Source organism: Sphaeramia orbicularis, chromosome 8 (genome assembly GCF_902148855.1).
Source record: "Sphaeramia orbicularis chromosome 8, fSphaOr1.1, whole genome shotgun sequence".
NCBI lineage: Eukaryota > Metazoa > Chordata > Actinopteri > Kurtiformes > Apogonidae > Sphaeramia > Sphaeramia orbicularis.
In genome coordinates, this window is record NC_043964.1 from 8,379,959 (window position 1) to 8,501,854 (window position 121,896).

A 121,896-nucleotide genomic window follows, 5' to 3' on the forward strand; every position below is an offset into this window, starting at 1 on the left:
TTGAACATAACATGAACAAATATGAATGACCTAAAAATTCTTAAGAAAAATAAGTGCAATTTTAACAATATTACGCCTTAGTTTATCATTTATATATATGCATCACAACTTACAGATCACAATGGATCTACAAATAAACAAAACGTTTAGTAACAGGTAGAATTTTAAAATTCCATATACTTCTCTTAAGACATTTCAGATTATTCATATTTATTCAGGTTTTTCCACATTTTTTGTAAAAGGCTAGTCTGTAAATGTCAACATTTTTGTGTATTTTAACTTTTTTTTTTTTTTTTTTTTTACACTAAAACCAAGAAAAAGGTTTGCGGTTTTCATTATTTATAGTTTATTATGACAATATTTTACTGGTCTGACTCACATTAGATGAAATCGACCTAAAATGATTTGAACATCCTTGATTGTTAATATCTTCAGTGTGATTTTTGTATTTCACTAATTCATCCCTTGGGCCAGATTGGACCCTTTGGCGGGCCGGTTTTGGCCCCTGGGCCACAAGTTTGACACCTGTGATGTAGACGTTCAGTCAAGCTCAGATTAAAGTTGAGGGTTTTATATCAGAAAGAGAGAAAACTGAAGAAAAAAAGGACTTTTTCCATCAAATTTATCACTAACTGAACATAATAAGTGTGTCCATCCACTGTCATTGATCCAACTCCATGGGTTTTAGTGGTGAATTAATGTTATAGAAGATGACGGTGTTTTCACAGTAACTACGGAGCCACTGAACGTCCAAATGGGTCATACAGGGGTTGGACAAAATAATGGAAACACCTTCTATGATGCCACAATGTTAGGTGTTTCCATTATTTTGTCCAACCCCTGTATCTGATAACTGTGAAAAGATGAAAAACTGCATTTTACACCAATTATTTACATGTATTGATAGAATTAGTAGATCAAAAGTTATTAACCCTTTATCGAGCAAGTGACTATTTTTGGTAATTTCTTCAAACATTAAATATGGGGCCAATCCCATGCCTCAGTGAAGTCCTGAGGCATGTTGTTTTTTATAACATCATACAGTGATTCAAAGAGATTTTATAGACATTTTGAACCTGGTTTCTACACTTAACCCATAAAGATCCGAACATCCACTGGTGACCAAAACCATCTACTGATTTAAACTGTTTAACTCTTCATAGGACACTCATTGAAATACTCAGAAATTCAAAATTTCAACCTTAGTGTGTTATTGGACATCATCATCTACCTCCTCTTGCTGTAAAACATCCCAGCAGCACTTGCTAAAAAGTAAACATATGCAATAGAACAACTGTTATAAGGTCATAAACTGACAAATATCACTCACATTCACTATTTACAGCTTCAAAATGTCTGTAAAATCTCTTTGAATCAATGTATAATGTTATAAAAAACCAACATGCTTCTTGACCTCACTGAGGCATGGGATTGGCCCCATATTTAATGTTTAAGGAAATTACCAAAAATAGTCACTTGCTGGATAAAGAGTTAATAACTTTTGATCCATTAATTCTATCAATATATGTAAATAATTGGTGTAAAATACAGTTCTTCATGTTTTCATGGTCATCACATGTGACCCATCTGGACATTCAGAGGCGCCATAGTTACCGTGGAAACACCGTCATCCTCTACAACATTAATTCACCAGTAAAACCCATGGAGTTGGATCAATGACAGTGGATGGACACACTTATTATGTTCAGTTAGTGATAAATTTGATGAAAAAGTCCTTTTTTCTTCAGTTTTCTCTCTTTGTGATATAAAACCCTCAACTTTAATCTGAGCTTTAATGTTTGAGGAAATTACCAAAAATAGTCACTTGCCCGATAAAGGGTTAATAACCCACTTCTTGTTTCTTCGTCTTTTTATACAAATTATTTTGTTCATTTTGTTGATTTTTTTTTCAGTGTTCTTCATTTTATTGATTACTTTGCTCACTTTCATTAGTTTTGTTGATTTTTTTGGGTCATTTCTTCTTTTTAATTAATTTTATTGACTATTTTGTTTTCCATCATTACCTTTATTGATTAGTTTATTCACTGTCATTTATCCAATTGATTTTTTTGTTCACCATCATTAATTTGATTGAGTATTGATTTCTGTCCATGTTCTTTTTTTTTTTTTTTAAATGTTAATTTTCTGTTCTATTTGATTGTTTACTATCTTTCACAACATTGAATCAAAATGGAAAAAAACAGTCCAACCTTCATTCCTTTTTTGGCAGAAGGAGAGAAATGATTGAGTGTTGATGCTGATTTGAGGAGACAGATGAACCTCTGGGTTTTAATCCAAACATCTGAAGACATCACTTTTATCAACATCGACATTTCATGGAGAGAAGACGTATTTTATTCCGTGCAAAAACCAGACAGATTAATCAACATCGAAAGGAATGGTTCCATTTTACTGCCGATCTAAACAGTCTGAAGGCCTGTTTCATCTTTAATTCAACACAAACTGCCTCGATGACAGATTGTTTTTGTCTTATTTATGTCCAGATAATTACTGAATGGACACACTTTTCTGCATGTGACGTTTTCGTCGTCAATGTTTTAAGGACGAAGACAGAGGATGGAGCTGCAGCAATGGAATGATTGGAAAAAAAGAGGTGAAATTCAAGATGTGAAGCTTTAAGACAGAAGCAGAAAATGGAAGAATCAGCTCTGACATCTGAATTAATGAAGCTGTAATTGCATAGTTACAAAATCAATGCCGTTCCTTCCTCCCCAGCTGTGGTCTGGGCTCCACTCCCCTGAGATGAACTCGTCCTCCTGCAGAATAACAACCACGGCAATGACACCGTACGATGAGTCATGGACATGATCCTCTGACGTCACGGCGCTGAAGGAACAGATGAAGACGATACAGAATCTACGAAGCCTGCATCAGGTCTGGACTCTGTTCGGAGCCTTGGAGCTTTGTTTTCTGCTACTCGGAGATCATTAGTGTTCCCTTCGGGGTCCAAACACCTCAAAATTCAACCTTTGACCCCAAACACAACTCAGTGGTATAATAACTGACCCTGATTTAAGAAGATATCTCCAGAATACAAACACTCAGACAAACCATAGTGTGTTGGACTGTGACGTCAAGACCCATGATGCACAGCAAGTCTTTTTTTCAGAAAGTGTTTTTAAAAATGTGCATTTTCTGAGAGAAACAGAGATTTTGCTAAATATCCATTTTTTGTGAGCAGGGCAGTAGATTGAACCCATCATCAGTTTTATTGTGTGAAAATACTGATTAACAGTCAGATGACACATATAATTTTAGCAGTATGTTCATATTGATGGTCTAGGATTAGGGTTGATTTTAAGGTGATTTTAATGGTACAACCAGGTTAAACACTAGACTTAGACTTTATTTGTCATTCCAGATTTTTCAGCAGGCAGCAGCAATAAATACAAACAGGTACTATATATACAGGTTAATATACACAAGATAGAGTAAATATGCGTATACAAAGTATTTAATATAATATACACAAAGAATATACATAAAGATTATAAATAATATACACAAAATATACATAAAGAATATAATGTATGATACTGGGTTTAGTCAGAGAAAATGATAGAAGAAGAGTTTCTAATCAACATAAATCAGGTGGCAGTTCTCATTCTATAACAGGTTGTCTGGTAGTTTTACCAGTGCATACATTTTATTTTAGACAAACTGGGTTTTTAGTTTTTTTCTGTTTAGTTTTAGTGTTACTTTACTTTGAGATTTATTTAATTTTAGCTAATATTAATGGTTTTGTAGATTTTTCATGGTTTTTAATATGTAAAGCTTGTTTATTTACTTAATTAAAGTAAAGTGTCATCAGCAAATAGTGATAGACATGAAAATGCAACAAATAAATCACAGATGTTAATAAATGAGGATTACTGCAAAAAAAGGTAAATATAACTGATGAGGTCATTACTATATTGGCCTTTTAACTGGTTATAGAAATAGACATACACAGGTGAATGCTCGGTACACAAAGCAACACAAGACATGTGAATTGACATTTTCTATTTTTCACCCAAACTGGAAAATGTCAAGAGCATGGTGGGAACATAAGGGTTGGATGTGGATGAGAAAAGAGCAGCAAAGTGTCAAGACTGATGATGTTTCATGGACGACTAAGGAGACTGAAATTTATTGAACATGTGGTGGTTTTGAGCAGAGTTGAAGTGATTTAAGAGATTTTTACAGAAAAAAAAAACTGTTATAGAATGATTTTATAAGGCTGCAATTTGTACAGATGCAATTTGTAAGTGTTAGTACTGTATAATAGACAATGACATTAGATTAAAAAAAAAAAGGTAAAAAAAAAAAAAAAAAGAAACATTCTGTAGAATTTCATGCCTTAAGATGTAACAGAGACATAATGATCAGCAAATCAGAAAGAAAAAAACAAACAAAAATGGCCTGAGGCGTCCTTAAGGGTAAAGATAAAAAATGAAAACTAAGCAGAACAGCTAAAAAATGCTAATTCAGTCTCCGCTGAATTTTTCTTTTTTGTATTGTTGTGACTCTATACAGACACTTAAAAGAGAAAATCATGATATTTTAGATTAAAACCATATTTAAAGGTGTCCCCAACACATTCTACCATCTACAGAATTTGGGATGTTCCGTAAGTCACTCCTCCAGGATCTGCTGCTTCTCCTCTTGCCCTAAAGATATGCACTTGGGTTTTTCATTGACCTTAAAAAAGGCTTTCATACAGATGATCATAACAGTCTCATCAATAAATTGGAAAGGTACGTGATCAAAGGGATGGGACGGAGTTGGGTTAAGAGCTTCATAGGAAACAGGGTACAGTAGGTGAGCATATATAATACATGAGCAGAATATATGGTGTACCTCAGGAATCTGTTTCGGTTCCACTGTTTATTTTCTATATAATTGATTTATGCAAAGTGTCATTATTTGTCAACTATTACATTAATAACCAACTGTTTATTTCTTCTTTTTATAAAATCGTTTTGTTAATTTTACTGAATTTTTAAAAAATGTTTTTCCTTTTGGTGATAAATTACCTTGTTTTGCATTTATTTAATTGATTATTTTGCTCACTTTCCTTAATTTTGTTGATTATTTTGGTCTTTTAAATTCATTTTGTTGACTGTTCACATGACTATTATGTCTTATATCTTTACTATTTTGCTCCTTTCCACCTCCACCAGGATCTATGGTTTCTCCTCTTGACCTAAAGATACGCACTTGGGTTTTTCATTGATGTTAAAAAAGCTTTTCATACAGTTGATCACAACAGTCTAACCAATGAATTGGAAAGGTATGGGATCAGAGGGGTGGGACTGAGTTAGGTTAAGAGCTTCTTAGGAAACAGGCTGCAATTTGTACAAATACAGGTGAACATAAAAAGAAACACATGAGCAGAATATATGGTGTACCTCAGGGATCTGTTTTGGGTCCGAAACTGTTTATTTTATAAATGATTAATGTAAATTGTCATTATTTGTCAGCTATTACATTAATAACCAACTGCTTGTTTCTTCTTTTAATAGAATCATTTTGTTAATTTTATTACATTTTTAAAAATGTTTTTCATTTTGGTGATTCTTTAGTTTGTTTTGCATTCATTTGTATTTATTTAATTGATTATTTTGTTCAGTTTTCTTAATTTTGTTGATTATTTTGGTCTTTTAAATTATTTTTTTTCACTCTTCACCTGACTATTATGTCATCTTTCCTCCTTTCCAACTCCTCCAGGATCTGCAGTTTCTCCTCTCAACCTAAAGATACTGAACCATCCTAACAGTGATTGGCACTTACAGCTGTCAATCATTATCTATCCCCTATGATTGGATCCAGAGGCAGTGCAGAAGTTTCCTCACCTCTCAGACCTCTTCAGTTCTAATATCCTGAAGGGTGATTATGGAAGTGACACCCACTGATGCTGAAGCTGTAGGAGTCTGTGAACACATCTCCAGTGTCTCCTTGTAATTGCAGCCGTTTTTCTTCCCTGTAATCAAACTCTTTACATCAGCACAACATGACATGAAAAATACCGTGTCTCATTTCTGATTCTGCCACGCCAAGGATGCTAAATGAAATGATGATTAGATTCTGTCAACACTCACAACACTGATATTACAGATTTGACACTTAATACGATGAAACCCCTCCAACAAAAATGTGTTAGAAGTACAGTGAGTAATGAGGAGGATGTAAACACACAGGTATTCACTGGCGTTACCTCTGCCCTGCACATTAACCTGTTAAACTCTGGACCATTTGTCTCAAAGAAACATTTCAAGGTAACACAAAACAAAGGATTAGTTGATACTAGACGCTTCTTTCATATAAAACCAAGTTGTGATCAGAAAACAGCAAAGATAAGACAAAAGTTATCATCATCGCTTCATAATTCGACATTTATTTTTGCTCTTTTTGTGTCATTCAGTGAGTTTTATTGATAGAAAATAATACTCGTACTGTTGTATCTGCTTAGTGTTAGCTTAGCGTTGCAAAGTTTGTCTCCTAGGTCTGTTTTTATTAAATTATTCATAACATAAGCTGGTCTCAGACTGTTTGACTGGTTTACATATTTATACATTTAAGTGTTTGTTGCTTAGATTGTGTTGTTTTCTGAAAATTAGTTTTGTTGAGCTTTCAGCTGATGTTTTTTTTTGTAACGTGGATGTATAAAATGTGTATGTTGTTACAAGTGTTACATAGCGTTACCATGGAAACACAGATGGATGAGTTTAACCCTTTATTGGGCAAGTGACTGTTTTTGGTCATTTCCGCAAACATTAAATATGGGGCCAGTCCTGTGCCTCAGGGAGGTCCAGCGAGGATACAGTGATTCAGAGAGATTTGATAGACATTTTGAAGCTGTAAATAGTGAATATGAGTGATTTTTGACAGTTTATGATTTTATAACAGTTAACAGTTGGAACAGCTACATGATCAGTAAATTAAATGTAGGAAAATGAAGGATTTTCACTGAGAAAAGACAAAATAAAGAGGATAATATTACAAACTAGAAGCACTTGGAGAGCGCAGACCTCCACCAAGGCTGATCAGTGGCCCCCCCCCATGGGCCCCCCCACCCCCAATCACCACCAAAATTTAATCATTTCTTCCTTATCCCATTTCCAACAAACCCTGAAAATTTCATCCAAATCTGTCCATAACTTTTTGAGTTATGTTGCACACTAACGGACAGACAAACAAACAAACAAACAAACAAACAAACAAACAAACAAACAAACAAACAAACCCTGGCAAAAACATAACCTCCTTGGCGGAGGTAAAAATGGTGATAAATCAGTTAGAAAAGTTAAATATAGAGAACAAGAAAAGCACTCGGAGAGCGCAGACCTCCGCCAAGACAGATCTGCGCCCCCCCGATCACCACCAAAATTTAATCATTTCTTCCTTGTGCCAGTATCAACATTTCCTGAAAATTTCATGAAAATCCGTCCATAACTTTTTGAGTTATCCTGCTAACAAACAAACAAAGCAAAGCGATCACAGTACCTCCTGGTGGAGGTAAAAATCCACTTGTAAACTGCCACAAAAGTTGCACTGGGTCTTTAAGAGTTAAAACAAACACACAGACTAATCATTAACTTGTAAAATTATCTTTTAAAAGGACAAACAGTGTATGTGTAAATGATATCGCAATTATAACCAGATCAAAACATTATTCATCTCTTTCTATTGATCACTTTTTGTTTGTTTTCTGAACTCAGGTCCCATGATGCACAGCAAAAGGGGGGTAGGCCTTAAGCTGTCAATAGGTGTATGTGATGTCATTATTATTTCCTAAACTCATGATTAAGTGTTTTTTGGAAGGTGTTTAAAAATGTCACATTTTCTGAGAGAAACAAAGAGATTTAGCTAAATATCCATTTTTATTGTGAACAGGGCATTAGATGATGAGTTTAATTGGTTTTTATGTGTGAAAATACTGATTAACAGTGAGGCAACACAAATAATGTTATCAGAATGTTCATATTGATGGTTTAGGGTTAGGATTGATTTTAGGGTGGTTTTGATGGTGCAACCAGGCCAATGTTTGAACAGTACTGAGTAAAAGACAGACGCAAGAGTAAACAATTTATAATCAACATAAATCAGTTGGAAGTTTTACCAGTGCATACATTTTATTTAGAAAAACTGGCTAGTTTTTAGTCTTTTATTTTTTAGTGTTAGTTTAGTTTGTGATTCATTTAATGCTAGTTAATGTAATGGTTTTGTAGGTTTTTCATGGTTTTTAATATGTCAAGTCTATTTATTTACTTAAGTAAAATAACATGTCATCAGCAAACAGTGATAGAAATAAAAATACAACAAATAAATCACTGATGTTGATAAATGAGGATTACAACAATAAAAGATGGTAAATATAACTCATACAGTCATTATTATATTGGCCTTTTAGCTTCTTTTCTGTTTATACATCTGTATTTAGTCAAATATTAATTAGGTTTCATTCATTTATTCATTCATGACCAGTTCTGGAATCCATGTCCAATAAGGTCACATTACAGAGTCCACAGCCCAAAGTCTAAACCACAATTTAATCCCTGTGATCAACAGCTCAGCTTCACAGAACAGCAAATCAATAAACCAAACCGCAGCGTCATGAACCAGGACATTTCACTGCAGCCGGAACTGAAACTGAAGCTTCCATGGTTTCCAGACAGCCTCAGAACCCATGACAAAATCACAGTTAAAATAAACCTTTTCCATTCAACCTCCTCCTCCTGCAGCAGCAAAATAAGACACACTGAAAACCATTGATTTCAATGTGCATCGGAGTCGCTCACATTTTGCCCAGAACATGTTGTGCTTTGCTTTCAGGCCTTTAATCGTGTTGCATTTGAGGACATAGGAGAAATGGGAAAAAAGTCCATCCTGTTCGATCTGAGTCTGTCGTTCCTTCTGCCGGAAATTCTAAACAACAAACACTTCATTTCCTGAATCTGATGATTTTTTATTTACAAATTAGTGTATTTTTCTACATATAGCAGGGTTTCATGTATCATGTTCTGCTTTCTAATGTTTAGTCTCATTGTTTCTCATTTAATATTAGTTTAATGTGTCTATAATCATAAAGATTTACTGTAATGACAAACCTCTGCTCATATTTAAAACCTAAAAACGTATCACGCACATGTGCTTTGGAATGATGTTAAGGAAAAAACTAGAAGCGACTGAAAACTAGAATAAACCCACAATATAGTAAAATATTGATCAAATGTATTACAGACATTAAAGATCCTGAGAGGCAGATAATTGTGTTTATATGAGCTTATTATTCATATTTTCAATGCAAAAATGGTTTGTTGATGCATTAATATATTTTTAAATGTCTGTATTATCAGTTTTTCCCTCTTTGACTGATGAAGTTAAATATTAACAGGAAGAATCATCTATGATTTGAGGCACTAATGACATTTTACAGATAATATATCATTCTAAAACAAAACCAAACACCAAGAAGCCACCACTCATCTCAAAAGTGGATTATATAATATGAAGATTAATTTTGGACAATATCTATAAACCAACTCCAAGATTTTTTCCATATTATTTTTGCTTTTTTCATCCTTTGCTTGTTTTGTTGTGTTATTTATTTATTTATTTATTTTTTACCTTGTTTGGTTTTCATATTGTTGTTTATCTTGTGTCTATTAAGTCATTTTTGCTTTTTTTTCCTCCATTTTTTATGCTGTTTTTTAGTCTTATTTCACCTTAATGTTTTAATGATATTAGTCTTATTGACTTTGATTTTAACGATGAAATTCTGAAAAAAAAAAAAAAAAGCTCCCCATCTTTAAGATATTACTAACAACTAAAATGGAACTAAGTTAATCAGTTTCAACTCTAAATCTAAGCATAGAGAAGTTCACCATTATTCATCATGACCACTTTTATTGTCTTTTATTTTCTAATTAGTTTTTTCTTTTGCTTTAATTGTCTATATTTTAAGGGCATGACTTTATTGATGCAACAGCCCGTCACTGCAGTTTGATCAATGCATTTTTTTTGTTTTGTTTTTACTGAGTTCGACTCTTATTTTATACAAATGGAGCACAACAGTTCAATTATTTGTGCAGTTTGACAGTTTTTTCTCCCATTATTTTGTAATTACAGTATTTTTCTAAGAAACGTTCCATCTCAAGGCCCCCCTGCTGCTCTCTGAGACCCCCCTGTTGAGAACCACTGCTACAGATCCATATTTGTTCTTATTTTACTTTTTAAATGTATTTTGCTATTCAATTTCACTGTTTTGCTCAAGGCTGTATTTTTATTTATTTATTTATTTATTTATTTATTTATTTACAAATTTTATGAAAGAACCATAATAATACATCAAACATTACAGACAAGAGGCAATATACAAAATATAATGAAAAGACAGAACAGTTATTGGGGAGGTAATCATTTCATTTTAAATATTTCTTGGTGTATTTTAATGTTTTTTTTTGTTTGTTTGTTTTGTTTTTTTTGCTTGTTTTGTTGATTATTAGGGATAAGAAAATTAAAAATAAATTTTGGATACACACTTTTTCAAAAATTCATGTTTATGAATATAAGTAAGTAAGTAAGTAAAGCTTTATTTATATAGCATTTTTTAAAACAAAATGTTACAAAGTGCTCCACATAAAGGAGAGATAGATCAAATCAAATTTTAAGCCAATTTACAGAAACCCAACAAAATCCTCCAGGAGCAAACACTTATGTAATGTCCACTTATATAATATGTAACTTCCCCAATAAAATACAAATATTGATCATAGATGATATTTTAGTATGTGTGTATTCAAAATGTTTAATTATCTGTCATTTTTATTGTGTGTTTAATTTGGAAGGAATACCGAGTTAATAAATTCCCACAGTCTGTGAAGGCGTCTCCGTCGCAGAGCAGCGCACCGTCGCTCTGCGCTCTGATTGGCCGCAGCGGCAGGTGGGCGGGGCCGGCGGCGGAGACAATAGAGTGGGGCTCCGGCGGAGGTTCAGTCCGGGTAAAGTGTCACAGAGGACGGACGGTGGGTGTCAGTGGTCACGGTCCGGCTCCGGGTTCCGCTTCCTGGAGGATCCGACGCGTCCTGGAACCAGAGGCCGGTGCGTGTGGACGGACTGACGCCGCAGGAGACGCATGCACAGCGGCTTTACAAGGTGAGATCCGACCCGGTGTGGAACCTCTTATTGTCTGCTCTTTAAACCCGGCTTTGTGTCTGCAGAGAAACCTGCAAATCTGCTGTTTCATCGCGTCTTTAGGCTCATGTCAGAACCAGTCCTGGTGTGTTTCCATGCACCAGTGTTTCCCATTCACACTGAGGCTGTTTGAGCTGGAATCATAACCTTAACTGGAGTGATAAATCAAAAATATTCTGACTATAACCATCTTTTTATGAGTTGGTTTCCATAGTTATCACAATAAACGTCCAAATCAGTTTAAAGGCTGATTTATTGAGCCTTGAGTCAAAGTTAAGAAACCAAATCTGACAAAATGAGAATGATGTAAAGGATGTAATACAATGAAAACAAGAGAAGATACAGGCAAAAATGATAATATTATTAAAGATGTGAACAAAGTAAAAGACAAAACAAGAAGAAAATAATGCAGAAGATGCATCACAAAGTATGGAGCTCATTTACTGCCTATTTTAATTCAAATAAATCAAAAATAAATAGACTTCAATGTGAGTTCTGATTAAAAAACAGAAAACATTAAGCTGATGATGGGACATAAATAAATGAACGTACAGATGCAGATGTTAACACATGTCCAGATAGTTTTAACCCTTTGTGCTGAATTCCTGTACAGAAGTTGTACCATGTGACCAGACAGTGACAGAGCAGAACAATAGATCCACGGTCGACCCTTTGTCACACATCACATCACAGACCGGATCTGATTCTGTTTCAACATGTAACAAATTAACCACGGCGGCTCACGCGTCTGCACACGCACACGGCGGGTTCAGGTCCCAGAATGCTTTGTGTCTGCAGAGCTGATGTCTTTGTGCTGCTGACAGGCTTCTCACACGGCGACTGTAAACACTGACACTGATACGTTGTCACGGAAACGCTGACACATCGCTGAGTCCCGTCCCCGGGTTTTGGGAGGCGATGGGGTGGGTTTCATCTCGGTGACGGTTCGGTCTGGGCGGGTGGGGGTTTGTTCTGGGGTGTGCATCTGTTTTCATCATGTGTAGAAGTCGACTAAATATCTACATGAGAATATATCATAACATAAAGAGGTCAAACATACGGCCCGTGGACCAAAACCAGCCCGCCACAGGGTCCAATCCGGCCCGTCGGATGAATTTACGAAACGCAAAAATTACGCTGAAGATATTAACGAAAACAAACAGTTCCAAACTCCAACATTTTTATAATATTGTGTCTGTTGCTAAATGTTTTATGTCTTTGTGGATGCGAACTGTAATGCACATGTATAAATGATAAGTTGAGGCATAATATTGTTAAAACTGCACTTATTTTTCTTAAGAAATTTCAGGTTTTCCAGGTTATTCCCTTTCTTTTGTGACTGGATAGTTTGTAAACATGTTCATTATTTAATTGTACTTTTTTGCACTAAAACAAAGAGAAAATTTGGACATGTCATTATTTATAGGCTATTATGTTACTATCTTTTCATAAAAAATACGAATAACATGAACAACCATTACCAACCCGAAATGTCTTAAGAAAAGTAAGTGTGATTTTAACAAAATTCTGCCTGTTATTAAATTTTTCCTGCATTTGTAGATCCACTGTGATCTGTAAGTTATATGTACGTGTGTAAATGATAAACTGTGGCATAATATTGTTAAAATTGCACTTATTTAAAGTATTGCAGGTTCGTGGTTGTTTACAGTTATTCCCATTATTTAAGTGAAAGGATAGTTTGTAATTATAAAGATGTTCATAATGTAATTTTACTTTTTTACTAAAACCAAGGGGTAAATTTGGAGTTGTCATTATTTATAGGTTATTATGCCTATTATTTGACTGGTCCGCCCAACTTTAGATCATATTGGGCTGAATGTGGAACCTGAACTAAACTGAGTAAAACCGTCTTATACGTATCTTCAACTTTGGTTATGTTTACAGGTAGCCAGGTATTTTGGAAAACAGATATTTCCCCCTCTTTGTTTCCAAACAAAATCTCATGCACACATGACCATTTTCTGAAAAATTTTCATTTACACGGCCCCGTATATCTGCACCGTCAAGAGCCTGAAGATGGCAGGGCAGTGAGATGATCGAGTACCATTAACCAATCAGGATCCTGAAAAGAATCACAACAAAATGTTACTTCCGTTACTTCACACGTGATGCAAATGTATTTCCTTCGAAAACTGTAACATCTGTCTGAGATCTCTGTTTCCCTCTGTTTCCATGCAAATGCGAAAACTGAGATTTGCCAAAATCTCCACTTTGGCCGGAGTTTTTAGAGACCAACGTTTTCAGTGCACGTGGCCTTGTCGTGTAAATGATAAACACAAATGCAGAGAAAAATCTCTGTTTTGCCAGATACTTGACTACATGTGAACGCAGCATTTGATTCGGGACCAAACTTGAGGCTTGAAAGCTAAGGTGAAGACTCACTAAATCGACTGCTGATCGTCGGCAGAAAAGGTAGCTGGACTCATCAGTTGGCTCCCATCTCCCTGATGCGGTCAAGAAAGTGTGAAGAACACCAAATCGACTACAGACTTGAGTGTATGTTCTGCGCTTGCATGAAACGTAATATCTCAATAACAGCAGGTGGCGCTAATCTGTATTGTGGGTCAAAAAAATGAAAACCGGAAATGACGGAACATCTCTGTAGACCAAAACCCAGAGCTCACTGTCATCAGTCATTGTTGTCAGCAGAGAGTGTTGAGTCGTCAACAAGGGTTGTTGTTGTTGTACTCTAACGAATGGTTAGTAATAAGAACATACTGGCGTTGTCAGCTCTCCGGCTTCTTCTTGTGAATGAAGAAAGATTCCGGTCTTCTCATTCACTGATTTGCTAGTCAAGGACTATTCCTCCACCAGTCAGACTGGTCAGACTGAATGACTGGGTAATGACCGATTACACATGTTGAATCAACTGAAAAGAATCGCGATGGTGTTAAGGACGACGGCCGATTGCCACTGACCTCCCAAGACTGCCTGATGTTGTCCAACCGCCAAAAATCGGGTTGGTGTGTCTTTGCACTTAAGGAAACAATGATAGAATTTTATCATAAACATTTTTGGCTGAGTTACTCTGCATTCATTTGGGTTTAACCCTTTATCTGAAAAGACCTGGAGCATCTCTGAGTTGCATATCTATTTTTAGTTGTCTGTAGAATTGGAACCAGGTAAGATAGAGAAATAATTGTTTTTCATGTACAGGAAGAATTCCACTTCCATATTCCACATTCAACATGTCCCAGGGTGCCGTTTCCTTTCACTGATGGGTTTACAGATGAAAACAACACAACCAAACCAAACCAAACCGGTCTTATCCAGTCCACAGGTGGTTTACTGATCTGATCTGGTTACAGAACTTTTTTACCCAGTCGGGTTCTGATCATCAACTATCCTGTGGATTTCCTTTTACGCGTCAACCCACCACAACAGGAAGTGACATCATTGTTGTGGGATTTGTATTTATTCGGTGGTACACTTCTTTTGTCCTGAAGTTGGACTCATACTCTGTATTTCAGAACCTTGGACACATACGGCATTGGTTAAACTATTGTAAATGGTTTATTTGAATGTATATGTTGTATTTTTGTAAATCGTGTCTTCTTGTATATTTGTAGGCTATGTCTGATCCAATAAACAACAAAGAATGATAGTAATTTTTACCATGCCAAAATTTTAGAATAGATGAAATCATTTTTAAAAAATTTATTTTTTTTAGCAAAATACTTATACAATCAGGTATAAACACTGTATATATAGAGAGGCTATTATTTGCATAAATACAACATGTACATCAAAATAAACTATTTACACTAGTTCAATCAGTGTTCTGAGTGTCAAAGGTACTTTTATATACAGGGAGTCCAACTGTTTATTGCACCTTTTGTGGATGAACATGGTTTTATCTATCTGTAAGTAGATGCAGATGCCGTTCTCCTTTAAAATGTACATAATGTGCATTTTACTGTCATTTTGTTAGAGTTTAGAAAAATGAGTGTGTCTCAAATGAAGGTATGCAGTGACTTTGGTTTGAAAGGAATTTACAATTTTGACAGATACAACTATGACATTTTGTGTATTTAGAAATATGTATGTAAAGTTTTTTTTATGGTTTATTGCACTTTTTTTTTGCAATTTATTTAGTTAGTATGGACTTTGAACATGAACCTCCTCAACTGACCACGGTGTTGTTTTGCAGACCATTATCATGGATGTACTTATCCTTCTGGTATATTAACCCAACATTTTTAACTTTGGTAAAAATGGCGGACCACGCATTGATGACACAGTGACAACTCTCTGACCAATCAGCGACCTGCAGTGTTTACACGTCACATTTTAGTATCTCTTCACCCGTTTTGTAACCTCGGCAGAGTAGGTACTAAAAAAAATAGTACCAGATTCCAAGTACTTTTATGTAATGGAAACGCAAAAAGGCCGAGTCGAGTCGAGCTGGTACCATGTACTGGAAATGCAGCTCTAGAGGACTGTGGTTGTGTTTTTTGTCAGATTCCATCCTTGCAGTGGTTCCCAGCTGTAACATTGACATCACATCTCACAGTCACAAAGCAAAAGAATGTCAGAAGAGAAGAAAGATGGAGATTAGAGCAGACAAAGGGTGAACGCTGTGATGTAGCGCCGTGGAAGCATCGCCGGGCGATGTGCTGCCGACCGTGGAGGCTCAAAGCCCCAGTGTTTGCGTTCCCCTCAGGCCGAGCCAGATGCTTTGAAGTCCTCCACCACGCCGTGAACGCCGCCAGATCCGTCACCGAGGCCCCGAGGACGAAGCCGCTGGCCGCCACACAGCAAGATGCCAACACCCGGTGGGAGGCGGTGGAGCAGGAGGGGTGGGGGGCCTGGAACAGTAGAGGTTTAGTTCTACAAACATACATGTGAGGCTGAAATAATCCCAGCGGGCAGGGTCCGATAACACACCTCACAGCTCCTGGCAGTCCATGAAAAGGTAAAAACGACAGCAGATAAAAGCCAAAAGGCCTCAGAGACTGACACCAGAGCGGAGGCACAGGCACCTTCTGACACAAAGAACGACAAATACATTCTGCAGAAATGTTTTAACAATGACAGCTTCTATTTTAAGGCTCAGTGTTCTTTTGTTGGTTCAGATGGAAAAGCTGAAACATGGCAGTTGGTTTTAAACAGAGATTAGATCAGAGGAGTCAAAAGCATTTTAGTTCAGGGGTCACAGACGGAACAATATGGTCTCAAGTAAAATAATAACATAATAACCTATAAATAATAATGACAGATCCTAACTTTTCTCTGTGTTTCAGAGTGAAAAAAGTAAAATTACATGATCCTTTAAATAAATGCAAATAACATGAATAACGTGAAATTTTAAAGAAAAATAAGTGCAAATTACACCCCGCCCCCCCATATCACATCATGTATGGGCAAATATGTATATAATGTTTACATTTAAATCTAAATTTATGTAAATACTACTTTTTTGTCTCTATATTTTATGTTTTCTGCCTTTCCTGTATTTTATTTTTGTATTTGCTGCCACCAACTCAGAAATTTCCCCATAATTTAACGATAACCGCTTGTCTCAAACTCAAGTGTAAAAAAAAAAAAAAAAAGTATCTATGGAATCCTCAAAGAAGTGAACAGAGTTGCTGTCATTCTTTGTTGGGATTTTGGCTTTTTTTGGAGCCAGAAGTGACCATATATGGACAAAAGGGGTGGGGCTGAGGGTTGATGTTCTTATTAGTATAAATTGGGAACCACAACTATGATTGAGCTGGTTGTCTGTGGAAAAATGTGTCATTCAATAAACAGAAGCTCTGAACATCTGGAGTTTGGCTGTAAAATGTACTGGTCTGGAATGTTAAAGATGGACCTGAACACGTATTAGAAGAAGACCAGAAAGAGTTTGGGAAACTAGATAATTGACTAGAGTGTCTTTGGATTATGTGAGTAATACATGTTGCTAATTTGCATAAATGGAGGAAAAATATGTGATTCTTGGGTCAGTCTGTGTCTGGGTCTGGACTGGATGGAATATCTGAACTAGAGGCTGATAAGGGAAACATATTTTTCTGGTAGATGAACGACTGCGTCTGTCTGGGTTTAATCATCTGTTATTCTCTGATTGGATTACAGCGGCTTTGAAGAATCTAATTATCAGTTTGACAGAGTCTTCATTTTTGAGGTTAAGACACTTAAAACAGGTGATTCACGTGTGTGGGCTGTAACAACACATGTTACTATAGCAACAGAGCACATTTTTTTAACATTTTACAAGGATAAAAAGAAAGCACCAGGGTTAATTTGAGAGAATCAGGTAAATGGAGTTTCCTCTAAGACGTGTTTTGAATCATTAAAGTGAATGTGGTAATAACTCTGCAGCTTCTTTTATTTATGCTACTTAAAGTTATCAAACTCCACTATATTACAATTATGATGTTATCTATTAAAGCACAACCTGAGCTGTGATGGTCCAGCAGGTCCATCAGGTCCACCTCAGGTAACTGAACAACCTGTCGGACCTGCATTACTCAGTCAAGTCAACTTAGTCTTTTTAGATTTCAAGAAAAAAAAACCCAATACAACTAGAAAAAAAATTAATGAATGTGTTTTTCATGGAGTTTCCAAAAGGCCCACCTAGTTGGACATCATGCATTTAACTTTTGAAGCAAATAAATATATATTCAACAAACCGACATCAGAAAATGATAAACTGTATGAAAACTATGAAATAAAAACATTTTTAATGCTTCTAATCTGATGTTTTTTCTTACATTTTAACATATTCTAATGCTAGTTGTTTCTCGCATTATGGAGATAATATGAAAAAAAAAAGTTTAAAAAAAACCCCAAAAACTGTTAATTACACTCTAATAACAATTATCCAATTCTGGTCCATTATCCTGGTCCGGTCCATTATCCTGGATCTGTTCTGTTATCTTGAATCTGGTCCATTATCCTGGTCTAGTCTGTTATCCTGGACCTGATCCATTATCCTGGGTCTGCTCTGTTATCCTGGTCTGGTCCATTATCCTGGTCTGGTCCATTATCCTGGTCTGATCCATTGTCCTGGGTCTGGTCCGTTATACTGGGTCTGATCCATTATCCTGGGTCTGGTCCGTTATACTGGGTCTGATCCATTATCCTGGGTCTGGTCCGTTATACTGGGTCTGATCCATTATCCTGGGTCTGCTCTGTTATCCTGGTCTGGTCCATTATCCTGGTCTGATCCATTATCCTGGTCTGATCCATTATCCTGGGTCTGGTCCGTTATACTGGGTCTGGTCCGTTATACTGGGTCTGGTCCGTTATACTGGATCTGCTCTGTTGTCCTGGGTCTGCTCTGTTATCCTGGGTCTGCTCTGTTATCCTGGTCTGGTCCATTATCCTGGTCTGGTCCATTATCCTGGTCTGATCCATTGTCCTGGGTCTGGTCCGTTATACTGGGTCTGATCCATTATCCTGGTCTGATCCATTATCCCGGTCTGATCCATTATCCTGGGTCTGGTCCGTTATACTGGGTCTGGTCCATTATCCTGGTCTGGTCTGTTATCCTGGACCTGATCCATTATCCTGGGTCTGGTCCATTATCCTGGTCTGAGCTGTTATTCTGGGTCTGATCCGTTATCCTGGGTCTGGGCTGTTTTCCTGGGTCTGGTCTGTTATCCTGGGTCTGGGCTGTTATCCTGGGTCTGGTCTGTTTTCCTGGTCTGTTATCCTGGGTCTGGGCTGTTATCCTGGTCTGTTATCCTGGGTCTGGTCTGTTATCCTGGGTCTGGGCTGTTTTCCTGGTCTGTTATCCTGGGTCTGGGCTGTTTTCCTGGGTCTGGTCTGTTATCCTGGGTCTGGGCTGTTTTCCTGGTCTGTTATCCTGGGTCTGGGCTGTTTTCCTGGGTCTGGGCTGTTTTCCTGGGTCTGGTCTGTTATCCTGGGTCTGGGCTGTTATCCTGGGTCTGGTCTGTTATCCTGGGTCTGGGCTGTTTTCCTGGGTCTGGGCTGTTATCCTGGGTCTGGGCTGTTTTCCTGGGTCTGGTCTGTTATCCTGGGTCTGGTCTGTTATCCTGGGTCTGGGCTGTTTTCCTGGTCTGTTATTCTGGGTCTGGGCTGTTTTCCTGGGTCTGGTCTGTTTTCCTGGGTCTGGTCTGTTATCCTGGGTCTGGTCTGTTATCCTGGGTCTGGTCTGTTTTCCTGGGTCTGGTCTGTTATCCTGGGTCTGGTCTGTTATCCTGGGTCTGGGCTGTTTTCCTGGGTCTGGTCTGTTATCCTGGGTCTGGTCTGTTATCCTGGGTCTGGGCTGTTTTCCTGGGTCTGGTCTGTTATCCTGGGTCTGGGCTGTTATCCTGGGTCTGGTCTGTTATCCTGGGTCTGGTCTGTTATCCTGGGTCTGGTCTGTTTTCCTGGGTCTGGGCTGTTTTCCTGGGTCTGGGCTGTTTTCCTGGGTCTGGTCTGTTATCCTGGGTCTGGTCTGTTATCCTGGGTCTGGGCTGTTATCCTGGGTCTGGGCTGTTTTCCTGGGTCTGGTCTGTTATCCTGGGTCTGGTCTGTTATCCTGGGTCTGGGCTGTTATCCTGGGTCTGGTCTGTTATCCTGGGTCTGGGCTGTTTTCCTGGTCTGTTATCCTGGGTCTGGGCTGTTTTCCTGGGTCTGGTCTGTTATCCTGGGTCTGGTCTGTTATCCTGGGTCTGGGCTGTTTTCCTGGTCTGTTATCCTGGGTCTGGGCTGTTTTCCTGGGTCTGGGCTGTTATCCTGGGTCTGGGCTGTTATCCTGGGTCTGGTCTGTTATCCTGGGTCTGGTCTGTTATCCTGGGTCTGGTCTGTTTTCCTGGGTCTGGGCTGTTTTCCTGGGTCTGGTCTGTTATCCTGGGTCTGGTCTGTTATCCTGGGTCTGGGCTGTTATCCTGGGTCTGGTCTGTTATCCTGGGTCTGGGCTGTTTTCCTGGGTCTGGTCTGTTATCCTGGTCTGGTCTGTTATCCTGGGTCTGGGCTGTTTTCCTGGTCTGTTATCCTGGGTCTGGGCTGTTTTCCTGGTCTGTAGTGAACTCAGATGAACCAGATGCTCTGCTTTCAGATGATGCAGATGTTACTGTACGCGGTCTGGATTCACACGCTGCTCTAACACGTCTCGGATGAATGGATTTCTCGGCCAAATGCATTAGTTTATTCGACCGAATGCGATGCCTTTGCTGGTTTTTACACAGATTACAGATGAAGCTCAGGACGTGACGTTTTCAGACAGTCATGAAGTGCATGTCGACTGGGGTGGGTTTAAAACGGGGGGTCAAACATGCAGGATGAATTTACAAAATGCAAAAGTTACCTGAAGATATTAACTGTCACGGATGTTGAACTCGTTTTAGTTCAGGTTCTATATTCAGACCAATGATCTCTACTGAAATAATATCATAATAATCTAGAAATATTGACTCCAAATTTTCTTCTCGGTTTAATGTGAAAAAAATCTGAAATTATGCCTATAAATAATGACAACTCCAAATTTTTCTCATTGTTTTAGTGCAAAAACCCCATGAAATTATGAAAATATGCACATTTACAAACTATCCTTTAACAATAAAATGTGAATAACCTGAACAAATATGAACAACCTGAAATGTCTAAAGTAAATTAAGTGTAATTTTAACCATATTCTGCCTATTACTAAATGTTTTGTGCCTTTTTGTAGATCCATAATGCACATGTATCAATGTAAAATTGCACTTTTTTTAAAAAATAGAAAATTCATTTTTTTCAGGTTATTCACATCTTTTTTGTTTGGATAGTTTGTTAATGTAAATATTTTCATAATTTCATATTTTCTTTTGTACTAAAATAGGGAGAAAAATTTGGAGTTGTCATTATTTATAGGTTATTATACTATTATTTTACTGGTTCTGACCCAGTGGAGATCAAATTAGGCTGAATGTGGAACCTGAAAGACAATGAGTTATGAGATATCCCTGGTTTAACCCATAAAGACCCAGTGCTACTTTTGTGTCAGTTCCCAAATGAATTTTTCTGTATATTTAACTATTTTTAAGTGATTTATCACCATTTATGATAATATTATCCTCTGCATTTTGCAGTTTTCAATGTATATCATGTATTTTCTTACAGTTCATTCACTGATCATGTAGATGTTCATGAAAACTTAGAGTAAATTTAAAGAGAATTATATCAGAAACAGAAAAAAAATGAAGAAAAAGTGACTTTTTCAGCAAACATATCAATAACTGATTGTAAAAACAAGTGTGTCCATCCACTGTCATTAATCAAACTCAGTCCAGGTTTTACTGGTGAATCAATGTTGTAGAAGATGACGGTGTTTCCACATTCACTACGGAGCCTCTGAATGTCCAAATGGGTCATATCTGATTATGATTAAAGCTGAGAAACTGTATTTTACACCAATTATTTACATGTATTGATAGGATTAGTGGATCAACAGGTATTAAACAGTTTATGTCAGTAGATGGTTTTGGTCACTGGTAGCTGTTTGCGTTTTTATGGGTTAAAGCAAACAAACAACAAACAAAACTCATACGTTGTAGTTGTACAGTTCTTCATCCGTTTTAGGAATATTTTTCTACATTTGTTAAAACGAAGCTGTTTCATCTTCATAATAGAAGCCTCTCATCACGAAAATTCTTCAAAACACAGAGATGCTCAGCTCTTCAGTCTAATAATATCAATTTTTGTAGCTGTCAAACTAGTTTTTTATGGCATGAAAAGGCTTTTGTTTCATTACCTTCACTCTGGAATCTCCTTTTTTGAACCAGTCTACCTGCAGATTAATAACAAAACAGGGTAAAAACATAACCCACTATGTTTAAATCAGTATTTTTTGGTGCATTTCAGGTTTTCTTAAAGCTGTGAAGTGTTCTGGGTAGGGATGTAACAATTACTGATAAAACGATAAACCACGATAAAATTGCAGATGGTTAGTATTACAGTTTAAATTCTAATTATCATGATAACCGTGTTTGATTACCGCACTTTTCTAGAGAAAATGCCTGTGTAAAGATCTGCTTTTATGTCAAATATTTGAGTATAGTTTTAATTTTTTACAATTTTAATTGTATATACCTAATATTTAGAACCAATATTCACTTTTAAAGTCTTTGAAAAGGTTCGTTAAGCATCTTTGTGTTATTTATGCAATAAATTTTATCAATTTTTCAAACTGGATTTTATATTTTTTTTGTTTTTTGTCCTTTTATGTTTATATAGTAGGTTAAAGTGAAAAAATAACAGGCAGTTGATAGAAATGAAGTTGTGCTGAAAAAAAAAAGATACCAAACATGGGTATAATAAACATTTGTTTATATAGTTAAAGGCAAAATCAAAAGTACTGAAAAACGGACAAAATAGGCTCAGACCACTAAGGGTTAATATTTGAATGTTTCTGCCAACAGAAGATACATTATACCCATTATTTTATGGGTTTTTTTGTTTTTTTTTTTCAAAATACAACTGGGTTAAATTATTTCAGTGTGTGTATTAGTACTTTTTGAACATTTTGAGCACATTTTCAACAATACTGCGATAATAATGATAACCGTGATAATTTTGGTCACAGTAACTGTGATATGAAATTTTCATATCATTACATCCCTAGTTCTGGGATACTCGCTGTTGCGTCAAATTAAAAATATGTGGAACTTTCAGGATTAGAATTTGATTAACTTCAAAATACCATATTTTATGTGTTTATTTTCACTCTAGTGTGTGTAATTTACTGGGCAGACATTTTCTACTCTTTGGATTTAAAGTGTGAAATATATTTGCACAGCTTTGGATTTGTAGAATGTGTTTAATCAGTCGTTGGTGTATTGATCCGGCGTTTCTGATGATTAATTAGGTGTCTATGTTTTACAAGTCGATGTTGGCCTGAACTCAAATGAGGCGGTGGAGGTAGTTTTTCTGCAGCGTTTTCCTCACATCCACACAGCTGATGTTTTTATTTATTTATTTATTTTTTGGTACAGTTGGATGTTTCAGTCCAGTGAACAGCAGATCTTCTGATGGACTGACAGAGAACACATCTTGGCAGCGTATCAGCGATATTCTGAGGTCATGAATACATTTATAAACTCTGGTATATTACGTTAAAATGGAACATTATTCCAAGTCGGTGCAGTGGAGTTTAGAGCAAGAACATCTCTTCTCTGTGCTTTAGTTTGAGTCCTGTAGAAGGTTTTTGTATAGTTTTTCTGGGCTGCATCATTTAATTCCTCGTGTTGGAAATCACACTTTTCTTAGTTTTTATTATTGTTGAAATGATTTCCTTTCTTCCACAAAAATGCAGGCAGGAAAATTAGCATGAAGGCAACAGAAACAAACATGGATGGGAATGAACATGTCACAGACTTCACTAGAACCCAAAGAACACAAGTAAGAGACGAAAAAAACCCACTGGCAGGTGTCGAAGGATGTAAGAAAATATACAAATCCATATTAAAACATTCATTACTTCAGCTAAAGGTTGAAAACGATGCAAATGTATAACACAAAAAAGAAAAGGTGAAATCGACAAAAGCTGGTTTTCACAATATTTAGTGAAAATTAATAAAATTAGCACAATCTCAGTCTTAAGGTTGTAACAGTGTTTTTGTACAACAGAGTCTTTTATATTGTTGATAGCATTTATACCTTTTATACATAATACTGGTTTTATTGATTCATTATTGCAGCAAAAGATGCAAAAGGTTGAAAACGATCCAAATGCATAATAACACAAAAAGTAAAAGATGAAATTGACAAAATAAATATATAGATAAATATAAAATTGGTACAATCTGACTCTTATTAACATAACAGTATTTTTGCACCATAGAGTCTTTTATATTGTTGATATCATTTATACCTTTTAAAAATAGTACTGGTTTTATTGATTCATTATTGCAGAGGGAATGCAAAAGATGCAAAAGATTGAAAACGATGCAAATGCATAATAACACAAAAAGTAAAAGATGAAATCGACAAAAGCTGGTTTTCACAATATTTTGTAAAAATTAATAAAATTAGTACAATCTGACTCTTATTTATATCATAACAGTATTTTTGCATGATAGTTTCTTATATTGTTGACAGCATTTATACCTTTTGTGCATAGTACTGGTTTTATTGATTCATTATTGCAGCAAAAGATGCAAAAGTTTGAAAACAATGCAAATGCATAATAACACAAAAGTAAACAATGAAATCAACTAAATAAATATATAAATAAATATAAAATTACCACAATCTGACTCTTATTAACATTATGACAGTATTTTTGCACCACAGAGTCTTTTATATTGTTGATAGCACTGCCTTTTATACATAGTACTGGTTTTATTTATTTTTTTCTGTTAAGAGTGAAGTTTCTTCCTTTATTTCGTCCAGTTTAGTTGTTATTCAGTTGTTGATGGGAACAGGCATGGTCAAATTACATGACAAATACTTATTATTCAGCAGAGCATTGCACATATATTGATGAAGAGCATCCAAAAGTATTATAAAATTATACAATTTTGGTTTAGATTTTAACTAATGGTGCTCAGTGAGAATGTCCAGGCTCAACAGGTTGATTTTCTATTTGTCTTAAATCCCTAACAATTTTATTTTTTTGATTATAGGCTAAAACATATTGTCTTTGTATGCAGATGACATTTTATTATTCTTAACCAACCGTAGATACTTCTTTCCCTCTTGTTTCAAGGTGTAAAAGGATACAGTGAAGTATTGGACTATAAAATTGATGAAGAGTATTCAAAACTATTATATAATGTTAACATTTTGGTTTAATATACAGATTTTAAGTAATGGTCTTCAGTGAGAATGTCCAGGCTCAAAAGGCTGATTTTCTATTTGCCTTAAATTGCCAACAATTGCCTCTTTTTTTTCCATTCCAGACCAAAACATGTTTTCTTTGTATGTTGATGACATCTTATTATTCTTAACTAACCGTAGACACTTCTTTCCCTCTTATTTCATGGAGTTAAAATAATACAGCGAAGTATTGGACTATAAATTTAATTATTTTAAAAATGTGTTCCATGTTAAATAAAACAACAAAACACTGATGCATTTATGTTCAGCTGAAAATGTGAGAAAAATGGTCCGTGAAGGCAGGTTTCAGCTTTCATTGAGGTAATGTTGTCAGTCTGCCGCAGCAGAAGGATAGAAATCTGCTGGAAAACGTCTTTGAACTCGGTCCAGATTCTCCTTTAGGTCGGAGCAGATTGGCTGAAAACACATCGGTAACTGTCATTCGACACCTGAATGAGGAAGGTGAAAGGTCTGATTCATACGGTTCAGCTTGAATAAACAGACGTACAGACGCTCTGATTATCCGAAGTCAGTGAAGGTCTCGTCGTCCTGGTTTCTGGTGGTGGTTCTGGTTCAGATCTACTGGATCAGCTGAGGTATCATTAGGGTTAGCTTCTGGTTTATTGTTTATAAAGTTAATGTTCCATATTTTGACCATCTTCATCATCTTCATTCCTGCTTCCACACAGATGGATTTTTGTCATAAATAGGTGTTTTTGTTTTGGTTTGTTTGTTTATATCTTGTTTATATTTCATAGTGGTTTTTTTCCCTAACATTTTGTTGAATAATTGGTTAATATTTGTCAATTTTGTTCATTATTGTGTTTATTCCTTTTTTCATTTTCTTTATTGAAATTCTCTTTAATTTTTTGTTAATTTATCTTAACATTTGTTTCATTTTTATCCATTGTTTATTTCCTTTTCTTCACTTTTGGGCATTTAATTTTTCATAATTGTTTGTTTATATTTATCCATTTTCATCCTATTGAATTTGTTCATTTTTGTTTATTTTGTAGATTTTTTTTTTGTCCATTTTATTTCCTTATTTTCATTTTTGTTTGGATTTGTTTTTGGTAAATTTTTGTTTCAAGTAATTTTTTTAAATTTTATCAAATATTTTGCCCCTCTTTTGTTCATTTTCGATATTGTTTCATGTTTCCGAGTTTTTAAAATTACTTTGCTCATTTTTGGTTTGTATTTGTTTTTTTTTCCTGTACTCATTTCCCATCATGCCCCTGTCTTCTGAGCATGCTCGGCTGTGTATCCAAGCCCCAGATGGATGTGATGCACAGGATGTCTGGCATCCCGTCGCATCCAACACCTCGTCATCCTGTTAATGAGCTGCTGCCATTTGGGCTGTGAAGTTCACGGATCTGGAAGACCGGCGGTTATCCAGGAGGAGGAGGAGGAGGAGGAGGAAGAGCAGGGGTGACAGATCTGCTGAGAATGGAAAGAAGCTGGTGTGAATAATCGGAAACACATCCGATCTAAATTCAACCTTCATTAAAGCAGAGCGTTGATCAGCTGAAGGTTTCATGACCAAACATCAGATCCACAAATAGAATCTGAACTGAGTTTAATCGAATGTAAGGGAGACAAAGTTGCAGCAAAAACTACGACTGTAAAAGCATCCAAAACACTACGAAAACACATACATAATAATATCCAAAAATACATAACCCATCAGTCAGACTAAATCTGAACATTTTCAGCAGGTTATTAGATGGTTCTTACATTTATTTAGATCAAATAATGTAAAAATAATTCATAATAAAAGTGAAAAAACAAAACAAAAAAACATTAGAATCTGACTCAAAGGTTCAGATCAGATGTTTGTCTTGATTTTTATATATTGATTATTTTGTTAATGTTTGCTATTTCAGTATTTTTTTTGTTTATTTTGTTCATGATTGTGTTCATTATTGTCTGTTTTGTTCGTACACAGTACTTTCAATGTGTATTTTCTTTATTTTTGTTGATATTCTATTGTTCATTATTTTTGAAAATCTTGTTCATTTTTTGTTAACACTTGTTTATTTTGTTGATCAGTTTGTTCATGGTTTTGTTCATTTTTCTTCATTTTGTTCCAACTTATTCATTTTAATGTGCATTTCATTGACATGTTTGTTCATTTTAGTTTATCTTGAACATGTTTATTTTAATGTGTCTATTTTATTGACATTTTTCTTTATATTTTCTTTGCTTTGCTGGTTTGTATTAATTTTGTCAACAGTTTTGTTCTTTTTAGCCTTTATTTTCTTGTTCTGTTTCTTTTTTTTTTTAATCCCCAGGTCATGTCATGAAGATCTGAGGGTTTTATACATAAACATTTTCTGTTTGTTTTTTTTCTAATCACGTTGTCTAATCTGTCAGTGAACGTGTCATTTTCCCAGGGTTTTCATTCTGTTTTCTGGAGTTTAAAGGATGTGGTTCAGGTTGTAAAAACATTTGGTGGTAAATTGTCTTTTTATTTGATTGAACCGGTGCTTTCAGGGTGAACCTTGCTCTGTTCTGAAACATTTCCAGGAACCTGTTTGATGAAATAAAAGGCCGAGGTCTTTCTTTTGCCTCCTGTCGCCTCGTCCTCGTTTTTTATGTTATATAACAGTTTTTCTGTCCTGGACACAAAGACGTCTCATTTCCTTGTGATATGAGCGGTTCATGCGTCCACACTCGGGGGTTTGTGTGGGAAACGACTCTCGACCCTATGAACTGAACTTTTCTTTCCTTCCTGCTCCTCCTTTTCCACAGGCACCTCCGTCTGCAGACCCGCCCTCAGTTTGGCCCCAGACCACAATGAACCCGACCCCCCATGGGCCCCGGGCCTCCGTCGACATCCTGGAGGAGCTCCAGCTGATCGCCGCCCAGAACCTGGAGAAACTGGACATCAACAAGTACTATGAGGTGGTCCGGGAGCTGGGCAAAGGCACCTACGGCAAAGTGGACCTGGTGGTCCACAAGATCAGAGGTAACAGAGACACACCTTCACTATAGACACAGTAGAAGTCCTGCTTTTAATACGAATTTACCTAAAAGTACAGACAAAAAGCACTTTAGGGGCTGAAGTTAACAAATATTTTCATTATTGATAAATCTACTTATTTCTATGAACAAACACTTCATTTTGTTCATTAACCCTTTATGACCAACTATGGAACAAGTCCTTCAGATTATAGGGAGATTTTATACATCAGTACAACCCTTACATCCCAAATTTTAATAATTTGTATGTAGTAAGTTCATACTAACTAAATACATTGCAAAAAAGTGCAATAAACCACAAAAAAAAAAATCATTTTTTAAAAAACTAAATACATAATGCATCTTTTTAAAATTTTGTTCTTCATTTTTGTTTATTTCCTTTTGCTTCATTTTTCTTAATTTTTTGGTTTATAGTAATATTTTTCATTTTGTTAAAGATTGTTTATTTTTGTTTAGTTTGTAGAGGGTTTTTTTGTCCATTTTATGTATTTTTTTCCCCAGTTTTGTCTGGGTTTGTTTTTGTTCAGTTTTAGTTCATAGATATGTATTTTTTAAATTTATTATTAATTATAGATTTTTATTTTTTATTTTTTTTAAATTGTCAAATAATTTGCTTCAAATTTCATAAATTATTTTTGAGTCTATTGTTAATTTTTGATATTTTTGTTTCATGTTTCCAAGTTTTTTTTAAATTACTTGAATTTTTGTTTGTATTTGTACTTTTTTTCTGTACTCATATCCCATGATGCCCTGGTCCTCCAAGCATGCTCAGCTGTGTCTAAGAGTCCCAGATGGACGTGATGCACAGGATGTATGTGATGCACATAAATGTCTTTGTTCTATCCCTTAAAACGGTGAACGTAAAAAAAAAAAAAATGCACTAAATCCTTTCAAACCACAGAAAACTTAGAGCTATAAAACAAAAATAAAAAACATATTGTTCCCATTTTGCTTGTGCATCAAAACAAACTATTTCCAACAGTGACATTGAACCTCATGGATGTTTCATGTGGGTCAGATTGAGTTAAAAAGGGAAAACTATGTTAACAACAAACTAAAAGCATTAAAAACGTCATGTATTTCCTTATTTTGTCCAAATTTTCAGAAAACTCCCAAACCTTTGACTATCGATTGTGCAGTTGTTTGGTCCGTAGGGGTCGCTGTTGCATAAACCCCACTTAACCCTTAAAGATGTAGAACTATTTTTGTAGCAACTTCCAAATGTTTTTTTTTTTTTTCTCTACATTTAACCTTTCCCAAGTGATTTATCACCTTTTTATTTTAACATTCTCATCTATATTTTACATATTTCAGTGAAAATTCAGTATTATATTCTGTATTACATTTACTGATGATATAGATGTTCAGAAAAGCTTAGAGTAAATGTATAGATATTATGTTAAAACCGAAGAAAAAATTGAGTTTTTCTGCAACATACCAAACATAAACCAAGTGTCTCCATCCACTGTCATTGATCCAACTCCATGGGTTTTTACTGGTGAATCAATGTTGTAGAAGATGACGATGTTTCCACGGTAACTACAGAGCCTCTGAACGTCCAAATGGGTCATATCTGATGACCATGAAAAGACGACAAACTGTATTTTACACCAATTATTTACATGTATTGATAGGATTAGTGGATCAGCAGGTATTAAACCTTTTAGATCAGTAGATATTTATGGTCGATCATGGAAGTTTAGGACATGAAGGGTTAAAATAATGGAGAATAAAGGAATATCCTCACTGAAATATCGTCAATATCTCAATTATAGTAAAAATGACTCTGAAATAAAAGTACTAATATACATATTATACAGTAGTAATTGTTCTCGTTAACATTCATCAGATTTTGTTTTGATTGTATTTACTTCATTTCTGTGTGAATGTGTCCATTACTTTGGTAAATGCAGTATTTTTGTTCTCCGTCTTCCCAGATCATTGCGATCTCGATGCGCCATATTGAGGGAATTCTTTACTATATATTATTTACAGTAACTTCTAAACCTTTGGTTATCAGGTGACCTGAAGCTGTGCTCTGATTGGAGGATTAATGAATCAGAATCACAATACATTTTATTTTCTTGTCCTTGTGTGAGTGATGATTTTCATTGGGTTGTAAATGGGCTTGAGTGAAATAGACACAGAATGAATAATAACACAGACGATGAACCCGTTTATGTAGTCTTGTTCAGTCTGTTTTATCTCAGTTCAGTTAAATCTAATGGTTTTTACACAGAAACTCAAGGCCAGGGGTGTCAAACTCATTTTAGTTCAGGGGCCACATACAGCCTGATATGATATAAAGTGGGCCGGACCAGTAAAATAATATAAATAATAGGATAATAATAACTTTTGAGTGAAAAAATTTAAATTCCGTAATGGAAATGTTTATATCTATGAATTGTACTCGAACATAACATGAACAAATATGAGCCACCTGAAAATTCTTACGTAAAATTAAGTGCAATGTTAACAATATTACGCCTTAGTTTATCATTTATACATGTGAATCACAAGTTAGAGATCACAGTGGATCTACAAATACACAAAACAGTTAATAACAGGGAGAATATTATTAAAATTCCATATCATGTCATTCTCTTAAGACATTTCAGATATTCACATTATTAGTAAAAGGTCAGTCTGTAAATGTAAATATTCTTGTGTGATGTAACTTTTTTTTCTCTAAAACAAAGAGAAAAATTTACAGTTTTCATAATTTATAGGTAATTACGATAGTATTTTATTGGTCTGATCCACTTTAGATTGAATTGACCCAAAATTATTTTAACATCATTGATTGTTAATATCTTCAGTGTAATTTTTTCATTTCACAAATTCATCCCAGGGGCTGGATTGGACCCTTTGGCGGGCCAGGTTTGGCCCCCGGGCCGCATGTTTGACACTTATGCTCTAGGCTGTTATTTCATTGACTGTGTGTTGGAGTGCATGGGTTTCAGACCATGGTTCTTTATTTTGATTCATTCATTTTTTTAACTCACAGGTGGAGTTTAGTCCAATTCTGAATGAAAGCCTTATGATGTGTCACCACACATTATCATCTGACACATACATGTCTCACACCTCCATTTATAAAACCAACCACCGTCTGTTAACCCTGCTCCTGTTCAGGGTTTAGTTTGTATCAACGGTCTTTAATCCAGGGGTGTCAAACATACGGCCCGCGGGCCAAAACCAGCCCATCAGAGGGTCCAATCTGGCCCATGGGATGAATCTGTGAAATGCAGAAATTACACTGAAGATATTAACAATCGAGGAAGTTAAAATCATTTTAGTTCAGGGTCCAGTTCAGCTGGGTCAGACCAGTAAAATATTATCATAACCCATAAGTAACAACAACATCAAAGTTCCTTCTTGGTTTAATGTAAAAATATGATAAATATTTATAACTGTTCCTGACTGCACCACTGCTGCTGTTGTAAATAGATTTATATATAGTTTATATTCTATTATAGTTTATTCTTTATGCCACCTATTTATTTTTACTCTACATTTACCTCTTTCTTTCTCTTTCTTTGAATCTTGAAAAAAGTTTAATTACTTAATGAAAATGTTTACATTTACAAACTATTATTTCATAAAAAGTGTGAATAATCTGAACAAACATGAACAACCTGAAATGTCTTAAGTGAACTAAGTGTAATTTTAGCAATATTCTGCCTGCTCCTAAATGTTTTGTGTATTTGTAGATCCACTTTGTAAACTGTAATCCTCATGTGTAAATGATAAACTGACTCTTGGTAAAATTGCACTTTTACTTTTTCACACAAAAACAAAGATACAAATTTGGAGTAATTATTTCTAGGTTATTATGTTATTATTTTAGTGGTTCAACCCACTCACAATCACATTGGGCTGAATGTGGCTTTGACAGTCCTGGTTAAGATAAGATAAATGATAACAAACTAAATTGAAAATATGTTTTTATTTCAAATCAAATCATGTTTTATTGATATAGCACCAAATCATAACAAAAGTTGTCTCATTACACTTGACATATACAGAGCTGGTCAAAACCAGACTCTTATTTCAGGGGGTATTTTCATATGTTTTTGATAATTAAATCTTCATACATCGCTTCAGGATTTCTTAAACAATTCTTAAATGTTAAATATTGTTAAAATTTTTCTTAAGAAATTTCATGTTGTTCATGTTATTCGTATTTTTTAAAGCATATTTTTGTAAATGTAAATATTTTCATGTAATTTGACTTTTTCACACTAAAACAGAGAAAAATTTGGAGTTGTTATAATTTATAGGTTATTGTATTATTATTTTTCTGATCCGACCCACCTGAGATCGTATTAGACTGAATGTTGAACCTGAACTAAAATGAGTATGACGCATCTGCTTTAAGCCGGAGACGCCTGAGGATCAAACCCGTCCCTGTTGTGGATGTAGATGTCCAGACTCCCATCAGGGTGTCATGTGACCTGGGCGGGCTGCAGTTACAGGTCGTTTTCATTGTGGTCCTGTGTTGTGGTTCAGATGAGACCAGGACAGTGAGTGCTCCTCCAAAAAGCTGTCATTTCTCTGAATAAAATATGATGATGCATTCAGATCTGTTTCCCTGAAGAGACGAGTTTTTATAAATAAATCCTGAACCTCGGACAGATGTAGGACGCCTGGGTTCAGATCCGGTCTACGATTCCATTAACTGTCTCTGGAGCTGCTTCAGGTTCTCTGTAACGAAGCATAAAACTGGTCTGAGGTCTGTGATGGAGACCAGGTCTGACCTTTATGAAGAACTGAAGACCACGTTGAAAAGGAAAGCTCTTATCTCGTATGTAGCTTCCTTGGGTCAATATCTACAAAGTTTGTTCAGTTTTGAGACATTTAGATTTTTTAATTTTTAAATATTAAAAATGTGCCTTTACTTATAATGCTCCGTATTTTGATGGTTTATAACAGGGGTGTCAAACTGATTTTAGTTCAGGGGCCACATTCAGCCCAATATGATCTCAAGTGGGCTGGACCAGTAAAATAATAACAGTGAAAAAAGTAAAATTACATTATGATAATGCTTACATCTACAAAACGTGAATAACATGAACAACTGGAAACGTCTTAAGACAAACAACTGCAATTTTAACAATATTCTGCCTCAGATTATCAGTTTTTCATTTACACATGTGCATTACAATATTACATTACAATTACAAATACACAAAACATTTAGTAACAGGCAGAATATTGGTACACATTTCAGGTGATTCACATTTTTTGTAAAATAACAGTTTTTTAAATATAAACTTTCATGTAATTTTACTTTTTTATACTAAAACAAAGAGAAAATTTGCTGTTTTCATTATTTATAGGTTTAATACGATTGTATTTTACTGGTTCTGACCCACTTGATATCTAATTGGTCTGTATGTGGAATCTGAATTAAAATGATTTTCACATCCTCGATTGTTAATATCTTCAGTGTAAGTTTTGTATTTCACAAATCCATCCTATGGGCCAGATTGGATCCTTTGGCGGGCCGGATTTGGCCCCCTGGGCGCATGTTTGACACCTGTGGTTTATAACATGGAACTGGTTTGCGATATCACTGTAGTTACTATTGAGCACTGATAGGAAGTCATATATGGACTTTCATTTGGGTCCATGACCTTTGACCTTGAGTGACCTTGAAGGGTCAAACTCAAGGTCACCAATGTTTCGATTTCATCAATCTTCTTCTCTCGAAGTACTGGTCGGATTCATTTCAAATTTTACATGTAGCTTCCTACAGTGTCTACAAAGTTTGTTCACAGTTTTGAGAAATTTTGATTTTGGAATTTTTGGCGAATTTTTTAAACATGTAAAATTTGCCTTTTCTTATAATGGGCCATATTTAGATGGAAATGAGTAGAGATATCGCTATAGTTCAACTTGTTATTGATTCTTGATAGAACGTGCTGGTTAGATACAGGGGTATTTGTCCTGTTTTTAGGAGTAGAATTTATTATGTCTGTCTGTAAACTGTAATTTTCAGTTTTTGTTTCTAGTTGATAATCGCTCTTTTGTAAACACCAGACTGTTCTGTCCGATTTGCTGAATATGAACAGTGGATAAATTCTGTGTTCGTTCCAAAAAATGGGTCAGAGTTAGCAGCTTATAGAGGCTTCACCGAATGTCTGACCAGTGAAAGTTTGACCCGGAGACGGCGGCGCTGAAACATGCACAGAGGCATTATGGGTCAGTGGGGCAGACGTTTGTCCCAGATGTAGCTTCGACTTTTCTTTCTGGCCCAAAACGCTTATATTTTTCAGCTTCCCAGTAGTCAGCTGAGCAGATGGTGTTTATCTGAGTGTTTTCGCCCAAGGCTGATGGAAACAAAGCAGCTGATTTTACATGGAAACACACAAACTAGTACAGACGCACAAGCTGCTGCTGGTTGGATATGACCAATATCAGATGTGTTTACAGTGTGTTGAGAGTAGTTCTGTCCTCTGTTCATGGATGCTGGTACTGGTGTTAAACGCTGTAAAAGAGGAGGAAGAGGTCACTGTTTCTGGACTTAAAGGAGTGACATGTTTAAATGGAATTATGCATTTTCAAACATTTCCCTGTGGTCTACGTAAACTGTAAATGCTTTGCTTGGGTCTGAATTCTTCATTAATTCAACTCCACAGGTCCATCTTCAACAATATTTCTGAGTAATGACACGAAAAAGGTAATTTGTAGCGCTGGCCCTTTAAATCCAAATAAGCCACTTCAGGCCCCGCCCCCTCCAGGTTGTTGACTGTGCTTTCTGTCCCGTTCAGCCACTTGTGTTCATTAATACAACCAACAACTGAACATTTTAGGTAACCGGCTCGAGGTTTGGACATATTTTCAGTTTTTACTACAACTACTGCTGCTGATAAACAATTATGGCGTACACAGAGAAATGTTCTTAGGCAGTCTTGACCTTATATGTGCAAATGTCATGATGTAACTAGTTATAAAATGTAACAAATTAAGAAGGAATTAAAACAGGTTGTAGAAATCCACTTGATTTTGGCCAAAATTAATATAAAGATAACTTTGCAGGTTCAAATTCAAACTTTATGAACTATTAGGGTTCAAATACACAAATAAATGAACCACAGACTAATAAAAGTGGGTTTAGATAAATATGACCCCTTTAATGTTATTGTCTCTGTTCATGGACTGTAATAGTGACAGTTCATCGGTAACGGCCGCTGATGCCATGTACACATGTAGTTGATATCTGGAAAGACATTTTCTCATGTGTTTTTACCTTCCATACACATGAAAACTCCAGTTTAGGTCACTGAAAATGATTTTTTCTGAAAATGTCTGCCAAAGTGGTAATTTAAAAAGCGTTTAATGGTACTGAATGTCACCGTAAGTGACCTGGGTCTGATTTGTGCAGTTTAAATTGCCATAAAATCTGACATGAGTAAAAACTCAGATTTGGGCCATTTTTACCTGGAGTGTGAACATAGTTAGTTGCTGCTATTTTGACCAGAAGAAGACAAAATCTCAATATTAATGGTCTCCTGGATACATGAAAAAAGAAAGACTTTAGTTGAAAAACTGTAACTTAAACTGCTTCTAGTGGTCAAGTTTCTACTGATCTGAACTGTTTAATACCTGTTGAGCCACTAATTCTGTCAATAAATATAAATAATTGGCGTAAAATGCAGTTTGTCATCTTTTCATGGTCTTCAGATATGATCCATTTGGACGTTCAGAGGCTCTGTAGTTACCATGGAAACACCGTCATCGTCTACAACATTGATTCACCAGTTGGATCAATGACAGTGTATGGAGATGCTTGTTTGGTGGTTAAATACAGGATCCTGAAAAGATAGATCAGATTTTTTATGAGGTATCGTATGAAAATTCAAGGTTTTTGTGTAGCACCTGAGTCTAATTCATGTTGAAATAATGTTTTTGATGTTGTTTTGATGCATTTTCCATTTCTTTTGGTCCATATAAATGTTAATAAACTGGACCAAAGTGATGCTGAATGATATATTTTTTTGATATGAAATATTCTTGTAGAAGGACCTCTGTTAGCATGAAAATGAATCTTCCAAAAACCTAAAACACAAACTTTGTTTATAGAAAAACAAGAGGAAACCCAATACTGTATATTGAAAATTTACAATTTAACATTTATTTGTGCTCTTCCTGTTCAGTTGGTTCCAGTAAAACCTATGTAGTTTGATCAATGACAGTGGATGGAGACACACATTTTCATATTTAGTTGATATATTTTTTTGATCATTTTTCTTCAGTTTCTACTCTTCTGATTATAATAACCTTTCAATTTGTAATGAGCTTTTATGAACATCTACATTATCAGTAAATGAAATGTAGGAAAATACCTGACTTTTACTGAAAAATACAGAGGATAAAATAATAAATGCTGATACATCACTTAGAAAATGGTTAAACGTACAGAAAATTTATTGGAAGACCCTACAAAAATAGTTCCAGGTCTTAATTTTTCTCCATCATTTAATGTTTTGCTCATAGTTGCTTTCTTAAAATAGCAGAGTATGTTTACAATGTGTTGCTATGACAACCATCACACTGATGGAGGACTAACCCATGCATCAGAATCGTAGCTACTAAATGCTTCAATGAAATCTACCTCTGTGAAAGGGGACGTTCTGTATCAAAAAGGAGTTAATGTTCAAGTATGTTTTCTGCCATCAAATTTTTATTTTGTTTTCCAAACTGGCAAAAAGATCATGCATATTAATAACAAATACAAAATATAATCACTGACATAAAAATGAGAGGATGAGAAATAAGAAGACAGCAATAGTAAAAAAACAAAAAAACAAAACAAAAAACACAAAATAAACTCCCCTTCCCTCTCGCTAACCCCTGGGCCCCTCAGAACTACAACCTTCTTTCTTTTATATCTTATTCTTATTCTGGGAAATGTTATTGTACTTTTAGAATGTAAGCCCCTTTTTATATACTTGGCTGTAACCGTTCAGTCTGAGTAAACTTTCCTATATCTGTCATGTTTAACTGTTTTCTTCCAGTGTATTAGTACTCCGTAACAGAGCTGCACAATATATCATTTGAGCATCGTCATGGCAATGTACGTGCGTGATCCACAGCGATCCACCAATCAGAATTGTTCTTAATCAGTTTGCCGAAGCAGATCACGCCCTTGCACATGGAGTGAGTCGCTGGTAACAACATTGAAAAATGAGCAACAAGAGAAAAGATCTTTGCTTGGTTTAGAGTGTCTTACGTTTTTTTTTTTTTAAGTGTTAAAGTATTTTATAATGAAGTCTCCTGTTAGGACCAAACAGCGCCCCCTGTTGACCTTTTACTAAGTCAGTGTAAATCTGTAAACCTGACTCGCTGTTATCGGAGAAGTGTCCGTCCTCATCTGAGGTGATGAAGCAGCCTATTGGTTCTGGCTGATCTCCACCCTACTGTCAGGGGATTGGACTCGTCTTTCAGATGAGACCTGGTACCCCCCCCACCCCCCGAGTCCCTGAAGCGTGACATCACAAATTGCTTTCTTGTGTTTCTGCACTGCACCAGTCGATGTGTCTGCATCAGTTCATCCACAGAAATGAAAACAGAACTTCACCTCGTCTCGACTCGTCAGATCTGTGCGGACGCTTTCAGACTTTAATCAACTCTTTAACAGGAATCTACAGTCAAAACGTTACCATGACAAAAATGTTTACATCAGCCGGTATCGATGATTACCAGGATAAATATCAGATTGTTATTTCTTTCAAGTTTTAAAGTTGAATTTTGGTTCTGAGGGAAAGTTTAAGAGACCAGACAGACAAAAAAAAAAAAAAAAGAGACCAGACAGTTACTAATGGGATTAAATTGTCTGATTGTACCTACAAAACAATGAAAATAGAATTGTAGGAAAAAGATAATTGTGTAAAACTTGCACACAAAGACCAAACTGGCATACAATTTTGAATAATCTTTGTCATTGTTACAGGAACAATGAAAATCATTTAGTGGCTCTGTTCTTTTTAGCAGCAAATGCTTAAAGTGCAAACAAAAGACTATATTTAAAAAACTATTACAGAAAATTTGACTTAAAATATGCATTGAAAAATACTGAAATATACAGAAGGCCAACTCTATCACAGAGAGAAGAAATATATACAAGATAAAAAAGAAAAATACGTGTGCAAGGTAAGATTAAAAACAAGCAGCAAAACAAGAAAATAGACAATGAAAATGTGAAGAAAATAACAGAAAAAGATTGTAAGACTTAAAAGTATGCTAGAACTAAAAAACAAAATAAGATGCTTAAAAGTACAAAAACAAGAAAACTGCATAAAATTTGCAATAAGATAAAAACTGTGAAAGAGACAAAAACATGAAAACAATGGAAAAAGATGAAAAAAAAAGTAAAAGTTGCCAAAAGATATGAAACTATAATAGACAATAATAGTGCAGTCGAAAACAATGAAAAAACAAAGCTAAAAGATGTAAAAAGGCACAAAAAATACAAAAAAAGATGACAATGTGGTGAAGGATAAAACAAAGAAATAATGCAAAAACACCAAAATTATGCAAAAAGACAAATATGACATAAGAGTTAAAGGATAAGCCAAAAAGTCTTAAAAAGTAACAACTATGTAAATGCAAGAGACACAAAAAATGAAAATAACGCAAAAGTAGTATAAAAAAAAAAAAAACATCAAAAATGAGGTAGAAGGTGTAACGTGTTGAAAATAAACCAAAACGGATGCAAAACTGGTGCAAAAAAACAGAGATAAAAGTTACAAAATTATGAAAAAAAACCAAAAGCTCTGTCAAAACTGAAAACACAAAAGGAAAAATTTAAAACTTGCAATAAATTAAAACCAGATAAAAACAGAGCTTTTTAGTCTGAGTTGATTTATTTCTTATTTTGATCATTTTATTTATTTGAATCTAATCCAACCCACAATATAAAAGATCTTTGGTCAGTGTATTTCATAAAATTGAGGGAGAACATTCAATAAATTAAAAATATTTGGAGTAAAATTAATTAAAACAGCAGAACCTTGTTGTGTTTCATTGGATGTTTCATTCTGGTCATTTTGAAGCAGTGCATGAAAATTAAAATACACACTGTTAGAAAGATCTGCAGAGGAAAAAAAAAAAAACGCTCTAATTCGGAGACGCTGGAGATTTTAATTATTCATCAAATTTGAGATGATTTTAATTAAGTTTCATAGAAGCAGTTAAGCAGAAGGGAAATAAATCCCCCAACGCTTTAATGGGAACACGGAGCGAGGAATGAGATTTGAGGAATTAGTTGCGTAACTGGTCCTCGTCCTCGTTTCAGGGACGAAGATGGCCCTGAAGTTTCTGAGGAAGAAGACGACCAAGCTGAAGAGTTTCCTCCGCGAGTACAGCATCTCCTTGTACCTGTCGCCGTGTCCCTTCATCATCAACATGTACGGCATCGCCTTCGAGACCGACGACTACTACATCTTCGCCCAGGAGTTCGCCGTGGCCGGAGACCTGTTCGACATCATCCCCCCCCAGGTCAGATCCACATCTACAGTCACCAAATCCACATTATTTCCATTTAATCCCCAAATGCTGCTGAGTATTTTTAGCTACAGATGCTGCACCCATCCAGTTTCACCAAACACATCTATCACCAGGCTTTTATTGTGAAATACACGATGTTTTATATTGGCATAAATATCATTGCACTGGTTAGTTTGGTTTAGACTGTTATCTTTGCTTCTAAAATGGCTCAGAGACGGATTTTATTTCATTTCTCTCAACATTGATTTTTTTTTTTTTTAAATCCATGACTATGATTTTAAATGTTCTACCTCTACATTTTTTAAAAAATATTTTCTGTGCTGTGACTGTAAACAATAATTTTCTACCACAACACTCATTCTCACTTAAGAAAAATCTCTCATTAAACTTTAACTATACAGTTTACATGCACACACACACACATATATATATATATATATATATATATATAAATAAATAAAACTTTTGATAAAAATAATACGATACATCATGTCTACAGCTGTAAGATGTCCTGGTCATGATGGTTTGAGTTATAAACATTGATATAAACTCACTTGATTTTTTTTTTTTTTTTTTTAACAATTTTTTTAAATGTTACAAATTTGCTTTTACTAATAATGGTGCATATTTTATTGGCTTATAACACGTAAATGGTTACAGATATCAACATAGTTACTATTGAGCACTGATAGGAAGTTATGTATGACTGAATTAGTTGAGTTCTCCTCCAGTGAAAGTACCACCCACTTCTATTGGGAGACTGATCTCCTCCATCAAGACCACAGGACTCTAATGCCACGTTTCCACTATGTGGAACTGGCTCGACTCGGTTACCAGGTACTATTCCTGGAGACCATTTCCATTACAGGATACTACCGACTTCAGTGTACCTGAATGTCACAGCAACGCAGCACATAACTTCTGCGACGTCTGCTCTGAGAGTTGCTAATAAACCCGCTCGTTGAGTGTTGTCCCATCATGCTCACGCTGAATTTTTTCATCGGCCACCTAGGACAGAAATGTCTGAACCTCCTTGACCGACCACAGAGTCGTTTTGCGGGCTGCCATCATGTGGATTAGCCTATCGGTATATTTACTGTAAACTTCCGAATCTGTTTTTTTTAAAATGGCGAGTTGCACATTGAAGACGCAATGACGCAGAGACAACTCTGACCAATCAGCGGTCTGCAGTGTTTACACATCATGTTTTCGTATCTCTTCCCCCATTTTGGAACCTAAGCGGAGCAGATACCAAAAAACTAGTAATGGGTACTAGATTCTTGGTCCTTTTACATAATGGAAACGCAAAAACGCAGAGTTGAGTTGAGCCGAGTCCATACCACATAGTGGAAACACAGCATAACATAGCAGCAGAACCTAATAACCTCGCAAATTCAACTTGTTATTGATTCTTAAAGCTGTGTATGACGTTTGTCGCCAATTTTTCATCAAATGTGTAAAACCTGAGTGATAGCCTAAATATCACAAATCTGTTAGGCTTTAAGTGATTATGCATGGAATTCCACACAGCTGAGGTATGGCTGCAGCGGCAGGAAACACAAAAATGGCTTCATTGCCTCTTGCTACTGTGGCTGCGTGGAATTCAGAAAAAACCTGAGTGACGGTTTTGTTTAGGTTTCAGTTTGGTATGTAAACAAATAGACTGTGGTAGAGTACACTTCAAAGTTCTTCACCTTGAGGGGAGTGATTCAGGTGCATAATCACGGAAAAACTAATGGATTCATGATACTTCGGCTATCACTTGGGTTTTACAGATCTGATTAAAACTTGGTGACAAACGTCATACACAGTTTTAATAGAACATGCAGGTGAGATACAGGGACACTGGTCGTATTTTTCTTAGATTTTCTACAGTTTTGGGAGTAAACTGTTCAACTCTGCACGATGTCTTTAAAGTTGATGTATATTTGTAAACAGTGAAATGTTTGTCCAGATGAATATCAGAGTGTCCAGAGTTAGTCCAGGCTTGTCACATGACCTTGGTTTCTGTCTCTCCGTCCAGGTGGGTCTCCCTGAGGCAGTGGCGAAGCGTTGCGTCCACCAGGTGGCGATCGCCCTCGACTACCTGCACTGTAAGAAGCTGGTCCACAGGGACATCAAGCCTGAGAACATCCTCATTTTCGACAGAGAGTGTCGTAAGGTCAAGCTGTCGGACTTCGGCATGACGCGGCGCGCTGGCTCTCCGGTGAAGCGCGTTAGCGGAACCATCCCGTACACAGCACCGGAGCTGTGTGACACGTCACGCCATGAGGGCTTCTGTGTGGATTACAGCACAGACGTGTGGGCGTTTGGGGTGTTGCTCTTCTGCATGTTGACAGGGAACTTCCCCTGGGAGAAGGCCATGCCCAACGACGCCTTCTACGAGGAGTTTGTTCGCTGGCAGCGGCGTCGGACGGGTGCGGTGCCGTCACAGTGGCGCCGTTTCACTGATGAATCTCTCCGAATGTTTCGCCGCCTCCTGTCGATTGAACAGGATCGCCGCTGCTCCGTCAAAGAGGTTTTCAGCTACTTCAACCAGAGCTGGATGTTGGACACGGAGAACGGAAACAGCAGCACCAGCAGTGGGGGTTTGGCGAGCAGCGCACCGCCACCACCACTGGACATGAGCTCGTCCTCATCTGAAGAGGACGTCCTGGTGGACAGACTGAAGCAGCAGACGCTGTCTCCTGGATGCACGGTGGCGAAAGGTGGCATCATGATGGACACTCACTACTCGGCCATGTCCACCAACAGCTCGCCATCGTCCACCGGCAGCTACGAACGGGTCAACAGAGAAAACAACGAGCGCGGACGCATTCTGGTGGCCACATCCATCGAAATCTGCGTGTAGAGATGAGGCCATCGCTTCACAGGATGTCTACGCTCACACGAGTAATGTTAGTGTGCGCTCAAGTGGAAGATTTCTCAAAGTATGAGGAAAACTAGGAAAGCGAGGAGGGGACAGTGGCGTCAGGAAAATGTGGCTTCACTGTGGATTTCCTCATTTCTGATGAAGACGAACTCTGAGGAAATGAGGCATGGGATGGTCTGGACCTGAGCCTCCGACGTCCGGTTTATATTTCACTTAAGGCAGGACATGAACTCACTGGAAAAGAGAAGCTGAAGGCGGAGAAAGAACGAATCCACAAGCAATATGTTCAGTAGTTTTAGGGCAAACGAACTGCAGACCAACAAAGATGGAGGTGCGAGTTCAGCTTCAGAGGCGATTCTGATCATGTGATCGATGTGACTGACGGTACCGTGGTGTTTATTGTAGTACAACATCCTCATGTTTGGTAGACAGGTTTCTGTGAGGTTTTTTTTTTTTCCAAGTTAAATTATTTATTCATATCAGACACATATTCATGGTTTGGTTGAAGTGGCAGCGAGATCTGAAGCCATCTTTAATCTAATACGTCTTAGATTCGCAGCTGCTTTTTTTCTTTTTTGTCATAGATGTAAATCTGTAACCATTTCTTACCTAACTGTCCTTTTAATGTTGGCCTGTGATGCCTAAAGCCTCTGTACAGTAGCAATCGCCAACAGGAGCAGCCGAAAAATCACCTGAAGTTAAAGTTTGATATGATTCAAGGTAAAATAATCAGAAAAAAATAAACCATAAATAATGTTAATTTTTCAGCCTGTGTGCTTCATTAATCAAATGAAGAACATACTTTATCTAAAACATGGCAAATTACATTTTCCAGTATATTATAGAAGAGGACAATGTTTTCTGTGATGCTCATCAGTGAAAAAACAAAACAAAAAAACCCTGAAAATGTGAAGGATGGATGTAAAAAATAAGTTGGTTTTGTGGAAAATGTTTCAAGAAAAGTTTCTTTTTTGTGTTTTTCAAGAACTACTGCATGATGTTCTATTACTGTGGTGAATATTTATTGAAATAAACACCTCAAGAGTCAACAATGATGTGTTTTTATTACATAAAGATGTCAATTAAATGTGAATTCTGCCACATGGGAATCGTCCTCCTCAAACTTTGTCTTAGTCCATGAAAGTCTAATGAAGAAAACAAATCCACACAATAGAACCAGGAGAAAAAAACCACAGTTGTAGTATGTGATGTAATTTCATATGATATACTGATCATTTACTTTAGAGTTCAGCAGCTGTGAATCTATATTATAAACGCCAAGTAGTCTGTGTGTGTGTGTGTGTGTCTCAGGAATCACACAAAATCTGGAAAGAGCTGACTGCTGCAGTTTGGCAGACTTGTGTATTTTTGGTCAAGAAAGACAGTAGTGAAAACGGCAAGTTGATAGGACCAGTATTTTGGGAGATTTTAGTAATTTTGGAGTACATTAGCCTTACAATCACATTGCTACGGCCAGAAAACTTTGGCGGTGACTGCTGGACAAATGCGGTACAGCATGCACGAATACACAACAGCATAAAAACTACCACATCTAGAACCCATGGATCCCCAACGGGTCAACACACTAGTACTACGGTATAATAGTGTTACATCATTAAAGCTGCGTATAACTTGTCACCAATTTTTCATCAAATCTGTAAAACCCCAGTCATAGCCTAAGTATCACGAATCTGTAAGTCTTTCCGTGATTATTCACCTGAATCTTTTCCCTCACGATGAACAATTTCAAAGTGTACTCCACCATAAACAATCAATTTTTTTTTTCAAACAGAGCCAGTAGGTCACTCGGGCATTTTCGGAAATTTGTTGCAATGTGCATTGTGGGAGGCGGAGCTTCACACAGCTGCAGTAGCAAGAGGAAATGAAGCAGTTTCTGTGTTTGTTGCCGCTGCGGCCATAATGCGGCTGCGTGTAGCTTCGCTTCCTACAATGGACATTGCGACAACTTCCCAAAAATGCCCGAGTGACCTACTGGCTCTGTTTGTAAACACATAGATTGTTTATGGTGGAGTACACTTTGAAATTGTTCACTGTGAGGGAAGAGATTAGGGATGTAACGATACGAAAATTATCACGGTTATCATTATTATCGCGGTACTGTTGAAATGTGGTCGAAATGTTCAAAAAGTACTTATACACAAGAAAACAACAAAAAATAATAATAATAGGCACAATGTACTTTCTGTTGCAGAAACATTCAAATATTATGTAAACATCAAAAATACAAATGTGCATTAAAGATATGTATTTATGTGTATTTTTGCACATCTTTTGTCTACTTTAGTATGTTTTTAGTGTATTTTTGCATTTTTGTACACTTTATTTTTGCTTATTTTTAGTATACTTTAGTATGTTTTTAGTATAGTTTTGCATATTTTTTGTACACTTTAGTGTATTTTTGCATATTTATTGTATACTTTTGAATGTTTTTAATGTATTTTTCCATTTTTTTGTGTATTTTAGTGTATTTTAGGATATTTTTTGTGTCATTTAGTATATTTTTAGTGTATTTTTGCATATTTTTGTATACTTCAGTGTGTTTTTATTGTAATGGTGTGAGAAATGTTTGTATTTGTCATTATTTCTAGTTTATTCTGTTCTTATTTGACTGATTCCGATCCACTTTAGCTCATACTGGTCTAAATGTGGAACCTGAATGAACATGAGTCTAAAACAGTGAATACCATGCCAAACATACAAATGTGCATTAAAGATGGCACCTTATCGCCATTGCTGGACCATTTTCCATATCAAGTTTGTGTTCAAAGTGCGGTAATCAAACACGGTTATCATGATAATTAGAATTTAAACGGTAATACTAACTTTCGGGAATTTTACCACGATTTATCATTATACCGGTAATCGTTACATCCCTTGAAGAGATTCAGGTGAATAATCACAGAAAGACTTACGGATTCGTGATACTTAGGCTATGACTGGGGTTTTACAGATCTGATGAAAAATTTGTGACAAAAGTCATACACAGCTTTAACAGTTTCACCTCGCGTTTATCCATCTTGTTTCCATCGTGCTGTGGCATTTGACCTTATTTCTGTTTCGTTGCCTGGTTTCACATCACTTACGTCATCTTTAAACGTCTTTGTTTTGGTCTTGTTGCTTCTCTTACGTCAACATATTGTTTCAACTTTTACATGTTTTGTCTCGTTATGTCTCGTTCTCAACCTGTTGCGTCTTTTGTCAGCACTTTGTTTTCATCTTGTTGCATCATTTCCTCATTTGTCTTATTTTCATCTTTTATATTCATTCATCTGTCAGATAACCACATGGTTCCTTCATCATTAACTCACATATTGATTTGATATGTGTTTGGGTCCTAACATACTGTGATAGAATCTTATATTTTGTCCATTAAACGTCTGTTTTTTTTTTTTTTTTTTTTTAACCATCTGTTTATTGGTTTTTGTTATTTTTTTTTTACATAAAAAAAAAAAAAAGAACATAGTACCGACATATGATACATAAGTCCATTACAGACAAACAACAAACGGAACAAATCCCCCCCTCCCCTGGCACACGTCCCCTCAGATCACAGGAAAAATAAAAATAAACAAATAAATAAACAGTAAATAAAATACAAAATAGAAGTACAAAATTTCCACTTTAAATATTACAGGGAAAAAAAAAAAAAAAAAGTACATCAAGATACTCAGTCAAGAGAAACATGACAGATTGCACTGTTCACATAGGTCAGAAAAGGAGTCCATGTCTTTTCGAAAGTGTTGGAGGCACCAGCCAAAGTCAAACGAATTTTTTCCAGTTTGAGAAAATAAAGTACTTCCTTGATCCATTTTAAGAAGGTTGGAGGAGATGAGGATTTCCACTTTAACAATATAAGCCTCCTGGCCAGTAAAGATGTAAATGCAATCATGTCTTTGTTAGCAGAGGTACATTTAAACGGAGTAGGTACAACACCAAACAAAACAGTAAAAACATTAGGAACAATTTTCTTTCCTGTTACCATTGACAAAACATCAAAAATTTCCGACCAGAATGTTATTAAACGTCTGTTTTGACACATAATTATCCCCAGATAAACTCGATGCCCATGAAGCTGTAAAACCACTGATGCTCGTCTCTGAGTCGACTGTAATGAGCAGCGACTGCCTCCAGAACCTCGCTTCGAGCTAAATTACATAACACACCCACCCAGGTAGGCCTGAACCAGATGGAATGTCCACGTTTCGACTGGACTCCAGACGACGACAGCATCCGAAAACCCTCAGACGGTACAGATCTGCAAAAGCGCATATCAGATAGATTTTTAACTCTCATGACAACGAGCTTTTCCGACATCTGTCCCTAAAAAAATGAGATACGAAGGAACTGAGGGGATAAAAACCAGCCGAGTACAGCTGAGCCGGAGAGAAAATTATCGAGCAGCGCTGCATGTTCAGCATAGTAATTACAGCTGTACTGATCTCAGCGTTTCTGCCTCCTCCGTTTGTTCATATTTACTACAATCAGGGACAGAGGGAACAGTTTGGCATTTACATGAGGATTGTCAAAGCACTGTGGAAAATAAACCACAGACTCAGAAGGTCACCGAGCTAAAAACAAAACACAACGTCCAAGGAGGCAGAAAAAAGACGGACAACAGTTAAAATGAATGAAAAAAACCTGCTACAATTTCATACCTCTGGTATACAGTATTGGAGTAACGCGCTACAAAAGTAATGCATATCAGTAACAGATTATTTTTTGCTGTAACGCAGCAGTGTATTGCATTACTAATCAATTTTCAGTAATATTTTACTCAGTACATGTTCGATAGCGCTTGCATTACATAACACTTTTCACCCATAATTTAACTGCTCAAAAAAAAAAAAAGAAAAAAAAGTGATATCATGAATTGCGTAAATATAAACACCACTTTTAAATGACGTGTTATCTGTACGCATTATAAGCTTTCCGCGTGTATGTTCATGCCACGTCAAACACCACGCAATTAGCAGTTAAGATTAGGGTTAGGGTTAACGGTTACCGATATGTAAACCGGAGATCTTGGCGTAAATTGACACGTGATCAAATGGCACTGAATAGCATGCAAAAGGATGAAAATGCGTACGTATAAAATGTTGAAAAAAAAAAAAAAAATGCAAGCGTTCGAGCTGGGATTCGAACATCATAGACCGTAGCATTACTTACAGAGCTATCTGGGGTTAGGATTAGGTTTAGGGTTAAGGTTAGTGGTTACGGATATGTAAACCAGAGATCTTGGCATAAATTGACGTGCGATCAAATGGCGTTGAATAACGTGAAAGAATGAAAGTTACTTACCGAGCTATCTGGGGTTGGGTTCTACTGTGCACGTGCCATTTATGATGAGTCTGTATGTAACTCAAAAAGTAATCCAGGAGTCGTGTAACACATTACACTTCTGAGACAGTAATATTGTAAGGTAAGGAATGACTTAAATAACAGTAACAAATCATCTGTAATATATTACAGTTTGGAAGTAACTTGCACAACACTGCTGGTTTATAATATGAGGGAATATAGTCATCAGCATCAGTTTGTAATTAGAAAAACCAGTTCAATCAGTAGATGTTTTTCTAACTGAATTCTGCTTTCAGATGCTTTGAAGGAACATTATTGTTTACTTTTAGTACATTTTAAATTATTGATGGTGTTTTATGTGTACGTTCTTAGTTTAAGGATTTAAATATGATTTTAGAACTGACTTTTATTGATTTTCATGTATATTTTTAGTGTGGATGTATGGCTGTGATTTCTTTATGTAACTTCTGCTGCTGCTTTTTTTCCCCTGGTTAAATTAAGGTTAAATAAAATAGCTAACCCCCCCCCCTTCATTCTGCAGTTTCAGTCTGGAGGGTATTTTTTTACTCATTGAACAGTTTTATTAGAGAAGACCAAATATATTTACTCTTTTGTACACAGGCAAAAACCACCTTTAGAAGGCTAAATGTTCTGAGAGTTTTTCTAAAATTATTAACTGCAAAATGCTCATTGAAAAGCTCCTAATGAGTCCAGTTTCAGCTGAATCACCAGCTCTGCTTCTATCAATAAATGAGGATAATTATCTCACAGATGCTGAATTCTGATCCTGATCTTCAATGTAAACCTACAAGCATATGATACAACATCCAGCCACTAACAGCAGCTCATTATCCAACACATGCTGCATGTTCTGTCTCTGCTGTTTGTGTTTAGAGCAGAAAACTGTCATGAACATGTCTGTGTCATTTCATCGTCTCATTATAACAGAATCCCCTGCACAAACAGCAGGAGGATGAAGATGGGAGGAAGGTCCTGTCAGACCTGAAGACAGTGACAAGACCTGGACCTGGGTCTGGACCAGTCTGCTGAGACAGGAGTTACAAAGACAGGGAAGACAGAGCACATGATGATGGAGAAACAGAAATAATCTGCCTCTATTATATACTGTTGTTTTCTTATCAGTACCTCATGTCACATCCACATCTGTTCATACTCCTGTAGTGAAGGTTTCAAAGTGTGATTTATAGAAATACCGTAAAATAAAGGCCCATTAGAGCCACTGTGATGACAAATAAAAAGTAAATGAAGTGAATAAATTGACTCACTGCTCATTAGCATCTCAGCATTTTGTCTCAATGACTTAAAATCATAATCATTATCTTTAACAAGTGTATTTGATTGACTTTTAAGATGTGTCACTATATTAAATCTCTGTTTTGATAAATACCCCATGAGGTATTCTGTACTTTTCAGATAGTTTTAACACCCTCTGGTGGTGAAATAATGTGTCTAATTTGCACATACGTGTGTTGATAATTACTGATGCATTGATAAAGGTGTTGCGTTTAATAAGTGAAGTTTTCAGACACTTTATCAAAGTAGTAAGAAAACACTTTACACTCTAGAAGAAACATTTTGGACACATTTTCACTTAAGTTCCTACATCAGTTGCTTATTATGACATAAATACTGTAAATTATTCCTGCTATGCATCAGGTCATATTTATAAGTTTGTCAGTATGTTTTCAGAGCCCTCCACTGGTCAATAGAAGGCCTATAGTATTTGCTCTAAAAACAGACATTTTGAACACATTTTGTAATATGTTTTGAAATAAGTTTGGAAACTGGCTAAAGACACAAACAACTGTTCTGGAATGGCTTTGGTTTTTAGACCATGGAAGTAAAGATTTGGAAAAACATACAACAGCAAAATCAATTTATCTGCAAATCTGGAGATGACGCAGTCCTCAAATCTGTTTTGAATTTCAGCTATGTGAATAAAGGTTTGAAACACCATGAAACACCCCTGGGAACAACTGTCAGTCCTTTTAATGATTTGGAACAATTTTTTAGCCAATTTGAAAATGTGGCCAAAATGACCATTTTTGAAGTACGTAGTATTGATTTGATTTTTGATTTGAATAGTGATTTATTCCGAACATACAATGAAATTTAACATCTATGCGAACAAGCAAAACATGCATAATAATACAAATATCAACAATCATAACTATCTTAGACAGAAGAACAGCACAATAGTTCCATTTACATGCCTGAAAAGGGGTGGGATTTAGTGCAACTTATTTAATCCCACCCCCTCTCGCTAAAAAATTATTAATAATATATGTATATCCCTCTTCCTTTTACATTACTCCTTTATATTTAAATATCTATTCACACACACACACACACACACACACACACTCATCCATATACACATACATACATACATTTATACATATACCCACAACATACAAGTACACATACATGCATACAAATACACAAATAATCTTTTACCTATGTATTTCTTAGTTGCGCTAGCAAATAAATAAGTAACTCAAAGAAATAAATATATACTACATAAACAACAGTGAACATATGGTGACAGTTAATAACCCTCATCCCTATATCTTGTGAAAAACCTGTTCTTATAAGTGTTTTTGAATTGTACATAGTCTCGCAAAGATGGATAAAACAGTATTTTGTTTTGGGGTGTCACTGGTCAGGATGGGGGGAGGACAAAAGGGTGGGACAGCGGCCAAGTTAAAGCAGAACAAACAGGGACGTTCACACTTCCACAGCCAATTGAACTGGGAAACTCGAGCTCCTTTTAAAGACTAGGACTGATCACAGCCAGGTGAGGAGACACCTGACAGGTGCACCTGATAACCACTAACGACCTGTGGACACGATCTGAACCCTGGAAGACATCAGTCATGGGGGTTCTGTGTCCCAAACAATCTACAACACTTTTTAAGCCAATAGAACAACGTGGCCAAAATTTATATTTTTTGAGAACATTGTATATATAACATTACAACTTGGCCACCAGAGGGTGTGAACTACCATTTAAACAAAGGTTTTAAACACCAAAAATTGAAGATTTGAAGATTTGAAGACTACCTTGTCTCCAAACTTGCAGAAAAATCAGTTTTGGTGTTCTATGTTTTTCCAAATCTTTACTTCCATGGTCCAGAAACTACAGTGGCCGACAAGGGCCAAATGTGCAATGGCCAAATGCGTCTCAGTTTAGAGAAAACAGCTGCAAATACAGAAATGATGCAAATTCACAAACTCAAACACAAGTCTAAACAAGGTACAAAAACAGGAACGTGGTGCAAATGAAAAATGCGCTGCAAGACACAAAAACACATGCATAATGATCAAATGCTCTGCAAATAGAGAAACATGCAAACCAAGAAAACATCTGCAAATGAAAAACTCCGCATAACCTGTCAGTACAACGGAAGTGCTCCAAACCTGCAGACAGCATTTACAGACAACAGACTAGTGTCAAATAGAATTTAAAAAAAGTCACATTACCTGCTACGCCATAACTTCAGTTTGTTCCCTCTGTAGTTTGAAACCCTGTCAGTCACCTGTTCTCTGTCTCTCTCTCTCCATCCTGTGTGTCTGTGCATGAGCTGTTCTGCTGACAGCGCCCCCTGCAGGTTTGGAGCACTTCAGTTGTTCTGACAGGTTATGCAGCGTTTTTCATCTGCAGATGTTTTCTTGGTTTGCATCATTTCTTTATTTGCAGAGCATTTGATGATTATGCACATATTTTGTGTTGTGCGGTGCATTTTTTTCATTTGCACCACGTTCCTCTTTTTGTACCTCGTTTAGACTTGTGTTTGTGAATTTGCATCGTTTCTGTACTTGCATCTGTTTTCTCATTGGGCCGTTGCAATGTGTTTGTCCCTTGTCAGCCACTGTAGTGAACGACCATTTAAACAAAGGTTTTAAACACCATGGAACACCTGTGGGCACAACTGCCAGTGCATTTTCAATTATGTAAGTACGTAAAGTTTATTTAAAAAGCACTTTTCACAGATAAAAATCACAAAGTGCTGTACATAAAATGGATCCAATAAAACAACATAAGAATAATTTGATAAAATAAATAAAAAGGATAATAAATAAAAAGGATAACTGATTAGTTTTTGAACTTTTTTTTTTTTTTGTGTAAATTTACTTTTTATTTTGTTTTTGAGTTTTTGAGCAAGTTTGAAGATGTGCCCAAATTAACCACATTTTTAGAGTATATAGTATAGACTTACTACTATACCAAGGGAGTGTGCTGACGACCATTTGATTAAAGATTTAATACAAAATGAAACAATTACCCCAGCTTTAGGAACACCTGCACTATATTTACAAGTCAGAAATCACCTTCCATGACACTGATGTGACTCTAGTGAATCATTTCTGGTGTGAAACATGGTGTCAGACTGGAGGACAGAACAGGTGAACGGTGTTGAGGAGTGTTTTTACAGATTATTAATATGTTTCAGTGAAGTTGACACCACATGATTATGTGTGTAAAGTTAAATTCATAAATCCACATGTGGTTTCTTGAGTTATAAGTTTGTGATCACTGTAAAAATAAACACAAACACTATCATCCATGAATATGTTATAAATATCTTATTTACTAAGGGCTGGCAGATATCATCTTCAAGTGCAGACAACACAACAGCTGCCATAACCTGAAAAAGATGCTGCGCTCCATGGCAACCATATCATTTGCTCTGCCTGTCTGTGAAGCTATTTCAGCAGGTGAGAGTCTATTCTGAGTTCGGCGAGGTGGTGGAAGGAGATGAGAAACACCTTCACGCTCCGCCGAGGTCAACGTTCAGCCCGATAATGATGTGACAGAGGAGCTGCGACATGTTTTATCACTACTAAGGTTGTGACTCAGAGGGAGCTCGGTTTGGATGCGTCGAGTGGATGCTGCCAGTGATGTGTATTAGTGATACAGCAGCAGCAGCAGCGGCATCACTGCCCACATGTTCAGCTGTTTGGCTTCGCTGTGATAAACAACTGAACAACTCCAGTCTCGGTCAGATGTAACGCCGACGCAGAGGCAATAGGAAGAGTCATCAGCATAACTGCCCCAGATGTTGGACTGGATTCAAGTTTACATCACAAACTATAGCTGAATTTAACTGATATTATGGAAATAAAAGGTTCACTGAATATGTAGTAGATGTATATTTAGCTCTCTGTTTGAGCAAAAGGCTGATTCATCATTAACTCAGTGTGATATGGAATTAATAAGGTCAGTTAAAAGTGAATTTTAAAGCTTTAAAGCTCACATGTAGTTTCCTGAGATATGGAAGGAGCTGAAAACAGAACCAGAGGGGGTTGGAGATGATCATCCTTCTGTTTCCACATGGAAGTCACTGATTCTAGTGACTTTGGAAAGACTAGGAAGTCAATGCTTTTGCAGAAATAGAAGAAACTGTTCATTAATTACTTAATTACTTACTTACTTAATTAATTAATTCATTTATTTATTTGTTTGAGCAGAAGAAAAACTTTAAAATTTTTTGTGTACAAGGAACTAATATCCGAGCAAATACATTAATAAACAAAGATGATCAAGACACTAGTAATAAAAATAAATTCAATATGTACTGCACAAAAAGGAGTGGGAAGAAGAAAGTGTATGAAATCCCACCCCTATCTCCCATTTACACAACATAACACTTTACTTTTGCTTCCTTAATGATAAGTAACATCTGTTTAGAGTTGTAATAATGTAAATAACAGATAGAAAACAGATTAGGAAAACTGATGTACATTACACTTAGTAACTATTTAAATGATAGTCTGCATGATTTATAATACAATCTATTTCAACAATAATCACATACAGGGGTTGGACAAAATAATGGAAACACCTTCACCTCAAGATGATAATGCCCCAATCCATACAGCTAGAATTGTTGAAGAATGGCATGAGGAACATTCTAATGAAGTTGAGCATCTCGTATGGCCGGCACAGTCCCCAGACCTCAACATTATTGAGCATTTATGGTCAGTTTTAGAGATTCAAGTAAGACGTCGATTTCCACCGCCATCGTCTCTAAAAGAGTTGGAGGGTATTCTAACTGAAGAATGGCTTAAAATTCCTTTGGAAACAATTCACAAGTTGTATGAATCAATACCTCGGAGAATTGAGGCTGTAATTGCCGCAAAAGGCGGACCTACACCATATTAAATTATATTTTGTTGATTTTTTAAGGTGTTTCCATTATTTTGTCCAACCCCTGTACCAACAATGGTAATGGAAGTAAAGGGAGTAAACTGCAATTTGGACTAAAATGGAGTAGATGATTTTTACATGATGAAAGAGGGAGGGAAAAATCCACGTAAACGCCAATGTACAGCAATATTATTTAACCCATAAAGACCCAAACAACCACTGATGACCAAACTCATCTACCAATATACAGTGTTTAATAACTTCCGATCCATTAATTCTATCAATACACATAAATAATTGGGGTGAAATACAGTTTTTCATCTTTTCATGGTCATCAGATATGACCCATTTGGACGTTCAGAGGCTCCGTAGTTACCATGGAAACACCGTCATCTTCTCCAACATTGATTCACTAGTAAAACCCATGGAGTTGGATCAATGACAGTGGATGGACACACTTGCTAAAAAAGTTACTTTTTCTTCATTTTTCTCTGTTTCTGATATTATGATAAATAACTTTAACCCATAAAGACCCAGTGCTACTCTTGTGGCAGTTCCCAAATGAATTATCTCTCTATTTATCCTTTCTTAACCCTGTAAAGCCTGAACCATTAAATCATTGACACAAAATTCCAGTTCTTTGAAACTGGAGCCTTTATTTTTTCATTTTTCTGAACAACCCCAATTTTTGTTTTTTGTTTTTTTTAAATATCAATTTCCATGTATGAGTTTCAGTTTTGTATCATATTTGATACATCAGGTCTCAATGCTCAAATATTATTATTTTTGAACAAACAAAAACATAATATAACACAAACAAGTCTAACAAATTAGTAATTCCTTTTCAAAGGCCTCTGGTGACTGAATTCCTCCCCCCTGGTGGATTATCTGTGTATTGTATGTATCAAATTGTATACATCAGGTTTTTAAAAAAAAAGTATATCACACTGATCATGAAGAGGGCCTTAAAACTCATGTATCAAATATAATACATCTGGCATTATAGGGTTAATTAATTTATCACCATTTATTGCAATATTATCTGTATTTTGCATTTTTCAGTGTAAATCATGCATTTTCTTGTATTTGATTCACTGATCATGTAGATGTTCATTAAAGCTCAGAGTAAATTTAATGGTTATTACATTAAAAACAGAGAAAACTGAAGAAAATGTGACTTTTTCAGCAAAATATCTCATTAACTGAACATAAAAACAAGTGTCCACATCCACTATCATTTATCAAACTGCATTGGTTTTACTCTTGAATCAATGTTGTAGAAGATGACGGTGTTTCCACGTTCACTACGGAGCCTCTGAACGTCCAAATTGGTCATATCAAATGACCATGAAAAGATAAAAAACAGCATTTTACATAAATTATTCACATGTATTGGTTGCTCAATAGGTATTAAACAGTTTAGATCAGTAGATGGTTCGGTTGCCAATGGCTGTTTAGGTATTTATGGGTTAATCTGAGCTTTTATGAACATCTACATGATCAGTAAATTAAATGTAAGAAAATACCTAGCTTTTTATTGAAGAAACGCAAAATACAGAGGATAATATTATAATAAATAGTGATAAATCACTTAAAAAACAGTGAATAGAGAGAAAAGTTCATTTGGGAACTGCCATAAAAGTAGCACTGGGTCTTAATGGGTTAATTTAAGTCTTTTAATATTATGTAAAAGGTGTGCTTTTTTGTCTTTACAGAACAGTGTTGTGTAATATAAAAAGTCCCTGAGTCACAATACTGTCCATTTATCCATCCATGAACCACTGATGAATATTCAAAGGTTCTGGAGGTTCTGTTGTCTTAATTATCTATGAGTCTTTTGTGTTAATTTCTCGTATTAATTCAGTGAACGCTGCCGTCTCTACATTGCTCCACACATTCACTTCAGTTCAGTTTTATTATCATCAGTCATCTAAAAGCACAGTAAGATTAAGACCTTGTGATATTATACAGAGAAAAATCCAATGAAGGTACAGAGAGGAAGAAGTTGGTGACTGCAAGAAGAAAGAAGAAAAAACAACCTCCAGCAGAATCGGCCTTGTATCAGCCTCAATGAGTGAAAAGAATAAAAAGACCAGACACAGCAGCTCAACACTCCACCATGAACAGTTCCATTTAGGCTCTCATTCACTCAGTCTGTTTCCATTTGCATTTATTCACAGCCACCTTTCATCAACACACCAGCTTTTGCACTAGAAGTAAAACGGTGCCCATGTTTTCTGTCCGTTTTCAGTCACATATCCGGCATATTTATTGATGTTGGAAGACACATTCTTCCTTGGTGGCATTTTCTGATGTGTCTTTTTTGTTTTTTCATTTTTACACCCATGCAATGACTTTAACTTTACCTTAATCCAGAGTTAAATGACAGTCTGTGTTACATGTTGTACACATTTTACATATCTGTGATTAAAACTGACTCGACAACCTACAATTACCTCCTCATTCTTGTTTTTGCCTTTTAGTAGACACATAGAAAAGCCCTAGAAGGAGGAGAAATGATGCAGAAACAACTGATTCTATTTATATCTCTGGATGGACCGAATAAGTGGTTCCAGACACAACAAACCCCGCCCCTCACACATATTGTAGCTTATTTTGGCATCGATCCAACTGATGTCATCATGTCTATGCATGTGCTGATGTCAGCATATCAAATGCCTCTATATATGTGCCAAGTTTGAAATAAACTCAAACAAAATTTATGTTTTTATAGTCATATGAAATTTCGCCCATTGTAAGTAAATGGGAGAAAAAAAAAAAGCTGTAAAAATTTCATTAAGAATTTGAACTTTGACCTGCTTTTCCCAAAATGTCATCACATCTATTCTGGGTCACTGGCAATCTATAAACCCAATTTGGTATGAATTCAACCAATAGTTTTGCTGCTGCAGACATTTGAAATTTAGCCCACAATAAAGAAATGAGGAAAAAAACAATTTAAAAAATCATAAAAAATGTAAACTCTGACTTATTTTTCCCAAAATATAATGACTTTTATTCTGGGTCACTGGTAATCTATAAACCAAATTTGGTATGAATTGAAGCATGACTCCTGCTGCTACAGTCATTTGAAATTTCACACATTATAAGTAAATGGGGAAAAAAAAGATTTGGAAAATTCATAAAAAATTTTAAATTTGACCTACTGTTCCCAAAATGTAATGAGATCTATTCTGGGTCACTGGCAATCTATAAACCAAATTTGGTACGAATTCAACCAATAGTTTTGCTGCTAGAGTGTTAACAAACAAACAATACCCCTTGCCTCCCCTTGGGGGGGTGGGGGGTATTATTATTTTTATTATATTATTATTTTATTATATTATTATTTTTATTATTTTTTTTTGTTCGGTTTCTCACAGATTCGGCAAGAAAATGAGCCAGATCGCTACAACGTAAAATTCTTCAGTCCACCTGGGTTGTTTTCGAGAATGAGTGTAGTCAGTGAATGGAGGTATAGACGACATTTGGGTTCAGCACTCACGAAGAGACAGCGAAATTGCTGCTGCCTGGAATGTCCACTCCCACAATACACTTCCTGACAAAATTTCCGAAAAGGCCCAAGTGACGTTTTGGTTTGTTATGTAAACAAGCGGACTGTGTTTATGATGGAGTCATCTTCGAAGTTTTTCAGGTACAGAAATAAGGAAAGAATAATGGATTAGTGATAATTAGGATATCACTGGGGCTTAACAAATTTGAAAAAACTTTTTGATGAAGTCATACACCGCTTCACATCCTCCAAGACAAATTCATGTGGTTTGAATTTGTAACCTCACCACTAGAGGGCCCTAAATGTCACACACTGAACCTTTAAACAATTTCATGTAGTGTTCAGGTACGTATAGGACATTTTTCTTTGCATTTCAATGACTTTTAAAAGCATAAATATAATTACGACCTGAAATTCAATTAAAAAAAAAAGTGAGATCCTGTCCAAATTGTGCAAGGGACTTTTACATAAAAAGTATTCATTTAATTAAACTCATTCATTAAAACAGGATGCGGGTGAATGTTTGCAGATGTCCTCTTTCATTACGTTTATTGTCGACACTAATGAGAAGAGCGACTTGAACACAGAAAAGCAATGAGGAACAATATTATTTTCTGCAAAATAATTAATTTAATATTGAATCGAAAGCCTTTTTTTTCCTCCCATGTGATAATTAACAGCTCAGCTAACTACGAACACATTTAACAACAAGCTATAAAACACAAATGTGCAGTTTGTATGTGACAGTAAATCTCTTCAGGTGTTTGGTGATTTGCCAAAACCTGAACAAAATGGATTCCTCACAGCAACTACATGTTACTCGCTGCGTAGGAGCAGAAACAATTATGTATCATTTCTGCCAACTTCTGCACAAACAACCTTTAGAAGGACATGCGGACGCTGAAAGCGCTCACTGTGAAAACCTCCAGATCAGTTCTTCCATTTCAAGACAAGGACAGCAGCTGAGTTTTAATGATTTTTATTAAATAACAATTATTTCTCTGATAATAAAAAGTGCAGCCATGAAATCAAACACTTGACACTTTATCAAACCCTCATATTTCCAACATTTCATAAATCAGGTGAGGAAGGACTCATGGGAAATGAAACACAGAATCGCACAAACATGGAGAATTAAAGCTGCACCAGGCAACTTCAGGAAGTGGATCTGAATCTGAATCCAACTGATGAAATGTTTAAATGGTTCCAGATTATTCCCCAGTGTTACATGTATTGAACAGTGTGAATGCCCAGTATGTGGTCTCTGTTGTTGGGAATGCCATGTTTTCTGTCAGGGTTTTATGGTTTCATTTCAGCTTATTAGACATTGTGATTTTATTTCATTATTTTTTATTTTTGTACATATAAATTTTGCTTAGTGCAGCTTTATGTTAAATTAAACTCTCTAAATAACTTTAGTAAAAACAGGAGGAACAAAGTCTACAAACAGACATAAATAACAGCTGATAGAAGAAAATGAGACTATATAAAGTGCTTTGAAGCAAACGCTAACTGTACATGCAACTTGATGAAAATAAATTATGTAATGGTTTATGTGCAGTCGCAGTTTATGTCTCTGGTTTAATACACATTAGTCGATCAGCAGGATGAACAAAAGGCTTTCCCTGAATCTTCAAACCATCTAAAATTCTCAATCATTTCTATTTTGCCACTTTTAGTTTCTGTTTTTTACTCTTACTTTGGCAATTTTTTGACAGAAAAAGAGTTTTACCAACTGAGAAACTGATTAACATCAATATTAAACACAATCATGCAGGGCAATAAAACAACAACAATGATCATGTTTTCATCTTATACTGTTTCATTTTTATGATATTGGGATAATTGATAATAACTCACTGATAATTACATATTTTACAACACTTTTGTATTGTTGCTTCTATTTTAGGGATGGGTATTGTTAAGATTTTCATAAATTTAACTACTCCTATCTTTAATACTTACGGATCTGGTGCTTTAATGGTATTCTTTTGTGTTCTTTTTTTCATGTTAGGGTTACATTTAAATGAGGACAGAATAAGAAGAAGCAATGTAGTCACAACATGAGGGAAAGACAATAACAGGAAGTTTGAATCTGCCATCACTATGTCCATACGTACTCTGAAAGAAAGACAATTACAGACTGAAATATGTAAACTAGTTTTTTTTTATTAGCACATAAATGCATCAGATGTGATTATTAAAATGATCTCAGAGATATCAGATTTTTATGTTCCTGTAAACGGGTTCAGTATCTTTAGGATGTCTGTGTGTTTGAGCTGCTCAGAGCTGCAGTAACAGAGGCCCCGCCCCTCACACATAGGCCCCACCCCTCAGAGCCCTGAACCCTGGTCTGTAACACATGTGAGACCTATTTTTATACTTTCCTGCCTCCACTAGTGTAATGAAAACCGAAAACAGATCTTATCGATATTTGTGTTTTAACCCTCCGGTATCCTGTCCAGCAAGGCCCTTACTAAGCACCAAGTGTGCCTTTTTGGCACACTTGTGGAATTATGTCAAAAAAAAAATTTCATACAGTTTGTTTTTAATTCTTTTACACTTTTTTTCTATTTCATCAGTGTTATGGAAATTTTTCTCTGCTGCTGGTGAATAATGAAATAGAAACATCTGCCGGCCGACAATATTTTATTTCTTTGTCAAGAAAGGTCGGTTCTGCACACGAGCGGCGATTATGAAGAAAAGAAAAAGAGCTTCTCACAAGGTCCACCTTTTTATAGGGTGAATCACATTTGCAAGTGACACCTCCAGTCTGCTCAAAGGGCCTTTTGATTGAATGATGAACTCACGGCTTTTATCAGTCACCTTTTGTTACCTTGCAAGAAAATTTACACACACAGTAGAAGGATTTGGGTAAGGATATGGGAAAACTAATATGCAGTGGGGAAGGGTAGTCAGGAATGGATATAGAAACAAAGAAGGGAATCAGAAAATTCCATTACATCAACTTGAGCCGTAAATAAAAACACCAAATACTCAATAACTGTCACACTTTTTAACCCTTTAAATGCTGTGTTTGTAATGTAAACAAACCATTTCTTTGGATGCAAAAAACACAAAAAATTAATTTTTTTCAATATACTACATAAAAAGTGGATCACATCTTATATGATTTTTGCAGCCTGGCATATGTCAATGACTAACAGCATCACTGGTTAATTTGCATGATTATTTTTGGTGCTAGGTCAAATGTTCAAAAATTCTAGCATCTGTCACCAAGGGTGCCAACAAGGCACACCTATAAATCAAACTATTAAATATTATATATTGATTTATTCTTCTGCTCTAATTTGATTTTATTGTTGTAAATCAAGGTCAGCCCTAATCATACACATCAAATGGAAGAAATAGTGTGTTTTAGGCACACTTGGGAGACAGATGCTAGTTTTGTAATTTTCTTTTGTTTACAAAGTACAAATTTTAGTTGGTGGCCAGATTTTTAAAGACCATGCAAAAATGAACAACTTTTGAATTCTAACCTTATTTAAATTGTGAAAAATAATATGAAGTTTTTTAACACGAAGTGCAAAGTGTGCCTAAAAGGCACACCTGGATACCGGAGGGTTAATAATTTGGCTCTGGGGGTAGTTTAGTACCCATCCCTACTCTACGCTGTTTTTATTTATTTATTTTGTTATGTCTTTTGCAACATTTTTATCTTGTTGCATCTATTCTGTTGTTTTTTGCCCTATGTCTTTTACTAATAATTTAATCTATATAATAAAAATCATTAATTACCCAGACAAGTCAACGAGTCTGTGATGACAAAGGAAATACCGTCTAATCGCTCTTATGTTCCCTGCTGATCTCAAAGTGTTCATTTTCCAGAGACTCCAACATGAGACACAAACTGGTGATGACTGAAGCACTAACATTAATAGAAAAGTACAAAACAGTAGAAAGAAAACAAGTGACCTTACTGCATATAAAGATACCGCATCCTATACAACAACATCGTAAAGCTCCTCTTGTACAGCTCTTATGTCCAAATAATAAACTGCATTTGTGACGTGGCTAATCCAAGTCCGGCTCTTGCAGAAGAGGAATAAATTACCAAACGCTCTTCCATCCACACACACACAGACTCACACACAAACACACACCATGTTGGCTCGGTTTGCCAGTCCCATTGGTGTGACTGCCTGCGTTAGAACAGACACAAACAAAAGAACAAAAACAAAGATACGTCTTAAAAAATCCTACAGTGGGCCCTGGTCCATGTTTCAGTCGTGACGAGTGAGGTCTTACCAGAAGGTTCGAGCACACACACTGTGGTCTTAATTAGTGTAAAACGTAGGTGAAGTCGGGGCAATGGCGTCGCATCCTGAGGACGTCCAAGTATCAGTCTGGAAAAACGGACCCGTGATTCCAAAAGGGATTGATAATATTCGTGCAGGTTATAAACACAAAAACATGCTTAAACAATAAACTTCACAAACCTCCAGAGCCTCCAAATGTCCTGTACGTCATCTCTTGTGTTGTCTGGTTACACACAGTTTGTTCTGGTAGAAACAAACACACAAAACATACATGTTCATGAAGACGATGAGTGAAAGTAACACAGACTGAAGTTATTCTGGACTCTGATCAACCACGCTTGAACTGAAGACGTTGCATCACTTTGGCCTCTTCCATTTCTTTTTACAAACACTATAAATTCACTCCCAAAAGGCTTAAGGATAAAACTTACTACAGGAGTAAACTGGGAACCAACTGTAGCTTCATTAGATGTGGATAAACACATTTAGTTGTGATGCTCTCTTCACTAATTTGGCTTAATTTGGTTTCGGTGAAGTCCATACTGGATTAGCTGCTGCTCTGAGCCTTGACAGAACTACACCAACATCTACAATTATAATGCCATCAGCTACTCAGAATATCACAAAGAATCAATAAAAAGTAAACGAACATAAGTGAAAAGGATACAGATTAAAGGAATAATTGTGTCTATGTATGTGTGGAGTGATAGTAGAATGTAACAGTCACTTGACTCATAGAAAAAGAAAACAACTATTATTTGTATTATCAATTTTACACATAAAACCCTGTTAGGTATGATGACCTGCAGACAAAAAAAACACTAAAAATGAGCTTTAACAAAATATGAACGAGTCTGAAACAACGATACATGATCCAGATCAGAGGTTTCAATTCAGAGACTCATCAGCTCAGATTTTCTGTTATTGCACGAAATACGACATTTAACAGGTAAACCTTCAAACCATGATGATGATGATGATGATGACGATAATGATGATAATGATGATGATGAAATCCAAATTCTGAATATTCACATAACAGCGGTGGATCTCAAAAATCTACAGATGCATCACTTACTGCCTTTTATAGACTCGTTAAATTAACTGTCTGGCATCACTGCTGTTTTTCTTATGATGGGGTTTCTGCTTGCTTTGTTTTGTTTTGTTTTTTTTAACCTATTTATTTTAGCTGCTTTTATATGTATTTTTATGGCAAGCTTTATATATGATGTACAGATTGGATGGCACTTTTAAATTTTATTATACTTATACTTATGACAAAGACATTCTGCTCTATTGTATTCTATTCTATTCTTATTCATACTCTTAACATAATTCAGTTTCTTCCAGTCAGACCTTATTTTAGATAAATATCACTGTTTCACAATTTTTATTTTTTTTTTTAATTATAAATGATCTGCCTCAGATTAAATGCGCTAAATCTTACATACTTTAATAAGATAAATTAGAAAAACTACGTAAGTGCTGGTTGGCTGATGTTTTCAGTGTGATATGATAAAGCGTTATTACATATACTGTATATATTAATTTATGTCCATTTATACAAAGATTTATAAATGTTCCAGTATCAAGAACCTGTAAAGTGAATGTATTATAATGTACAGCCAGTGTTTTACTCTGAGACAAACATTCTTACGGAGTAAAACCCATTCTCTCATAAATTTTTCTTTATTACTGATTCAAACTCTATAAAGTTTCACTACTTTTATTCTGAAGGTAATTTACTTGTAGGCCAGTGTATTATATTGCAGTCAATGGTGAGAGACATATCCTCTTTAGATCCAGTTTGACTTTTAGTTTACTGAAGTATCAGACTGTGAAAATACATAAATGAAAGGATTACACACCCAAAAGTCAAATAAATGACGTCTTGGTAACTTTTTCTCTCCACAGTCTGTTCTGAAAACGTCTCAACATGACTAGATCGGAGAGATTTCTGCCAGTTTTCATACTTTGTCATGAGGACGAGGTGAAATGTGTTGCGGTTGTTTTGGTGCTGGTGATGTTTATCGCATGAGATGATAAATGCAGTTCACAGACATACTTCACATCAGATGTTACTCTTCTATTTTTACAACCAAGTGAGATTTACAGACTCAGACATACAGATACATTACAGCCAAACAGGCAGTATTAACATGACATTCTGAGCATGATTCAGATGTTTCCTCATTAACTCATTAGTCAGTGTTTTTATCATTCATCAAATAACTCAGTATTGCTGTAGCTGTGGTGCAGACTCTACTGTTCAGGTGAGTGAGTTGAGTTGCAGTTATTATAGTTAAAGTTTTTGGTAGAAACCTTAAAATACAATCAGAAAACTAATCATATACAGAACAGTGCAAAAGTCTTATTCCACCTTTATATTTGTTGTTTTTCAGGGTTGAAATGATCATACATATTTGTTTCTCATTCTATTTTCTTCAGATATAGCAAGAAAATACAGGAAATATGCACACAGTCTTAAAAGACACACAAAAAACTAACTAAATATATTGTTAAGTTAAGATTTAGTGTGACCTCTGACCCTATAACAAGAAGCAGCACAAACAATCAGGAACATCTGACATGTGTTGAATGAAACCTTGTATAAAACATGAGAAAAGTAACACCATAAATCTGATATTGTCTGAACTAAAGGGTTAAAGTCATGTTAAATGCAAAAGGAGGTCACATTATATACGACCACTTTGGTTTATAGAACCTGTTTTTTCCCTGAAACTTTTGTTTTTCGTGCTGGACATACTTCACATATATCCAGGTTGGATCTTAAAGCTATACCTACCGATCTGGCATGTCACACAGCGCTTAGTAAAAATTTGAACATGGCCGTCATGAAAGTCCCACTCGCTTCCCCCTGCCTAACCTCTGACACTTATCTGTTGGCCAGAGAAGTCCTCTAGCAAAGTGCTGAACTACCTCTGGATATTGTATGACCAACAGAGTCAAACGCAACCCCAGAGTTGCGTTTGAGAACAGGGTTAATGACAACATCACAATAAACACTGAAGCTGCTGCAAGCACTCATGCTAACGCTAACACAGATAACACTGTCCATAACGCTACAGCTAAATCTACAGTGATCGCTAATGCTAGTGACAGCGGTAGGCAACTGACACGGGACGTGGCAACGGATGACAGACAGGAAGCTCGGCCAATCATTTTATTCGGACCGAGTAAAATGATTGGTCAGACTTTTATCAGAAATACATGAGAATGAAACATTTTTGAGCTCCAAAACCCGGTGAATTTTTTTTACATTTTAGTTTGCCACACATGTATTACGAGTATTTTAAAATTACAAAAGAAAAGTGTAAAAATGTCAGATTGTACAGTTTAGTTTTAATACAGAAACAAATGCATAATTGTGGACATTTGAACTTTGCTAAACCAACAAACACAACGTTGGTTTTGGGACTTTGCACAGGACTGTATGTGTAAGTATCTGTTATTTGTTCAATAGATAATTCCGAATGTTATAAGACGCAGTTTTTCAGTGTGGTTGTTTAAAAACTTGTTCTCATCCATTTTAAGTTTGTTTTTAGTACTGACTTTCATTGTGTTTATGTATATTTTTAGAGTGGATGCATGGCTGTGATTCCCATTTTGTGTAACTTCTGCTGCTGCTGCTGTCTTGCCAGGACAATTTTGAAAAAGAGATTTTTAATCTTAATGAGCTTTTTTTTTCCTGGTTAAATAAAGGTTATATTAACTAGCGGCATTGTACCCGTGGTGCCATTGTACAATAGCATGAGAGGCTAAAATTGCCCAGTATACCTCACAACATTTGAATACGGACATAAAATTGTGCCTAGTAGATAGTCAGGTAACGTTTCTATTCATTTGGCAAGTTTGGTGGCGATCGGGCCTGTGAAGGCTGAGGAAAATCTGTACAAACGCCCTCCTGTGCTGCAACATCGATTGGACAAAGAACGCGCATTATATAGTAGGATAATAAAAAGAAAAACTATTCCTTCATTAAATGTGTTGAAAATGTGCTGAACATGATGGGATTTCCTTCAAAACACACAGCCCTAATGCAGAGTGAAGGATAAAGTAACATCTACAACTAAAATACAATGAGGCTGTTTGGATTTTCTTTACCTTGTGGTCCGGACATCTCATTGAGAAGTTGTCTTCATTTAAGACACAACCTAAACACACAAGACAAGAGACCAGATAAGGACCACTTTCTGCAAACGTCAATGAGTGACAGTGGAGTTGGAGGAAAGAGGAAGATGAACAGATGAGGAGATGATGAGTGCTGTAGTTGTGTTATTATACAGTGCATCCTACTGTATTTAATTTAGAAAAATGTGCTTAAGATTCCATGAGCTGTCACATTAACTCAGCGAGACACACACGCTGAAAAGACACATTAAATTCTCTTTAAAGATTAGTCATTTCAGGCTGAGTGAGAACGACAGCCTTCCCACACAGAGAAGTGAGTCAAGTGCAGCCTTTAAAAACCTAAATTAAACATCATTTTCCAGAATGCAGCGCTGAGAGTAAAAACATCACATTAAACCATCGTGTATCTACAAGAGGAGCCAATCATGACAAGTGGATTATGTCACATCTACTCATGGCTGGTTTTACTGCAGATGGTTGGTACCTGACTGAATGGCACATCTGTAGTGATAGTTTCTGGGGCAGCCCTTCTGGAAGCAGCCCATTATTGCACCCGTTTGTTGGCATGTCGAACATATCTGCAAAGACATGTGAGAAAATACATAGCGATTGAATATTTATTTACAGCAACATACGAGGTAGAGTCAAAAAGTTCTCAGACAAATGTCAAAACAAAGACAGACCCAGCAATTCTACAAAGAAGAAATCTACTGACGGAAACACAGACTGGACAAGTGTTTAGACTCTAATGAAGCTTATGTAGAAAAATAATTTTGTTATTTTGATCAATAAACTTTTTATATTGGTGGGGAATTGACACTGAAGAATTAATGATGTCCTTTAATTCAGTCCATTAAACACATTTTTTAAATAGATTTGTTTCTTTGGGTTTTATGATTTTGAATCATTTTAGCTTTTTCTGTTATATTTTATTGCTTTTACACTGTTGTATTGGGACCTTTTATTACTTTTATGTCTTTATGATTTTTAATGACTAATTGTTTTCATGCTCTTTAGTATTTTAATGTTTTAATTTATTATATTTTTAAACTTTCGGGTCTTGCATTCCTTCCACTTTGTATCATTTCTTTTCTCAGTTTTTCTTAATTTATTTTTAGTTTAGTTTATTTTGAATATGCAACAAGACAAAGTAATCTTACTTAGTCTTTAGAAATAAAACAGGTAGTAAGAAGTCATTTAAAGTCGGTCTTTAAATTCAGTTATTGTGTTATTGTGGTGGCACTTCTGTTTGTGCATCATCTCTGAGTTTCCTGTTTTTCTGTAAAAACACCTTAACTGTTGTTTAAAGTACAAATAAATAATATTAAATAAATGTATTTCATGAGAAATTTCTTAGAGTTTTCTTCAAAAAATTCCATTGGCTGAAATCTTGTCACCTATACCACTGATGTCCAAAATCAAACCTGTTCATCTTTGTGTACATGTGAGTGTTTGTGTCAAACAGAGTTGGGCTGGTGGGAAAATTTTACCACTATGTGTCATACTTCACCTTCGCAGAAGAGAAGAAATGAGACTACCAAAGCCCACGAATGAGAGTGTAGCATCTCCATTCCACCTGGTGGCAGTAATGTACCTCTGAACTAGTCTGACAAACACCAATAAACACTAAATAATGATGAGGGAGAAGTGAAGCAGGACAGTTTTCAGTGCTGTTGAGACTACAGCAGCACCATATTCAGGTTTGTCATGACTTTATTACTGAAGTATTTACAAGACGAATGGTCTATATTTCTGGTTCATCCTTTTATCACCTTCACAAGTCATGTTGCCATATTTAAACAGCTTTAATCTCTCATGTCTCCGCTCATGTCACTCCAAAAGCACATGATCTTTCCAGTAAGCAAACACAACATGCACCCCACAACCCACCCCCACCCCCGTTAAAAACTGTTCAGCTTCAACTCAGAAGTAAATCACTTATGTCTCAGACACTAGTGGTTCAGATCTTTGTTTATAACAATTAATAACATTATTAAAAGGTCAAAGGTTAACTCATTCTATTAACCTAAAAAGGGAAATTCAGTCTCAGAATTTTAACCTATAAAGACCCAAACAGCCATCAGCGACCGAAACCATCTACTGATCTGATGTAAATAATCGGTGTAAAATGCAGTTTGCCATCTTTTCATGGTCATCAGATATGACCCATTTGGACGTTCAGAGGCTCCGTAGTTACCATGGAAACACCGTCATCTTCTACAACATTGATTCACCAGTGAAACCCATGGAGTTGGATCAATAACAGTGGATGGACACACTTGTTTTTATGTTCACTTAATGATATTTTGCTGAAAAAGTCACTTTTTCTTCAGTTTTGTCTGTTTCTGATATAAAAACCCTCAACTTTAATCTGAGCTTTTATGAACATCTACATGATTAGTGAGTTAAATATAGGAAAATACCTGATTTTCACAAAAAAAAAAATACATAGGATAATATTGTAATAAATCACTTAAGAAATGTTAAATCTAGAGAAAAACTAATTTGGGAACTGCCATAAAAGCAGCACTGGGTCTTTATGGGTTTAGCAGAACCTAGCATTAGCATTAGCGAATTTGGAGCAGTGAACTGAATTGCTGAAGTTTGTAGTTTCTATTTAGGATGTCACTGTGCTGGCTTTTTGGTCCCAGAAGTGACCATATTTGAATAAAAGGGGTGGATCTGCAGGAGTGGGAGGGGTCATGGGTAAGCTAATTTCTAGCTACTACAGTCTTGCTGTCTGTAAACATCAGCAAGAATTGCATTAAAAAAAAGTCATTTTACAGCGTTGTTAGTGTGACCACAACCACAACTACTGTAGAGTTGTTGTGATTAATAAAAGAAAAAAAAAAACACACATTTTTATAAACTGAAAGTCCCTCTATTAAATCTGAGATCTGATTAATGGAGAAAAAATCAACAGATGATCCAAATAAAACTAATGAGACCAGAGTGACCTCTAGAAAAAATTTTTTTACTGACTTAGTATTAATAAAGCTCAATGTAAGTCTATGGGAGAAAAAGCTTTTTGAAGAAGCATCTAGAGGCCGTCAGTGGTATTACAACTTTAACATACTGAAGAACTGACTTTATTTGGAAGCTGAAGTCTTGATTTGAGATTTGGGACATATCTGTACGTACAGATAACTTAAAAACATCGGGTCTCAGATTCATGTAAAAGCTCACACTAGAATAAACGTAATGTGTTCTGTCTTCTGTTACATTTCAGAAGAAGTACTAAGTCTTAAAAAGGGGTTGTTGCTGATGATGTAGAAGTGAAAGCGAAATGTAGCATCTAAAATATTCATGTGGTTCTGATACGTCAGCGTCAAAGTGCAGTGCAGTGTTGAGTGAATCTTATAGACTCAGGTCTACAGTCCTACTGCTGATTCAGTAATTTCCTGTGCAGTGTAAGACCAAACTGGGAGATACTAAGATAACACTGAAGGAAGACAGAAGATAGTCAGGGTGTGTTTCTGGTTGATTCACAGCTTCTGGTCATGCTCTGATCTGCAAAACCTTAAAAACTCCCTCAAACACACACTAATCCTTTAACTGGCATTTCAGCTCAAAACCACAGAATGCTGTAAGTCTGTTTCTGTTTCGAGGCTGAGAGATGAGATGTTTCACTCTGAGGAAATTTTAGAAGAATTCAGTCCAGATATTGAAACCCTTTGGGAATTTATTTCTTATTATTTTTAATATACTATACTTCCTGTGGAGTCTTGTTTCATGTTTTGGATGTTCTGTCGTTGCTGCTGAGGAGGTTCCGGAGATCAGTTAGACTTCATTCCTTTGCTTGTTTTGAACCTAAATTGGAAAACCCATTCTAGTGATTTACTGTGACCACTCACTGTTTGTTGTGCAAGCCGAGCCGCCTCTGCTAACCCGTACAGCTTTCCTCTGACTAGGAAGACACCAGTGGACCAGATGCCACAGTCCTCATGGATCCAGCACTCATCGAGATTAAGAGGCACCTTTGGGAGGGAGTGGTTGTCGCTCTCAGACAAACTTTTCCCGGCAGAGCATTTGTCGTCTGAATGGCTATTACAGAGTCCGTGTTGATCCTCTTCGAGCGTCGTCCTGCCGTCGTCGTCCTGCTGGTGGTCCAGAGTTAGACCGGCGGCAGGACGGTACGGGCCGTGCAGATCTCCGAGGCCCACGGCGTTGGCGGTTTGACCACACAGGCAGCACAGCAGCTCCGTGAGTCCCCCACTATCCGAGCTGAGCCGACCCAGATGGAAACAGGACGTGGTGGGGACGAACCCGGATGCCGACCTAGAGGCGGTCTGGTTCAGTCCCCTCCTGCTGTTGCTCCTCATCGTCGCCTCCTCCTCCTGATAGTTGACGACGGTGCACATCCTCTGCTCCATGTGAACAAACGGGCAGAAAAGGTCCGATTTCTTTTCCTTTTTCTCATCTTTGATCTTTGCATATTTGAACTTGAGTTCAGGTTCTGTGAAGGGAAACAACGACGAAGGTTGGCTTTGCTTCACGCCACACCTTTTTCTCTTCCGTTTAGTGACTGTCTTTTTCTTTGTTGCCACCTTCCTACTGTCTGAGACCGTTTGTTGCTGTTGTTGTTGCTGTTGTTGTTGCTGCTGTTGTTGTTGCTGTTGCTGTTTTTGTTGCTGCCGTGTGGTGACTCTGCAGTTGTCTTCCTCTTTGCTCAGTTTTTTTGTCATACCAACAGCGGGAGCCTTTTTCCGTTTGTAATTGATGCGTTTTGTGTATGATGCTTTGCGCTGAGGCCGCTCCTCCCTCGGTGGTGACTTGGAGGGAGATTTCCTGTGTCTCTCTGTGTTCGAGTCATCTGAATTACTGCTCAGTCTTTGCGACAGTTTTGGCTGTGCGACCGACTCTGCGTCTGAACTGGACAGTCTCCCTAGGTACTCTAGCATGTCATCAGAATCGCAACTTTCGTTATAAATCCCCACAGCATCGTATTTAACTTGTCTCCTCAAGTTGTGCCGGGATATTCCACAGGTAAAACGAGGCTTTTCACAAATAGATTTCCGGATTCGGGTGCTATGCCTCACCCCTCTACGTGGAGTTTTCTCGCTTTTATTTTGTGAAGAAGCTTCTCTCCTTTTCTTCTTTTTCTCGGTGACTGAAACTTCAATAACATCACTGTCGTCACTTGAAATATCTACTGGAGACTCAGCAGGGTTGCCGTAAACCGAGCTTAGGTCTGAAAGGAGGACTATGGGTCGGGTATGATGCACAGGAATGTCCACTGAGCTGTCCGAGGAGTCGTCTGAATATGAGCTGTCGGGACTGGGTGAGCTCATGGGCTGAGGTAGGTGATAACACCCTCTCCCCTCATCCAGTGAGGACACAGCGGGGGACAGGGGCTCCACGATGTGCCTCACGCCCTCCTGGATGAACGGACTGCATAGGAGCGGCTCCTTAGCTGAGGAAACCAGGAAAATGACATCCGAGTCGCTGTCGCTCTCCTCGCCACCACTGCTTTCTGGACCAGGACCGCCGCTTTGGTCGGGCCCGTAGAACCCCGGATGCCACAGGTTGCCGTGAACCCCTGTGTCACGGTACAGTCCTGGAGCTAGCGTTGAGTTCATGTACGCATCCGGACCCTGATCCATGTCCCTGCAGTGGACGGACGCCCCTGCTTCGGGATGCGTGGGCAGCGAGCTGTAGGAGGTGGCGGCTCTGGACCTGCTGCGCTCTGTGCTGCAGCTCTGCGGCCGTCTGTGGTACCACTCGGGTTTCTTCACCAGGTCCATGGCTTCGGCGTGGCTTCGGGTGATGGGTTTCACTGAATAGCTCTTTGACAGGTCCATGGCCATTAGAGATGGATCCTGAGAGGACACTTCCATCACTGCAAAAACACACAAGATGACACAGAACATCATACATGTTTCATGGATCAACTTTCACTAGTTTTTATTTATATTTAGTCTTTGAGTTTGGTTTCTGATTTTCATTTGTAGTGTTAATCTTGTTTTTATTTAGAAGAACTGACTAGTTTCAAAACCCTGCTGTGCAAAGTCATATTACTGTTGTGAATAAACTGCTTGACCTACACTTGTGTTTTGTCCTTATCCTTTATTTCGATAGCAAAATTATTTTTCCTATTAGTTTTAGTTTTTGTCTTTCATCACTAATAATGAGCCTGATAAACATCACTTCAGATCCAGACATTATACATCACAATTCAACAGGTTTTCCATTTTTTTTTCTTTCAATTCTCATATGTTTTCATTATTTATCATATTATCTATTTTTTGCATTTTATCAACAACTATTCGGTTAAAATCAAAACTTCTTGGTTCATGGAATTTGCTCTTCCACTACAACTGACCTCTATTATATACTTGCAATCAAGTTTATATATTTACATACATAAACAGAACTTGTAGTAAATGAGAGAAAACACATTACAAATGCTACTTGAATTATAGTGTTAGTCTTTAAAAAAGGTATGAATTATATAATGTAAATAATACTGATCACAGCAGTTGCATACAGACACAAATGTATTGGCCACTGTAAATACAGAGTAAAAAAAACAAACACTGGAAACACCAGGGATGCTTTATTTACAGGGTGTGTTTAAGACACAAGTTTATAAGTGTTTAGAACTCTTGTTGATATTAATATAAAATCACTTCATAGAGTCCAAGAGAAGGTTTTTAGCTGCATCTAAAATACCCATTAATTTGTTTTTATATTAAACAATCTTAATGTGATGTGTACTGTATGGCCCTGGTTCTTCTAAAATGTAAAACAAATTGTTGATAAATACTGATGGCACAAATATTATTGAGTACTGTTTTGGGGATCCACTGATACTGATCCTTCAGTTTTCTGTTTAGTTTCAGTTTCAATTTCAAAGAAATATTCAGGGAAAAAAACTGTTGTTTACTGATTCCTAGATAAGTAAAAGCAAAAACTTTATCATATAAACCAGAGGTGTCAAACAGGCAGCCCGGGGCCCAAATCTGGCCCGCCAAAGGGTCCAGTCTGGCCCCTGGGATGAATTTGTGTAATGCAAAAATTACACTGAATATATTAATCATTTTAGTTCGGGTTCCACATACACACCAATTTAATCTCAAGTGGGTCGGATCAGTAAAATACTATCATAATAACCTATAAATACTCACAACTCCAAATTTTTCTCTTTGTAAATTAAAACATTTTCATGTCATTTTACTGTGTTTAAACTACAACAAACTATCATTTCACAAAAAACGTAAAAAACCTGAACAAATATGAACATTTTGAAATGTCTGAAGTGCAAGTTTACCAATATTCCGCCTGTTTTTAAATGTTGTGTGTATTCATAGATCCACCGTGATCCGTAAGTTGTAATTTACATGTGTACATGATAAACTCAGACATAATATTTTTAAAATTGCACTTATTTTTCTTAAGAAATTTCAGTTTGTTCATGGTATTCACATTGTTTTAAAGGATAGTTGGTAGATGTAAACCTTTTCATCGCATAATTCTACTTTTTTTCACTCCAAAACATAGAAGAAAGTTTGGAGTTGACATTATTTATACATTATTATGTTAATATTTCACTGGCCCATCCCACTTCAGATGAAGTTTGGCTTAATGTGGCCCCTGAACTAAAATGAGTTTGAGACCCCTGATATAAACAATATAAGCCTTAAATACAATATCAGAAAAACATGTGCTGATGTCAGACATTCAGTATCATCTATAAACCCCCCCCCCCCCCCCTTTTTTTTTTTTTTTTCCTATTTATTTATTTATTTTTTTACATTTCAGAAGAACCTTTACATCTAAACAGAAACTAACATGAGGTCAATATTGGTGAATTCCTAACATAACACTGAAACTTGAACTGTAAATCCAATTTATTTTATATTTTAGAAGAACCAGGGCTTACATTATTATTGTATACTTTCCAGATGAACAAATACACATCACATTAAGGTTGTTTAGTATAAAAACAAACTGATGGATCTATCATATGGAGATGAAATCCTTCTATAAATGGACTTTATACAGTGATCTCATGTTAATATCAATAAATGGCATTTAATGACAACAGTCCTAACATTTATGAACTGTCTAGTCTTAAATAAATACAGTATTTCTAATGTTCTTAGTGTGCTGGGTGTCTTTAGCCTGAGTTCCACCGTGTTTCCAGGTACTGACACCTGCCCGTCCACGCTGACCCCGGGACGTGTTCGTGGGTTTCATTTAAGTGTTAAACGGTTCTGTCAAAGTCCAGACTGCTTCTACTCTTACCCCTAAGGTGTCAACGGTTCTGATGGCCGACCCAGGTCCCGGAGGTGCGGGCTGAAGGCTGTCCCTGTCCCCGGATGGGCTCGGTAGCTGGGTTAGCTAACACACCTCTCCAGGCCCCGCATCGGGTCTGGATGTAAACAAAAGCGGCGGTTCATGCTAGCTGCTTTAGCATGACGTTAGCCGGCTTACACGACCCGAAAGACGACGAAACGAGCCACGATGACGGCCGGGAAACATTTCACTTCGCTGTGGGAAGAAGGGAATCAGCAGCCCCAGATTCTCCTGGTATTTAAAGTTGTCATCATGGACACCTTCCTCTACCAGAGTCAAGTCAAAACCGACGAGACGAACCGGGGAAACACGGCGCCTTTCACAATAAAAGCCCTGAGTCACACCACTTTAATCCTGCTGCCGAAAATAAATAAAAATATAATAATAAATTAATTAAAAAGAGAGAGAGAGAGCCGATTTTGCTGTTTTAGATTTAATGTTGCAAAACCAGCGTATATAGAATACAATAATCAACAAAGTGAAGCAATATCAAAAAACAGTAATGAACTAGAGATGAGGCTTTTACAGGCCAAAAATATGTATTTTAAATATAGAAATGTGTTTATGTAACAGTTGGACCCAGCAGAGCAATTTGTCCTCTGTAGGAGACAAGATTTTTACATCTTAAAAATGAATAAATAAATAAATAAATAAATTTGTCCACTGCAAGGGGCATTCCATTAAAAATAAAATAATAAATAAATAAATAAATAAATAAATAAATATGTATCTGAATAAAACTGTAGCATCATGCTGTTTCCAATCATGGCGATTATTTATTTAATTATTTATTTTACTTAAAATTATTAGATTTGGTGGATTACAAAACAGCACAACTCATGTTTAGGGCATCAACAAAATGTCTTCCAGGTAATATTAAAAAATTATTCAAAGACAGAGATTCTCGACATAAATTCAATCTCAGAGGTATTAATAAATTGTGTCAACCAAAGGTAAAAACTACTTTAAAATCAACGTGCATCTCAGTAAGGGGAGTAGTACTATGGAATGGTTTAGCAGATGACTTAAAAGAGTGTGCAAACATTTTTCAGTTTAAAAGAATGTTTAAAAAACAAATAATGAAGAAGTACTCAGAGGAGATGCAGTGACATTGACGCTCTAAACAGTGTGGGTGCCATTAGGGGGAGTGGGTATGGGGTCAGAGTGTGTCTGGGCCTGTTTATGTTTATGTTCCTATCTTGTGAGGATGTGAAATTGTAATGTTCTGTATTGATCCATAATGTCTTATATTGTTCTGTAATGTTATGTATTGTTTTGTTTTGTTCTGTACTGTTCTGTATTGTTTTGTTTTGGTGTAGTGAAATGTTGTTATGGGTTGTGTGTGGTGTGAGGGGTTGGAGCTTTAAAAGCAATGCTTCTTCCATCCCCTTTTCAAACCACGTGTTGTCCAGTCATTGTCTGTTACGTGTATAAATGTGGTAGCAGGTTTGAAATAAACATGTGAAATGAAATGAAAAAAAAAAAAGTCACAACTTTTACTTTCCTGGGTCTAAAGGAGGTTAAGTAAAGTAAAATATTAGTCATGTTATAGGTTTTTAGGGATTCTGCTTTTTTCTTTAATATTTATTGTCCTACCCATGCCTGTACCTCTCTTCTTTGTGTCTGACTGTGTTTCACATACATTGCAATCTGTGCCCCAAAAGTATCCTAATAATTATCATAATCATAATTACAAACTTCAGTGTGGAGCACAACCACAATAGGCACTGTTTGATGAGGGAAGGCACTTGGTCCACTTATGGCACCCAAATGAACGGCAGTAAAACAATATTCTAATGATTAGAGTGGTGGCTGAAATTATTAGAATATTTGGCATATTTAAGAGGTTTGCTTTTCTTGGTTTTTTGAGCCTTTTTCTCATGTTCTAATTGTCAGCACAGTTAAAACATGTACTTGTATTTGTGGATGATTTGGGGAATATTCCAGCAGACTGAAACCATTAAACTGTGTTTTTACTGGCAGAACAAATGTATTTTTTAAATAGTCAAGACAAACAAATCTTCTGCATCCTCCAGCTTCCTGAAACCATTTTTCAATTCCAGATTATAATTTTCATGTCATTGAATTCACTGTAAATTTCAATTTAAATACAAGGTGCTGTTTGTAGTTCAGTTATAATGCATATTTTTTCCACAGTGTATCTACAGTCCTAGCATAAAACAATACATTTTCGGCCAAAATATAAATGTTTGACACTGAGTTCAGGCGAATTTACAAAACACGACTCATTTCCTGTCTCACTTTATTTTGAAGTGTGAAATGTGTGTTTTAAGAAGAAACTTGATCATCTCCTCCTAATGTTGCACAATGAGCTGGAATATTTTAACTGGACATTAAACTATGTTAAATTAATAGGATTTAAAACTGTTTACAGAATGCTGCTGAATTACTCTTCTTATCGGGACCAGAATGTGTCAGAAAGTAAATAACACTAAAAAAACAACAACAACTTAACACAAAACAACAACTCCAGACCTGATCAGTTTCATTTAATAATAATAAAAAAATCTAAACAGTGCACTTTATAAATTACATTTTGTGTTTGACAAAGGCGTCACATTCAGCCAGAAATGAATAAAAGTTTCATTTAAAATACTGAACTATTAAAAAAACAAACAAACAAACAACAACAACAAAACAGTTTAGGCCCAAACAGCAGAAATGAAAATGAAAACACAACATATATCTGATATAAAATGTGATAACTGTACAGACTACATATTTACAGACACACTTAAATATAAAAATCTTGTTAGAACACAGGAGTATCACAGGAAAATCTAAAACACAAAACTATTAATAATATTGGTAATGATAATAATTCAATGTTAGTGGTTTTTAATACCTTTTACATAAAGGATGGAAAAAGGATACAGACACGATATTCACATCTTTATCCATAGAAATAAAACATAAAATCCCAAAAGAACACGATGGACTCTCTTTAAATATTAACTCACAGTGAAACTAATGGAAGGCTGATATGTTAGAACTGACAGGACAGACCATGAAGTGCTCGTGTAAAAGTCGGATGCGGTTGTCATGGCGACGTCTGGCCCAGGGCCTGATGGGCCAGTCTCAGGTTCTCCCTCAGCTCGTCCAGGTCTCGCTCCGTTTTGGCTCTGACGATGTTTAGCTCAGTGAACATGTCTTTGTATTTCTTTGTCGCGTTCCTTTTGTCCTGTAACGTCAAACACATCATGCTTTTTTTTTTTTTTTTTTTTTTGACATGTCTGGCAGAAACATTCACACTGTTGTCAGTTCTGATCCTCACTGATAAATTACAGTTTTATTGTCAACAGAGTCAGAAAAACTGATTCTTAACTGGAAATAAGAACCAAAAACCATGATTTTTGATATCCATTTGATGTTCTGCTTCATATTTGATGATTAATTACTTACATTTATTTAGCATTTGTTGGGTATTATTTCTGTTTTACTTGTACTTTATAGAAATTGTTTCTGCTGTTTGGTGTTTGTCACATTCTGACCATGAAAAGTAGTTTCAAATTACAAATCATTGTCCAGTTTCATCATTTTCATCTTGTTGAACATGATAAAATATACTTCACTGAATAAGAACTGAGGTAGGCTAAGACAACATTAACTCATAGAGACCCAGTGCTACTTTTGTGTCAGTTCCCAAATGAATTTTTGTCTCTATTTAATCTTTCTTAAGTGATTTATCACCATTTATTCTAATATTATCCTCTGTATTTTGCATTTTTTCGGTGAAGATCATGTATTTTCCTATATTTAATTCACTGATCATGTAGATGTTCATTAAAGCTCAGTTAAAACTTGAGGGTCATTATATCAGAAACATAGAAAACTGAAGAAAAAGGGACTTTTTCAGCAAATATATCAGTATCCAAACATAAAACAAGTGCCTCCAACCACTGTTATTGATCCTACTCCATGGGTTTTACTGGTGAATCAAAGTTGTATAAAATGATGTGTTTCCATGGTAACTATGGAGCCTCTGAACATCCAAATGGGTCATGTGTGATGACCATGAAAAGATGACAAACTGTATTTTACACCAATTATTTCATGCATTGATAGGATTAGTGGATCAACAGGTATTAAACATTTTAGATCAGTAGATGGTTTTGTTCACTAGTAGATGTTTGGGTCTTTATGGGTTAAATCAAAATAAATAAATAAAAACAGAATCAGAATCACAATACTTTATTTCATGAACCCTTGGGGAACTTGAGTTTGTTACAGTTGCTTCAGTCCAGATCAGAAGCATAAAATATCTGCATGCAAAGAATTCCAAGAAAGTAGAATATAGACAAAAAAAATACGACTAAAATATACAAATAAACTAAATAGTAGTGCAAATTAAAATGGGAGTCTTACTCTTTGTGCCGACTGCAGCTCGTCCTTCAGAGACGTGATCTCCTGTTTGAGACACTGGACCTCAGACTCCTTCACCCTGAGCGTGATCTGAAACGACAGCGTTAACATCAGCCTCAGAACATCTTCACAAAAGACACATGGACACAAATGTCTCCACTACAGGTTTATTTCTCTACAGTCTCTGTATTAAGACCCAGTCAGGATATATGTGACATATGTACAGCAGTAAAAACAAAACTTCCAGTAAAAACAGCTTCTATAAACCAACGTGGTCATATTTACTGTGACTTTCCATATGAACATGTCTTTAACCCTTTTGCTCAGACAATATGAGGTTTATGGCATTAATTCCCTGATGTTTCAAACCAGGTTTCATTCAACACATGTCAGATGTTTCTAACTGTTTGTGCTGCTTCTTGTCATGGGGTCTGAGGTCACACTAAATAATAGCTTTGACCTCTACAACCCATTTAGTTCAGTTTTCTGAGTGTGTCTTTTAAGACATTTTCTTGTATCTGAGGAAAAGAGAATGAGAAATAAATACATATGTTCATTTCAACTCTGAAAAACAACAAAAATAAAGGTGGAATAAAACTTTTGTATATGACTATGTATGTTGTGTATGGGGATTATAAAAGAAAACGCTGTACTTTTCATTAAAAAGTAGATAATTTTTCATAATCTCAGAGTGTTGAAACCATACATTTTACACCGGAAATTCAGAAACGCTGGAGAAGAGGAGACTTTTATTTAATATGTTTTAACATGTGTTCCTGACATTGTCCAGCCCTACACTGCAAAATTATTTGGTTCTTACCGACTTTGCATTATTGTATCTGTACTGTCTGACTTTTTGCAATTTCCCCTCTGTTGTAAATATGTATATAGTCTGTATAGTTCTTTATTACTATTATTATTCTTTTATTCTATATTGTTTGCTTTTGCACTATCTTGTTTTTTGCACTATCCTTAGGCATGTACACTTCTTTTCTTGCACTTTACTGTGTTGCTGCCTTGACCATTGAATTTCCCTGTTGTGGGCTAACTAAAGTCTAATCTAATCTAATCTAATCTAATCTAATCTAATCTAATCTAATCTAATCTAATCTTCATCATATCGTCTACATTTACAGCCTGCACTAAACACAGTACGAAGATTCAACTTTTACTCTTTAACTACAGTAAAGTTGTCTTTTCCTTATGAATTCTCCTTTCCATCTTTCCTTGACTTCATGACTTTTTCCGCTGAGAAACAAATGGGATAGGAAGGTTATTTTCGACTATTTTAATACAGCTGTAGTTATTATTTTAGTCAGAGATCTGCTGTGGATACAAGAACCACCAGTGAACACTAGAGGGAGCCAAACAGACATCACAGACTGATGGAAATCAAATTGTCAGAAATATTTTAACAAAGTTAAAAAATGTTCACTGTGTTTTCTTTTAAAGTGAGATTCACATACAGTGCATTTGTTCTAAAAGAAGTTACATATTCTTGTTTAAAATGTACAAAATGCCGAGATAGAAACTTCTCTGATCATCATTAGATGTTCAGCTGCTTTTTTTGTTTTAATTTCTGAACAGATTTTGCAGGAATGAATCCAGTCTCACCTCCATCTCGTACACATCCATCCCCTGACTCAGCGGCAACTCGTCCTGTTTGGCCAAAGAGCACAGTCGAGTGATTTCTGCAGCTAGGTGACCGCTCAACTCCTGGAGGATACACAACAACACAAAGAGTTAACAGTATTATATTAACACTGAGAACCAAGGGTGTCAAACATACGGCCCATTGGCAAAAAATCTTGCCCTTCAGTGCAAAAATTACACCGAAGATATTAACAGTCAAGGGTGTTGCACTCATTTTAGTTCAGGGGTCACATACAGACCAAGGTTCTAATCATTTTGGATTTTTCATTCTAGTTTAGTTTATTTAGTTTTGACTTTTTTTTCTCTAATTCAGTTAGTTTTAATTCATTTTTAGAGCAGGTTTGATAGTTTTTATAAGTTTTCGTTTTGGTCTAAATGCTTAGTTTTAGTCTAGTTTTAGTTTTTTCATATCTTTTATCTTCTTCGCCGTCGTATTCAAATAAATCCCAGACAGGACTCTGCTGCTTTCTCCCAACTTTAGTCTCCATGTTTCCAGGTAGAGTGGGGACCAGAAGACGACTGGAAACGACAAGTGACGACAAGTGACGGACCGTGAAGTGCCGTATGGTGCTGCTAGCTAAAATTGCTCGAGGGAAATAAATCGATTTCATATCAATCCGACGTTGACAAAGACGAAAACGAAGGGAATTTTATCCATAATTTTTATACATTTTTGTTAGTTTTGTAAGCACACAATACAGTTTCAGTTAGTTATCATTTTTTATTTTATTATAGTTTTTATTTATTTCAGTTAATGAAAATGTTTTTACAATTCTAATTCTAAAATTCAATTGCATTGTTTTTTCATGCCTAAAGAGAAATAAAAACACTCAGGGAAAAAAATCTCGACTAAGGTTCTCATAATTCACGCATGAAAAGGTTAAACCAAATTTGTAGTTGTCATTATTTATAGGTTGTTTTGCTATTATTTAAATTAAAACGGGTGCAACATCCTAGACTGTCAATATCTTCAGTGTAATATTTTACACTTCCCATATTCATCCAGCGGGCTGGTTTGGAACCTTTGGTGGGCCAGTTTTGTGTCACCTGGTTCCTGGTCCTCAGGTCCTGGTTTTCCTGCTGACACTGACATAAGGCCTTCCTCTCTGCATCCAGAGCCTGGACCAGGTGTCCGTTCTCCAGACACTTCAGGGAATACTGCTGCGACAACACCTGGAGCTCCCGCTGGTAGGAGGCCAGCTCCTCCCTACTCACACAAACACAGTCAGATGGTTTGGATGCATGGACGCCTAAACTGTCGGTGTATTTGTACGTCGTCCTCATACCTGTGTTGTCGGTGGAGGTCTTCCAGGTGAGAATCTGCTGTGCTGTACTCTGACTGACACCTCCTCTGCACCTCCCTCTCCAGCTCCAGGCGGTGAGCGTTCTTGATGGCTTCAATCGCTGACAGACAAGGATACAGGTTTTCATCACAGTCCTCAACAAAAACATCCTCTAAACCAGAGGTGTCAAACTCATATTAGTCCAGGGGCCACACATAGTACAATATGATCCCTTTAATACACATTAATATGCTCTGAGTCAAATAATAACATAATCACTTCGAGAAAAGTTTGGAGTTGACATTATTTCTATGTTTTAGAGCAGTCATTCTCAAACTTTTTACAGTGGAGTACCCCCTGAAATATATATATATATTTTAGCCAAGTACCCCCAACTTTCTCTTCAGCATTTTTGATTGAGAAAAGGGGGCAAAATTGTTCCTGTGCCAAAGGTGTCTGTTTTTATTTTCAAAACTTTATTAACAAACTAGAAAAGCACTCGGAGAGCGCAGACCTCTGCCAAGGCAGATCAGTGCCCTGCCCCCCCCATCACCACCAAAATTTAATCATTTGTTCCTTGTGCCAGTATCAACATTTCCTGAAATTTTCATCCAAATCCGTTTATTAACTTTTTGAGTTATCTTGCACACGGACAGACAAACAAACCAGTGCCGGCAAAAACATAACCTCCTTGGCAGAGGTAACAACATATATTTAACTGTAATATATTAAAAATAACAAATCTTTATAAGTAACTTTTGTGTGCAAAATATAAACTGAAAAGTGTCCTCTTTCATTGATAAGAAAAAGAAATGACTTGAATAATATAAAATAGAAATGTTCTTAAAATGTTACCAAAGCTTGGGGGCAAAGTTTTTAAAAATACTGAAATGAAATAAGGTCATGTTAATACTGATTTTAATACTGACCATAAGTCTTCTATTAGTTTATAAGACACCTATGATAGCTCTTCAGTTTTCATTCTCTTTCTAACCACAGGCCTAGTTAGGAATGTTTGCTCTCAGTCAGTTTCTCAATTCTGCATGTTTTCTAAGCTACTTTGTCTCTAACAGTACCACAAGATACGGCATAACCCAACTCCTTAAAACTTCCCAGAACAACTCCAAGGTCTTGCATTCTTTCTGTTTGTATCTTATTTTCTTTCTTCTGCTTAGCGACAGCGTCATACATCATATTAACCAATTGCATTTAAGCTTAGCGCAGGCTACTATAAGTTAGACTGACTTCCAGGACAGGTCAGAACTGACTTCTGAGAGAGGGCGAAGCTTCGTTTGTCAGTTTCTCACTTGTGCACAATAAAGGAAGGCCTGACTGACAACCAATCCATTCTCCATGAATTTCTTTGTCGTTTACGCCTCCACGACAGTCAGAAGTGTCAATTTTATAATATGAAAGTATTTGTGTTTTATATTTCAGCATTAATTCTCATTCTTAATTTTGTATCCAGCATATGTTGACTTATTCAAAGTATCTAAAAAAAAGTAAATAAATTCAAGTACGTGTACTCCCATTTGGGAAAGACTGTTTTAGAGTTTATTTGAGTTAGTTTATTTAGAGTTAATTACATTATGAAAAATTTTACATGTATGAACAACCATAAATGACCTGAAATTTCTTACAAAAAATAAGTGCAATTTTAACAATATTATTCCTCAGTTTATCATTTACACATGAGCACTACTTTCAGATCAAAATGGATCTACAAAGACACAAAACATTTCATAACAGGCATAACTTTGTTAACATTGCACTTACTTTTCTGAAGACATTTCATGTTGTTCAGGTTTATAATAGTATTTTACTGGTCTGACATGCTTGAGATCATACTGGTCTGTATGTGGCCCCTGAACTAAAATTAATTTGACGTTGTTGATTGTTAATATCTTCAGTGTCATTTCTTCACTTTGGCGGGCACGTTTGGGCCCATGAGCCATATGTTTAACATCCCTGTTTTATACACAAATTTAAACACCATAAAAGACTCTGCTTTAAGTAAGAATTTATCTCTGTATTTTTCCACTAAACAGTTCATGAAACAGTTACAATAATACATTTTGCTCATTTCAAACTTTAACTGCTGGATTTCCAACATCTGCTGCTGTTATGTAAGTCTGTTTTCAGTGTTTGTGTAGTGATGACATCAGGTTCAAGTCACACCGGAGCATAAGAGGCTGTGGAATATTTGTGAACTGTGATGTACTGACAGTGTCAAAGCCTTCACAAATGTCCGCACAATGAAACTCAAACATCACCGTGAAAGAACACGAGGAAAAACTGGTTCTGGAGCGGAGGACAAGTTGACATGTACAAACATCCTGTCAAGAATGAAGTAAATGAGAAACAAAGCTTTTACACTCTATGGTTTGTAGAATCTGCATTAGTTCATATCGTAAAATCATACACGTTCTGTATATATAAAAAGGACAAGTTACTGAAATTATTATTTTCAATCTTCATATACTTACAGAGGTGGAGGAGGTACTCAGGTTCTTTACTTAACTCTTTCAGTGCCATGGGCCGATTAAATCGGCTTTACGAATACAACCTTTAAAGTGCCGCAGGCCGATCAGATCGGCTTTGGAGAACACGCCGGATGTTACCGAGCGGTTTCCTGCAGGATTCTTCAAATATTATAAAGACGACGCGAAATACTGAAAAATTCTGTGGCACTTTTAAGGCTTTTAAGGCTTATTAGCCCCTTAACTGTCTGGCACCGAAAGAGTTAAATAAAATTAGAAATACTACAGCATAAAATCCTGTACATTATATTAAATATTACAAAAAAAAAAATCAAGTAGATCATTCTTATGTTTAAAGATTCCTGACTGATGCTGATGCAAATTTTACTCTTTGCAACTTAAAATGATTACTATTTTAAAGTCTTTCCACCCTTCATCAATTGGTGTATTCCTACTGATTTGATCACAAATATTTGCGCATTTTCTGACACTATTCATCAGTGTGGAGTCAGTCTAAAATACTTTGTTTGCCAAAAACCTCCTCTTAAGGATTAATAAAGTTTATCTGTATCTGTTTATGTAATGCTGAACAGATTAGTGCTGTAGTTCTGCATCATGTCATTTAAATAAATAAAGCTTCTCCACATGCTGCATCAGCTGATAGTTTACATTATAGCTCTGTTAGCTTAGCTCTGTTTTTAGACAGAAAACAGCCACAGTAAAACCATACTCACCTCTGTTTTCTGTACTTTTATATTGTCAGTAGCTGAACTAAAGATATGTTTGGAATCCATCAAACAAGGTCAGAACTGTCACAGTCTAGTCTGAACCGTGGATCAACAAACGGCAACTTAGCAAGATAATAACATCCCATAATAACTTTATACGTTCATAAGCCTCAGAATCAAAGTCACCTGTTAAGAAGAAACGCAGACATTTCAGCATCAAACTCAATTCTTTTGCTTTATAGTCGACTCCACTGGAAACAAGACTATTTTTGCTACTTCTTTTCTTTGACTTTAAAAGTTGCTTCTTAATGGTTCTCATGTCATCTGGTCACTTTCTGATGCTTTGGTCAAAGGCCATGTGGTGTTAGTTTTCCTCACCATGGGAGCCTGACAGAGTGACTCACTACTCCCTCTAGTGGTCATATAAATCCACCGGCCTGTCGCCGGAAATAAATTCACTCTGTATCTCTATACAATAGCATCTTTGGCAGAACTTCACAGCCTTATGTTTTAAACACTATAATGATAATTTTAGGTCAGTTTTTAAACATTTGAAATTAAAAATATTACACATTGACCCTTTAAGTACATGAGTAAAAGTACCTTGTTACATATCGCACTGTAACATTACAACTGACGACCATTTTTACAGTCTCCAAACACCGCTGATGGAGGACACAGACTAAACCTCTGCAGGACTGATCAGAAGTGGTTGTAAAAGTCGGGTTCAGATGCAGATAGAACCGGCCTCTCCTCACCTGTTGCCGTGGCGGCGCTCTCCTCCTCCAGCAGACGGTCTCTCTCCACTAGCAGGCGCTCTATTTCCTGTCGGTGTCGGCGCTGCAGCTCCTCCAATATTTTCACATGAGACTCTTCCATGGAGTTAAAGCCACGTTCACATGTGGCCTGGAGGAATGACAAATTCACAGGTTAAATAACAGATTTTAGTCAAGCACTTAGAGTAATTCACTGTCTACTTCACTCATCTCATGGGTAAATATTACACCTTTTACTCCACATTATTTATCTGACAGTTTTAAATTTGAGGTTTTTCATTTGCTGTTGGCCAGATCTGAGTCATCTGAAACTAAAATAAAAGGATCTTCAGGTACAAATACCTATCAAAGATTGAAAAAGAGTGTGTAAAGGAGCACAAGGTCTGACCACTAACATTCATTTAAAACTTCCAGAGTATAAAAGATAGATGTGAGTTTATTTTTCACCCCAACAATCAAGACATACAGACTGTGTCAGGTATGGAGATGGAAAAGGAACATTCATTTATTTTATCTATCTTTTTTTCTATTTATTATATTTCAATATAATATATAGAGTTTCCTCTATATATATTGTTCATTTGACCTTCCCTTTTAATTTGTGTTCATTTTCTCCTATTTACCAAGTTCCAAAGCCTATACCTGAAGAAGCACAAGGCCAGAATTCATCAATGACACCTCATTTGAAAGGTAATAACATCTAGTTTCAGATAATTTCCTCTTTTAGTATGTGGCTAAAATACAACCTGAACTCATTGTGGTGTTTCAACACAGAGATGTATGATTTTATGTTTGTATGAGAGCAGATTCGTCTTTGGTAATGACCTAGTGGAGGTCTCTTATTGGTTGATTTTTACAGTATATGATTGCCCTGTACCTCTCTCTGACTACTGCACCCTGGGCTGTGGATAGCTTATATTGTGGCTATGCTTAAAAAAAAATTTAGATCAGTTTTTACTAAGTCTGCCCTTGTGTTTTTCCAGTTGTCTGCTTAAACAGAACTTAGTTTTGTGTTAAATACACAACACTCATACACTATAGTCCCATTAACTTCAATCACTATCTGGGTGATTCTTTCACTAAATATGTTTTTGGTGTTCAGGAATACTGTAAAATAAACTTAATGACTCAATTGTGTAGCATCTAAGCTTTCAGAGAAGGTATAACACGTCTATATCGACAAAGGTTTTATTGTAGAAACTTTAATGTATTTACTACAATTGGGGCACCAGTGATCTGATGAATATGGAGGGGCTAAAACAACTTTTTTTGTTTTTACAGTGGTGGCAGAATTATTAGAACACTTTGCATATTTAAGAGGTTTCATCTTTTTTTTTTTTAATGAATGGCCATTAAAATACTCATAAAACAACTGAAATATCTACAAAGTCATCACTTTGCTCTATAAACCATAGAACAGACCCATCATGAGGAGACTTAGGTCATTTTAGAAAAAACAAACTAAGTTTATTTCACTTTCAATGTCACACAATCATGTAAGACTCACTTCATCTGATATTTGTTGTACTCAGATCAACCATCCACACGTTTCATCAACATTATTCAATGAAATCATGTTTTGGAGGGAAAAAAGGTCAATATTTTCAGATCTGTCCGGTCTTCTAATAATTTCAACCACCACTATATATTGAAAACTAAATAAACTAGAAGCACTCGGAGAGCGCAGACCTCCGCCAAGGCTGATCAGTGGCCCCCCCCGTGGGCCCCCCCACCCCCGATCACCACCAAAATTTAATCATTTCTTCCTTATCCCATTTCCAACAAACCCTGAAAATTTCATCCAAATCTGTCCATAACTTTTTGAGTTATGTTGCACACTAACGGACAGACAAACAGACAAACAAACCCTGGCAAAAACATAGCCTCCTTGGCGGAGGTAAAATAATGCATATTGGAAAAAATATACATTCTCTAAAATGGTTTCATTTTAATAAATGGCCAAAACAAAACAAAACAAAAAAAAAATCAAACCAGGATTTAACAAAATGCCCAAAAGCTGAAAATAGGTGTGTGAATCCGCACTGTTTTTTCCTGTTTCCCATCGTTAATCATGTGATGTTTTATCTGACGTCTCTGTTTTTTAAAAGTGGATCTAAATACGTTTAAACCACTTCTAGCAGAAACATCATAACATGTCAGTACAATCAACTGCATCTACATTTTGTTGTTCAAACTTCTATACTTCCATTTGGAGTATTTTTACATTTCTCTCTTGGAGTAAAAAAACTCATACTTTTACACTACTGCACATTAGTCACTTTCACAGCTGTATGGATATAGTGTATACAAATATTTACAAATTTACTTCTGTTTCCTGTAGATTTGTATACGCAAATCTTGTATTTTTTCTGCTTCATTAATGTGTTCTATTTATATTATTTATTGCTTATATCTCTTCACACTTTCCTTTTTTTGCTTTTTTGCTAGTGTTTTTTCAAGAGTATTTTTGTATGCAACTGAACTATTCTGACCAAGTCACAGCTAAATGTGGCATATTTACACAAATTAATGTTTTTATTTGTACTGTCTGTTCATTAATATGCACTGTCCTCATCAAATAAATAAACAAATAAATAAAACAAGTAAACTCATTTCCCTTGTGGATCAATAAAGTTTGTCTAAGTCAAAGTCTAAATGATCTGAATCCCTCCTCCACCACTACTTACCTTCAGCTTTTCCATTTCCTCCTCGTGCTTCTCCTGAACAGAGCTCATTTTCACGTCCATCTCCTCCGTCATCTGCTCTGTCGTGACCCTCAGCTGCTCCTCCAGCTCCTCCACTCTCTGTCTCAGCTCTAAAACCAGCTCCGTCTCCAGATTCGGGCCCGGATCGAGCGATGCATCATTGGTGTCTTTGCTTTCATCGGACATCTCCTGGATTTCCGGCTGATCCTCGACGCTTGAGACTTCCATGCTGTCGTCGACGTCGACTTTATACTCCACGTCTTCTTCAGCTTCGTCTTCAATCTGAGGCTCAGGATCTGTGTCTTCTACACAAGTCTCATCTGTCTGCGTCCATGTGTCCATCCTGTGGCTGATTTGTTCCTCTAGATTCGACAGTCTTTCGCGCATCTCCATGTTTTTTTCCATCAGATTAACACATTCGCTGCAGGTTAAAGGCATGTTCAGCCTCTGTTGGTTCATTTCTCTCTGATGTACCGCCTGAAGGCTGCTGATGTGACAACAGTACAAAGCTTCAGTGGCTGCAGAGTGAATAAAACCAGACCAGGGATGCTCTAAAAACTCACAAACCCTTTCAGTCGTCAGCTGGAGATGGCTTTGAGCAGAGATTATATTGTCTAAAAGTGAAAGTTTAATCTGTGTGATGGCGCTGAAATGCTCTATTAAGCTTTTATCCACGTCCAGAAGCTGATAATTAAAATCAGATGTCGTGGTTTCATCTTTGCTTTTGGTTTCTGCCGCTGTTTCACTTGCATTACTCAACATAACCTCCTCATCTCCTGAAGTCTCGCTCTCGGAACCTCCAGAAATGGGAACGTGGCCTAAAATCAGCATCTGTTTCTCTACGATCATAAACTCTGTCACCTCCCTGAGAAGCTCCTCCAGTGGTTCCTCATCGTTCGTCCAGGTCGCCTTCAGTTCTCCGAGCAGCGATCTCCAAAAACTTTCCTCCCGCCTCAGCTGACCCACCACCTTCAGCTCCGTCAAATCACTTTCCGTTGACCTCCTCATTGCATCCAAGTCCAACTTCTCAACCACTTCCAGTATTTTCCCCAGCGCCTTAAACCTCAACACCACCCCCTCTTTCACCTTCTGGATTCTTTCTTCACCAGATAAACAACTCAAACTCTTTCCGTTCTGCAGCTGGTTTTCTTCTAACTCTTGCTTTAACCTCCTGACATCCTCTGTTGCTTTTTCACTGTAGACCTTCTCAGCCTCTTTCAGCTGTTCGTTCTCCACCTGGAGCTCCCTGCACGTCACCTCTGCTTCCTCCAGTTTCCTTTCCAACTCGCTGAGCTTGGCCTCGGTGGCTTCGAAACATCTCAGCAGGTATCCCTCGGTTTTCTCCGCGACGACGTTTTTCTCCTTCGCTTCCTTCGCTTCGTTTCCCAGCTGCAGCAGCGCCTCTGTTTCCTTCACGTTCTCCTCCAGGGTTGTGATCAGCGTCTGGGCCTCCATCAGCTCCTGGTTCCTGACGTTGAGCTCCTTCTCCAGCTCCTCCACCCTGGTCCGCCCCATCTGCTCCGATTCGGGCAGGTGTAGTGGCTCTGAGTACCTGCCGCTCAGCTCCGCCTTCAGCCGTTCTATCTCGCGGTCGGCCTCCGTCAGCTGGTTCAGCATCTCCTGGTTGTGTTGGTTGAGGGCCTTGTTCTGGTTGGTGAGCAGCTCCACCTCCTGGGAAAGCCTCCTCAGCACCGCCTGGTCCACACAACTCAAAGACACACCATCTCCTGTCCCATCCTGCTCCGAAATCAATAAAGTAGGAGAACATTCGCTGATGTCTAGCAGTGCTTCTGGACTGGGACTGTTCTGGTCGACGTCCAGAGTGAGTCCATCGAAGTGCAGGCTGTCTGACTCTGACGCCGGTGACAGTAAAGGTGTGACCACAGTCTCAGAGAGGAAATCGTCCAGTTGTGTTAGATTCCCGTCCGAGTCGTGTAGACGGATGGTAGGGATGTGGTGCTGAGGTGATGTGAGCTGCTCCTGAAGGCTGTGTCGGATGGCGTTCTGCTGCTGGAGGAGCTCCCTGGTCTCCTCGTACATGTCCTTCAGACTCTGACTGGGGCTGCTCAGAGGTTTTTCATTCGACTCCAGGGGGTTAAAATTAGCATCGAGCTTTGGGAAGATCGAAAACAGGGAGAAAAGGAGGATTAATTCCCACATGTTGAACACAAAACTATATGATGCCTTCACGTGCTATCGGGAAGATGATCCTTTCCACTTGTAAATTTGAAATCACGAGTGTGTTGTGTTCGAGTGCTTCTGTTGTCGTAGCGGAATCGAAAATGGATGAAATACAATTTATCGTGACCTTCTACTTGGGTAAAACAATTTTGGATGTGTTGATTCCTCTGCTACAGCACTTTTTTTTGTAATTTTTTTTTTTTTTGCAAATTGTATATGCAATAAATGTGGAAAATCATCAGGTAATAAAAGTATAGTTAATCATTCGCTATGACTCCCTTGTTGCTCTCCAAAGTGTTGAAAAGGTTCATCTCGGTGGCTCGTGGATCCAAATTTTTCCCTTATCATAGCAAAAAAGCTTGTTTTGCTGTTCTGGAAAAAATCTGAAGTTCCTTCAGTTAAATTACGGCTGAAAGAAATGGTTAAACTCTGTCACCTGGAGAGAATCTGGTTCTCATTGTTAAATAAACTACACTAGTTTAATCAGAGTTGGCATCCCCTTCAACAATATACTGATAACTCAACCTGAAAATAACTAGAATTTATGTGGCCTCCCTTGGTGGGATACATCATAAGTCCTGGGATGGGGGGGGCGTGGATGAGGGTTGTTAACATGTGTGTTTGTTATGTTTACTTTCCTCTGTTGTACTTTTGGTTTGTTTACTCTGTGTTTATTTTTTGAAATGTGGACAAATTGTAATGATGGATGTTTTTGTGATTAACTCTTGAATAAAAGGTTGACAAGATAAAATTTTTTCCCAGTTCTCCGGAAAATACAACGTGAGGGGGCGTTCATGTGCCATTTTCAAATTCGTAACTAGTATTTACCGTAATTCCCATAGCACGTGAAGGCAGGATTAGTAACAGGTTAGAACACAGGTGTCAAACATGTGGCCCGGGGGCCAAATCCAGCCGCCAAAGGGTTCAATCCGGCCCATGGGATGAATTTGTGAAATGCAAAAATTACACTAAGGTATTAACAATCAAGGATGTCAAACTCATTTTAGTTGAGGTTCCACATACAGAACAATGTGATCTCAACTAAAATAATAGCATAATAACCTATAAATAATGACTCCAAATGTTCTTAGTTTAATGTAAAAAACATAATATTACATTACACCTATAAATAATGAACTCCAAATTTTGCTCTTAGTTTTAGTGTAAAAATTTACATTAAATTATGAAAATATTAACATTTACAAACTATTCTTTAACAATAAAATGTGAAAAACCTGAACTTTTGAAAGTGAAATTTTGAGGTGTAATATTATTAAAATTGCACTTATCTTTCTCAAGAAATTTCATTTTTTTCAGGTTATTTACATCATTTTGTTTGGATAGTTTGTAAATGTACATATTTTCATAATTTAATTTTGATTGCAGTAAAACAAAAAGAAAAATTTGAAGTCGTGATTACTTAGAGGTTATTATGCTTCTGTTTTACTGGTCCGGCCCACTTGAGATCAATTTGTGCTTAATGTGGCCCCTGAACTAAAATGAGTTTGACACCCCTGGGTTAGAAGATAGTTTGTGCTTTACCGACGGACAGACGTTTTGTTGATTTTTCCTGTTTGTGTTCAACTGAGCTTCAAGGTCAAGTCTGGAAAGCTCCGACTCTGCCAGCTGAGCCTTCAGGTCCTCAACCTGCAGAAACACAATAAATACAAGACAGATCATGAACCAGCTTTCATCCACCAGGTGAGCCATGTAAAAGTCAGGGAAAAGTCAGCGTCACAGAACGTCAGCCAATGACAGCACAGCGTCACAGAACGTCAGAAAAATGCTGGATCATGCTGTTTCTAATCAAGGCAACTATTTAATGTAAAAAATCTAAATTTTGACTTTCCTCAGTCTCAGGAGGAAATCTTTACTGTTCTAAAACTACTGGTGGAGTCTGTTACATATGAAGTTGCTGTATTATAACAGTGAAGCGTCTTTGACTCACCGCCTTCTTGTAGGTTTCCAGTAGTGTCTCTGTCTCCGCGTCCACATCGTCTTTAGTCTCTGGGCCCAGAGGGACGGTCCGGTCCGGTCTGAACACCGTCCTCTCCACCTGCCTCCAGTACTCCTCAATCTCCTCCTCCACCTTCTGCTGTGACTTCGGACTCAGAGCTCTGACTCCGCCCTCTGCCATCTTATCCCCTGCCGCCTCCCAGTCCAGAGGAAACCCCAGCATGCTCTCATACCTCTTCCTCCTCTCGTCCCTCCTCTTCCTCCTCGCCAGGTCACCCAATTCCATCAAACTGGAGGCTGGAGTCCCGGTCGGAGGATCTGCGTCCTGCTTCGGTTTAGTCTGAGGCCTGAACTCGGCCCAGTCGAAGGTTCGGTAACGTCCCTCTCGCCGCCGTTCCGTCACACTTCTGGGTCTGGGGTGGGGGTCCGAGGAGGCATCAGTGGAGTCCTGGGTTACATCTGGTTTGGGGAGGGCTTCAGGGGGGCTGCACAGTACATGGTGGCCACGTAAACTGTACACAAGACATGTTTATTTATTTTTATTTGATTTTATTTAACCAGGAAAAAAAGACGCTTTGAAATTAAAAAATTGCTTTTGCAAGAGTGTCCTGGCCAAGACAGCAGCAGCAGAAATGACAGAAAACAGAGATCTGATCCATACATCCACAGTAAAAACATCTATAAAACAAATAATAAAACTCAGTTCTAAAACCATACATAAAACACTAAACTAAAAGCATACGTAAAAAACACCATCAATAATTTAAAAGGTACTAAATTTATACAACAATGTTCCTTAAAAGCATCTCAAAGCAGAATCTGAAATAAATTAGTTAGAAAAACATCTACATCCAGATTTATCCTTTTCTCATTTAGTTAAAATGAGTTTAAATGTATTTAAAGATACCAGTTCCTTCAGTTTTATCTCCTTCTGTAGAGGAGGAGGATGGGAAACATGACAGTAACCCAACGAAATCTTAGATTTAACACTATTTTCACCCTCAACTTCAATTTTGATTAAAAAAAAAAAAAAATGAACCTGAGCTTTTTCTGTAGCAGGTCCAAGGCTCTGAAACATGTGCACAGTCCATTAAAAATGTTAAATCTGTTTTAAAGACGCACCTATTTGCACTGACTTTTAATACAAGTGTGTGACTGTGTGAATTTGTTTTATCTTCAGGTTGTATTTTTAGAGACTACTTATCTTATTATTGTGTACCTGTTTTATCAGTTTTAGCATATCTTGTTTTTTTATATCCATATATTTTTATTGGTTTTTATTAAATTTGTATTTTTACCTATAATCCTTGTACAGCACTTTGGACACTTTGTGCTGTTGTAAATGTGCTATAGAAATAAACCTGACCTTGACCTTAAAATATTGTATTTACATTGCTTTCGATTGGTCAAATCTGACGTCGCTGTCAAACTCTTCACTCAGGTCTGGCTGACAGGATGTGGTCTGTGGGAATAATCCTGACACTGGACAAATCATTCCTCCATCTATCTATGCTTTACCATTTTCATACAACACCAACCTCCAAGCTACAACTGCACACTGAAAAGGTTCTCACAGTTTGTTTTTTTTTGTGCAGGAATGTTGTCATTTTAAAACCATGCTTGTCTTCTCCATGTGATGGAGAATGCTTTATCAAAGCTACTCTCCTGCCTGGTTTCTTGATGTCTTTGACAGTGCTCTTGAATCTGATAAACAGAGTTTTTCTGCCGATAAGACCATCTTGCTTCAGTTGCATCTTTTAGCTAAGATGAAGCTGTACCTCCCTATAAGCCAGTTCCAGCATGTTGTCTATATGTTTATCACATCTCCTCTGGATTACTGTAATTCACGCTATTATGGGTTGGACCAGTCCTCTATCCACCGGCTGCAGATGGTCCAAAACACTAGCCTTCTGACTCGAGCCAGAAGACAAGACTACATCTCCCCCATACTGGCTTCCTGTCACTTACAGGATCCAGTTTAAGATTTTTTTTTTTTAAATTCACTTTTTTATTGACATTCTGTATCAATTTTGACAAAGATATTCATTTTAAATGTCATCAACAGTATATTAATCTGAATGTCCCATTTTTTTTAACAATGAAACAAACAAAAAGAACATAAACAAGTAGGGAGTGAATTGCAGTTATTACATTTACTATATCTAATCTTCTATACAAAAATAAAAGCATCAAAGTCCGGTCTGCGTGGCATGACGTATTCCATCCATTTCTTCCAGTGCGTAACAAACAAGTCCTTCTTATAGTTCACGTCTGCAGTAAGTCTCTCCATCTTATATATGTCCACTGTAATGTCCATCCACATGCTCAGCGTTGGGCTTTCTGATGAAAGCCATTTTCTTGTGATGGCTTTTTTGTCCGCTATTAGCAGGATATTAAATAAATATTTGTCTCTCTTTGGCCATCCTTCTGGTATAAGTCCAAAAAATAAAGATTTACATTCAAAGGATAAGTGGCTCCCGATAATTTCTTGTGTTTCCTTATGTATTTCCTTCCAGTAACTTTTGATAACAGTACAATTCCTGAAGAGATGATAATGATTTGCATTTGTATTACCACATTTTCTCCAGCAAACTGGGGAGTTATCTCTGTAGTGGGACTTTGGATGTGGTGTAATGAAATATCTAATCAGGCTTTTCCAGCCAAACTCGTTCCAACTCTGTGAACTACTACACTTCCACTGATATTCCCAGACTCTTATCCACTCTTCTTCTGTCAGATCCAGTCCTCCCTCTATTTCCCATTTTATTTTTATATATAAAGTAGAATGTGTTTTCATGTTAACAAGCCCTTTATATAGATCTGAGATTATACTTCTATTTTTGTGTGATTCATAAGCCCTTATGAATACATCCAATAACTGATTGCTTTTTTCTGCTAAATTTTTTATTTTTTCATTAACAAAGTGTCTCAGCTGTAGATAACGATAGAAATCTTGTGTCTCTAGAGCATATTTCTCTTTAATTCCAGTTTAAGATTTTATGGTAAGTTTCTAAGTACCTGAATGGTTTGGGACCCCCATTCCAGCCAGAGAAACACCACCTCAAATCGCCTGATTTTAGATGTACCAAAAACCCAAAAATGTCTAAAGACTACAGGTGACAGAGCCTGTTCTGTTCAGGTCCAAGGCTCTGGAATACTCTGCCTAAACAAATCATATATGCACGGTCCAGTGAGCGCTTTAACACTCCTTTAAATATATATTTGCACTATTTACACTGACTTTTAATACAAGTGTGTGACTTTTATCTGTTTTATCTTCTGGTTGTATTTTAGATGCTATTCATCCTATTATTGTCAATCTGTTTTCATCAGTTTTCTCATATTTATTCTTATTTTTACTAGTTTTCTCATATTTTGTGCTATATAAGTAAACCTGACCTGGACCTTGGAAGATCTCAGACGTTTTGTCAGTAATATTTACAGACCATATGAAAAGTTTTTGACCAATGCTTTGACCATCCTTATAATAATTTATCTAAAAACCATAAGTATTTGAGTGTCTGACATTTACCTGGCTACATCAGGGGCGTTTGATGGGTGCACGTTTTTCATCAAGGCCTGGATCCAGTTCTTGCGGATCCCTGCAGTCATGGCGGACAATGTGTAGACACCCTTTGGAGTCTATAACATGTAAATATTTAACAGCAAGTTAATGTTAAAACGCATAATATAAAATTAACCTCAGAGCTGAAGGTGAAAAAGGATTTTGTGAACTCTTACATGGATCTGAAAGCCGTAGTTCCTCTGAACCTGATACTCCGACACATTATAACACTTTGTGAGGTCAATTTCTCCTTCTAAATCTGAAGCCTGATTGGAAAAAAACGCTTAAGTGAGAACTAAAGTACGTGATATTTTACAGTAAAATACAGCAGTATGCTACTACCTCCTCAGCCACTGAGTCTTTGTAGTATCTCAGACTGTCAGTCGACAACACAAACCAGTATTTCCGCCACTAGAGGGAAGCAAAACACATATTAAACATATAAAACAGGAATTGATATGGGAAACAAATCATTCACTTAGAACTAAAACAGTGTTTACCTGGTTGTTTTCATCTAATTTGACCATCCATCCCTTCTTGAAATTCAGTAAATCAGGCTGAAATAAAGAAAAAACATGAAGAAATGTGGAAAAGTAGAATAAACCAGACAAAACGGCTTTTCAGTAAACAGTGAGATAAAAATTCAACATTTGAAGGGTAGTTTTACCAAATAAAGTTGTTAATTAACATGTTAAGTCACAAGACAAACCACAGAATAACAAAATAAATATATTTCTGCTTCAAAACAGAAATTACATGAAAATAATATAGAGCATACTCATTCTCGAGGCTGAGGGTCACTAATCACAGTTTAGAATGAGTATCAGAAACTATTAGTTTTTCCATTATTTTCTTAGTTAATGGATTGTTTGATGTAGAAAACATCCCAAATATGCATCACTGGTCTACAATTTTTTTTTTTTAATGATCTGCCACAGAAATTAAATGTGCTACATCTTACATACTTTGAAGATGAATTGGAAAACAAATGACAAAGTGCTGGTTATCTGATGTTTTCAATGTATATGATAAAACGTTATTACATATACATAAGTTTATATACATTACACAATCTATTTATACATGTTTCAGTATAAAGAACCTGTAAAGTGATTGTGCTATAATGTACAGACAGAGTTTTGAAATAGCTGACACAAACATCTCTTTGGACCAAAACTAATTTTCACATTAATTTGTCAAAATTCCACATTTTAACCCAAAACTGTATCTTGGAAGCTACAGCTAACCAGCATTTAGACATAATTTTTCAATATATTTTTATTTAAAACAAAATTAAAATACTAAGCTAAAGAGGGAATGCAATTCTTTTATAACTTTATTGGGTAAACTGTATGACATGTGAAACTATTTTCCCAATTAAAACAAAGGAAGAATTTATTAGTGTTGATATCAACAAAGTCACGAGAATTGTATAGGACAGGCCGATATCTAGTAAGATGAGAACAATATAAAAGACACAAGAAGGAAATTATGTACAGGCACAACAAGATGAAAACCAATTAGAGATGCAATAAGAAAAAAATTAAACAAAAATGAAGTACAAAAAAAAAAAAAAACCACGACGAAAAAAAGTCAAATATACAAGACAAAAGTAAAGAAAAGCAACATGATGACAATTATGTGAAAAATGCAACAAAATGAAAAAGTAAAAGACACAAGAAGATGAAGATTATGTGTAAAAACTAAGCAAGATAAAAAATAATGTAAATGACAAAACTTTTATAACTTAGTAGGGATTAATAACATGAAAACATGAGGTCAAACTGAGGTCTGACCAAGAAGAATTATTTTTAAATACCTCAAATGTCTTAACTTAATCAACTGGTTATGTGTCAGTATGCATTATCTTTTGAAATAAACAAACAGTTTTAGGTAAAATAAAGCACTGAACAGGTTGCATACTGGGTTGTTGTTGTTGAGCAGAAAAGGTCTGTGGATGACTTTGAATCTTCATCATCTTCAGAACATAAACCCTCAGTTAATCCCATTAGCTCCACTTCCTGACCAGGCCTGACATGTGGTTGTGATGTTCTGCAGATGCACGTGTTCTGCTGGTGTTGTTTTCTGTCTGATTGTGCGACTTGTGTAACTGATCGGTGTCTTACTGTCATCACAGTGTCTGTTGTCCTGCGGTCCAGAGACTTGGCTCTCCTCTGGGGAGGGGGGGCGTTCAGCTGGGCCATGTCTCCACACGACTGGAGTTTCTGTGAAAAAAAAAAGAGACCCAAACATGAACCACGGTGGGAGTGAAAGTACAACCAGTCCCTTCATCGGTGCTGGTTTTATCAGGAGGCTCCCACTGATGCAAAGACGTGACATGTTTTCTCAATGGGACGGTGGTGGTTTGTGTGTGCAGCCTGCATTCCTGCAGCCGGAGTAACCGATAGTCTGGATCCTTGGCAGGGGCATCAGCTGGAGGATTAGGCCTTCTGCAGAGCACCACAGGGAGCCCGACCAGCCTCTGGTCCACTCACATCAACACACAACTGCACATGGATGACTGGATTTGGCAGAGGAATGCATGAAGGGGTTTAGAGGCTCCATAATCCCTGATACTGCACGGCTTTTTGTCTTACATTTCAAAATGATGCTACAAGTCCTGCATGCGTCTTATTATCAGGTTTCATGCTGGCCAACAGAGCTGCTTTAACAGCCCGTATCAGTCTCTCTTTCAACTCCGGATTACACTGAGTGAAACAAGGGGGCATTTTTTTGTTTACTTGAGCTGCTGCTATTCAAAAGATTCATTCTTCCCTCTTACATAACCCCTTAAATGGGAAAAAAAATGACCACTTTAATCGTTACAGAGCATTCTTTGTATTTTTAAGGCATTTGTATTGAAATGGATCCAGGGATACACCACACAGAGGAACACGGTGCTCTGTCTGTCTGCTCTGTGAACTGCTTTTTCATTTTTTTTTCTTCCAAACAATGGCTGACCGCTGCAGAAACAGCCTGTCCTCTATTTCTGTGAAGACGCCTCATGTCCGAGCGCCAAGGATGAGGAAGATGAAGAAGAGGAGGAAACCTGGGAATCTCAGCTCAAGGCCTGAATGAACTCTGACTCCTGGCGACTAAAACAAATGCACCCAACAATACATAAATCACAGCTCGGGATAAAATGTGCTGCTGGAGTATTTAAAGGTAAATCCTCTGGAATGAGCCTGTGTGTTTAATCAAAGCTTAACAGCTGCCACAGCCACCGCCATCTGTGGTCCCTTTTCAAAGGAAATGGACGAGATGTATGGATTAATCAATTAGTTCTGCTTTGCCCAAAGTTTGGGCCCTAAATGGGTCACGAAATGATATATTATTGTGTCAACTGTCAAATACACAGCAATAATATGACATTCTAAATCATTTTGCTATTTGAAACTCAAGAATTTATAAATGTTGATACTAACAAAGTCATGAGAATTGTATAAGAGAGGCCTCAGTCATTACACAGCAAGACAAAAACCATATAAAAGACACAAGAAGAAAGTTATGTAAAGGCACAACAAGACGAAAACAACATAAGAGATGCAAAAAGATGAAAACGACACAAAAACACAAGAACAAAAGTAAGTGAAAGATGCAAAAGACAAAAACTATGTATAGCATGCAACAAGATTAACATTACAAAGTGCAACAAGAGGAAAATAATGTAAAAGACACAACAAGATGGAAATTACACTAGAAATTCAACATGATAAAAATAACATTAAAGATGAAAATGATGTGAAAATGCACCAAAATGAAAATGACATGAAAAACATGAAAATAGATTCACACACAAGATGAAGATTATGTGTGAGGTGCAGCAACATAAAAATAAGGAAGAATATACAAGGATAAAAATGACATATATGACGACACAAATTATATTTGTTTGCAAGTATTGGCATTAGATTTGTTTCTTTGTGTCTCAGGTGTCTGTTTATTTGATGTAAGGTTGTTAAGGGGGTCATATTTCTCTAAACCCTTTGGTTCCATTTATTTGTGTATTTGGACCTTAATAGTTCATACAGTTTGAACCCTCCAGGTGCTGCAAAGCTATCTTTATATTCATTCCGTCAAAAACTGAGTGGATTTCTAGAACCTGTTTTCATTCCTTCTTAATTTGTTATGTTTTATAACCAGTTACATCACGACATTTGCACATATAAGGTCAAGACTTCCAACGAATATTTCTCAGAGTACGACATAACTGTTTGTCAGCAGCAGCGGTTGTAGTGAAAACTGAAAAAATGTCCAAACTTCAAGCCGATTAGCTAAAATGTTCAGTTGTTGGTTGTATTAACGAACACAAGTGGCTGAACAGGACAGAAAGCACAGCCAACAACCTGGAGGGGGCGGGGCCTGAAGTAGCTCATTTGGATTTAAAGGGCCAGCGCTCCAAACCACCTTTCTGGTGTCATTACTCAGAAATATTGTTGAAGATGGACCTGTGGAGTTGAATGAATGAAGAATTCAGACCCAAGCAGAGCATTTACAGTTTATGTAGACCACAGGGAAATGTTTTAAAAGGTGTAATTCCATTTAAAAAAGCTAAATATCACTCCTTTAATGCCTCACTACGACACTCTTTCAGACATTCCACCATCAGAGCTTCTATTCACACTGAGATCTGACGAACATGGGGAAAATTTCCAAGATCACCTATCAGAAGGTTCAGGGAAAACAGATGAGACCAGAGTGACTCCAGTGAAAAGTGGCTGACATAAGAGTTTTTAAGAGAAGTTCAATGTTAATCTATGGGAGCAGCACCTAGTGGCCATTTCTGTTTTATCTTCTTCCTAGCCACTTGAATGATCGTCGACAGTACACTGTGTCTTAAAAACCCAGAAGGATCCCAGTTTGATCAGTCCAATCAGATCCTGACTGTGATAAAAACATCTCGATGGTCCGCACCCTTTACTCTGGTTTCAGTCGGATGCTTCCTCGTGTTTTGTGTTGTCGATGCCGTCACACACAGACGTTTACTCACCTTCTTAATCACTATAGTTTAACAGTCAGTGACTATCATTCACAAACAGATGTGCACTAAAAGAGGAGGTATTACTCCCAGCGTCAGAGTTTATCAAGTGAAACATATAAACAGGCCGATACGTGATTCTGCACTTTGGGCCCTTGTATCAACAGAGCTTAAATATTCTCGTAAAAGCGTCCTCGCACCAGACGTTACACTGCCTCTTGTTTAGGTTGTGAGGAATTCCTGGAAAATGCCTGTGAGAGGAATGCCTTTTACTCTGATTACAACATACAACAGGCAGGAGGCAGAAGAGTGAACACCCCCAGGGCATCGAAACCAGTTCTGGTAACAAACAAAATGCAGCGGTGGATGAATCAGCCTCCTGCAGACACATGCACACATGCAGGAGGAAACACATGCCTGGGCACGGCGGCTTGAGGCGTCCACGCGTTTCATGCCAAACTCTCATCGCCTGCCTCTCACAGTCGACGGTGATGATGTGAAGCATTAGAACCGATCTGGGTCTTTGTCATGTTTCCACGCACACGGGTTGAACACGCTCGGGGTGGAATGCGAGGGATGCGTTCGGCCCCGTCAGGTCAACGCCATCGTTAAAGTGACGTCTTCCTTCGCAGCACACCTGGTTATGAGTGAGTCATGTTCAAACCAGTCCAGTACAGGTTCAATATGGACTGGTTTTAATGTGCACAAACCCACATCCACATTATTCACTGCTGCTATACTGTGGCTGTTACCAGTAACAGTCACCAAACGGATGATGTTCTGACTCATAACACATTCATTAAACATCTGTGGACTAAAATATTTCCAACTTCCCACCAAAACTCCTCCCTATTTACTGTTTGTAACACTCAGATGCAATCACAATAACCCCTTTTCCACCTCAGGAACTTTAGTTTTACCTAGGATTAAAAAAAACAACAACTTTGGTGCGTTTCCATTAAAACTATCTATGTAAAAACCTTTCCCTCCCAAACTTTACCTGAAAAATAGGACCCATGTAACTGCATCTCACCGACATGTTCTATCAAGAATCAATAACAAGTTGAATTTGTGAGGTTGTCAGGTTCTGTCTCTATGTTAGAGTCCTGTGGTCTGGATGGAGGAGATCAGTCTACCAATAAAACTGGGTGGCACTTTCACTGGAGAACTCAATTAATTAAATCAAAGTCCATATATGACTTCCTATCAGTGATCAATAGGAACTATATTGATATATTTAACCATTTACATGTTAGAAGCCATCTATATATATATATATATATATATATATATATATATATATATATATATATTATATTCAAGTAAAGGCAAATTTTTAATAATTCAAAAAATTCATCAAAATTTCCAAAATATAAATTTGTCAAAACTGTGGATAAACTTTATAGACATTGTCCCAAGGAAGATACATATAAAATTTGAAGAGAATCCGACCAGTAGTTTCAGAAAAAAAGATTGTTGAAATCTAGACATTGGTCACCTTGAGTTTGACCCTTCAAGGTCACTCAAGGTCAAAGGTCATTGACCTAAATGAAAGTCCACATATGACTTCCTATCAGTGCTCAATAGTAACTATAATGATATCTCTAACCGTTTACCTGTTATAAACCATCACAGTATGGACCATTATAAGTAAGGGCAAATGTTTAAGATTTCGAAAATTTGTCAAAAATTCTGAATGCAAAATTTCTAAAAACTGTGAACAAATTTTGTGGACATTGTCCCAAGGATGATACATGTAAAATTTGAAATGACAGCAACAAAGAAAACGAAGACGACGACGATGACAACAAAGGCGACAACGAAGACAAGGACGAGGATGAAGACAATGACAAAGACAATGACAAAGACAACGACGAAGACGACAACAAAGACAACAACGGAGACGACAACGAAGACGACAAAGACGATGACAGAGATGAGGACGAAGATGAAGACAACGACGAGGATGAAGACAACGAAGACAACAACGGAAACAACGACGAAGACGATGACGAAGACGATGACGAAGACGATGACGAAGACGATGACGAAGACGATGACGAAGACGACGACGAAGACGACGACGAAGAAGACGATGACAGTGGACACCTTCACAATAACTCATGCCAGTGAGCTGAAACTCCATAAATGTTCAATAAAACACTTTTTTGGAATAATTTCTGATAAATGTGTCCAATCTCAAACTAAGTGAGAGTAAAACTGGAACATTGAATGAACCAGCTGAATCTTGATGTTATCCTGAATCTAACTAAACTAATTCTAACTAAACAGTAAATTGAACTTCCCTAGGTCTATCTATCTATCTATCTATCTATCTATCTATCTATCTATCTATCTATCTATCTATCTATCTATCTATCTATCTATCTATCTATCTATCTATCTATCTATCTATCTATCTATCTATCTATCTATCTATCTAATGTTCATCGTATCTATTTTAGCTATTCTATCTATTTTATGTCTGTCTTATCTATCAATTTTATGTATTTTTCTATCTATCATATCTATTTTATCTATTATATAAATTCTAGCTGTTTTATCTTATCTATCTATTTTATCAATTCTATCTATTTTATCTATCTATTTTATATATTTTATCTATATATCTAGTCTATGTGGTATCACACATGAAATAAGACAAAACAGGTCAATTTAATGACACTTTGACACCAGGAGAATTAAAACCAAGTTTTGAACAGAAACAGCTGCTAGACACTTAAAACTTTTTATGTATCGGAGCTTGAACTTTTGCACTTTTACACGAGTAAGCAAGTTTATCCAGTACCTCTATTTGTACTGAAGTATGTTTACACTCTATCTATCTATCTATCTATCTATCTATCTATCTATCTATCTATCTATCTATCTATCTATCTATCTATCTATCTATCTATCTATCTATCTATCTATCTATCTATCTATCTATCTATCAGTTCATTTACCTCTCGTTTGCTGGTGCGAGCCTCACTCCGGCCCGTCCTGGAAGCCACCGCCCCCCCCTCCTCATCTCCCCCGGTGGTCTTTAAACTCAGCATCCGGTCCCCAGGCTGACAGTGGAGGCTGGAAAACACACGAGCATCTCATTAATGACAAACTGGCTGTATGAGCGGCGTCCGTCATCACAGGTGGGACTGACATCACTTCCAGCGCCGTAACAATGAGGATGACAGTGCGATAATGGAGTCCACACTGCAGCTGTGGAGCAGAGGACGAGGAGGGAGGACATGTCCGTCACAGCGGTGTCACAGTACTACAGAGTCCACGGGAGCAGGATAATGCACATTAAACCATGAAAAGAAGGACTGTCAGGAGGTTTAGGGTCAGCGAGGATCTGAATGAAGCAGCAGCACATCGCATTTACATCATTTAACCCACAGAGGATTAACATTTTAATTTGTTCAGTCGAATTTAGCAGAAAGTTACAAGGTTCTGGGTCTTTTTTTTTTACACCACTGAAGCTGTAACATACAACATATATGCATGAAAATACATAAAAACAATCTGGCTTTTCTTATATATTACATCAGATGTTCCCAATAATGTTTGATATTTAAGTTAATGTCATCAGATGCAGTTCGGTCATGCTAATAATATGTTTGCTGCTTTAGTGTATGCTAATACTATTGGTCAAACATAGATACAACTATAATTAATGTTATTTACTTTATGCTGGTGAGAGTTTGGAATAATATCAGTACAATGGAGATTCCATTTATTCTATTTTATTCAGTTCTATTAGTGATACAGTGGTGCTTCTTTAGTGGTGTTTTTTTCTTTTTCTTTTTTTATTTTACAGACATTACATTACATACAGGTTTATTAAGAAGAAATGCACAATGTATCCAGCTTGGAACTAAAATTGAACATTTTTTGGCCTGATTGTCCACGTAGTTACAAAAAACGTAATAATTTTAACCATTTTAAATGTAATGAAGCCAATAACATAATAAATGATAATGTTACTAGCTGGTTATTACATTATTGGCCTAGAATTTTAAAAAATAAGCCTTTGAAAATGTAATAAATGCAGCTGATGATATAATAATACATAAATAGGACTGCATTTCTTGGAAATAAAATACTTATTTTTTTGCAGTTTTTGTGCAGTTTGCTCATAAAAAATAAGTATATTGGATGGAATAGTCATCATAAACATTATATAAATATATCGATTTCATCGTATTTCTGTTCTATTCATGTCTTCAGTACAGAATGATTTAGTTCAGTTTCATTTTCCTCATTGTGTTGATTATTTTGATTTTTTTGTTCATTCCATTGATTTTTTTTTGTTAATTTTGTTGATAAAGCTGTTCTTTTTTTTTTTTTTTGCGATTTTGTTACATTTTTTATTAAATTTGTAAATTATTTGGGTGCATGTGGCTTATTTTGTTGATTTTTTTGGTAATATAGATTTTTTAGATTATTCTGGTGATTTTTTGCTAATTTTATTGAGAAATTTGACATTTTTGTTGACTATTTTGATAAATTTTGGAAATTATTCTGGTAAATTGTGTTTGTTTTGTTGATTTTTTTGGGGTAAATATACATTTATTTTATTTTGTTGATTTTTTTTAAATAAATCTAATACATTTTCTTTTTGCTGATTTTGTTGATAAGTCTGTTCATTTTGTTGACCATTTTGGTAAATTTTGTTCATTTTGAAAATTATTTTGGTAAATTGTGTTCGTTTTGTTGAAAATTTTTTTGGGTCAATATATTTGTTTATTTTGTTGATTTTTTTTGTTTATTTAACAGATTTTTTTAATTGATTTTGTTTAAAGTCTGTTCCTTTTTTGTTGACTATTTTGGTAAATTTTATTCATTTTGCAGATTATTTCATTCAAAAACTATAATAAACAGTACGTAAAAACATCAATTACATCATATTTCTGTTCTATCCATCTTTCAGGGCTGTGTTTTAATTCAGTTACACCATTTTCCTCATGTATTTGCGCATTAGATGGATACTCAGCTGACTCAGTTCTCCTCAGGCGCTTTAACCGAGCGGCGTTTGGGTTTTTCACATCCATAAACTTATGTAGCTGCTTCATCCGACTGTTTTTCTGCCTGTTCCTGTGACGGGCAGGCAGACAGTCGGCTTTAAGGTCCTGAGAAACAACGCTGCAGATATCTCATTACACCAGCCTTTTGGAATTTCTGGCCTTATTTCGAGGGGGTGGGGGGTTGTTAAGTATTTAGTGTTTTTGTTTCCCAAAAAGGCAAAGCTCGGGTCTGTCTTGCCTGGTGTGAGGGTTGACTTCTGCTGGGTTCAGGACGGGAGGGTTTGGTCTAAAACTGCAGCAGTCGGGTCTAATTCTGTAATTGGGAGGCAGAGCGGCGGCTTTGATCCGGCGTTTTCGTACTGGAGGGGGGGGTGCTGTGGATGTCCTCTGTGCTAATTGTTTGCACATTTACCCTTTTCCCTCTGCCAGGCGCGGTTACAGGGCTGTTAGCAGCAGATTACACGCAAACATACATGAACCGGATCAGACTCTGAGGCAGAAAACCAGCAGATTCATCCACAACTAGAAACTAGACTATGTGGACAAAAGTATTGGGACACGTTGAATTCAGGTGTTTCTTTTCTAACAGGGGTCAGGGATACAAAACAGTAACGACAAATGTCATAATATAGTTTTATATTGTGATAAATATCATTGCATTAGTTAGTTTGGTTTAAATTGTTGTCTTTGCCTCCAAAATGCCTCAGAAATTTGTCTCAACAATGATTTTCTTCATATTTTTTTCGTCCATGATTATGATTTTAAAAGTTCTACCTCAAAAATTTCTAAAATATTTTTGATTCTCTGACTATAAATAACAATTTTCTACCACAACTAACCATCTACTTTCTTCAGATCTCACTTAGGAAGAAAAATCTTCCATTAAATTTTAAGGAAATATTGTTTTGTATCCCAGACCCCTATTAGAAAAGAAACACCTCAATTCAAAATGTCCCAATACTTTTGTCCATATAGTCCACGCCGTGCTGCAAAAATAAACAAATAAGTAATCCACATTTTATGTAATATATTGAAAAAAAAAAAGTTTTATGTGTTTTTTGCATCAAAAAATGTGGTTTGTTACAAATATGGCATTTAAAGGGTTAAAAAATATGACAGTTGTTGAGTATTTGGTTTTTTTGTTTACAGCTCAAGTTGATGAAATACAAAAAAATTTAAAAGTTAAAAACAAACTGTACGAAAAAAATAATGTGACGTTTCCGTCTGTAAATATGTAATATGTGTTTCCGTGTTGTTTCGTAGACGATAAATATAAAGATGATGAATATTGCATTTCATTGGTTAGTTTGGTTTAAATTGATATCTTTGTTTCCAAAATGCCTCAGAGATGATTTTTACTTAATTTTTCTCAGTATTGATTTTTTTTTTATCCATGACTATGATTTTAAATGGCCGACCTCTAAATCCCTAAAATATTTTTCATGCTCTGATTGTAAATAATTTTCTACCACATCTAACCATCTACTTTCTTCACATCTCACTAAGGAAGAAAAATCTCCCATTAAACTTTAAAGAAATATTGATGTTTTTATCTTAAATCAGCATGAACAGGACATCTGACAGCTGTAGCCATGATGTGTGCCAATACTTTTGTCCATATAGTTTAGACTCTTATTAAATCAATTGCCAACTTTGATCAGTATTGATTCATGGGTTCAAGATGTTTTATTTAAGTTAAACCTGCTGAAATGTTTTGAGTCCAGATCTGAAACCCATAGATCTGCACCTCATCATTGCACCGTTTTCAGTTCAGATATTTTAGATTAAAATGAATAAAATACATAATGAATTGATTTACCAAAGGATCAGCTGCTTATTTGTGAATATGGTAATTATTGTGTTTATTTATTGTTTATTTCATTAATTTTTTTTTTGTTCATCTCATTAATTTTTGTTGCTTATTTTTGCTCATTTTGTTAATTTATTATTCATTTTGTTCATTATTGTGTTAATTTTTTCCCCTTATGTTGGTTCTTTTGGTAAGTTTTGCTCATTTTGTTTAGTTTGTTGATTGCTTTGTCTTCATTTTGTGGATTATTTCAGCTATTTTGGTTCACTTTTTGGCTTATTTTGGTTGTTTTTATATATTTATTGTTCATTTTTTTTGAATTATTTCTTCATTTTTTGTTCATTTTCTTGATTGTTTTAGTAAATCTCATTAATTTTTTGTTAATTTGGTTTATTATTTTGTTGTTCTTTGATAACTTTGGTGACTTTTTATCATTTTTATTCAATTTTTTTTCTTTTTTCATGCTTATTTTGTTTGTTTTAAGGCATCATACATCAAATAAAAAATGAACCATATCATTTCAATCTGATTCCTTATTGAACTTTCTTATTTAAATCATTACTTGCTGATTTTTCACCATTTTCTTCCATTTCATCCAACCCCATCTAATCCAGAGAACATCCCACAGACAAACCAACACTGGCAGCTTTTATTGGTCCCAGCTCTGCCTGTTGTTAAAGTCTGTTTCTGACCTTCTGTTCTGGCTCTGGTTCTTGTCGTCTGCTGAAGTCTGGATGTTTTCTGGATCTGGATCAGACTCCTGGGGTCTGGGGTTTCCATTCTCCTCCGAGTCCGAGGAGTTGACGAGACCGCGTCGATTCAGAGTCGGACTGAGGTAAACGGGAACATCGTCTATGAAACAACACAAAAACACATTACATTTTTACAGAAGGAAACATATTTATTTTCATACAATTTGTTTTTAACTTTTTAGATTTTCTTGCATTTTATTAACTTGAGCTGTAAACAAAAATACCAAATACTCAATAACCGTCATATTTTTTAACCCTTTAAATGTCATATTTGTAAACAAACCGCATTTTTTGATGCAAAAAACACATAAAACTTTTTTTTTTTTTTAGTATATTACAGAAAATTTGGATTGCTTATTTTTGGATTTTTGCAGCATGGCATACACTATATGGACAAAAGTATTGGGACATATTGAATTCAGTTGTTTCTTTTCTAACAGGGGTCTGGAATACAAAACAATATTTCCTTAAATTGTAATGGAAGATTTTTCTTCCTAAGTGAGATGTGAATAAAGTAGATGGCTAGTTGTGGTAGAAAATGATAATTTACTGTCACAGCAGGAATTTAGAGGTAGAACATTTAAAATCATTGTCATGGACAAAAAAACAAACATAAAGAAAATCATGTTGAGAGAAATTTCTGAGGCATTTTGGAAGCAAAGATAACAATTAAAACCAATGCAGTGATATTTATCCCAATATAAAACTATATTATGAGATTTGTTGTTATTGTTTTGTATCTCAGACCCCTGTTAGAAAAGAAACACCTGAATGCAACATGTCCCAATACTTTTGTCCATTTAGCGTATGTCAATGATTAACAGCAACACTGGTTAATATATACTATTATTTTTTGTGCTAAATCAAATGTTACATTTCTACTGTTTTAAATGTGCTGATTTTAGTGCCTGGATCAGAATAAAAAAAAACACGCAAAAATGAACAACTTTAAAATTCTGCCCTAATACAAATTGTGCAAAAATAATATGAGATTTTATATCATGAAGAATAAAGTGTGCATAATATGCTACCCTGGATACCAGAAGGTTAAAGCAGAAAAACATTAGAATGGTTTCAACAGGTTAAAGGTGCAGATGCCAGTGTGTTCCTACAGTTTCTATGGAAATGTTAAAACCAACGTGTTCTATTCCACATGACGGCTAATTAATCACAGAGAAACAACAACAAGAGGCATTTTGTTAACTTCATCTGCAGCAATGAGAGAGGATTAAACAGAAACAGGAGCTTTATAGTTCAGACTAATGTCTCCAAATGTTTGAGATAAACTGAAAGATGAAGTGTTTTCTTTACAGGTTGACTTTTAAGCCTTCTCTTCCTTAAACTAAATAAACTCCTTACATTTTCAGTATTGATTAATACTGGTTTTTACCGATACTGGATACTGAAAGTAAACTAATTAACAAATGATTTAGTTGATTAGTTTAGTCAGTTTGTGTTTTTGTTTTGTTTGCTTGAGTTGTTTTTGCTCATTTTGTTCATTATTTTCTTTACTTTGTTGATTATTGCGATAAATTTTGTTAATTCTGTCTATTATTTTCACAATTTTTTTTTTTTCATTTTGTTGATTGTTTTGGTAAATTTTATTTATTATATTGACAATTTTGGTTATTTTGGCTCATTTTGATTGTTTGTTTTTTGTTTTTTTTTGCATTTTGTCGATTTTTTTGTTCATTCATTGTTCATTTTGTTGATTATTTCTTCATTTTTTTCATTTTCTTGATTGTTTGAGTACATTTTTTAAATTACTTTTGTTCATTATTTTGTTTTTTTTTATAACTTTGGTAATTTTTGATCATTTGTTGTTATTTTTAATTCATTTTGTTAGTTACTTTCATTCGTTTTCGATCATTTTGTTAATAATTCTCTACATTTCTCAACTTTTATGCACATTTTGATCATTTTGTTGATTGCTTTGTTAATTTTGGTTAATTTAGTTGTTCATTTTCTTCATTTTCATTTATGATCACAATTTGATCAGTTATATAAACTACAAACTCTTATAAATTTTGCTCAGAGCTGGATGATGCAGCCAAAAAACCTAGATTCTGTTCGATGTTGATGATGAGCAATTTCAATTTCTTTTATGCAAGAAGGTTCTGCAGAGGAATTATCTAAATTTATAGAAGTTTTTCATGATTTTCAGGAAGATAAAACCTGGTATAACGGACTGATTTCAGTCTCTGCTGAGCTCTATCTCTGCTGGACTTCCACCCTGGATGGAGCGTCTTTCATTAGACGCCGTCCTGTTTGTTATTGTCTGATTTGTCTTCTCAGGGACCTTTGTGGGCCCTCAGTGGCTCTAATAAATCGGCCCCTGGGCTCAGTCAGCAGGAGTGAATCCACACCTTATTACAGGACCTCTGCAGACCCTGCAATAAATCTGAGGCCAGATGTGAGCTGGTGTCCACTTTGGCTCATTTTCATTCTTATTTTAGCTGTTTTGGCTCATTTTGTGTGTTATTTGGTTAATTTATTATTCATTTTTTGATAAGTTTGTTCATATTTATTCCTTTTGTTGATTATTTTGTTCATTTTGTTGATAAATCTGTTCATTTTTATTGACTATTTTGGTAAATGTTGGTCTTTTTCATTGATTATTTAATTAATTCATCCATTTTGGTTCATTTTGTTATTTAGGGCTATTTAGTTGCTTATTCTGATAAGTTTTACTCCTTGTCTTCATTATTTTGTTCAATTATGCTTGCTTTTGTTGACTACTTTGGTACATTTTGTTGATTAGTTTAGTCATTTTTGTGCATTTTGTTGTTGTTAGTTGTTTTTGCTAATTTTGCATGCTATTTTGTCCATTTATTGTTCATTTTTGATTATTTTGTTCATTTTTGTTCATTTCATTGATAATTATGTTGTTTTTTTGTTCATTTCATTGATCACTTTGCTGATTTTTTGTTAATTTAGGTTTTTTTTGTTCATTTTGTTAATTAGTTTAGCCATTCTGATTCATTTTGTTGCTGATTTTGGTTCTTCTTGTTCAATTTGTTGGTAACTTGTTCCTTTATTCTTAATTTTCTGATTAGTTTGTTCTTTTTTGATTGAATTCTAAATTAATTTTGTTTTTTTGTTTTGTGCTTATTGTTGACTTGTTGTTCATTTGTCGGGGTTAGTACCTGTCCATCGCTGACCATGAGCTCATTAGGGCCGGTTTAAGAGTTCTTTTATGGATCGGGTCTAATGATCTGTTTTTACGATGCCTGACGGTCACACAAACGCCTTCCTGAACATCCCTCAGAGTGTTTATGTTACTCAACTTCCTGCTAAAACAAAAACTCCTTCAGCCGGTTTCCAGAAACACAAACACGACCCACATTCTTGGTCAAACAAGGGTTAAATGGAGAGTGTAAATAACATCTGCATGGCGTTAGGACAGGAAATGGCGGACGAGAAAGACCGCCGTCCCTACAGTATCTGTCATGTGTGTTTTCTGTGGTGCACCTGCAGCCGTGAGCTCTGGGCTGGGGGGGTCCGGGTCGGCAACGGTCCACATGGGGGTTGTATTCACCCCCCCACCCCGCTGACTGTCCTGCCATCGACTGGACGCTGTAGTGCTCTCTGAGGATGGCACAGTAGCGGCCATCTTGGGTGGACTGGGTTCCTGATGTTTGGATAAAAAACACAAATACATTATTATTATTATTACTGTTGTTGTTGTTGTTGTTATTATTATTAATAATAATAATTATTTACTTACTATTACCATTACTGCAATCATCATTACTATTGATATTGACGTCATTGTTACGACTACTATTACTACGATTATTTTTATTGCTTTTATTATCATCATTATTATTATTATTATTATTATTATTATTATTATTACTATTATTATTATTATTATTATTATTATTATTATTATTATTATTATTATTTATTAGTACTGGTCTGTCTAATGTACAATTGCTTGCTTTTACTACTGTTTTTTTATGGTTATTTCTGTTATCACTACTTACTTTTTCCTTTTTATAGTCTTTTAATTCCTTTTGTATCCGTATTTCAGTTTTGCTCATCTAATCTAATCTAATCTAATCTAATCTAATCTAATCTAATCTAATCTAATCTAATCTAATCCAAAAATCAATCAGGGAAACAGCTGAAAGTATCAGAAAAGCAGTTTAAAAAACACACAAATCAAACATAATAAATAAATAAATAAATAAATATCCCAATTTTTATTTAGTATATTGAAAAAAAAAAAGTTTTTTGGTGTTTTTTGCCTCCAAAAATATAGTGTTTGCATGACAAATATGGCATTTAAAGGGTTAAAAAACACGACAGTTATTGAGTCTTTGGTATCTTTGTTTATGGCTCAAGTAAAATACAAAAAAATGTAAAAAAAAAAAAAAAAAAAATTAAAAACTGTGGAAAAAAATGTGACATTAATACTGCACTGCGTAGATTATGCAATTTTGGTGGTTATGACAGGCCTCTATGGGTGGGATCAAGAAAATAAACTGGTGATGGATGTGAAATATTAAAATATAAGAAGCAGCGTAAAGTGAAAAAAAACAAAAAACAACTGTATGAAAAAGTTTTTGCCATTTCTGCGTCACTGTGCAGATAATACGCTGTCGGTGGTTAAAGGGCTTATATTCCAAACACCACAGGGTTAAATACATTGAGTTGATTTTTGCGTCGTTACCTGGGCAGAAACAGTCTCCACTTTGCGTTTTTTCTTCTGGTTTTGCTTGTTCGTTTTTAGATAAACCACCAGCTGTTCACTCCACCTGGTAAAGACACAAAACTCTTAGAAATATGACAAAACTGATGATGATGTGTATGATGTGGCTGATACTGACCCGTTGATGATCTCTTTACTGTCTCCGCGGATGAATATTTCCTGTTCGGGCGTTACGATGCAGAGTGCGTTTCTTTGACCTGTCCTCGGTTCGGCGTCTGCGATGTCGGTGCAGAGGTTCATGTTCACCGTCCCCTGGGGTAAAGTACTCGGCTGCAGGAGAATCAGCAAAGATGAACCAGTGTCACATCATAACAATAATATTATCCCAGAAACTAAAAAGAGAATAAAACACTGTTGATGAGCCTTCACAAAGACAAATCATCTTTCTCTGCAAAAACTATTTGGACGGTCAGAGGCTCTGTTGTTACCATGGAAACACTGTCATCTTCTACAACGTTGATTCAACAGTAAAACCCATGGAGTTGGATCAATGACAATGGATGGAGACACTTGGTTTATGTTCAGTTAATGATAGATTTTACTGAAAAAGTCCGTTTTTCTTCAGTTTTCTCTGTTTTGATGTAATAACCTTTGAATTTACTCTGAGCTTTTATGAACATCTACATGATCAGTGAATCAAATATACAAAAATACCTGATTTTGACAGAAAAAACACAAAATACAGAGGATAATATTATAATAAATGGTGGTAAATCACTTAAGAAAGGTTCAATAGAGAGAAAAATAGCGCTGGGGTCTTTATGGGTTAAACTATATAATGTGAACTCATGAACCATCACATCGACCCTGTATTAATGGAGCATTTTCCAGTGGTCTATGTTTGAGGTTTGAGGGATCACAGATGGGGTGGGGTGGGGGGTGGGGGGGTGCATTAAAGGACTCACTAAGCCCAAATCATCTGTTGTGGTTCTGCTGTCGACATCTGGCCTAAAGCTGCAGCTCACTGTAAATGCACAGAACACCAGGATTACTGTTCAGCGCTGGAGGTCGACCAACATGGGTTTTTCTGAGGCTGATATTTGAGGCCGATATTTAAGGCTGTTTTTTTTGTCAATGATCAAAACCATCAACTGATGTAAACTGTTTAATACCTGATGATCCACTAATCCTATCAATACATGTAAATAATTGGTGTAAAATACAGTTTGTCATCCTCTCATGGTCATCAGATATGACCCATTTGGACGTTCAGTGGCTCAGTAGTTACTGTGGAAACACCATCATCTTCTATAACAGGGGTGTCAAACTCATTTTAGTTCAGGGGCCACTTTCAGCCAAATTTGATCTCCAGTGGGCCAGACCAGTAAAATAATAACAGTGAAAAAAGTAAAATTCCATTATGATCAGGTTTACATCTACAAAGTTTCTTCGAAAATGTAAATAACACGAATAACTTGAATTGTCTTAAGAAAAAAAGAGCAATTTTTAACAATATTCTGCCTCGGTTTATTAATTTATCATTTACACATGTGTATTACAATCGAACAAAACATTTAGTAACAGGCAGAATATTGGTAAAATTGCATTGACTTTTTGTAAGACATTTCCGTTTGTTCATATTTGTTCAGGTTATTCATGTTTTTTGTAAAAGTCTAGTTTGGTAATGTACACATTTTCATGTAATTTTACTTTTTTTCACCAAAAAAACAAAGAAAATTTTGGGTTGTCATTATTTATAGGTTATTATGATAATATTTTACTGGTTCTGACCCACTTGAAATCTAATTGGACTGTATGTGTCTGTACGTGGAACCTGAATTAAAATGATTTTGACACCACTGATTGTTAATATCATCGGATTTGGCCCCCGGGCCGCATGTTTGACACCTGTGTTCTATAACATTGATTCACCAGTAAAACCCATGGACAGTGGATGGAGACACTTGTTTTTAGTTCAGTTATTGATATCTTTGCTAAAAAAAAGTCCCTTTTTCTTCAGTTTTCTCTGTTTCGGATACAATAACCCTCAACTTTAAACTGAGCTTTAATGAACATCTACATGATCAGTAAATTAAATACAGGAAAAAACATGATTTTCGCCGAAAAAAAAAAGCAAAATACAGATGATAATATTATAATAAATGGTGACAAATAATTTAAGAAAGGTTAAATCTAGATGAGAAATTCATTTGGGAACTGTCACAAAAATAGCACTGGGTCTTTATGGGTTAAACACATTGGCCCTAAAATACAACTGAAACACTCAGATAATTAGGATTTTTAAGCATCAATATAAATGAAATTATTAATACACATACACATAGTACTGTTTTAACCCACACAGGTGCCTGATCAAATATCTCATAACATTTTTACTACTAATCAAATACTGGCTTTCACAAAAAAAACATTAAGGCCAATGCCCAATATTGAAAAAAATCAATATATCAGCCCGATATATATCTCCCAGCCGATTTATCTGTCTTCCTCTATTCAGTTCCACCTTCCAACTGTCTCTGGGTTCAGTTTCTCACCAGTTCGTCCAGTGCGAAGCTCAGGCTGCCGTGTTCGTACAGGATGAAGAAACGCCGCTGCCATTTCTGTCGTTAAAACACATAAAAAGAGTCAGAACGCAGTGTCAGACTGTGAATGTGAATCTGAGATCTGGTCCGTCCAGCCTCACCCTTGACCTCTGCATGGGGTTGTCGAAGTCCGTCCCCTCAGGGGCCAAACAGAGCCAGCCCCCATAGACTGGTTTGGCCTGAGGAAAAGGAGGAGAGAGGACGGTTAGAGGGTGGATGTACGCGTCTGTTTGGACTCAACAAACACATACTGGATAAAAAAAGTAGATATTTGACATGTTCACAAACACAGACATCTACTTTCACCAGCAAAACACATGCGTTCGCTGCAGATTTCAGACCTAAACCTGAGAGAAAATGTGATAAAGATGAGCCGCTTGGGTTTTTGCATAAAACGCACACACTAAAAATGTGAAAGAACATGTTAAAAAGCATGAAAATACACATTATTTCACCAAACGCTGATTCCTGAGTGTAAAATATGAATTCTGTGGAGCCGTCTGTTGGGTTTGTGAAAGTCTTACATGTAATCTGTTGTCATTTTCTGCAAATAAATGCTGCTAATAAAGTTAATAACACATCAAAACACATACTCTCACTGCAGATTTCAGACCTGAACCTGAGAGAAAAGGTGATGAAGACGAGCCGACTGGATTTTTGCATAAAACGCACACACTAACAATATGAAACAACATGTAAAAAAAACTGTGAAAAACTTACATGTAAACTGTTGTCATTTTCTGCAAATAAATTAACCTTTATTTAACCGGGACATAAAAAGAAACTCATTGAGATTAAAGATCTATTTTGCAGTAGCGTCCTGCCCAAGACAGCAGCAGCAGAAGTTACAGAAAATAGAGGTTCCATCTATACATCAACACTAAAAATGTACATAAAATACATGATAAAACTCAGTTCTAAATGAAAACATAAAACACTAAACTAAAAATATACACATAAAACAGCATCAATAATTTAAAAGGTACTAAAAGTTTACAACAATGTTCCTTAAAAGCATCTCAAAGCCAAACCTGAATTCAATCAGTTAAAAAAAAACTTAAAATCCAGATTTATCCTTTTCCCATTCAGTTAAAATGACTTTGAATGTATTTAAAGAGACCAGTTCCTTCAGTTTTATCTTTTTTAATCTAAATGCTCTTAATAAAGTCAATAAATAAATCAAAACACATCCTCTCGCCGCACATTTCAGACCTAAACCTGATTGAAAACCTCTGGAAATTGATAAAGTTGAGCTGCTTGGATTATTGCATAAAATACACACACTAATAATGTAAAAGAACATGTTTAAAAAACATGAAAATACAGGTTATTTCACCAAATACTGATTTCTGAATGTAAAATATGAATTCTGTGCAGTCGTCTGTTGAGTTTGTGAAACACTTATGTGCCCTGAAGGTCTTTCTGCAAGAAAATATTAGGTTTTTCATTAAATAGTGCATCATTTAGAATAGTTTTACACCATTTTAATTATGATATATGTGACTAAGTATTAGAAATGCATCCAAAAAAAAAAAAAGGTCTTGATGATCTGGATTTTACATTCATCTGTTGTGATTTTCTGTAAATAAATACTGTTAATAAAGTTAATAAACACATCAAAACACACATTGTTGCTGCAGATTTCAGACCTGAAACTGATTGAAAACATGATGAAGATGAGCTGCTTGGATATTTACATAAAAATATAAAACTAATAATGTGAAAGACTGGTGTGGAACAGGTCAAATAGCATAAAAATACAAGTTATTTCACCATAAATTGACTTCTGAATGTAAAATATGAATTCTCTGCAAGTATCTGTTGGGTTTGTGGAAGACTTAAGGTCCTTCTGCAAGAAAATATTCTATTTTTCATCAAAAAATACAGAGTTTAGAACAGTTTTGGACCACTTATATCATGATGTATGTGAACAAGAATTTGGAAATGCATCAAATATATCCAAACAAGTCTTGACAGTCTTAATTGTACATTAATCTGTTATCAAATCTGAAAAAAAAAAAAAAAGTTATAGCTGAAGGTATTTTATTTGGAAATTGAAAAAAGTGTCGTAAAAGAAAACGATGCAACAGGACAGAACACGTTTCCTTCTGTGGTTTCCATCTCACTAATATTAGTCTACAGCCTGGTATATTTCACAACATGTTAGAAATGAGATGAAATGTACTGGATTTGTAATAAAAACAGATTTTCAGTGCAGGTTGAGCAACACGGCTGAAATTACAGGGCACAAAGGAGCAGGGGACAGACAGTAATAACATATCTGAACAATGTGAGGCATGTAGGAAGAGGCTGCCATCCTTACATCATCCATGACATGACGGAGCTGCAGGAACAACCACAACCTACTCTCATGTGCATCTACTCACACATATTAATGCAATAAACATCTGTGTTCAGAAGGATCGATGAGTAATCGAACAGAGTAAAAGGTAAATGTATTGTCTGGTATCCACCTAGGCATTAAAAATAAGACATTTTCTGATTTAGCATGAGGCTGGAGGAGAAAAATACCATTAATGCAACTTAAATCTTCTTGTCTTAAGGGTTTATTTAGGCTCTAATTAAAAACATACAATAAATATTATGCATATGTTCCTAAAATGTCTCATATTTGTCATGTTCTGAGCATAAAAACAGCTTAAAACCACAAATAACCAACTTTTACATTGACAAATTTAACACTTCTGCTATCACAAATCCCTCCAAGTATGGATTTACCACATAAATTGGTATCTGTGCAGGGTTTTTATTTATTTATACCCCTGTTTTCTTTCTTTTAGGACCATCATTCAGAGATGTTTCTGAATGGATTTCATTTAATAAGATTTTCATGCTTCTTTTACTGATTAATATTCATATTCTGATTAAAATATTCATTTATTTTGTTATAAAATTAATCCTATATCTATTTTATTCTTATTTGTTGGCTATAATATTTTTTTTTCTGCTACATAACTTATTTAATTTAATACTTTTTACTTTTACTTAATGGATAAATGGTTGATTCAAGAGCAAACAAGTAAAGTCTGGGTTTGAACAAAGAAGAAAACAGTTTAAGAAATTAGTTAGAAAAAAGTATTTTCAGATAAAACCATAAACCACAGCTGTATCTCTTTTTTTTTTTTAATGAATAAAAGTGTGTTTTCTTACCTGCTCCATGTCCTGGTCGTTGAGCAGATGCAGTTCCCGGGACTTGAAACAGTTCTGACATTTACTTTTATTGAAAATATTCGCTTGGAATTTGTTGCAGGGACTCGTGACCTTTTCCCCGGACATGTTGGAGGCTCCTCCGCGGTCAATCCGCCGCACACAGCCCGCTCCTCCGCCCCGACCGGAGCCGCTTCACCCTCCGAAAACAGCTGTCAAACACGGATCATCTACGCCGTGTTGACGCTGGTAGTCATGGCAAAACCCACCGACAATGAACGCAACGCAACTTCCGGCGGAGACTTTCAAAATAAACGCAACCTGTAGTTCTGTGAAAGACCGAAAATAAGGCGAAAACATGTAAAAATACACGAAAACTCCAAAAATAAAAGTACCAATACTAAACAAAAAGTAAAAGTACTAATACACGCTGTGAAAATACTCAGCTACAAGTAAAAGTACGAATAAAAGTTCTTAAAATACTCAATTACAGGTCAAAGTACTGACTAATACACGCTATAAAAAGACTCAACTACATGTAAAAGTATGAATACACTGTGTGGAAATACTCAATTACAAGTAAAAGTACTAATAGGCTGTCAAAAACATTCAACTACAAGTAAAAGTACTAATACAAGCTGTCAAAAACATTCAACTACAAGTAAAAGTACTAATACAAGCTGTCAAAAACATTCAACTACAAGTAAAAGTACTAATACAAGCTGTCAAAAACATTCAACTACAGGTAAAAGTACTGAGACATGCTGTGAAAACACTCAACTACAAGTAAAAGTATGAATAAAAGTTCTTAAAATACTCAATTACATGTCAAAGTACTTATACACACTATAAAAAAAAACACTCAACTATGTGTAAAAGTATGAGTACATAGTATGAAAATACTCAGTTACTAGTAAAAGTACTAATACAAGCTGTCAAAAATATTTAACTACAAGTAAAAATACTAATACAAGCTGTCAAAAATATTCAATTACAAGTAAAAGTACTAGTACAAGCTGTCAAAAATATTTAACTACAAGTAAAAGTACCAATACAAGCTGTCAAAAATATTCAATTACAAGTAAAAGTGCTAATACAAGCTGTCAAAAATATTTAACTACAAGTAAAAGTACTAATACAAGCTGTCAGAAATATTCAATTACAAGTAAAAGTACCAATACAAACTGTCAAAAATATTCAACTACAGGTAAAAGTACTAATACACGCTGTGAAAACACTTAGCTACAAGTAAAAGTACAAATAAAAGTTCTTATAGTACTCAATTACATGTCAAAGTACTAATACATGCTATAAAAAACACTCAACTACATGTAAAAGTATGAATACATAGTGTGAAAATATTCAATTACAAGTAAAAATACTAATACAAGCTGTCAAAAACATTCAACTACAGGTAAAAGTACTAACACACATTGTGAAAACACTCAAATACAAGGTACAAATACACCGTGACAAACAATTATAATTCAAAGTACTAATATACACTATAAAAAATAATAAACTACCAGTAAAAGTACAAAATCACACTGTGATAACATACAAGTAAAAGTACTAATACAAGCTGTCAAAAATATTGAACTGCAGGCAAACGTACTAATACACATTGTGAAAGCACTCAAATACAAGGTACAAAAACATGTGTAACCAATTATAATTCAAAGTACTAATATACACCATAAAAAAAAGAATAATAAAATACTAGTAAACGTACAAGTAGACACTGTGACAACACTTATATACAAGTAACAGTACTTATACAAGGTGTCAAAATACTGATTTTAATGTTACTACATGAATATTTATTATAATTTTGGTTTGTTAAAATATTTAAAATAAATAGCTGTTTCTAGCGCCCTCTAGTGGACACAGTGCATAACTACATGTACTGGTTTCGTATTTTATTGTTAGAGTATAAAGCAGAAGTACATGTTATATTGTCTTATTTCTAACTTGACACAATTAACCGCTGCTGTACTTACTTATTGTAGCCGCTAGGGGGCGGAATATGACTTAAAACCATAGTTTGTGGTTAAAAATCTTCGTTTAACGCACTTTTTTCTTGAACAGAAAACTTAGCCGATGTTGCTGATACTACATGTAGCAGGACATGGACGCAGGAAAACTGTAGCTGCGACTTTTTAAAATGTAACTTTCAGTCAACTGCAGCAACTAAGCAGGCTAATGTAGCTTATATTAGCATACCGCTAGCTAACAATAACTGTACAGATTTACAAATAATATTTCACTCACTTAGTTTACATGAACAATGTTTTCTCTTTGATTCTAATCTGGATTTATTTATGCAGAACCCGAAACTTCAATCGCTCTATGATTATATTGTAATATTTAATATGCTGCTCTGTTGTAGCCAAAGTGGATAATGACAAATAAAATGCTGCTCGAATAGCGTCAATAGTGTAGAGGTACTTCCGGTTGGCTCCTTCAAAATAAAAGGTACTTATCGAGGAGCAATTACTTAATTCTACAAACCTTGTATCTGATCTGAGGAATGTGATATATTTCGGAGGCAGATCAGATTAAAGATAAATATTTACTGTCATTTTAAAGATGAGGGTTTTAATTTAAAGGAGCAGAAACTGATCAGATCCAACAAACCGTAGTGGAGAAAAAGAGCCTGTTAGTGAGATACACATTAGACAATAAAAGTCTAAATGAAAAATACATACATAGTTATTTATAAGAACAGTCCTCAAATAGTTAAAGTGTCCTTTTTTTTTTTTTTTTTTTTTTTTTTTTTTTTTTATGAACCATCAAAAATGGTATAAATGAAGAATTTCTCAAAACTGGATTTTCTTGATGTGGGGGAAAAAAAGAATAAATAATTTAAAAAAAAAGACTGAAATGATTGTGTTCATTTGGATTCAATGAGTGAAAACCAGCAAAATTCAGTAAATCAAAATGAACAAAGTAGTCAAGAAAATTATCTCATAAACAAATTCAATCAATAAAATGTGCAAAAATGTAGAAAATAATCAACAACATGAAAAACCTAGTTAACTGCTCCAAGAAATAGTGATTTTTCAAAAATTGTCACATATTAATTCTAATTAATGTTCAAATTATTCAGTGTCAGAAAAACACAA

General features: G+C 36.0%; 3 protein-coding genes across 4 annotated transcripts; 1 reads left to right on the top strand and 2 right to left on the bottom strand.

The window, feature by feature from the left end:
* The first annotated feature begins 10,880 nt into the window (after positions 1–10,880).
* unm_sa1261 (un-named sa1261) lies at positions 10,881–43,380 on the top strand. The gene is made up of 4 exons (XM_030142004.1): positions 10,881–11,157; positions 27,715–27,931; positions 39,248–39,450; positions 41,483–43,380. Exons 2-4 carry the CDS (start codon positions 27,760–27,762, stop codon positions 42,308–42,310), a joined length of 1,203 nt encoding a protein of 400 aa, XP_029997864.1. The 5' UTR covers positions 10,881–11,157; positions 27,715–27,759; the 3' UTR covers positions 42,311–43,380.
* Positions 43,381–60,986: 17,606 nt separating this feature from the next.
* Positions 60,987–74,365, bottom strand: LOC115424000 (serine/threonine-protein kinase dst2-like). Of its 2 annotated transcripts, XR_003936039.1 has the most exons (7): positions 74,016–74,365; positions 69,623–71,607; positions 66,253–66,346; positions 65,742–65,791; positions 61,797–61,859; positions 61,606–61,703; positions 60,987–61,499 (listed from the first exon to the last, which is right to left on the bottom strand). XR_003936039.1 is itself a non-coding variant. In XM_030141060.1 (6 exons), exons 2-5 carry the CDS (start codon positions 71,603–71,605, stop codon positions 61,824–61,826), a joined length of 2,163 nt encoding a protein of 720 aa, XP_029996920.1. In that variant the 5' UTR covers positions 71,606–71,607; positions 74,016–74,365; the 3' UTR covers positions 60,987–61,703; positions 61,797–61,823. The 2 variants fall into 2 exon arrangements, 1 of the variants encoding a protein (XP_029996920.1); XM_030141060.1 differs by having other exon boundaries at positions 60,987–61,703.
* A 2,190-nt stretch (positions 74,366–76,555) lies between these two features.
* LOC115423999 (myosin phosphatase Rho-interacting protein-like) lies at positions 76,556–118,986 on the bottom strand. The gene is made up of 22 exons (XM_030141059.1): positions 118,775–118,986; positions 115,705–115,782; positions 115,556–115,621; positions 113,179–113,330; positions 113,022–113,106; positions 111,815–111,974; positions 108,284–108,443; positions 103,721–103,838; positions 97,903–98,001; positions 96,277–96,333; positions 96,119–96,187; positions 95,953–96,042; positions 95,744–95,853; positions 92,204–92,723; positions 91,798–91,902; positions 88,057–90,186; positions 85,352–85,499; positions 81,389–81,506; positions 81,150–81,309; positions 80,064–80,165; positions 78,453–78,539; positions 76,556–77,268 (listed from the first exon to the last, which is right to left on the bottom strand). The coding sequence occupies exons 1-22, from the start codon at positions 118,898–118,900 to the stop codon at positions 77,128–77,130; spliced, it is 4,881 nt and encodes a 1,626-aa protein (XP_029996919.1). The 5' UTR covers positions 118,901–118,986; the 3' UTR covers positions 76,556–77,127.
* Positions 118,987–121,896: the final 2,910 nt, after the last annotated feature.

Bases quoted from the DNA above. Each gene is read 5' to 3' on its own strand.
- unm_sa1261 (XM_030142004.1), top strand. From the start codon at position 27,760: ATGAACCCGACCCCCCATGGGCCCCGGGCCTCCGTCGACATCCTGGAG. The intron at 27,932-39,247 runs GTAACAGAGACA...TCCTCGTTTCAG, and splicing joins GGTGGTCCACAAGATCAGAG to GGACGAAGATGGCCCTGAAG. The intron at 39,451-41,482 runs GTCAGATCCACA...CTCTCCGTCCAG, and splicing joins TCGACATCATCCCCCCCCAG to GTGGGTCTCCCTGAGGCAGT.
- LOC115424000 (XM_030141060.1), bottom strand. From the start codon at position 71,605: ATGGAAGTGTCCTCTCAGGATCCATCTCTAATGGCCATGGACCTGTCA. The intron at 66,347-69,622 runs GTGAGTGGTCAC...ATGTCTTTGCAG, and splicing joins CTCGGCTTGCACAACAAACA to ATATGTTCGACATGCCAACA. The intron at 61,860-65,741 runs GTAAAGAAAATC...TGTTTCTACCAG, and splicing joins TGAGATGTCCGGACCACAAG to AACAAACTGTGTGTAACCAG.
- LOC115423999 (XM_030141059.1), bottom strand. From the start codon at position 118,900: ATGTCCGGGGAAAAGGTCACGAGTCCCTGCAACAAATTCCAAGCGAAT. The intron at 108,444-111,814 runs GTGCACCACAGA...GTTGTTTCATAG, and splicing joins CCCAGAGCTCACGGCTGCAG to ACGATGTTCCCGTTTACCTC. The intron at 92,724-95,743 runs GTAAATGTCAGA...TCTTGTGTACAG, and splicing joins AACGCCCCTGATGTAGCCAG to TTTACGTGGCCACCATGTAC.